The sequence below is a fragment of the Lepidochelys kempii genome, chromosome 1 (assembly GCF_965140285.1).
Source record: "Lepidochelys kempii isolate rLepKem1 chromosome 1, rLepKem1.hap1, whole genome shotgun sequence".
NCBI classification, from domain to species: domain Eukaryota; kingdom Metazoa; phylum Chordata; order Testudines; family Cheloniidae; genus Lepidochelys; species Lepidochelys kempii.
In genome coordinates this window covers 290,979,510-291,113,194 of record NC_136380.1, presented here as the reverse complement: position 1 = coordinate 291,113,194, position 133,685 = coordinate 290,979,510, and the positions used below count along the sequence as shown (strand labels likewise).

Sequence of the window (133,685 nt, the reverse complement as noted above, 5' to 3'; positions counted from 1 at the left end):
TGTGTCTTTTTGTAACTTAAGGTTTTACCCAGAGGGATTCTCTATGTTTTGAATCTGATTACCCTGTAAGGTATTTACCATCCTGATTTTACAGAGCTGATTCTTTTCCTTTTTTTCTTCAATTACAATTCTTTTTTTAAGAACCTGATTGCTTTTTCATTGTTTTTAAGATCCAAGGGTTTGGGTCTGTGTTCACCTGTGCAAATTGGTGAGGATTTTTATCAAGCCTTCTCCAGGAAAGGGGGTGTAGGGTTTGGGGAGGATTTGGGGGGAGGAAGGGGAAGACGTTTCCAAGCGGGCTCTTTCCCTGTTATATATTTGTTAGATGCTTGGTGGTGGCAGAAATAAAGTCCAAGGGCAAAAAGTAAAATAGTTTGTACCTTGGGGAAGTTTTAACCTAAGCTGGTAAAAATAATCTTAGGGGGGTTTCATGCAGGTCCCCACATCTGTACCCTAGAGTTCAGAGCGGGGAAAGAACCTTGACACCTGTCTTGTCGAACCAGACACACTAGCCTGCTGCAACCCAGACTCAGGGTCTGAACCATGCCCCCAGAGCTGCAGGCTTTAACTGAAAACCACTCAGCAGGTTACCTATCTCCAGCACCCAGACCCTAATGGGACCAAACCCCAAATACATTTTATGCTGTATAAAGCTTATACAGGGTAAACTCATAAATTGTCCATGCTCTATAACACTGTTAGAGAGAGATGCAAAGCTATTTGCTCCCCCTGGTATTAATCACTTACTCTGGGATTATCAATAAACAAAAGTGATTTTATTAAGTATAAAAAGTAGGATTTAAGTGGTTTCAAGTAATAACAGACAGATTGAAGTAAGTTAGCAAGTAAAATAAAACAAAACACACAAGTCTAAGCCTAATACATTAAGAAACTGTTTATAGGTAAATCTCACCCTCAGAGATGTTACAATAAGCTTCTTTCACAGACTAGACTCCTTCCTAGTCTGGGCCCAATCCTTTCCCCTGATACAGTCCTTGTTAGTTCCAGCAGGCATCTTAGGAGGAAACTAGAAGTGTTCTCATGACAGGCAGCCTCCTTTGTTCTCCTCCACCCCCTTTTATAGCTTTGGCACAAGGCAGGAATCTTTTGTCTCTCTGGATCCCAAACCCTCATTCTAAATGGAAAAACTCCAGGTTTAAGATGGATTCCACCATTCTTCCTGGGCTGGCATACACAAACACAGAAAGTCTTGCAAGTAAACAGAGCCATTTACAACCAATTGTCCTAGTCAATGGGAGCCATCAAGATTCTAAACTATCATTAATGGCCCACACTTTGCATAATTACAATAGTACCTCTGAGTTATATTTCTAGCTTCAGATACAAGAATGATACATAGATACAAATAGGATGAACACACTCAGTAGATTATAAGCTTTGTAATAATACCTTACAAGAGACCTTTTGCATGAAGCATATTCCAGTTACATCATATTTACACTCATAAGCATATTTCCATAAAACATCATGGAGTGCAACATCACAAGTTCTTTGTAGCATATTACAACATATTATCACACTACCTGCCATGTAAAGGACCAGAAACTTATACATTAATAATTAGGAATTCAGGTATATTCTTATTGCAAACAAGATAGCATCTATTTGGAACTTTACTTATTTGCAGTATAGGTACCTAAATTCTGCTCCCTGACTGACACGAATAGAGTAAAAAAAAAAAAAAAAACAACTTCTGCCTGAATCAGGCACTCATTCACCAGGACTCATTTACAGCAAAATGAGAAAAATCAACCACTTCCAAACAAATGAACTGTATGAAATATTTTAAATCTTTGGTTGCATTTTCCAGATGGGGTGTCTTTGAGCTGTGCAAACTTAACATGATTGAAAAGCCCTCTTAATGCTTGCACAGACACAGGCTAATTCATTGAAAGGTACAGGTGAGAACTCTAGGAACAGCTTAGCAGGGTAGGAGCCTGAGCAGTAGGATGACCAGACAGCCAATGTGAAAAATCGGGACCGGGGTGGGGGGGCGTAATAGAAGCCTATATAAGAAAATGACCCAGAAATCGGGACTGTTCCTATAAAATCGGGACATCTGGTCACCCTACCAAGCAGCAACGCAGCCAGCTGGCATGTCTTCAGTCACATTAGCTTGCACCTTAAATGAACTTTAACAGTGCCTTTCAATAGTTTTGAGCTAACACAATTGAAAACAACACCTCTGTAGCCCATCAAAACACGGCCACAGATTCCAATTTGTTTTGCCTTGTTTTTTGGGAGGGGGAGAGAAGAAACAGAGCACTTAAACAATGCCCAGATTCTCCTCTAATATGATGTAGTGTAACTCCATTGATTTCAGAGTTATTCTTGATTTATATCAGTTTAAATGGCTGGAGAAACAAGAGGCAAGAAGAAGATAGAGGCAAGTTCTCGGTTGGCCCTGCTGTAAGGTCTCAAGAAGTTGCTTGCTAATATCACACACAACAGTATTTGCAGAGTAAGAAAGCTTCTCTAATGGAGCAAACTCATTAAATTAATAAAGGTTAAGAATATGCTGCACACCAGGTGGGTAAAAAACACCTCCCCATATCACCTCCTTGAGATCATTGCCGTTAAGGTGCCACTGAAACCCTGGTGCCACTGTCATTTGACTGCAATGGACTAGATTTTAGACCCAAATACATACCATGGTAACATTCCTGAGAGGAGCTCTCTCATATACGGACTAAAGGAAGTCATTTTTGCTCCTTTGTATCAGAATTCTATATTATATTAACCTGAACAAATATTAATCCAGTAGAACCGCACTAATTCATCTTAAATAATCGTTTTTAGCATGTACATAATATCTAAAGAACTGGATGGGTACTTTAAAAATGATTGGTCATGACACACTTCTTACATTTTACCTCCTGTTTTTTCTCTTGGTGGGACACTGTCAAGTCAACACATTCTGACTTTAATGCTACTATTGATTTACCTCACAGATGCTATTAAGTATAATGTAGTCTATTTTGTAAATAAATAAATAATAATAAAAATAAAAATAATGAAGTCTTGGTAATACAAGCCCTTACTACAGCATCTGCTATTAAACCTTTGATAAGAAGTGAAGAGACGCCACCACGTTTTTGTGAGGCTTTTTATAAAACTGATGGTTTAGCAAAGCACAGATTAGTAAGGTGTTACTGTATAGTATGTTTCTACAAACCTACAGTAGAAAGTGTTAGGCCAGTGCTATGGGCTAGCATCATTTTGGGGGGCCTTTTTAAAGTTGTTCACAAGGGAGAAATAAGATCACTGTTATTATTTGTAGATATTTATAATGATGCTCCATTAAAGATGGAACTTGGTTCCAGGAAATTGGAAAGTGAACTCCACGTGTGTCCATGACTGAGCTCTTACATTAGTCACATACAAAAGTTACATACCAATCAGTGGTTTTTAAAACAAAAGGGACATTTTCTTTTAATGAATTGAGCTTATGTTCTCAAATCCAAAGAAAGTCAGACGCAAGCACAAACCCAAATCCTAACCTATCATTCTGCAGGACCAAATTCTAACAACAAATTTCTGAGCCAATATCACTCCTGTGCTGAGGGGTCATAAAAGCAGCTGCACCGGTAGAGCCAGCGTTTATTTGCTGAAAAGCACAGAGCACAATAAGATGTTGAGAACCTATTGGAAATGTTCAACCTATTAGTATGACAAATTTGCATCTCTCAGTTTCAGAATGTTTTCTGTTCCCAGGTTGTCTAATGTATTCAAATAGGAAATATCTTATGAAACCAATATACACTTCTTGTCTGAAGTAGTGCCAATAATCTTTTCAAACTGCACCATCTTGAGGTGTATGGTTTAGACTGGGAAACTTAAGTGTGGGAAAGGTTGAGGGATATTGAAAATAGTCGATTAGCTGAGTGGGTTGTTTAGTTTCTTAAACCAATCATCATACTGAGAAAAGTTGAATACACCTTTTTTTAGCCTTAAAAACAAAGCATGTTGAAAATGAACTACACTCCTAACTCTTGCAAAATTCCTTCTTTCTGGCAAAAAGGTTTAGTAATATATATTTTTAATAGTGCATTTAATAGTTCAGTATCTGAACATCAAGAGAATTTCTGGAAAAGCATTATTGCTTCTCTAGAACAGTTATAATATTCTGTGGTTCAGCTTAGACTTATTTCTATCAAATAAGAATGTACATTCTGCAAAATGCCCTTTTTTAATCTGAGAATTCAGTTTCCTATACAGCTGAGAACTGGCAGCTGACACCTATCCTGTTTGTTTCCAAGGGGTTAAAATAAGCAGTGAGAATGAGTTACCTTGGGTCTCCTAAGGAAAGAGATTGTTCAAACCAACACAATTTATGTACAATGTACTTTTCCTGTTGATGACCTACATGCACAAAAAATCCCCAAGGGAAACCAAAGCAATGTCCATGAGACGGGAAAAACAAAATGTGTTGTTTGTAAAATGTGGATAGTACCAGAAAGCAGAGGCAATTCAAATAAAACTGCAACAATAAGAGATCCACTTCCAAGACAAAACATGCAGCACTGTGTATTAAGCAAAGAACATTTAAAGCAAACTTATTTATGCTCATTCACAATCTAATATTTTCTAATTTTTTTTGTTTAATACCCAACATCCTGTTAGCTATACGAGTATTGTAGGTAGATACAGATAGGAAGAGCACATGCAAGATTAAGAAAAAATCTGAAAATGGCCATATTAGTTGAATTTCTAGTTAACATGCCTCACATAATATGGTAGTCATAGCAGTTTCTGGCTTAGCAGAGATGTTCTTAACTTTATAATTCTGAAATAAAACCTCAGCATCAAGATTCAGAAGATAAGAAAATAACTATGAAGCATATGTATACATTATATGCAGTGGATTTAGGATTTTTAAGAAAATACACTGTAATATGATCAAGTTTAGAGACTAAAATATGTATGCATCACGCTCTTGAAAGAAACTGACAAAAATTCCACTTCATCACCATGACAACTAGTAGTACATCATTGCCATAGTAACCAGCTGAATATCATTAGTTTTTAAAACAAGCACATTGATTGGGTGAGAAACATACTAAAGAGAAGTTGTTGCCACTGTCATCTGAAAGTGATGATCAGCATTCACAATTTCCAGTTAAAAACCATTTCCCAACTCCAGTGCACAGTGACTTAAAGCAGAATATTTAAACGCCTATACAACTGTTTCAGAAGGTGGCTGTCTTGAATATATCAGTATTGGAGCAGATGCTTCTTGTCTCATAATATCCCAGGAATATGAAGTTGTCATGATAGCCAGCCACACCCTCTCTCATGACTTGCAGTTTAATTTCATCATCATTCCATGTTATAGCAACACTAACTAAATGTAAGTCAGACACCAGCAATGTACAATCTTTCATTCTCTATTGGCCTATGGTATAAAAATGTCCTTCACAGTTAGGGCCACTATACAGTACAGTTTACTATTTTTCAAATTAATTATCAGGCTAAGTTGAAATGTGACAATAGTATATACCTCCTGATTAATCATTGAAAGACTATTCTATTAAACTCTGATGCATTACTTTGTGCACAATGTGTACACATACGCAGAGCCACTGTACGTGTTCAAAGAAAGTATCTTGCTCACCTTATGCTGGCTTGTTAACAGAGTGTATCTACTATCCATTACCAGAACACTTATAATAATTTTTTTAAAGTACCGGTTGGGGCCAGGCTGCTGCCTTTCCGGCAGAGTTCCACACTGCCATGTAGGAATATACTAGTTAGAGATGGAACATACCTAATAAATAATAAATTATAATATTTTGCATTTTATGTATTATAACCACAACACTTAGCTCCTGTATAATACTTTCCATCCTTAGGTCTCAAAGCACTTTACAAAGAAGGGTAAATATCAGTATCTTCGTTTTACAGATCTTCAGTATCTTCGTTTTACAGATGGGGAAATAAACACAGGGTGGTACATGACTTACCCAAGGTCACACATGGAATCTAGTCATGTCAGGAACAGAACCTAGGTTTCCCAGCTTCCTACCCCACACACTAGACCACAGATCAGGTATGCTCTCTTGGAAGAGAAAGTCTGTCCTCCTGCAAGGATAATATCTCCACATAGGGAGGAACTGTGGTTACAATTCTCATTGCCTCGTTACCTTGAAGGGAACATTTAATTTAACATTTAATTTAGTCTGTATAAGTAGGGGCATAGCGAGCAGATCGAGGGACGTGATCGTTCCCCTCTATTCGACATTGGTGAGGCCTCATCTGGAGTACTGTGTCCAGTTTTGGGCCCCACACTACAAGAAGGATGTGGATAAATTGGAGAGAGTCCAGCGAAGGGCAACAAAAATGATTAGGGGTCTGGAACACATGACTTATGAGGAGAGGCTGAGGGAGCTGGGATTGTTTAGCCTGCAGAAGAGAAGAATGAGGGGGGATTTGATAGCTGCTTTCAACTACCTGAAAGGGGGTTCCAAAGAGGATGGCTCTAGACTGTTCTCAATGGTAGCAGATGACAGAACGAGGAGTAATGGTCTCAAGTTGCAGTGGGGGAGGTTTAGATTGGATATTAGGAAAAACTTTTTCACTAAGAGGGTGGTGAAACACTGGAATGCGTTACCTAGGGAGGTGGTAGAATCTCCTTCCTTAGAGGTTTTTAAGGTCAGGCTTGACAAAGCTCTGGCTGGGATGATTTAACTGGGAATTGGTCCTGCTTCAAGCAGGGGGTTGGACTAGATGACCTTCTGGGGTCCCCTCCAACCCTGATATTCTATGAATTGGGTTAATTTATTTCCCTTTTACGGGACAGGAAGAAAAGGGGAGATCTCCAGTGCAGTCCTGAAAATCCTTGTAGCCACTAGTTTGTCTCCTCTTTCCCCCTTGGGGGCTCTTCCTCACAACAGCATCCTTTGGATTAGCATGGAAACAAACATCACCACCTTTAATTGGCCAGAAGGGCATTCTTCTGTGGCACTCTCCAGCCCTATGAACTCTACAGGACAGTGCAGCCCACTAGATAACCAGATTGTCCCCACAAACAGCACTGCACACAAGCCTTAATTCACATCAGAAAAGGGCAGTTACATCAGACACCTGAATGCCTGAGTGGTCAAACACACTTGGCCTTAACATGATGCTTCACAATGGAGTCACTGTAGATACATCCTGTCCTGTAGTATCGCTTAGAGAATGTTCCACAAATGTTCAGCATAAAAGTGTGGGTTTAGTTAGTTATTGTTTGAATAATACCCACCATGGCAGCTAAGTTCAAGTCATACAGATCATCACAACTCTGAACTAAAACCACAGTAAGTAACTCAGGCTGGCTTTGAAACTGGATCCTTTTGCTTCCCATTTTTGTTGTAACATTCAAGTTACACTGCCTTCTTATAGGCTGCTATATTTCTTCACAGAATAAAAGAAGTTTAATCAAGTCTATTTTAATTAAGACAAACCAGTGAGGGAGTGAGAACAAGTTGGAAGAAGCCTTTATGGGTCCCAGAATGATAATCAGATGTCTCCACATATTTTAACCCTCCACCCTTCCACCACTAATTTCTACCATTCTAACAGATCATGTTGGGGGGGGGGAGGGGAGAGGTGAGAGGTAAAAGGCTTTGGAAAGCCAGTTTAAAAGGTGTGACCTTTGTTAGATTCTACCCAACTTGATGATGATCTTGAATTTGCACTAGATTTCAACATCCTTTCATGGGGTGGCATGGATATCGGGGTTCCCAGAGGATATCATCATACTTCCCAAAGTAAATTTTGACATTTAAAAAACAAAGTTCTCTCTACACTCTGCTACCCTTAGTCATCTGGAAATAATACATTAGGCCTTCTGCTGAACACAACCATTTTTTCAAAAGGAACATTTTCCTTTCCTTTGGAGAAATTAAAACCAGATCCTTCAGACGGAGTCAAAAGCGAGTATGCACTTTAAAGAAGAAAAAGCTTTAAAGCTTTCGTGATGGACTAATAATTTGTGAATGATTGATTCAAGTGTTTCACTCACAAAAGAGAAAAATGGAATTTCTTTGTGAAAACTCAGATTAAATTGATCAGCTAAATTAAGGTCCTCTGTTTTACTACTGAGCTAATACCTGTCATTGTTTACAGCGGACATAGAATTGCATCAAACATTGGATGAAAGACGCTAAACTAAGTGTTACTAAGGAACAAAGTATAATTCAACCCTTTTTATAAGCTTTTATGATGTTAACCTGAAAATGTTTTTAATTAACACCGCCCTCTAGTGGTAGTTCCTGTGCTGCACTCATTTGAAAATTCAGACTTGTTTGCTAAAGTTGATTTTCAGAAGCAGGAAATGGTATAAAAATTACAAAGAACTAGTAGCCCATCTGAATTGAATTTACTGATCTCAGTTCAGTTCCCAGTGAAAAATATAGTAACTGCCACACCATTCCAAGCCAGTCGTCCATCTAGTCCAGTAGCCTGTCTCTAAAAGTAGCCAGTATTAGAGGCTTCAGATAAAGATGTAGAACAATGTCATAAAGTACAATTATGGAATAACCTGTCTATGAGGAAGTTTATTCTAGATGCTAGTGGTTGGGTTCTGCCCTGAAGCATGAGGAGTCAAAGCTCCAATGTATTGTTTTTATCCTATTGCATATCCACATCACAAAAACCACAATTTCAGTTGACAACCCTGTAGACAGTTACAGCAGGGAAGCCAAAGACTGAGCTACCTCCCCACCCCATAGAATTGGTCTCCATTAGTCAAGGGTGAGGTAGGTCAGTAAGGGAAAGGGCAGAGAACATGAGAATGGCCATAGTGGGTCAGACCAAAGGTCCATCTAGCCCAGTGTCCTGTCTTCTGACAGTGGCCAGTGCTAGGTGCCCCAGAGGGAACGAACAGGACAGGTAATCATCAAGCAATCCATCTTCTGTCGCTCATTCCCAGCTTCTGGCAAACAGAGGCTAGGGACACCATTCCTGCCCATTCTGGCTAATAGCCAGTGATGGACCTATCCTCCATGAATTTATCTAGTTCTTTTTTTAACCCTGCTATGGTCTTGGCCTTCACAACATCCTCTGGCAAGGAGTTCCACAGGTTGACTGTGCGTTGTGTGAAGAAATACTACCTTTTATTTGTTTTAAACTTGCTGCCTATTAATTTCATTTGGTGACCCCTAGTTCCTTGAGTTATGAAAAATAGTAAACAACACTTCCTTATCTACTTTCTCTACATCATATCTCTCCTTAGCCATCTCTTTTCCAAGCTGAAAAGTCCCAGTCTTATTAATCTCTCCTCATATGGAATCCATTCAATACCCCTAATCATTTCTGTTGCCCTTTTCTGAACCTTTTCCAATTCCAATATTTTTTTTTTGAGATGGGGTTATCACATTTGCACACAGTATTTAAGATGTGGGAGTACTATGGATTTACATAGAGGCAACATGATATTTTCTGTCCTATTATCTATCCCTTTCTTAATTATTCCCAGCATTCATTTGCTTTTTTGACTGCCACTGCACATTGAGTGGATGTTTTCACGTGCAGAGAAAATCTCGGTACTTTTGTCGCAAATAATGCATACACAGTACTAAAATTTTGTGCCACTAAATATTTTATCCTATCAGCAGCGAGCTGCAAAAACTGCAGCATATTGCTCTACTTTTCAAACTTTAAATGCTAGCTCAGAACAAAATATCTCCCCATTTAAGTAACGGTATGCAGTGATGCTCACCTTAAGCAACCACCCAATACAACATCAGCAAAAAGCAGTTATCTAGCAGAGGGGTTATTACCTAAGGATTGAACAAAATTGTTCTGGAAACCTTGTGGATATTTCAGAGGGTCATGTATCAGAGGGAGGTGCTTACTGCAGGTAGAGTATAGTGCAGATTTTATAGTATATAAAATATATATGGATTAATGTAAAATTAGGCCAACAGTTCACAAGCTAGAATGCTGAAGGACCAATGAAAGTTCCACTCTGAAGTTCTGTCTGCATTGCAGTTCTTTTACTTCAGCTATTCTGCCACCCCCCTTCTTTTGTAAAGCTACTGTTATTTGCCCCCACCACATCCCCTAGTGACCTGCCTCCTCCTCTGATTCAGCTTTGCTATTCTTCTCTCAGCTTTATGAGCCTGGCTACATTCAGATCCCAGCTGTGACCTGGGGATCTTTGTGCCAGTTACTACAGCACCTCCTTTGAAAACCAGCACCTGCAGTGCAAGATCCTGAGATAGGAATGCATCTTTGCTATGTGCCACTGCGATGAAGCTAGCAAAGTTGCCTCCAAGAATGGGTCAGATAACTGCTATGATTTTTATTAAATAAATAAAAATAAGGTGCAAAAGGTGGAGGGAGGGGAGAAAATCAGAAGGGGTTGCTCCTGGAGTCAGAAGAGAGAATAATTAAAAAATACATCTGTGAGACTATTGGTACCCTACATCCTAAGAAGAAGGATTTATTTGTCTTATCTTTGGGCTCAATCCCCTTCTAAAAGTAAGAGGGAAAGCAGGCCTTTTGATTTTGGAACACTGCTGCCCCTTTGATAGCATTTGCAGGACTCTCAGCTCCTTTTCTTATACATAGCTGCTGCACCTATACAACCTTGGTTAGGGGATCACAGCCTCTGCCTGGCCAACAGCAACAGACTGATCTAGAGCAGGAGGTACTGCAGATGTGCACAAAAAGGATCCCTAAATAGCTGATATCAGCTGAGTCTTTGGGACAGCACCTGGGGGAAGTGAGACTGGCTCATGAGCTTAGTGTGTGGTGAGTAACACAGAAGCTCATGCTCAAATAAATGGGTTAGTCTCTAAGGTGCCACAAGTCCTCCTTTTCTTTTTGCGAATACAGACTGACACGGCTGCTACTCTGAAACAGAGCAGAGAAAAGAACTGTAGGTGTACCCTTTGGGAGAAAACAATAGGGAACTAGATGGGAGATGGTCATGAAATTATTTACATTTATAATGTGGATCTGTATAAAAATATTAAGTCAGTGAATTAGGTAAACCTTGAGCTTTGGTGCTTTCTGATAGGATATGGGGGTTGTTGGGGTTTTTTTGTTAACATTACAGTTTGAATAGCAGGAGTGTTGTGCTCATATTAAAAACTCCCTAGAGCACAACATAAAGCATCTCACCAGTTTCAACTCTCACATTGCTCTGTTTTCATAGCACGGAGAGGAGTAAGACAGATATTTTATTTAAGGAAAAAAACACTGTACATAAAAACCTTATACAACATAAGTATTAAATATGTAAGAGAACTGAGAATACTTTTTGCAGTCAAATCCACCACCCCAGCCGACTAGTTTAAATTAACAATTCTACCAAAATCCTTGTTGACTCAAGTAAGTGACTGGGGTATGGAGTTTGGAATGTGAAAAGCTTTTAGGTTGCTATTCTAAGTGACTTGAGTGGGTACTGAGTAGATCAATGCCTCGATACCTGTTTTAATCTTTTAAATATGGCCAGAAGTGTTGGTTCTAACTGTTTCCATAAGTACATTTACACTTTCTATGTAATGAAATAGTCTGTACAAGTACGTTAGCACTTTAAAAACTTATATACTTAATTTGGGGAAATCAAGAGGAATGGGTGGCAGGTGGGATGTGATATGATGTGATGTGCCCAAAGTCTCCCATTTTCAATATTAAAGTCAACCCTGCACACATTTTGCCAAGTAACCACACCTGTTACTATGTCTGTTGTCTCACCCTACCTACTCCATATTTGGGAGTTTATTTTGATAGTGCAGCTTTTTATTGACAACCCAACAGTACATATTACACAAAGGGGTATTAGAATTTGTATGATATGTCACTTAGCATGTAAGCTCTTCAAAACTGGAACCATGCCTAATTAGTGTCTGTATGGGGCCTAGCACATTTTGGGACATTTAATTAATACATTCCCACCCAAAAAATTGCTTTTAGATATAACTTTTCTCCCACAATTCTTTGGTCTATAGATCTGCCCGCTATCACACACCAGGCAGACTCGGCCCCTGCCTGCCCTGAGGGACATGGCACTGGGTGGCCAGCAGTCTTGCCCCCCTTCCATCTGTCTTGTATGACAGCTCCTGGCCCAGGGCAGATTCCTCCATGGACTCTCCAGTGCCCCCTTGGGTGCTGCCCAGGGGTACCGCTGCCCATGGGGGGCGAGCATGTGTGCAGTGCTCCCCCTAGGGCCGGGGGCTCAACTGTAATAAATGTTCATTTTTTCTTTTGTAAAAAAAAACAAAAAACAAACCACCAACTCGATCACGTTGCTCTTGTACACCACTGCCTCAACTCCTTGTCTGCAGAAGTCTCCAGTCATCTCCTAACCCTCGGGCCTAAAAAGTCTCTGCTCTCCCCATTCTACTAATTTAAGGCCTTGATCTACAATGACAACCCTACAGGCAGATGCTGGCACTCAAACAGAGCCCCACAAGTGTCTGCCTATACAGTTCTCCTTGCAGAATCCAAACCTAAAGCTTGCATAGCACAGTGAAAAGTTCTCTATGTGCCAACAATTAAGCATTACGTGCCAAATACTGCAAAATTGGAACTCCAAAATTCAGGGCAGTTCAGAGCTAGGGCTCTGGTTTAGCATATTAAAACAGGGAAGGGTCCAATGCTAAGTTCAGAATTAGACTTCACTAAAGTACTGTAGTGTTGAATTACATTTACGTGCAGGAATTCAGCATTATTTGGAAGAAACTATATCCAACACCATCATTTTAAAAGATTTTCTCCTGTTAGAAGTGGTGGGGAAGGGAAAGGAGGGGTGTTGTTAGTAATCCACAGATATTTGAAATTTTGCTCCAATACTATAGTTTCTATTTTCCTGTCCCCCTGAGCACTGATTACATTTATGAAACCAAACAACTATGCTACACTGATAGGGATATATTTCATCTACAGTACATATTATTTCACTGTGTTTCTATTAAAAATCATTATTGTTGTTCTGTTTTACTATAACACTGAAGAAATTTGACACAGAAATCCATCTTCCAGATTTACTTCTCCAGCATAGCAGCCTGTATGACACAAGTGTCCATGCAATGGAAGTTTGTTTGCACATCCTGCTGTTCATGTGCATCAGCATATCATACACTGCTCTAGAAAACATGTGTTCATTTACTCGCAGAAGCTAAACAGCTGCTGTGAATGAATAAGTATGTTATGTACCAGTTAACATTTTAACACTTAAAACGTACGTACTGTTTTTTTAGTATATTCATAATTTGTAGCACCACTATAGTCTCAACACCCTAGACAGAAATTCCTTCCCCTAGACAGCAGGAATCCACCCCAAGCCAACCCATCCCTCCCCCAGACATCACCCAGCTTCTAATTTTCTTTGAATCCCTGATACCACAACCATACAATGCTTCTCTCAAAGCTCTACACCAGTGTTTCCCAAACTTGGGACACCGCTTGTTCAGGGAAAGCCCCTGGCCGGCCGGGGTGGTTTGTTTACCTGCCGTGTCCACAAGTTCAGCCGATGGCGGCTCCCACTGGCTGCGGTTTGCTGCTTCAGGCCAATGGGGGCTGCGGGAAGCAGTGACCGGTACGTCCCTTGGCATACGCCGCTTCTCACAGCCCCCATTGGCCTGAAGCAGCGAACCGTGGCCAGTGGGAGGCACGATCAGCCGAACCTGCGGACGCGGCAGGTAAACAAACCGTCCCGGCCTGCCAGGGGCTTTCCCTGAAGAAGCAGCATCCCAAGTTTGGGAAACACTGCTCTACACAATTTCTACTTACAGGCCCTATCCAATCCCGCCTCCCCTCCAACCCACATAATCCAATATCCCCCCCAGCTTGACCTCCCAGGCCACATACAATTCTCCCTCGCTCTCCTCAGCAAGGCCCCACAAATTTACCCCACTCCTCCTCTGGCAAACACCTATGCTCCTCACAGCAGCCAACACACCAGCCCCACTCAACTCCACCCTGCCCCTCTTGCTCCAGCTAAATCTGCAGCAGCTCTTACCTGAAGCCTTCGCTGGGCATCATGCTGCTCCTATAGCTGCTCACCCTCCCAATAAGCCACCATGAATGCAGATGGGAAGCAGCAATGTGACTCTAAGGGACTTTCTACAGCACAGGAAAGCCTCAGAGAGCCTTTAGCTTCCCTCAGAGCCAGCAGAGGGTGAGCTGGTGAATACAGCAGATCCCACTACTCCTCCACAGGTGCTGCTGAACAGAGAGCCTTGTAGGGAGAAGAGCACAGGTGCACTCGCTAGTCAAGCTCGGCAATTCTGCTGGCAGCTGCTGCTCTGCTCCTATGAACAGCAGGTCTGTCCCTTGCCATTCTCTCCATGACCTCTGTGCAGGCACAGCTCAGAACGCTGCTCTCTGCCTCCCGAACACCAGCACAGAAGGATGTACACCCACACCCCTCCACCAAAGCCCCAGTTGCTATCAGGGGCAAAAGTGGCAGAAATGGTTTGTGCAACAACTCCTTACACTAATGAAGGATGAGGCCAATACTGATGACTGCACCTTTGCTCATATTCAGGCTAAAGAGACAGGGCTGGAGCATTCATTGATTACAGTTGTTTGTTTTGGGATGGGGGGGGAGGGAGAAGGTGGGGTTGGGTTGTTAAAATGGTCCATCTAAAAGAGGAAAAACACAGACGCCATCTCCACCCTGGAGCCCAGATTCTCAAAAGTACTGAGGAACCTAACTCCTATTGGTTTCAATGGAAATTAGGAGCCTAAATACCCTTAAATTCAAGAGCCTGGGTCCCTGCAGCAAGAGCAAATTTCACCCTGTTAAAAGACAGTGTGATCTGGAAACTGTAACATAGCAAAGTTAGGTACTGCCATGTCCCACCTTGTGTATTTTCACATTCTAGCACTTTCCAGTGGCAAGTCTTTCCAACCATAACCTGTGTTACCATTGCTAATTTAGGACTAGTGTAGATAGAATAAAAACTTTCTCAGCTAGATGGGCAATATGTTGAAGCATTTACAATAGAAGCATGGCATTTGGATATAATTCTAATGAAGTTTGGACGGCTCTTTAACATTTTATAGGGAAGCAAATCACACTGTATATTTTTTTCCTCAATATATGAATTCAGCTGCCATGGAAGCTAAGAAAAATTATATATGCATCAAGGGGGAAAGGTAAGTGCTCTATCCTTCCAAAGAAAAAATGAAAAACTTCATATGCTCTTTAGATTTTCTGTAGTTGCTTTCACTATGCTTGCCATATGAGGTTGGAATTGTGCAAGACTTAATGGAACAGGACAATCAAAATTTTGGCTTAAAATGACCTACTTTACATATAAAGTAAACCTGATGATGTGCTTATTACACCTGCTTACCATCTATGACGTGCATCCATTAAGGGTCAACCTTACTCACCTCACACTTTACTCCATGATTAGTCCCACTTGATTTCCAGTGAAAGTGCTTGTGGAGTAAGGTACTGATCATACAAGAGATAGAATCACCCATTATAAGGCAGCCACAAGTACAGAAATGATTTTTTAAAAATAATAATTGGACAGGAAATAGAGAGCACTCGTCTAGCACAATGACTTTAAAAAGTTGAGAGGGGAACTGTGTTTTTTTAAACTTAAAAAAAAAGTAAAGTGGGAGGGAGACATTTCAAAACTCCATAACTGCACTGCAAGTGTTGCAGAAGTCCTTAGATCCTAGTACTAAAACAGATTTCACCTTCCTCTGTAGCATGGGGCATGGGTCACTTGCTGGAGGATTCTCTGCTCCTTGAAGTCTTTAAACCACGATTTGACAACTTCAATAGCTCAGACATAGGTGAGAGGTTTTTTGCAGGAGTGGGTGGGTGAGATTCTGTGGCCTGCATTGTGCAGGAGGTCGGACTAGATGATCATAATGGTCCCTTCTGACCTTAGTATCTATGAATATGGCTTTTATCTTAACTGGAAAGTTATTCAAAAATGTTAGTAATGATATCTGAACAGAAAGCAAAACTGAAGCTGTACTAAAGAAAAAATAGCTATGAAAACCAATAGTACAGCTTTATTCTAATTGTAAGAGGGTAAATTCATGACTTTTTTAGTTTTTGGTTTGGATTTCACTATTAAATTGTCATCAGAAAGGCAAATAGACGAAGGAAATATAAGGGCTTTGTTATTTTTCCACAAGATTATTTCAAACTACCTGCTAGCACAAAGTATCGGCACAAATTGAAGCTACTATCTTCAATTTAATTCCATAAGCAGAAATTTAAAACACAGTATCCTGTAGTTTTGACATTACCAATTAACTTTATACGTTATAATCATGGGGACATTGCCAATATTGTGAACTATAAAGTGTGCAGATTATCCATAATTCTACACGATATAGAAGCAAAAAAGTCAAAGCTGCAGCACAAGCATAGAGTGCAATCTCTCCCTACTTTAGTGGGGATTTAAAAGTGAGTGTCAAAGAAATGTCTCATTACTAAGACTTATTTTTCAAGTTTTTGTACAGTGACATACTAGTTACCAAAATAAGAGCACATTTTATGACGTATTAACTTTATTGCAGTTGTTTGCTTGAAGATCTGCAAGTTTCCAATAATTCCCAATGAGTATCATTGTTAAGAAACAAGATTCCATTATAGTTCCTGATGGTTAGTATAACAGCAGTGTGTTCTGAAAAGACAACTTAATCATTCTAACCATGTTTTCAATAAATTCTGCATAAGTTATAGTCAGTGATCAGCATAATATAAAGTGCATACATTCCACTTAGTTAAGGACAAAATGTCATGGACTGAAAAATATTAATTCATACTATCAATACAGCACCATGCAAAAAAAGCTACCTGGGCCATTTTGGTGCACCACAGCTAAGTCATCCCCATGTGTACAGCCTAGAAAATTCTTTCTATATTTTTATTCAAATAAAATTTAGCTTTAGTTTTCTTTAGCTAAAAAAGCATTCACAAATATTAAAATAATGGTTCCTTTTTAAACAAACTCTGAGAATTGTGAATGAATGTACTCCTTGAAAGCTATATTTATTTTTTCCAGTCTAATGTATGGCCTTGCAATCTGTAACTCAGTATTTATTTTATCCTTTGGATCCCGGCTTTAGGCCTGCAAAAGCTTTGGAGTTCTTGAGGGAATGTGAGATTTCATTTAGAAAAGAGATGAAATGTGAGTCCCTCTCTGATTTCTTAGCCTCAAAAATAACTACAATGGTAAAATGAGGTTCAGGGCGTGTCAGAAAGTATGTGCTTTGGACTTTGTCATCATAGAAGTGAACAACCTTGTCCAAACTGTTGAGGTCAGAGGTTCTGTCAGTCATAATCATGATTACATTGGGCCAGTGCATTACAGGCCTGTCACTGGGCAGAGAGACCACAGCTGGGTATTGATCCACCCCCTTTGGGGCTTCCCTGTAAGAGTGGGGATGATGGTAGCCATGTCCCTGGAAGCTCTCTGACCCACGGTTGTCAAAGATAAGAGAAACATTAACAGCGTCATATTTCCTGATGAAGCTGGAAATTTTCCCAAAATAATCAGGGTTAGTTTTAGCAGTTAATGTTTTCATTTCGGATGCAGTTGTTTGTCGACTGAGGGCCTCATGAAAGTAAAAGCTAAACTTGGCAAGGAGAATGTTTTTGAGTTTCAGCAACCAGAGGAAAAGGTGTGGTGGTTGTACAGCCTTCTGAGACTGCCCTCCAAACAGATGTTTCTTGGTCTCCCGCTGTTTCTCAAAAATTTGTCCCCATGTCTGCAGCTTTGTGTGAGCGCTGTGCAAGTTCACTAGGGATGGGAGGAACTTCCACTCTGAGATCTGAGCCTGAGCCTTTAAAAGATGTGCAAGCACATCCACTTCCAGCTGGAAGCTGCTTTCAAGAGGACTGAGGATTGGATGGTGAAATCTAGAAAACAAAACATTTTTAAAAGTGTGATGGATGTTGCACATGACAACAAAAGTGTTATATTCACTAGTACACCAACTTGCCGGCAAAGCATCATTGAAAGTGAAAGTGTTGGCAGAAGAATTCTATGTTGATTAATTTAAAAAGCATTACTTTTAACATTGTTTTTGCATAAATATTTTAAATTAAAAATGTAGCATCTCTTCATACCTGATAAAAGAAAGAATTTGATAAGTTCCAACGCAATAAGTTCCAAAACCAATGCCACCTCCCTTTCCAATCACTAGAATACTGAACTTTTAAAAAAAAATCCTGCTAGTTATTTTAATATTACGTAACTACTGGCAGTAAGACACTTTTTGATGGTTATGGACCAGTTACCAGACATCTTTATCAAAACAACTAACACACCCAAAATTGAACGATCATTGTCCAACTAGGCTTCCTCATAATGAAATGGGAGCAGCAGGGGCTGAATAGGGAGAATTGGTAAATAAAACCGTAATTGTATCTGCTTGCCAAACCTGCTCTCAAACTTTAAATCACAACAGCTGAGGGGCAAGATCTGATGGAGATCTGGCCAACATCACACTGGAGCTGTTATCATAGCTGAATCCATCAGACACCAGAAAATTGAGGACAAGATCATCCCTTCACTTGTACAACAGAAGTTGAAGGGGGGGCAGGAGAACCACACAAAAAAACCCAGCTCTTATGTCTGAGTGCCTGTCGTAAATATAAAGGGAAGGGTAAACCCCTTTAAAATCCCTCCTGGCCAGAAGAAAAATCCTCTCACCTGTAAAGGGTTACGAAGCTAAAGATAAACTCGCTGGCACCTGACCAAAATGACCAATGAGGAGACAAGATACTTTCAAAAGCTGGGAGGAGGGAGAGAAACAAAGGGTCTGTGTCTCTGTTGGTATGCTGCTTTGCCGGGGATAGAACAAGAATGGAGTCTTAGAACTTTTAGTAAGTAATCTAGCTAGGTATGCGTTAGATTATGATTTCTTTAAATGGCTGAGAAAAGAATTGTGCTGAATAGAATGACTATTTCTGTCTGTGTGTCTTTTTTGTAACTTAAGGTTTTGCCTAGAGGGATTCTATTTGTGCTGGAAATGGCCCACCTTGATTATCATGCACATTGTAGGGAGAGTGGTCACTTTGGATAAGCTATTACCAGCAGGAGAGTGAGTTTGTGTGTGTGGTTTTTGGAGAGGGGTGAGAGAACCTGGATTTGTGCAGGAAATGACCCACCTTGATTATCATACACATTGTGAAGAGAGTGGTCACTTTGGATGGGCTATTACCAGCAGGAGAGTGAGTTTGTGGGGGCGGAGAGTGAGAAAACCTGGATTTGTGCTGGAAATGGCCCAACTTGATGATCACTTTGGATAAGTTATTACCAGCAGGACAGTGGGGTGGGAGGAGGTATTGTTTCATGGTCTCTGTGTGTATATAATGTCTTCTGCAGTTTCCACGGTATGCATCCGATGAAGTGAGCTGTAGCTCACGAAAGCTCATGCTCAAATAAATTGGTTAGTCTCTAAGGTGCCACAAGTACTCCTTTTCTGTTTTGAATCTAATTACCCTGTAAGGTACCTACCATCCTGATTTTACAGGGGGTGATTCCTTTACTCCTATTTACTTCTATTTCTATTAAAAGTCGTCTTGTAAGAAAACTGAATGCTTTTTCATTGTTCTCAGATCCAAGGGTTTGGGTCTATGGTCACCTATGCAAATTGGTGAGGATTTTTACCAAACCTTTCCCAGGAAGTGGGGGAGCAAGGGTTGGGAGGATTTGGGGGGGAAAGACGTGTCCAAACTACGTTTCCCAGTAAACCCAGTTAGAGTTTGGTGGTGGCAGTGGTTATTCCAAGGACAAAAGATAAAATTAATTTGTACCTTGGGGAAGTTTTAACCTAAGCTGGTAAAAGTAAGCTTAGGAGGTTTTCATGCAGGTCCCCACATCTGTACCCTAGAGTTCAGAGTGGGGGAGGAACCTTGACAGTGCCATTATGTGTTTTATGCACAATAGGGATCCTACCATGCAGAGCAGGCCTGGGTGAGATGGGACACAGGAAATTAGAGAATTTCTTCATCTCCCTTTTCTTAATTTAACTTGAACTTTTAATATGCCTCTTATTTAGAGGAAGCAGAGCAGCTCCACGCTCTTGCGTGTGTGACATGTACAGAAACTCAGTTTCCAGTCAAGTAACAAACATGTATGTTTGGAACTTACTTTAGCTAGAAGGGGAAACTCATGTATTATAGAATATCCCTTCAAAAACATTATAGCCATATGTGCAAAATCTGTGACTGGTCCTACAGGCACTGCAAAAGAATTCCAGCCATCACTGGATTTGCTCCTAAGCAGATATCTCCTCCAAACTGAGCACTTAAATCCTCATTTTGAATAGGTACAATGTTTACAGGCAATTGTCCTATTCAAAAGCAAATCTCAAATTACCACAGGAAGTTTCTCATCAGGAGTCTATCTATCCAAGATGGTATGCATCAGTTGTTCTGATGGAATTTTGCAGCACCATCAGTGGTCATGATGGATTAGGAGAGTCCTAAGGCAGCAAAAAGAAAAGGAGTACTTGTGGCATCTTAGAGACTAACCAATTTGAGCATAAGTTTTCGTGAGCTACAGCTCACTTCATCGGATGCATACTGTGGCTTTCCACAGTATGCATCCGATGAAGTGAGCTGTAGCTCACGAAAGCTTATGCTCAAATAAATTGGTTAGTCTCTAAGGTGCCACAAGTACTCCTTTTCTTTTTGCTAAGGTAGCGATACTAGCAGAGTACACCACTGTATCTTCACTGATACAGTAATGTGATCTTGGTTTTGAATCAAGATGGAAATTGCATATAAGATCTAATATACTGTACCATACCATATACTGTACTGTGTGTTGTGCTGTCACACAGAAATTGTTTTACTGGATCAGAGCAGTGGCCTCACTGGTGTGATATTCTCTCTCTGATGGTAGCCAGTACCAGATACTTCAGAGGAAATTGCAAGAAATCCCTAATTGGAAATTATTGAAAAAAACCACCCACATGGAAAGTTTTTTCCTAACCTCTCAAAATAAGTGGTTAGTTTATATCCTGAAGCATAAGTGTTTATATGCTTTCTAAAATAAAAAATAAATTTAGTTCTATCTAATGAAAGTGAGAGAGAACTCATTTCTCTCTCCCTGTTATAATAACTAACAAAAGGGGGACATGGGTGTGTCCCCCTTGTTTGCTCCTGTTTGATACATAAGTCTGTTTGGTTTGGGTTCTTAATTTTCTTCTGACACGATTAATTCAGAACTTGTCTATCCTGTTTTTCCTGAACAAGGTATAACATGCTGACTCCTTCAAGTAAGGGCTGAGAATGCTCCCAATTAGTTTTTATGGGCCACTAAGCAAAAACAGGACAGACAAGATGTAATATTCCTTATATTTTTAAGGGAAAAGAAATTAAAAGGTAGATTTCAGATGACCAGGCCTCATGTAAGTCATCTTAAAACAGCAAAAAAGCACATTTCCCCCCACCCCATTTTTTTGGCAGGTATCTAAGGGAAACAGGAACCAGTATAACTCATTTCTCTGGTGCATACAAACATTGACAGTGAGACAAAAACCTGAGAACGGAGTCTGACAGATTATAGAACAGTGTTAAAAGTAGCCATCAGCAGTTGGTTGTGCGGCATTAATACAACCTTTCTAGCTTTTTTTTTTTTTTTTTTGGGGGGGGGGGGATGATGGGGGAGCAGGAAGAGAAGAGTTATTTTGAAAGAAATCTGGCAGATCACATGATGAACATTGCCCCAAAGATAAATTAGACAATTTACCCAACATTAACGCTTTATATTAACACACATTTTGGCTTTCTACTGCAACAAAGATCCAGGGTTTACTGGCTATTTCAGATGGGGGGGAGCCACAGGTCTATTAGAACAGTTCTCTGAGAAAATGAGCGTGCTGATTAATAAGAATATTCTACCATGTACACAGCATTATGTATTTATTTTCACTGATCTGCTGTCTGTTAGGACAATGTTATTTTCGATGCTGTCTATTAAGCGAATTCATTCTTCTGAAACCCTATTTCTTCTAAATAGTCCCAAAATGTGCTATACTTAAACCATCAAGCGTTTGAACACACTTATTATAGCGATACTGACCGATGAAGGGTATTCATCATTAAAAGCAGCTAAAATATTCATGTAAATGCAGTTCTGCCAAGTCTTGTGGATTAACATTATGATATGCAGCTCCCAACTCCCACTTTGCTTCATGCCTCATAGCGATATTTTCATGTCTCACTACACAGCAGGATATGTTAAATGGTTTTAATCCAAAAATACACATCAACCTCGACTAAAAGCTTGAAAGTATGCTGACTGCAGAATAAATGAACAGGTATATACCAAGAACATCTGCTTTAAGTAAGTCTCATAGCACAGAAATGTCTTGAAGCATAGCATTGCATAAAATGGACAGGATTTTTACAATATTCTAGTAGAACACTGACACTGTCCCTCAAAATAATACCTTGTACCCACATATTTATCACTGTTATATAGGTTTTACACTAAGTATGGCTTGTAAGGTATCATGAAAAGTCTGTTGAACATTACTATCCTGTTCAATTGTACGTATTACCATTGTATGTGAAGTTAGCTATATGTTAGTTATTGCAATGTGTGTGTTTGGGAGATGCCCACAAGCTAGCTTTTCTATGGCAACAAAGGAGCAACTAACACCCCCAAAACAGATTTACATCAGTACTAGCCAGCCATGTATTCATGGCCCATTAAGAAGAATCTACTCTCCCAGTGAATCCCTCCCAGAGACTCCTGAGAGAGCACAGACATGATGGGAGCTGTCTAACCCCTGTGACACAGCAACGATCTTTCCAGCACCAGGAAGAGAGTACAGTAACTCCTCACTTAAAGTCATCCTGGTTAACATTGTTTTGTTATTAGGTTGCTGATCTATTACAGAACATACTCATTTAAAGTCGCACAATGTTCCACTATAAGGTTGTTTGGCTTGCCCCATTCCACTCGCCCAGCATTCCAGATGGGGAGCAGGCAAGCCCCCGATGCTAGGATGCCAAGCAGGCAGAGAGGGACAAGCCCTTACGCCCCGACCCCGCTCCATGACAAGAGCACCGGGTGCACAGAGAAGGGCAAGCCCCGTGCCCTGACCCCGCTACGCCCCTGCATCAACCAAGCTTCACAATCATCATTTGTGCGTACAGTATTAAATTGTTTAAAATTTAAAAAACTTACACTGTATATGTATATAATGTCTTTTGTCTGGCAAAAATTCTTTCCCTGGAACCTAACCCCCCCAATTTACATTAATTCTTATAGGGAAATTGGATTCGCTTAACTTTGTTTCACTTAAAGTAGCATTTTTCAGGATCCTAACTACAATGTTAAGCAAGGAGTTACTGTTTTAAAATGAGGGGCGATGACATCACCTCTCTCCTCCCCCACCTACTCTGAAGTCAACAAGAATGTTTGGAAGACTGAACTAGGGAGACTGGTCCCAGACTGAGCAGGGAAGTCAGCCTGTGTATTAAGAACCGTGAACTGCTTACAACACCTAGATGTCACATACAAGGTAATATTTAACTTTTTGCTCTGAAACTGTGAACCCAGCCAGGAGGGATCTACTCTTGCCTAGCAAGAAGGCCTATCAAAACTAAATGGGCCATTGAGGGACATCACAATACAAAGATTTTGTTAATTGCCCCCTAGCAGCCACAAAGAGGCTATCTGCAAAAGGGCTCATCCCCTTAGCTTGAATTCTGGAAGAAGAAAATCAAAGCAGCTGATAATTTTTCATCTCTGTTTTGCTGTTTGGACTCTTACAGGGCTGGAGCTAAAAAACAGAAGGAGGAATCCTGGCTTAGCTCTAAAAGACATTCCGAGCTGACCGATAACTCTGTCACCTTTTGGAACCATAGACTAATTCATTTGTGTATATATGCTCGCCCACTTTAACCTTGTAATAACTCCCTTATTTCTTTTCTTAGTTAATAAATCCTTAAACAGTTTATCATAGAATTGGCTTCAAGCATGGTATTTGGAGTGAGATCTAAGGTACAAACTGACCTGGGGTAAGTGACTGGTCTCTTGGGAATGGAAACAATCTGAGTCTTTTCTGATCTTTGGTGTATAGCAACCAACTACCACTAAACCCAGCTTGCCTGGGTAGCAAGAGAGACTGGAATGCCCCAGGGGATTGTCTGAGACTCCATGGTAAGAATAGGAGTACTTGTGGCACCTTAGAGACTAACCAATTTATTTGAGCATAAGCTTTCGTGAGCTACAATGCATCCGATGAAGTGAGCTGTAGCTCACGAAAGCTTATGCTCAGATAAATTGGTTAGTCTCTAAGGTGCCACAAGTACTCCTTTTCTTTTTGCGAATACAGACTAACATGGCTGTTACTCTGATCCATGGTAAGAATGTTATAGTGCTTCAGGAGTTCACACTTGTTACTGGGTTGGTGAAATCTAATTGCAGAACATACAACCAGTTTGGGGTCTTTGCCCTGCTTCTTGACAGTTTGCCCGGAGGTTGGCACTCATAGTCATGAGCCACTCCAGACAGCCTGATACCTTGCTCCATTTTTTATATCCATATCCATATTTAAATTTTCCAAGTAAATAAAATGAAGGAAGGACAGAGAGGTCAGAGGAGATGATCACAGTGGTCCTATCTGGCCTTAAAAATCTACGAATCAAGTTACTAATAACGGCCCAGATTTTGAGATGCAGATGAAGAACATTCACATACTCCCAGGAAGGGGACAAGGAGAAGAGATGGCACAAAGGTGGCTTTATTACACTCCCCCTGATTCTGAGATTTCACATTGCTCTAATATATGATAGGGACTGATCAGGTGCAAACTGCTCTAGTCTACACTTGCTGGCAGTAGCCCGCAGAGACTGTTCTGGCAACTGAGGAACACCAGAGTTGAAGGAAGCCCTAGCTACATCCCCTTTTGGCATAGAAGTCACTATGCTGGCTCTATGTCACTTTTGGATTCATCTGTCATAGAGGGAGCCATCTAATCCAGAGCAGGATCTGAGCTATCATCTCTGGCAGCCATCTCAAATCTAAAGAACAGAAAGGATGAAAAAATACATTAAAAAGTTATAAGACTAGTGACAGGGACACGAAATCTATTTTAAAAAGTTTGAAGTTTCCAGGTATTACCCATAATCTCTTTGCCAATTTTGGTCATTTTACATTTCTTAGCATGTTTTGCTCTTCCACTGACTTGTGAAACAGGCTACACAAGTGCTGTCAAGCATACAGCATAAACCAAATGGAAACAGATCTTTTTCTCCCATCTTAGATAATGATTTTTGCATTAAGAGGGAAAAGTTTCTGAAACATGCAATTTTTAAAGTGCATTGTTTAAGTGCCTTTAATGTTCTAAGCTTCTAGCAGTTCCAAAGTGATTCTGCCTATGTTTCTTACACTATGTTATTAGTGTCCTTTTTACGTAACCACTTGCACTGGTAGCCAACAAGAGCCGAGTCTGCAGAAATTACTTTGAAATGGTAAATTATTAAACTGGAGTGCCTAGATTTGGAATGTTTTAAAGCAGCACTGAAAATTATGTTGATTCTTCCTAAAGCATGTGTAGGTTTAAAATCTAGTTTAGCTTCCATACATAGGAACCCCTCAAATGTATTTCTGCTGAGAATATGATTGTTAACTAAAAGAGAAAGTAAACTGAACATTTTTAGTTAGCTTTCAAAGACTGTCTACAACAGCTGACCATTTTAAAACAATTGTCATTGTTTTATTCTATATATTAAGTCATCCTCTTTTCAATTTTATCCCACAGTACATTTCAAAATCACTATTAGTGGAACGGCATCTATATTTTAGATAACTAAGAAACAGCCTCTCTTTGTATGGACCTTTGTGTCAGCTGCGATCAGGTTGGGAGCTCCTGCTATCGTTCATAAATTTGATCATCTACAGTTTGCAACTAGATGGCATACTGAAACTCCGGCACTTGCTGTCCTGTTGGTTCAATAAATCTCAAGTTGATTTACTTCAGGGTATGGTGTAAAGTCTTTCCAGAGAGGCAACAATGGTATTCATAAAGAAATATATCCTGGAGTGAGATTTTAATTTACCTGTAGATAAACTACACATTATTTTAATCTCTACATATGCTTCTGGAGACTAGGTGATGGGCACATTATCCAGTGTGAAAACAAAACTGCTCAGATGCAACTATTTGTATTTTATTTCTACACTAATTTCATGTTCATCCTCATACACTTAAGTCCACTTTGAATTTAACATAAATTTTCCACATGAAACCCTGCTGCTGCAAAACTCCCTTCTCTGCCTATAATTAACACAACTCTTCCTATTTGTCAAGTGCAGGAAATGATTGAGAAGACAATTCTGTGACCATGATAAGCTAAACTATCTTAGTATTTTCTTGCAAGAAGGGTCATGTTTTGAGTACTGGAGAAATGCTGTGTTACTCATGTCACATTTGTTTAATGCATGAACTCAGGTGGAGGACTGTGCTGCTTAACAAAAGCATAGGACAGCAAAATTATTATACCTGCTGGAGAAGACTTGCTTAGGCCTCATCCTTATTTACAGTACTGCAGAGAACATCATGACACATCTGAGTATTTAATCCTAACAAACAGGAACTCACCTTGAGCTGTATTTCTTTAGGATGGATTCCAAAATGTTTACCAGTTCCTCAGAGTTAATGAACTTTTGGGTGCTGAGGGTGAACATTTTTTCATAGAAGTCAGCAATTTCCATCCGAGCCTGAACAAAAAAACAGAGCTGTTCAGACAGGTGAGAAAGCAGCTCTTCCAAGTGAGGAGCTGTTCCTCCTAGTGCATTGCGACCTGTCGCCACCACCTTCTTCAGCTCATTGTGCAGAGATGTGTAGATGGTTCGGATGGAGTCCTTTCGGCTGAAGAATGACTGACCACCTGTTCAGATAAATACGAATGTATTACCAAAACCCAGCGATGGCAAAGATAGATAACAATACTGGAAAATGGTGAACATCCATGCTTCCTTTCAGCTAGGTGCTCCTAAATGTCTACATTAAGGCACTTCACTGCGGTATTTTTCCACTCACAGAATACCTCTCAGATAAGTACACTGGGAATAAGCATTTGCATAGGCACTACACGTAATTTTGTTCAGTGACTGGCATAATTCATGCTTGTTGCAATTCATTTTTCAACAAGGGACTGGTATAAGACTTCCCTGGTATAAGACTGGTATAAGACATCCATCTGCCTGCCTCCCTCCCACCCATCTCCAATTTTCAGGAAAGTCACAATATAAATATGTTAGGAAGGCTAGATGAGAATTTATCAGTTGTGACCTGGAAACACTCCTTCCTCTGAAGACTAGACACACGAGTCATGATGCAATTTTAATAATGTATGATACTAATAACACTAGACCTTTTAATGTGACAATGCTCTTTAAAACACGAAACATTTAAAATTTGTAAGACAGAACTTAAATGTGAACCATACAATTGTGTGTTTACCAAAGGTTTTTCAACTCCCCAAACAACCCAACTGCAAATCAAAATCCCAGAGGAAAACAATACCCACATACTTCAGAGGACTGCATGGCAGGTTATTCCATAACAAGACAAAACGCAAACAAGTACAACATCTTAAATTATTGAGAACAAGGGGAACGTGGGCTCATATTTTCTCAACAGCTACTTGACACCACTTGGGATTTAAAAGAACCAACACAGAAAAAATGTAAAGATACTTCATTAGATGCCAGGAACGGACCACATGAAGGCACCATTTCACTAGCTGTGATAAATAATCTACACTGAAGGCCACCTGTATTATTAAACATATGCATGGATCTGCTGCAGAGGTGTCATTGCTTCATAACTCCATCCTGCAACAAAGGGCAGCTACCTGCATGAATGGAGCAGAAAGAAAATGTGCTATGTAGGAATGACAGGATGCTAGGGCCCAAGAGATATCTTGGGGTGAAACAGAGCAAAAAGACTGTTGTCCTACTAAGCTGTGATTCAATCACAAGCCTCCCCTGATGTACTGTTGGATGTCATCATATGCCCACACCAACTACCTTCCCACGATATTTAACCTGTTTCGTAGTAAACTAAAATGTTTTAAAAGGGACCTGCTAAAAGAAAAAATTGCTGTGCCTGTGCTCTTTTTGCTTCTTTATGAGGTAACAAAGGGAGCCTGAAAATTTTGTTAAGCCTTTACTGTTTGATTCTTACATTATAAATTTAGGTCTTATCTACTCTTATCCATTCTATCGTGACTGGACAACTAGTGGAATTAAATGCAGAGTTGAAAGGGGAAGGGATTTTTAGTCCCTTTAGATTCCATGACTTCAGCCAGCCCCTGCTGGGAGCTGCAGGGTCCCCCACCACCCCAGGGGGACCCCTAAAGTTCAGCAGAGGGGGACCCTGGAGCTCCCAGCCCACCCGCGGCTGCCCAGGCTCCTCATTTTATCATGGATATTTTTTAGTAAACGTCATGGACAGGTCACAGGCATTGCCCGTGACCTGTCCCTGAGGTTTACGAAAAATATCCGTGACAAAATCTTAGCCTTACTAATAATCTGTATTTTGGATGCTATGCACACTCCATTATAAAAGATTCTTGTGACCCTTTCTGAAAAAAAACAAACAAACTTAATTTCATTGTTTGCAGCAGGACTGAAATTTGGCAGGCAGCAAGTCCAGAGGCTAGGGAAGCACCTTTTCATTGTCCCATGAAATTCCATTCAGGGTTAGCAGAGAGAGAAACTTTTTTAAAAAGTCATTTCCCTTCTGTTGCCAAATTCTTGCTGACTGACAGTTCAAGCAATGTACCACAGCAACAAGGTGAACATGAATGTGCTAAATCTGGGCCCAGGTTGCAATCAAGGCAGAAGTAGAGAATAGACAACTGCAGAATAAATCCTGTGAAAAATATAGTAAGTGGTTTTGTAATTAAAGCCTGTCAAAGTACAAGGGGGCCAAAATAAGGTTGCATAAGCAACCTAAACTCTTTCATTTCCTAACTTCAGAGGACTTGATTTTACAATCTAAGAAACATCCTTCCAACATAATAATGTATTACATGCAAAAAACTAAGCAGCAAAAAAGTGCAGTCTTTTTAAGAAAACAGCAACCAAAAACAAAGAAAAAAACCAGCCTTTGCCGGCTGCTTTTAAGATGCTGCATAACGTTATGAGGACAGACTCCACCACAGGTCATGTAACATTATGTATAGTGACACTGCAAACCTCTCTCTCCTCTTTCACAGGCAGGATTCCAACCATAAATCTGTAGAAAACCTTACTCACTGACTATTTGCATTATTTCCACTTACATCTGCAGCTTGCAATCATGTCAGTTCACTGAACCAGGCAAAAACACCAGAAACTCAGCAGGCTCAACACAGAAGGCAAAAGATTCAACATTCACAGAGCATTTATGCCCCCATGTTGCAGGTGAATCTACTGGGGCTAAAACAATGCCCAGGCAGAACCCCACTGTCTTCAATGGGAAAGGAGTACTTGTGGCACCTTAGAGACTAACAAATTTATTTGAGCATAAGCTTTCGTGAGCTACAGCTCACTTCATCTCTATGCAGGGGTCCACTCCTAGGGGATAGATTGCAGGATCAGCACCTTTGTTCCAATCTAATTCATTCTGGGAACAGAAGTCAGGAATTTTAAGTTCACAGAGCGCAAGCCTTAAAATGGAATTCCCTTCATTTTTCAGGCTGAAAGATACGCTAACATGTTAAGGAAAATCCATGTAACAAAGAATATATATTTTAAAAACACTGCTTCAAAGATGAGATTTTATGCTGATATTGAAACAGTTTGACTCAGGACCTCAAGTTTTCAAATACTTTGCAACTGCAAACTTGACAGAGACTTTTTCAAACACCAGAGAAACAAAATGAAAACTCTCGTCTCTGCTGGCCCCCCAAGTCCACAACAAGCCATTTGAACAAATGATACCTGATTATCCAAAGTCAATTTAGCCTGGTGTCTGATGTCAGCAGGTATGACATATTAGCCTGAGTAGTAACAAGTTATCTTGCTTACATTTGAAATTACAAACCTACGTAACCAAGTTGTGGCACAGGATATGACTGATCAGTTTCTGGACGAAAAAGAATTGTTTTTTTAAAATGCCTCTCATGCACCAACAGTGTTAAAGAGAGTGCCCATGTGCACGTTCAGCCACAAAGCCTAGAACTTTAAAATCTGTTTTATTGTAAAGCAAAATATCAGCAAGGCTAATAGAGTTATCATTATCCCGTTCTTTTTTAGAGAAACGGACCAGGCTACTTTGGTGGCTGTTGAAGATGGATATCCATCAACTTGAGTTTAAAATATTTGCAGAGCTGGTGTTATGTTTTTAAACACTCCACATTTTAGTGAAAGACGTGATAGTTGTGTGAAACCCCAAGGACTGAGCTTACGATTTTTGCACTATTTTAGAACAGCATCATACAGCACTTTCCCCTGGATACGGACAGTGGACAGAATCAGACTACTACATACATCATCACCAAACCAGAATTTGCAGCAAGTTGCACAAAGTTGTATATTTACTTCAGAACTGCAGCAGTCCATACCCATGGTTTTCATATTAAAATCTTTAACCCAATCACGTTCCTATTATCTCATTCCCCGTATCTCAAATACAGTATTTTAGGAAAAGAATTCCAAAACCAGATTGTGCCTCAAAACTACTTAGGACATTTGTAATTGCAAAAGGTTCTTTTCACATCAAATCCATCTCAGGTAATCAAAAGTTGCAGGAATCCAAGTGAAAAGCCACCACTGACAACAGCACTAATTTGCATTCTTGTCAGCAGTCTCAAGCAGAGAACTGAATGGGCATGAAATTTTAACTATCTTCTTAAGCCTAAAAGTGGTTTCCCCATCTCATGGTAGGGGCATAATAACGGCAGAGCATGGAGAAACTTTCACTGTTGTTCATGAAATATTTGTTTGTGAATAAATAAGAATGACGACTCTGGGTCCGTCAATTCTGTACTTTCTACAAGCACTAAATTCACTTTTTAAGTAACAGCTTTACAGGAGGACAGAAATTTTTCTTCCTGAAGCTTACATTCCTATTATAAGAGAGAGCGTTTAAAGTCTCTACTTAAATATAAACTGAACTGAAATGTTTCAGGTGCCCTAGAGAGTTATAGGACAGATCCTTGGCCTTCAATATGCCCTGTGTGCCACTTCTAGATGTAAAAGGGAAATCAGCTGCCTTCAACAGGCCATCTGGAATGCCCCTACATAAGAGGAAATCACAGCTGGCATTAAATCAGCATAACCAAGCAGAGGGCAGAAGGGGTTACGGCTAGAGCTTCTTATGTTCCTGCCATCCCCATCTGTGTAACAGCTTTTAGGGGGGCTGTTAGCAGCCTGTGTAAATTAAAGAGCAGCCTCGGGGCTGCTAACTTTAGCCTCTTGGGCAGGAGTAATCATTAATTTTTTGTCAAGGTCCAAATTTCTTGGTCAGGGTATAGTCAAGGTCCAGACTCCAGAGGAAGAGAAAAAATAATGATAAGTAAATAAAGATTTTGGGGTCTGTTCAAAAGCATCTGGCGGTCCAGATTTGACCCACAGTCTGCCTATTGACTACCCCTGCACTAGGACCATGAGTGCAAAGATGACATGAACCCTCTGTCCCACCCCTTTTAGGCACTGCACTGAGAAGTTTGGCCAGACCCATGGCCACAGTACCTAACTGTGGGGATTCTTACACTTTTTGCCCAGTCTCAAAAGCCATACATTGTTAAGTTGCCAGATAGTATAAGGCACAGCAGTTATTCATCAACTCACATGTTTTGCATCTACCTTCATACCATCATATACCCAAGGGTGGCCCTACAGGTGTAACAGGTACCATCTAGCACTGGTTTTTTTGTTTTGTTTTTAAATATATGTATATAAAGCAGCGGGGAGAGGGAGAAGATTAAATCAGGGGTTCTCAAACTTCATTGCACCGCGACCCCGTTCTGACAAAAATTACTACACAACCCCAATAGGGAGGACCGAAGCCTAAGCCCACACAAACCCCACTGACCTGGGCGGGGAGGCAAAGCTGAAGCCCAAAGGCTTCAGCCCCAGGTTGGGGGGGGGGCCTGTAACCTGAGTCCCAACATGCAGGGCTGAAACCCTAAGGCTTTGGCCTTGGGTGGTGGGGCACTGGCTTTAGCCCTGGCTCTGTGCCCCAGGAAGTCCAAGCCAGCCTTGGCGACCCCATTAAAATGGGGTCACAACCCTCTCTGGGATCCTGACCCTGAATTTGAGAACTGCTGGATTAGATAATCAAATATTGTGTGTATGAATATAAATGCTTGTAAACTATAACTCTGGAGGCCAAAATCCTAGTATTTGTATAGAACACACTGAATGTGGTCAGACGTAGTGCAAACTTTCCCCAGTGCACTGCTAGCATGCTCAACTCAGACATTAAGGGGCAACATCTAGCAGGTTACAGAACTGTTCAGTCTGAACAACCAGTCAATCCTTGGCCTTGCTGCTGAGACTACACAGGAGGATGTAAATCAGGGGTTCTCAAACTGGGGGTCAGGACCCCACAGGGGGTCATGAGGTTATTACATGGGGGGGGGTCATGAGCTATCAGCCTCCACCCCAAACCCTGCCTCCAGAATTTGTAATGGTGTTAGATACATAAAAAAGTATTTTTAATTTATCAGAGGCTTGCTATGTGAAAGGGGTCACCAGTACGAAAGTTTGAGATCCACTGATGTAAGGGATGGCTGTAATTAGGACAGTCAGCTAGAAAGCAGCCTGAGACCACCACACTCATTTCACTCAGGCTCCTGAAACGTGGGGTACCTAGATTTGAGCAGGGAAGGCGTTAGCACCCTGCAGGGCTTGTCCCCAGCAGCCCCAGGACCGCATTCCGAGGCCAGCCAGGGCTCCCAGCCCCACCTCTCTGCGAGCCGTACGCGGCGCCGGGGATGCTGCTGTCAGTGGCCACAAGCGGCAGCAGCGGACCTTTGCCTCCTCGGGCACCAGGTCCGGCGGCCGGACGTTGAAGGCCGGCCCCGGCTCCCATTCAGCAGCGGCACCGCCCCTCTGCACTGTCCCCCACCAGTACGGCTGGCCGCCCCTGGGGCCCGGTCCCCGCCCTGGGCAGGCCCCCCCCCAAAGCCCGGCCCCCAGGGGCGCTCGCTGCCAGGCGGGGCCCCCCCAAGCGGCAGGAGGCGGCCGCCAGAGCGTGGGCGCCCGGCGGCCGCCGAGGGCCGCGCGGCCCGAGCCCGGCGGGTACCTAGCTTCTGGCCCAGGAAGGTCATGCTGTGATAGGCCTTCTCGGCGGCGGCCAGGTGCGCCAGCCCGGCCAGCAGGGAGAGCCAGCTGGCTCCCGCGCTCTTGTTGGCCTCCCGCTCCTTCTCCACATTGTCCTTGGCCTTGTCGTACGAGAAGATGCCCAGGTGGGAGAAGAAGGTCTCCAGCACGGCCTGCTCCAGCGGCACCGGGGCGCCCAGCGGGATCGACTCGCCCATGCCGCGCCGCGCCGCCGGCCGCTTCCAGCTTCCCGCCGGGCACGCGACGAGCCAGGCCACCCCGCACCCGCCCCTTCGCCCGGCACGTGAGCGGGATGGGGCGGGGCGTCGCCGCGCTGACTCCGCCCCTCGTTGGGCATGTGACATGGGGGGGGAGGGGAAGTCGCGAGGGCCAAGGCGCGTGCTCCAGGAAAAGCCGGGTGACGTCGGCGGGTAGAAAGCACCTGCACTGCGGTGGGGTTTGGGCGCGGTTGTCTCGGGCGCTGAGCGTGGCGAAGGGCGGCTGGTGGGTGCCCCAGAGAGCGGGGCTGAGCTCGCGGCCCCGCGTTCTCACGGCTCCCCTGCGGCAGGGGCGGGCAGCCTGAGCCCGGTCCCGGTCCCTCGGGCTCTGCGGGGATTGCTCAGGCTCTCGCCGCCTCAGGGACCCCGGCCCCTTCCCTCTGTGCTGCCTCAGGGGTGGACAGAGCGTTTCCTCCTGGGGGAATTGTGCAGAAATTAACCACGTGTGCGCAGAATTTCCTTTCCCCCACAGGAATGGGCTGCAGTGATGGTGGCTTCTGCTAGAGGCCGCTGGACCCTGCAGAGCCCAGCTGGCAAATAGGAGGCTGGGGCGGCCCGGAAGCAGGGGAGGGAACTGGAGGGTTCCCAGCAGTTGCATTTCTCGGCACCCCCTGAAGGAAGGAGGGGGTGGCATTCAGGAAACTCCTTAAAAAGAAAAGGAGGACTTGGGGCACCTTAGAGACTAACAAGGTGTCCCAAGTCCTCCTTTTCTTTTTGCGGATACAGACTAACAGGGCTGCTACTCTGAAACCTGTCATTATGCAGGAAACTCCTTGCAAGCCCGGGACCCAGCATCAGGCTGTTTCTCCCTCTGGATTCCTGGGCTCTAGGAGGTAGAGGGTGTATGGGTGGGGGGGGGGGATTTCTGGTGCTGGGTTGGGGTGGGGAGCGGGGGGGAAGGCAGAGAAACAGGAGCTGGGCTGTCATAGGGGTTTCTTTGTCTCTCCTCCTGGGGGAAATTTTGTGTGTCTGTATTGTTACAAAAAGAAAAGGAGGACTTGTGGCACCTTAGAGACTAACCAATTTATTAGAGCATAAGCTTTCGTGAGCTACAGCTCACTTCCTCAGATGCTCTTTGTGGAAACTGCATCAGGCTTTATATATACATATATATATATGTGTGTATATATATATGTATATATAAAGCCTGCTGCAGTTTCCACGATATGCATCTGAGGAAGTGAGCTGTAGCTCACGAAAGCTTATGCTCTAATAAATTGGTTAGTCTCTAAGGTGCCACAAGTCCTCCTTTTCTTTTTGCGAATACAGACTAACACGGCTGTTACTCTGAAACCTGTATTGTTACAAATACCTTTGCTGACAGTATTTTGAAATAAATTACCAAAATAATTGAAACTGGTATGATTATATAGTGTTGTTTTGACAAATAACATTTGCAGAATTTTAAAATATTGTGCACATGATTTTTTATTTTTTGGTTTAGAATTCCCCCAGGAGGAAGCATTGCATAGAAAGGGAGCTGGGTTGTACTGGGGTGTAAGGCCGGAAGGGACCATTACATCATGTGCTCTCACTTGCTGTACCCTAGGGAGCCACTCATCTAGTTTTATGCCACAGAGTCTTTTTGGCTTGTTTGTCTGGTGGCCCGTACTAGGACAAAACCAGCAGGGTTGCCAACTTGCTGAGTGCAGAAAACCAAACACCCCTACCCTGCCCCTTCTCTGAGGCCCTGCCGGCACTTACTCCATCCCCCCTCCCTCCATCACTCGCTCTCACCCACCTTGCTCATTTTCACTGGGCTGGGGAAGGGGGTTGGGGTGTGGCAGTGGGTGAGGACTCCAGCTGGGGGTATGGGCTCTGGGATAGGGCCAGGGATGAGGGTTTGGGGTGCGGGAGGTGTCTCAGGGGTGGGGCAGGGGTGTGGGGTGTGGGGGGGTGAGGGTTCTGGCTGGGGGTATGGGCTGTGGGGCTGGGATGAGGGATTTGGGGTTCAGGAGGGGGCTCAGCTGGGGGGTGGGGCTGAGGGGTTTGGAGTGCACGAGGGGGCTCTGGGCTGGGGCAAGGGGTTGGGGTACGGAAGTGGGTAAGGGTGATCCCTGGTTCCTGTGTTATGTGAAGGGATAAATAACACTTCCTTATTCATTTTCTCCACACCATTTATGATTTTATAGACCTCTGTCATATTTCCCCATTAGTCGTCTCTCTCCCAAGCTGAACGGTCCCAGTCTTCTCATATGAAAGCAGTTCCATGTCCCCTAATAATTTTTGTTGCCCTTCTCTACCTTTTCCAATTCTAATATGTGGTTTTTTGAGATGGAGCAACCAGAACTGCATGAAGTATTCAAGGTGTGGCCAAACCAGGGATTTATACAGTGGCATTATGATATTTACTGTCTTATTATCTATTCGTTTCCTAAAGGTTCCTAACATTCTGTTAGCTTTTTTGACTGCAACTGCACATTGAGTGGATGTTTTCAGAGAACTATCCACAGTGACTTCAAGATCTCTTTCTTGAGTGGCAACATCTCACTTATATCCCATCATTTTGTATGTATAGTTGGGATTTTATTTGCCATTATGCATTACTTTGCATTTATCAACATTGAATTTCAGCTGCAATTTTCAGAGTAGCAGCCATGTTAGTCTGTATCCACAAAAAGAAAAGAGTACTTATGGCACCTTTAGAGACTAACAAATTTATTATTTATTATTTTATTATTTCATGTATAAGCTTTCTTGTTTTGTTGCCCGGTTCTCCAGTTTTGTGAGATCCCATTGTAACTGTTTGCAGTCTGCTTTGGACTTAACTATCTTGAGTAATTTTGTATCATTTGCAAACTTTGCCACCTCACTGTTTACCCATTTTCCCAGATCATTTATGAATATGTTGAACAGCACTGGTCCCAGTACAGATCTCTGGGGGAACCCTGTGTACCTCTCTCCATTCTGAAAACTTACCATTTATTTCTACCTTCTGTTTCCTGTCTTTTAACCAATGATTGATTCATGAGAGGACCTTCCTTCTTTTCCCATTACTGCTTAGTTTGCTTAAGAGTCTTTGGTGAGGGACCTTGTCAAAGGCTTTCTGAAAGTCCAAGTACATTATATCCACTGAATCACCCTTGTCCACGTTTGTTGACCTCCTCAAAGAATTCTGAAATATTGGTGATGCATGACTTTCTTTTGCAAAAGCTGTGTTGAGTCTTCCCAAACAAATCATGTTCATTTATGTGTCTGGTAATTTCTGTTCTTTACTACACTTTAAGCCAGTTTGCCTGGACTTACTGGCCTGAAATTGCCAGGATTGCCTCTTGAGCCTTTTTAAAAAATTGGTGTCACATTAGCTATCTTCAGTCATCTGGTATAGAAGCTGATTTAAATGATAGGTTATATACCACAGTTAGTAGTTCTTCAATTTCATATCTGAGGTCCTTCAGAACTCTTGGGTGAATACCATCTGGTCCTGGGAATTTATTACTGTTTAATGTATTAATTTGATCAAAACCTCCTCTAGTGACATCTTAATCTGGCAGAGTTCCTCAGATTTGTCACCTAGAAAGAAGAATGGCTCAGGTGTGGGCATCTCCTTCACATCCTCTACAGTGAAGACCAATGCAAAAAATTCATTTAAATTCTCTGCAATGGCCTTGTCTTCCTTGAGTGCTTCTTTAGCACCTCAATCATCCAGTTGCCCACTGACTGTTTGGCAGGCTTCCTGCTTCTGATGTACTTTGTTTCTGAGTCTCTTGCTAGTAGCTCTTCAAATTCTTTTTTGGCCTGCCTAATTATACTTTTACACTTGACTTGCCAGAGTTTATGCTCCTTTTTATTTTCATCACTAGTATTTGACTTCCAATTTTTAAAGAATGCATTTTTGCCTCCAACCATCTCTTTTACTCTGTTTAGCTATGGTGATTTTTTTTTTTTGTTCCTCTATTTTTTTAATATGGGATATACATTTAATTTGAGTCTCTATTATAGTGTTTTTAAAAAGTTTCCACGCAGGCATTTCACTCAGGGTCACACGGCTGGTGGTGACACAATCCCTTACTGGTCTGAATTGAACCCCAAAACGTCACAGTGACATACCAGAGATGTTCCTTTCAGGAAGGAGGTAACTGACATATATCTCCCTGTTTGGCCAGTTGTGTATTTTATGACTCACGCTGCATGCCTATTTGCATAGTGAGCCAGGTGAAAATTGAGAGATTGTAAAATCTAAATAGAAGGGAAATCGACTGGAAGAAACAAAAAGCTGGGTTGGTGTATCTTTGAATACAAAGAAACACACTGAATCCTTCACCTTGGAGACAGACTGTCTCCTGAAAGGGTCACAGCCAGCTTGATTGTAAAGCGCTGCAAGAATTTTGGGTGAGCAATACTTTACTAAACATGAGAGTTAATCTGGGCTCTAGAATGTGTGTTATAATTTCATTTTATATGTAGCCATTTGTTTCCAATATTCCTACTTACTACTACTTGAATCTCTTTGCTTTGTTAAACAAATTTATACTTGATTTCACTATAAACAAATCTAAGTGCTGTGAGTTAAGTGGAGCAGTGATCTGAGATTAAACTGGTAAACCGAGGTGTAGTATTTCTTTGGCAGTAGTGTATCAGTGAATACTGTGAGTGTCCAGTGGAACAGGGGTTGGATGCTCCAGGGCAAGCTTGAGGATTGAAGTGCGCCTATCACTAATCTGAGAGTGACAGCAGGGCCTGTGAGGCCTAGAACATAGTGCTTGTGTTGCCTGTGGCTGGTGGGGTTAGGGAGCTGACCCCCAGCAGTCACAGACAAGGCTTCTTCATGCTAAAGGCAGGTGATACTGAGGTGCCCCACAACTTTGGTCACCCACTTTACTGTTCCTTTAGTTGACTGTGGTCCCCATGCTGGATATGGGACCTGCAGTTACCTGTTTATGCAAAGGGGAAGGGGACACAGGATACACACTGGAGCCAAGATGATAGATGAGAGAGAGAGGGCAGAAGAACCTGGTTACTGACATAAGTAACAAGATTTTTTGTTCTCTCATGGGAGGGAGGGATGCTGGGTGGAGGAACTGCATATGCGGAGTTGTATATTTATTTGCAGTGAGTGGCCCAGCAAATGGGTGGGAGAAGGAGGTAAATGAACTTAGCTTAAAAAGTGAGCCATGGCCCTTTGAACGCCCTGACTCTTTGTATATACCTCAGGTTACTGAGCCAGTCACCCAAAAGACCTTGTCCCATTATGTGTGCATAGTGACTTGGAAGCCTAAATCTTAAGCACTTTTGAAAATTTTACTATGTCAGAAGGATGTTCTATCCATCCTGTGTTCCATCCATAGTCGTAGCTTGCGAAAGGTATCAAAATAATTGCTTGTGGTAGAGACAGAAAATGTTTACATTAAGTTGCCTGCCCCTGGGGATGGACTAATGTAAAATCGTTTGCTAAAGTATATTTTCTACTGATGTGCCTAATCCAGTTTTAGCAGTCACTTCAATTAAAAAAATGGAAAACTAAATATACTGTAAATGCCACACAAGGGCGAAGTACAGTTGGAAGTGTGTACAAGAGCAAACCTAGTACAAATAAATTACATTCTGAGACGAGAGAGATGTAGGGAGTTACCATCCAACATCAAAACATAATGCCCAGGCAAGTGGCTGTCTACAATGTACAGCACTCTGAAGGCCAAGGCAAATGACTCAAATCCTGTGTATGTGTAAAGGTTAAATAGAAACAATAGAACAATATTTGTTCTCCTTGCGGTAAATCCCATAGACAAAGACTCAGGTTCCTGGGTTGTCAGGTTGAGCCTGGGTGAGGAATAGTGTAGCTCAAAACTGATAAACAAAAAAGTAAACTATTTTATGGACCCGATCAAGATGATGGAGTATCTGGCATGGGCCTCCTACTGCTTTGTATGACACATAGTAAGTGTTCCTGCATGGGAAGAATAATTGCAATTTTTAGAATTCTCATTATCAAACAACAACATTATTATTTGTATTACAGTAGCACCTACGAGCCTCAAGCAAGGTTGAATTATGCAAGCCTCTGTAAATACAAATAGTAAGAGACAGTCTCTACCCCCAAACAGTTTACTATCTAAATAGACAAATGGTGGGAGAAAGAATCATCATCTCATTTTACAGGGAACTGAGGCACAGAGATATTAAGTGATTTACCCAAACCAATACAGGTAATCTGTTATGGCTGGAAATTGAACCTAGATGTCCTGAGTCATCTTTCTACCCCCTTCAGTTTTATTACAGATGTAACCCTTCTGCCAGTCAGAGTTGGCAGCAACAAGGGCTGGGTTCAGTATACAACACAAAACCAGCTCAAGACCCCACCCAGTGACCTGGGATAATTACACACCACCCCCTGGGCACCTCTAAGAGGCAACACTTCCCATTTTGAAAGCACAGAGTCTGAGTGTTACAAAGAAACTTTTAATAAAAGGAGGGAAGTTACCCAGCAAAAAACAGACAAAAGGAAGTACTTCTTCACACAAGGTATAGTCAACCTGTGGAACTCATAGCCAGGGGATGTTGTTAAGGCCAAAACCATTACTGGGTTGAGAAAAGAATTAGATAAGTTCATGGAAGATAGACACATCAATTGTTATTAGCCAAGATGGTCAGGGATGCAACACCATTCTCTGGGTGTCCCTAAACCTCTGACTGCCAGAAGCTGGGACTGGATGACAGGGGATGGGTCACTTGATAATTGCCCCATTCTGTTCATTTCCTTTGAAGCACCTGGCATTTGCCACTGTAGGAAGACAGGATATTGGGCTAGATCAGAGGTTCTCAAACTGGGAGTCGGGATCCCTCGGGGGGTCGTGAGGTTATTACATGCGGGGTCATGAGCTGTTAGCCTCTACTCCAAACCTGCTTTGCCTCCAGCATTTATAATGGTGTTAAATATATCTTAAAAAGTGTTTTTAATTAATAAGGGGGGGGGTCGCACTCAGAAGCTTGCTATGTGAAAGGGTCCACCAGTACAAAAGTTTGAGAATCAGTGGGCTAGATGGACCATTGGTCTGACCCAGTATGTTCGTTCTTATGTTCTTGTGACCCTACAGCCTTAAATGGTCTGCCGTTGTGGCTCACAGCCCAGACACTAATAGCGAGCAGGCAAGTATGCAATTCCCTGAGTGGCTGTGTGCTGTGCAGCCCTAGTTCAGGTCTCTGACCCAAGCAGCCTGCCTACAACACAACAGCCCCACCTGGTTTGCTACTTGCAGGGTGTCCCCAACACACTCTCAGTCCCAAATTTCCCCCAAACCATCTGCCCTGAAGTGTCCAGCCCTCTCCTAGCACACTTGGAGTAATAATAAGGGTCACTGCCCCTTTAAAGAGACAAAAGCACATAGGAGGCCCATGCCAGATACTCCATCATCTTGGTCGGGTCCATAAAATAGTTTACTTTTTTGTTTACCAGTTTTGAGCTATACTATTCCTCACCCAGGCTCAGCCTGACAGCCCAGGAACTTGAGTCTTTGTCTATGGGATATATTTAGTTTTCCATTTTTTTAACTGAAGTGACTGCTAAAACTGGATTAGGCACTTCAGTAGAAAATATATTTTAGCAAACAATTTTACATTAATCCATCCTCAGGGGCAGGCAACTTAATGTAAACATTTTTTGTCTCTACCATAAGCAATTCTTTTGATACCTTTAACTGGAGTTGACAATCACTTAAATTCAAACATAGGGACTGGGCTGGTTGAGATTATAAGTAAAACCAAGTTTATTTAATCAAAAGTGAGAGGTTTTAAGTAAATTCAAGTACAAGGGATAAAGACAAAATGGTTAGAAGCAAACAAAAGTAAAAATACACTTTCTAATGGTAAAGATGTAACTTAACAAGCTACCGTCTTTATTCAAGGTAGATTACTTACCAATCTTTCCGCTTTGCAACCACAGCTGACTTTCTCTCAGTCAGGATCTTCCCTGGAAGTACAAGGCTCTGGTTTCCCTTGTCTTCCTAGGTGAAAGATGCCAAAATGGCTCTGTTTCCCCTTATATTTCTCAGAGTTCATTGACTCTGTTTCAAGAGGCAGGATGACCTCATGCTGTTCTTCTCTTCCTGTGGACTTTCCATCTTCCTACTGATTTGTCTGTAAATTGGGCTTCCATTGTTTTGATTCCACAATATTACCTTCCCTCCTGTCTGGGAGAAAACCTGTTTCACCTTTTGTTTGGTCAGACTTTAAAGCATAATATCAGTAAGTATCCATAATTCCTTGTATAATGTTTATATATATATTATATATTTCACAACGATATTGATCATGTAATATGTCACAAGCTTTCAGAAAAGATGCTGCTTGATATACTTTTATAATACAGTAAAACTGTATACAATCAGTTGATTCTATTGCTTATTATTTGAGGTTCAGACCCCCTTCCACACTTACTAGGCTGATGGTTTTGTTTACCTTTTATGTAAAGGTACCTAAATTCTCTCTGCCTGATGACCAGGCTGGTCAGACAAAAAAATACACATTTCATTGTATATGGGGACTGAGCTTATGCACTGCTTGCCAAACATGTTTTAAGAACATAATTTTAGCACATACCCATAACTTTTGGTGTACACACCACATATATACATTATGCAAGAATATTAATAATCAGTGAGTTATTAGTTTTCCAATGATATATTATATGCCATCTTTTGGGTATATATAACATCACAACAGAGTGTAAAGTGTAGTGAGTCTTTCAGTCCTGACAAGAGTTGCTGACACACAGTAATGAACCATCAATGTGCCTCTTTGTTAGTCACCTCCTGGTGACCTGCCTTAACTCCAAAACCTTAAGAGCATAATTTTCCATATAGATCAATAACTTCTTAATTATGATCTGTACATATATTTTGCAGTGATTATGATAATCAGTGGGCTCTTGGCAGAGACCTGACATGCTATGCTTTGCTAAACTATTATGCAGATATCCAACCTAAGGGATACCTGTAAAATTCAATGCACCCTCTGTGCCTGCTGCCAGTTTGCACCAAGGGGTAGCTAGGTCACAGTGGGTACCTTTTATTCCTCAAAATTGTACTATGAAGAATAGCACCAACTGGAGCTTCTCTGATCCCAGATCTGGCATGGGACAATGGGTGACTGAAGGAGCATAGATGGGCAATGCAAATAGAATCAACTAATATTTTACCGTGTTCTTGACTTCTTGTTGTCTTTTCATCTTGAGGAATAATGGGATGAGATTGCCGTAGTATTTATTGTGATACTAGCATGATTTGACTATGACTATAACAATACAAAATCTGTGTAATTTGTGGCACAAATGTCTGCTGGAATCATTACAATGCTTACGGGTAAGCAATAATGCATGACATGAAATAAATGTTTCAGGTATTTAGTTTTAAAATGATCCATCTATTGTTTTGACTATAATTAAACCAGCAGAATTTGAATTCTCACTGGCAACTGCATTTTCGAGTCTCAAGACATTTGTCACAAGTCACTGCATTGTGTAGTGATCCAGACCTACAACATTCTGCCAAATTATGTAAAGCAATTATATAACTCTTTCCTAGTTGCTCCTGCTCCTTGACGTTCTGATTAAATGTGGTTCTTGTGGCTCTTCAGTTCCTTCTTATCATAATGTAATCTCGTAGCCTGTTTCTAGTTGAAAGTCTGCCTTGTGTTTCCGTGTGTTCTAAAGTGGTGGGAAAAAAAAATCAGGTTTTCCCACTTTATCAGAGGAGTATTTTTAACTGATTTTCTTTTTTACTCAAAGGGGAAGTTACTCTGAAACTTTCAAATCAGTAGTTCCATATGGATCATTTTTCTTGAGTAAAATGAAATTGTTCTAGAGAGGGAGTTCAAATAGCCACACTGCAATTTGCTCTCTGAAAAGTCGTATGTACCTGTGTATGTGAAGTGTGACAGTTTCAGTCTGCTACTTAAATTATCTTGATTTTTGTGTTTAGTTTGTTCCTGTTGCAAAGTATTTAGGCAGCTGGCAGTTCAGATACCACACACTATTATAGATTGCAAGAACCCCAAGAGCAGAACCTCAAGCTCAAGTAACTTATATTACAGAACCTGGTTTTCAGAAGTGCTCGTCACTTGCAGCTCCAGAGTGCTTAGCAGCAGTTCTGAAAATCTGATCCTACAAACACAAGTAATTTTACACACGGAAGTAGTCCCAATGAATTGAGACTATTCAGACATGTAACATTACTTATATGCATAACTGTTTACAGGATTGGGGCCGAAGTGTATAAACTGGATTTTTGTCATTTCCTTGCATCTCCTTGTGGTCATAGCTATTACTACACAAATCTCATACTATGGGAAGTAGTGGAAAGAGGCTGCCACTAATGTAGCCTGTTCAGTGAGAGTTTTTGTATTATGTGAGGAGCTAATTTTTGTAAAAAGGCTTAGCTCTACAAGACTCTGCAAAACCAATAATATAGTACTCTAACAATTATGTTTTCAAAGGTGTTGAATTCTACTCAGTTACCACAGAAGCCAATATTTATAATAGGCATTCTATTGATTTACAAAGAAATACAATATTCATACTAATAGAGACTTGAGCATCTGAACTAGTAGCAACAGAGGGATATTCATACATGTAATTTACTTGAATCATCAGTGCTATCAGGTAATAGTAGTCTGACTATAATAACTACTTTAAAATATATTAAAGTTTTAACCCTGTGGCATAAGCAACCTAGATTTTCAGAGTGTTGCAAAAATACTTTTAAAGAGCTTCAATCCATAAAGGCTGCATAATACTGTCAATGCAGAGACTTCCACATATGTTTTATTGATGTTAATAAGATGCAGCCATAAATTCTTACCTATTCTGATGAGAATGTACTAATGAATTAAGAATAGAGTTTGGATACGCAAGAAAGATTTGCAAAGGTACAGATGGGAATTAGGGCCCAGGTCCTCAAAGGTATATTGGCTCCTAATTTCCATTGAAATCAATGGAAGTTAGGATCTTAAATACCTTCAAAATCTGGATCTAGGTGCCCAAATTTCAAAGGGCGGTGTGTGCCTAATTTCCTTAGAAAATCTCCCCCTTATTTTTTTCTCACTATACCAAATAAGAATCTAAAAATATAATCGTGGCTTTCAAAAATCTTGTGGCCTAGAGAAGAAATGTTTCAACAGCACTGTTCTCTGCTAATGTCTCATTTACTGATGGAAATGTCAGATTACCCATCCATAAATCTGGTAATCTAATCAAGGCTATCCCAAAAAAACTAGTCAAGCAAATAAAATACATATTTTGTGCTAGTTAGACTAATACTGCTCAACTCATGGCTCTTGAGCCAGATGCAGCCTTTCATAGCAAAGAAAACAGCTGTAGTCTTGGGCTTGAATAAAGCATCACACCACAGCCTAGTTCACTATAACAGGAAGTATACTAGAGGAAAAAAATCTTAAAATGTACATTACTAGAATAAAATTAAATGTTCTAAATGCCACCTAATGATTTAAAATGCTGAAGGTGAACACACAAATCTGATAAATACATTTAATGTATCAATCTACAGTTCTCCACTTGAGGTAAAAATCATTTAGTCTTGATGGGTGCTTTCCTGTAACTTGGGTGACAAAAAAGAGGTGTCCTTATTCTTTGCTCTGCTAAAGCAAGCATGATAAACTAAAGTAAATAATTTATATTAAAATTGTATTTGCATTCACTATCACATGAAGTTATTTTAATGGCTCATGTTTCTCAACAGTCAACTTGTACAAAGATCTTGTTATACTCATTAATGTGGACCAGATTCTGATCACCTTAGCATCTTATTCTACAAGTAGTCCCATTGCACAACTTGTGCAATAATATGCTATCAGAATTTGACCAGACATGAATTTAAAAAATCAAGTTACATTAAATTGTCTGACAATCATGAAATAAATGGGACTTGTGTGATAAGCATGTTGAGTCCATTAAAGTATGGTGAAAACATACACCTCATTCCGTTCCTATTTTTGACAAAAATACCCTATCAACAGATCTTTTAAAAATATTCCTCCTCAGTGAAACAGTTTATAGTGTGTTCCTACTAAGAAAACAATTGCATACACTGCTGCACTTTTCCCTAAATACTCATTCAGGGATTTGGTCACATAAATTGCAAATAGGGAGGCACTAGGTTCCACTACATCTACAGCAGGTGAAAACTTATTACTTACATTTGTTGCCAATGTAATATAACTTGCTGCAGTGTTTGTTGATTTTTCAGACCTATACTAACATAACAGCAAGTCCCCTAGGACTTCATTAAAATTATGATAAAGCAAATTGGGAGTAGGAGATGTCCCAAATTTTTTCAGAGGTGGGACAGTTCAATTCTCTGTATGATTTGATCAGCGTGGATCTACAAGAATCATGTTTTAAAAGTTATGCAATGCACAGTCCAGGAACACTGGAAATATGCCCATCCCTAGAGGAAGGAAAGAGAGGACACGATGGTACTAAGCACTTGTCTACAGTTACAGCATTGCGGCTGCCCCGCTGTAGCACTTCGTGAAGACGCTACCTATGCCAACAGGAGAGCTTCTCCCATTGGCATAGGTACTCCATTTCCTCAGGAGGCAGTAGCTATGTTGATAACAGAAGTCTTCCCGTCAACATAGCACTATCCACTCTGGAAGTTAGGTTAGTATAAATGCATTACTCAGGGGTGTAGATTTTCCACATACCATAACAACATAGTTATACTGACATGTTTGTAGTGTCCAGGCCCATGTAGCTTGATTAGGAGCTGTATTCAGGCCTTTCTTATGATATAGTGACTAATTCTAGCTGATGTAGTATAGTTTACTCCTAGTAGCAGGGCAGAATAACATACTGTTATTTTCAGTGAGACAGTTTAATGTAGGATGTATGCAATTTTCAAATTATGATTTTACATAGTTAACATTTCCCCAGTTTGAGCTTCTTAGCGTGAAAGGGGATTTGTGTCATACTTAAAGTACATAATGCAAAGTAGTTACCATGATCCAGGATGCTGCAGTAGCATATCCTATGTTGAGATTGAAGTTTATAAACAACTGTCACTCAATTGTTAACTCCAATTGGTCAATTACCAGTTTCCATTTTGTTTCAAAACAAACTTTCCATAAAGATAATAGTTTTGTATCTTACACTTTAATCCTTAAATATTAGGTCATATGTCCCAGCATAAAAATGAGATTGAGCACAGGTTTAATCCAGATAAAATCAGGTGTATGAGCATGCAGAGAAAGCACCCAGAACAAGTGAGTTGCAGTAAAACAGCATCAGTTGGAAGAAAGGCACTAATTGTAAATCAGACTAGTCACTGAGAAACTTTTGAAAGCCTGGGCTGCAAATAGCAGCTTTTTTCCCCTTTGTGCAGCGTGACCGTTGTCACTTATGCATTAGTTTACTGTGCTCTAGTCCATTCAGGTACTGTAGGCCAGAAATTCAGCACCCTGTAACACCAGTGCTGTCTCAGCTGTCTGATGTTTTCTGGCTGACATTAAAAGTGCAAGCATTTATCTTTAAAGGTCTAAGTAGTTTGGTCAAGGTCACGAGACCATTCCTTTCCTTCTGTACATGGAATCAATACAGACACTAGTGCTTTATATGTACAACAGAAAGTTGTAAAGTGTTCTTTGAGGGACTCTCAACTCCTAATTCTTTCTTCCCCACTTGGTCCATATTTGTGGACATTCCAGACATACTGGAAGACTTTCTCCCCACAGAAGACAGCTGAAGGAAGAGACAGAAGGAATGTATGGGGTGGGAATAACTTTTGATTATATAAGTGGTGAGAAGCAGATGTGGGTGGCCGAGTATGTTTTAAATATTGAAAGTGTAGATATATTTTAGAACATTGGAAAGGTTCAGTATGCAAGCAACAACCAATAGGCAAGGCTGTTAACTCCAGGGATGAGGGTCTGTTGAAAAGTATTATAAATTTTTGTAAATTTTCATTGACGTGCACAATAAATGTTGACACTAAGGGCATATCTTCACTAGGAACGTGGCTGTCTAGTCGTGGCACCAGCAAGGGGCACTCCCAGCGCTGGTACACTTTACAGCACTGAAACTTGCAGCACTATAAAGTGGTAGTGTATACAAAGCCTAATAGTCATTAACCAAGTGCACAACAAAGCAGGATTAAAATCCCTTAGACTGAAAAGCTCAAAGCAGCTTTAACTATGAACTACACATGCCTCTATATTCATACTTATGCAGCTTTCACATGAAGAAAAATTAAGATGCAAAACTGTCATAGAACTACAGCAACAAGCCTCTCAGTTGGAGTTTAAAACTTCTTCCCTCCCGTGGCTGTCCATGCAGTAGTAAGTGTTCTAAGCAGCATTTCCTTCAAAACTAGGTCTTGCAAATTAGAGTCAAAGAGCTTTCCAATAAGAATTTTATTGTAACACAGAGCAAACAGAATGTTCTTGCACTTAGAAGAATGTATTTGGTCTCTTGGTGGTGAAACGTGGTTTGTGCTGACGACGCAGAACTCTGTGTGGCAGAGGGAACTTGATTTTCGAATCCTGTAAGGGAGAAAGTGTTAGTTTTCATTTATATCGATCTTGCAATTATCTCAGGTCATACACACACTATGAAAAATAAGTCACGATAAGTGAATTAGAAAGTTCAACTTCTAACCTTCATATCTAATCTGTATTAGATATCAGAGCAACAAGCATTTCCATGGATCAGGGTTACTAGAAGCTAGAAACAACTGAAGGCTACTGTTTCTAAGCTCTTTGGGGGAAGGGACTGTCTTTTTATTCTGTGTTTTTACAGCACCTCACACAATGAGGTCCTGGGTAATACAAATATAAGACATAACTACTAACACCTTTCTATACAGAGCTGCCTTTTCTGCAAGTTAAGATAACTATATTGAAATAAGCCTGTTTCAGCATAGCTGTAAGACTAGATGTACTTTTTGTACTTAAAACAGCTCACTCACAGCACGTGAGTACGGAAAGAAATCAAACTGATTTTGATCAGTAGTTTCACTCAACTAGTTCTAGCACTAAAGGACCCATGATTCCAAGTTACAACAGCATACATGCAAGTTTGACTCAATACATCTCTGCTATATAAAATAATTGTTGGACTGCAATGCAACACTCTGTATTTTTAATCGGCATAGTACATCCTGTAAACTTAGTGCAAACTTCTAGGTAAGAGATTTTGTCTCATCTTGTGTGTTACAATGAGCACCACCAACCACTGTTTTACTTTGTTTCACTTACATGGAATTGCTTGACTGCAGGTCTACGGCACTTGCTAGCAGCAATCTCCTCAACCTTCATGATCTGAATAGAGTGAGCACGAGCACGATGGCGGGCACCCATATCACGGTCTGTAACATCAGGGTGATGTTAACATTATCTCATTTACTTTAAACAACACAATTCACAATATTTTTTCATCTCCACTGTGCAGTTTGAAATTGCTTACATGTAGCATGTTTTCTTAAACAGAGGTCCTTACTATGAAATTCATTATTCTTGCATATTGTATTTAACAGCTGACTTGCACAGTATAATTGAAACTGCAGCTTGGTAATACATTTTTTCCTATACTTTTCCTACAGTTATTCTAGTCAGGAAGATTATTAACAGAGGAGCAACAGTCTCTACTGAAGCTTTTCATTATAAGTCAGGTGCTGACACCTCCCACATACACCAGAATTCTTCAAAAAAGGTACAATTCTGCATGTGTAGTCCACATTTTTTGGGCAAGAAGTTAGTGAATCAGGAGCTATACTTAAAATTATGGAATACTGGACAATGTAAGTTGGGTACAATAACTATTTCCATACTTTCAAATGGCTGAGTTATTCTTTAAGTATAACAACCCCAAGTTTCTAGCTTTTTTAAAAAAGTCACTAACTTTAGCACTGTTCAAAGTCCTCGATTAATACAAGAAATATGCAAGGGCCTGATAGACCTGAAGGTTCACATTTGAAATAGATTCTCAAAGAAATCTGAAGCCATCTTTATACCTCAAAGCAAGGGCTCCAATTATTGGTGCTCATCATGTATAAACCACATACACAACATTAAGTACAGTTTAACCTTTTTGTTCAGTAATTCTGTGGATACCAGGATCTCAAGTGCTAATTACCAGTTTCAAAAGACATTGCTATCTCACCATATTATTGTGCCTACTACAATGCTCTCAAAGGCAAAACACACATTTCCATATAAATCCTCAGCTTTCAGGAGTTTACAACTCAGATGTAAGATGGGCATTCAAGGAATTCTGACCAAGCTCTCAACTATATTGCTTGAACCAGATTAGATTACTATTCTATGAGTATTTTAGATAACTGCTGAGTTTAAAACTTAATTTGATAAAATGAGTTAATTTAACAGAGAATATGCAGAAAGTTTTATGTTGGACCTTCAGTTTCACTTTCAAAAGCATGTCAGCTCTTGAAAGGCGACAAGGTACATATGATATTTGCACACATGACAAGAACACTATTACTAAAAATAATATTCTTTGGGTTTTTGTGTGCAAAGTGTTTTAAACACAAATTAAAATGCACTAGTAATGTTATATTGAGAATGAAAAAAATATCACCCACTATAGTAACTGCACATGGAATCTGAGGTAGCCCCAGATATCTCAACACAACAGATCATTAGTCTATCAGATTTAATAATTTTATTAAGATGTTGAAGTAAAAAGAAAACAGTACAGAGTTTAAGCATAGAAGTTTCTGGATATCAGGGAATAAGGTACAGATCATCAAGGGGTGCGAAATTCGGTTTAGGAACGGGTGGCGTAAGGAATACATAATATGCAGTCTCCCCGATTGGGGGTAAAAGTTTAACAGGTCAAACAAAGTACAGACATTGAGATATGGGGGTATGTTGTTCATATAATGGCTACGTTCATGTGTGGAGTATAACAAGTGGATACGATGATGAGGATGGATTTACCCTCATTTGGTGGGATTTAATGTTAAATTGAGTTTATGGTTCCAGTTCATATGGTCCAATGGAAAAAGTCTCAGTCCTTTTCCCATAGTTGATGCACGATGTCGTACCGGCTCACACTTAAGGTCTACTTGTGACCCTTTGTAAACAGAGGGTATGAGGTCTTTTTGGCCAACACACCAGTTATCTTCTATACAAAAGATTTCAGGCAATTCAGTTCCCGCAAAAATTCACTCCATTACAAAACATAAAGGTATTTTCCACATGGCGTAGATGATAAACTATTAATATGCTCCATATGGCCAAATGAAATATATCTGAATTTCCTCACTTTGGTGCTTGTAAGACTTCAACAAGAACATTAAAAAGTAATCAAGTCCAAAATACTATTAAGTGTTGTGCAAAAAAGAAGGGTGAGCCTTAGTGATTCTTCCAAAAATATTTTCCGAGGAACCAATAATTTTTATTTTTAACAATTTTTGAGCACTCAAGTATGATGCAAGAAATAACCTGAACTGGAAGAGCATCAAACTAGAACTTTACACAACTGTATAACCAAAACAGCTTCTTTAATTTTACTAAAAATTAAAAAAAAAATTTTTTTTTTTTGCAGAAGCTAAGCATAAACAGTTTCAGAAGGGTATGTTCAAAAGAGGTTTAAGAGAATAAGAAATACTGGTTGGGGGAAAGTCTCCAGCAATCACTACTAGTCGGGTGTTCAAATAGTTCCAACCATTTTAATTTGCTTTTCAAAGAATCTAGTTGTACTGTTATTTGAATGCAGTCACCACCTTCACCAAGGTTTTCCTATATATCTATTTCAATTTCTCAAATGCTGCATGAGATCTTACACATACTACTGTTAAAAGATTATTCTTTGTTCCAACAAATATTTACTTACAGCACTGTGTAACAGCACCAGCAGTTGTCAAGTCCCTGTATTCCCTGTACATGTTGTGGGTTCCACTACGAGAATCATAGCGTAGCCAGATACCAAAGTTTTTCACCCGCAAAGGGGACTTTTCAAATACCTGAGGTTATAAAAGTGAAGAAAGAACCAGAGATAAAAACATTACCTCACTGATGCACTGTGTATTGAATAATAAAACAGCAGCTTGGGAGAACACCACATTAAACTTCTAGTTGAAGCATATTGCAGAATTCTATCATCTTGGGAGTTTTTTGTTTTTACACACACAATCATTTTTTTTTTTTTGGTCATCAATCATGGTAAAGGGTAGGTGAGTAGATTTTTCTACCCAGGTAAGTAAGCAGCTTTCCAAAGGGAGGAGGACAGATTTTTCAGAGACACAGAGTGATTTAGGAGTACAAGTCCCTGTTACTTTCAGCATGACTTTCCCTAGTCACTTTTGAAAACTATGCTTCAATTATCAGGTTAGCCCCAAAACTTAGATTTTATTTAAAAAAAAAAAAAAATCAGATTAAATCTAATTGTTTCAGTTACTTTTTAAAATTCCAATTGAGGGAAGAGTAAGAGAGAGTGTGCCAATGATGAAAATATGTTTTACAAAAAGAAAATTTCATTTTAATATCATGGACTTTGCAACAGGGATGGTATAGAATTACAAAACAGATTAGAATTAGAAGGTTTAGACGAATCTCAAATCTGACATATACCAAAGTAAGCCAGGGAACAGTTTTACAATTATGATGTTGACCACTTAAAAATGAAACCAGTCTTGAAAACAGACCTTAGAGCAAGTATTTTCTAAGCAGGAAATAAAATATTAGTTCTCTATTACTGTATTTTTTGGAGGTGGGGAAGGGACCAGCAGTAGCGTAGTTTATGTCTAAGGATTATCTGTCATGATTTTGCAAGGCTGATCTAATGCATTTAGTTTTAAAATATTCATGGTTCCTAATTATTGTGGAAAGTAGAAGTTCGATTTTCAGGTACACAAAATGTGACAGGTGAAAAGTTTAATTTCACTGTCAGTGACATGATAAGCTCTTTTATAAATAATTCCATTCCAATATATAAAAACAACTAAAATCCCAAAAATTTCCAAGACCACGTATTTTTTTTTCTTTTTAAGACCATACCTGTCCACAGTACACAATTTCTCCAGAAGACTTCTTCATCTTCTTCAGCTGAGACACAAAGTACCAGAAACGGGACTTGGCAACAACATGATTAGGAGCAAAGATACGCATCCGATAAAGGGGTGGTGTCGGACATTTAGGAGTAGGAAGGCATCGCCCAACAACTTTGTACTCCCTCAGCTACAAACGAGAGAGAGAGAGAATGAAAAAACCCTCCAATGTTCAGAGGCAAAAGCAAGACAGTTTTAGCCCTACAGCGAGGCGCGAGATCGCATAAGCAGTGATGTATGTAGGAAGCCCCCAGCTACTGCAGACAGCAATGCTGAGGGAAGCAGCTTACAGCTGAGAGTCCCACGGACAATAAACACTATGGCCGAGTCCAGCTCTCCTACAGGATCTCGCCAGGCCCTTCGCTTCCACAAGCGCTTCGGCTCCTCTTATTCCCCGCGGAGAGCATCACTCAGGAAGAGCAACGGCCTTCAGGCTTTGCGCGCTGTACAATGGGGTCAGAGCCTCTTGCGGCACTCGCTCTAACCAGAAAGCCGCGAGCGATTACGGGGCCTCGAGACCCGGCTGCCTAGGTCCTGGCCCGGCCAGGCCGTGCGCTCCCGCCAGGCCTCGGAGCATGGCCGCGGTCTGCGGGGCCTGAAGGGGGAGCGTCTGGGGCACACGCGGCCTGCGCGGAGACGAACCCAGACCCGCCTCTCGTAACCCGGCGCCTGAGGCCGGCCCCAACGAAGGGGGCGCCTGCTGGCTGCGGCGCCGCTCTGCGCGGCCTCCCCAGCCTCACGTTCTGGGCGGCCGCCATGTTGGCCGCTCGCTCCCTGAGGAAAAGATGCGGCGACCCGGACGGGCAGGACCCGCCAGAACGGCCCGAGTACCAGTGACGAGCCTTCCCCACCCCCAAACCCGGGCCGAGGCCGCCCAGCCGCAACCCGCTAGGCCCGGCGCGCCACGCTTACAGTGCCCGACGCCTTCATAGTGCTGCCTCGCTCGCTGCCACCCAGAAAAGGAAGGGACGCCTGCGCTCCAGCCTCACGTCACCCCCTCCGCAGGAAGGGACGCCCGCTTAATCATGCTAAACGCCTATTGGTTGCACGAAAGACTCCTACTGGTCGTAGCATCAGTCAATCAAAGCTCAGACAAGCTTCTATTGGCCTCCTTGGCCTTCTGTTGGCCTCCCTGGGCTTCCCTGCTGGTGGCTGGAGCAATGACTCCCTTAGGCTGCTGTGGGGGGCATTGGCAGCCTACCCCGGGCCTGCAGAGGGAGAAGCAAGGACACCACCACCACCACCTATGGGTCCCTGCTGCCAGGCTGGCTGACTGCTGCTGGCAGCTGCGGCTGTTACTGCGTGGGAGCCGTTAGCTAACTGTTGTAAAGCGCTTTGGATAAGAGCGCTTGATTAAAAAAAAATGTAAAAAAACATTGGGGTGCAAGTTCTGGCCAGGAGCTAGGGTGAGGGAGGGGGCTCAGGGTTGAGGCAGGAGGTTGGGATGTGAAGCTCTTACCTGGGGCAGTTCCTGTTTGGTGTGAGGGGTGCAGGAGGGAATGGCGGCGGGGGGGTGCAGGAGCTCCCGCTTGGTGCTCAGGGTGGAGATGTGTGTGTGTGGGGGGGGGGGGGGGGTTGCAGGAGTCAGGGAATGGGGGGCCTGGGTAGGTGTGGAGGTGCAGGAGTCAGGGCTGGGGGTATGTGGTGGGGTGCAGGAGTCAGGGTGGGCAGAGGCCTGGGGGTGTGGGCTGGGGTCACGGAGGCAGTGGTGAGCTGGAGCTGGTTCGCACTAGTTTGCTGGAACCAGTTGTTAAATTTAGAAGCGAGGGACAACCGGTTCTAAAAGGGCTAATAAATTTAACAACCTGTCAAAAGTGGCACCTTAGGCGCCGACTCCGTGGGTGCTCCAGGGCTGGAGCACCCATGGGGAAAATTTGTTGGGTGCAGAGCACCCACCAGCAGCTCCCCGCCTGGCCCCAGCTCACCTCCGCTCCACCTCTGCCTCCTCCCCTGAGTGTGCCACCCCGCTCTGCTTCTCTCCCCCACCCCCCGATTTCCTGCGAATCAGCTGTTCACGCGGGAAGCCTGGGAGGGCTGAGAAGCAAGGGGTTGTTTCGGGCTCAGGCCGAAGGAGGCGGAGCGGAGGTGAGCTGGGGTGGGGGGGCACGAGGAGGGCTGCCCATGACGCAGCAGGTAACCCCAGGGGGCGCGCAGGGGAACTGCTCCCTGCCCCAGCTCGCCTCCACCTCCCTGGGCCTGAGTGCGAAGCCACCACTTGCTTCTCAGCTCTCACAGGCTTCCCGCGCAAACAGCTGATTCGCGGAAGCTGGGGGTAGGGGTGAGGGGCGAAGAAGCAGAGCGGGGCGGTGCATTCAGGGGAGGAGGTGGAGTGGAGGTGAGCTGGGGCTGGGCGCGGGGTGGGGAGCTGCCAGTGGGGGCTCTGCACCTATCAAATTCTCCCCATGGGTGCTCCAGCCCTGGAGCACCCACGGAGTTGGTGCCTAAGGCACCACTTTTGATGTGATCAGTGGGGGAGTGGCTGCTCCCCCCCCCAGCTACGCTACCTTGCCCCTAGGAGCCAGAGGGACCTGCCAAATGCTTCCTGGGAGCTGCCCGAGGTCAGCACGGCGGGGACTCCCCACCTCGCCCCCTGGCAGGTCCCTCTGGCTCTTAGGGGCAGGGCAGGGTGGGCACCCACTACGGTGGCCCACAAGACCCTCCTGCCCGGTTCTGGGGGGGATGGCGGGAGGGAGTCCCAGGAGGGATGGCGTCAAGGAACGTGGGGGGTTGGATGGGGCAGGAGTACTGGGGCGGGGCAGAAGTCCTGGAGGGTGAGGGTGGGCCACGACCCCCTCGTGGGATGAGGAGGGAACTGGTTGTTAAGATTTTGGCAGCTCATCACTGCATGGAGGTGCTCATGGCAGGGGCTGGAGGGAGTATGCCCCGATTCCAGCCCCTTCCCCAAGGCCCTGCCCCCACCTCTTCTCCTCCTCCTTTCCAGAGCAGGGAGTGTGCAGCTCTGCTCTTCTTCCTCCCTCCTGCCGGCAAACAGCTGATCGGGGGCAGGGAGAGAGGGCGGGGAAGGGAGGGAAGGTAGCACCCTCCAGGGAAGAGGCGGTGGAGGAGCTTGGCTGCCGGCAAAGCCTGTCCTGTTGCAGCAGGAGCCGGCAGCATCAAGCTTCTGCCCCCACGGGGGGTGAGCAGAGAAGAGCAGGCCGGGCTGGGGCCCCTTTGGACCGTGGGCCCAGTGCCGTGGTAAATCCAGTACTAGAGGGGAGGAACGGTTACTTCTTCCCTTTCCCCCGCCCCGTCCCTCCTGTAGTCCCCCGCCCATTGGTACCCTCCTTCCCTGAACACAGCCTAGCAGGGAGGAGTGGTTAGCCCCATCCCTCTCCCTCACCACCCTGCCCCTCCCTCTAGACCTTCCTCCCCTGCGTGCCCTCCAGCAGGGAGGAGCGGTCGCTTTCCCCCTACCCTGTCCCCCCCAATCCCAGGGGCGCCTTCCACTCCTCCCTGTTAAGCTGTAGGCAGGGAAGGTTAGCCCCTGCCCCCACATCCCCCATGTGTATCTCAGTCCAGAGAGGCCAGGGCCGGCCTATTGGCATCTTAATAACAGCTTGCTGGAGGATGTGGGCTTCGTGGCGTCCTTCCGGGAGTTTTGGCTGGCCTGGCGGGGGCAGCGGCGTGCCTTTCCCTCGGCGAGGTGGTGGTGGGATGTGGGGAAGGTGCAGGCACAGCTCTTCTGCTGCAACTACACCCAGGGTGCCACCCGGCGGAGGGATGCAGTGATAGGGCAGTTGGAGCGGGAGGTCTTAGAGCTAGAGAGGTGTCTGAGTGAGGGAAGATATCAGCGTCTTAAGGGCCTAACTGGCTCCTACTACTTCAGTTGACTTCCTGTTCGCCTCAGGTGGGTTCAGGGAAGCAGCAGGAAACAGGAAGCTCCCTGAGAAGCTGGTGTTAATCAGTCCAGGCTCCTGGGGGTGCTAGAGAGGTACATAAGAGGCTACTCCTCCTCTCTCCCTGCAGCTTCTGCTGCTTTTTGTTATTCCCTCTCACCTTTTCTCTTGCCAGGCTGTTATGTCTCTTGTGCCCTCCTTCCTCCAGCACAGCACAGCACTCCATCATCTCTGTGCACCTAGAGCAGAGAGAATACATATGCACCAGCAGCAGACACAATTTTCTACACTCTGGGTCCTAGTGGCGTCCCCCCACAGTCTAACACCTGAAGTGGCTGCCTCAGTTCGCCTCATGGTAAGGCCAGCCCTGGCTGCGGCCCGGGGGTCATGGCGGGGTGGGGGGGGGAGATTTTTCCAAGGGCTCCAAATCCACCACTGCACCTCCGCCCTGGTGGCACAAGGTTTGGGGAGGTTAAGCCTCCAATAGGTACCGCCTATCTACATATGCAAAGCTTGCCGATGTTAACCTGAACATGCTTCGACGCCTCTCAAGCTGAACCTACCCAGAAACAGTAACTGATATAAGTTTCCACCATTTTGTTTGTGCACTTGTATAAAAAGTAAAATTATTAACAGCTATTGTATTTATGCATTATTTGTTGATTTAACTATGAGTTAGTAAATCAGTGTGTTTGACTGGTTTCAGAGTAACAGCCTTGTTAGTCTGTATTCGCAAAAAGAAAAGGAGTACTTGTGGCACCTTAGAGACTAACCAATTTATTTGAGCATAAGCTTTCGTGAGCTACAGCTCACTTCATCGGATGCATACTGTGGAAAGTGTAGAAGATATTATTATATACACACAAAAAGCATGAAAAAATAGCTCCTCCCACCCCACTCTCCTGCTGGTAATAGCTTATCTAAAGTGATCACTCTCCTTACAATGTGTATGATAATCAAGGTGGGCCATTTCCAGCACAAATCCAAGGTTTAACAAGAATGTCGGGGGGAGGAGGGGTAGGAAAAAACAAGGGGAAATAGGCTACCTTGCATAATGACTAAGCCACTCCCAGTCTCTATTCAAGCCTAAGTTAATTGTATCCAATTTGCCAATGAATTCCAATTCAGCAGTTTCTCGCTGGAGTCTGGATTTGAAGTTTTTTTGTTGTAAAATAGCGACTTTCATGTCTGTAATTGTGTGACCAGAGAGATTGAAGTGTTCTCTGACTGGTTTATGAATGTTATAATTCTTGAATAATTATAACAGGAGAGTGGTTACTTTAGATAAGCTATTACCAGCAGGAGAGTGAGTTTGTGTTGGGGGTGTGTGTGAGAAAACCTGGATTTGTGCTGGAAATGGCCCAACTTGATTATCATACACGTTGTAAGGAGAGTGATCACTTTAGATAAGCTATTACCAGCAGGAGAGTGTGGTGGGAGGAGGTACTTTTTCATGCTTTTTGTGTGTATATAATAATATCTTCTACACTTCCATAGTATGCATCCGATGAAGTGAGCTGTAGCTCACGAAAGCTTATGCTCAAATAAATTGGTCAATATCTAAGGTGCCACAAGTACTCCTTTCCCTTTAGTGTGTTTGACTGGCAGCCTAGAGACTGCTCTACTGACAGTTTCTATAAAGATTGTTTAACATATAACTAAGCTTGGCAGAAGTCATTTTTTATAATTTTGACAGATAACACTGATGTTTATTTTAAAGCATTTTTTCAATTTGTATTGATATAAATTTTCATAGTTGTAGGAAATTATGCAGGGGAATCATACAATGGGAAGAGGACAGACTAATTTTTTTAATGACCGTAGACATGGAACTTCAAAAAGGTAAAGCTTTATAATCATTAAAACACAAATTGTCAGCATCACATGTCAAAATACACAAAGCAAGTATTCTTAAGTCAACTTCTAATAAGTTCCCAAGACTACATCTAAGCAGGAGAGGTGGCTCTGTGTATTTACCCATTCCACTTCCCAGGCCAAGTTTCTCTGCAGAACCTCCCTTCTCCCATTCAGCTCTCCTCAACAGCAATTACAATGAAGGCCTTCAAGTATCAGGGGGAGCTGTGTTAGTCTGTATGCACAAAAACAACAAGGAGTCCAGTGGCACCTTAAAGACTAACAGATTTATTTGGTTTCAGAGTAACAGCCGTGTTAGTCTGTATTCGCAAAAAGAAAAGGAGTACTTGTGGCACCTTAGAGACTAACCTATTTATTTGAGCATGAGCTTTCGTGAGCTACAGCTCACTTCATCGGATGCATACCGTGGAAACGGCAGAAGACATTATATACACAGAGGGCATAAGCTTTTGTGGGTAAAAATCCTCACTTCTTCAGATGCATAGAGTGAAAATTACAGATGCAGGCATTATATAATGACACATGAAGAGAAGGGAGTACCTCACAAGTGGAGAACCATTGTTGACAGGGCCAATTCGATCAGGGTGGATGTAGTCCACTCCCAATAATAGATGAGGAGGTGTTGATTCCAGGAGAGGCAAAGCTGCTTTTGTAATGAGCCAGCCACTCGCAGTCCCTATTCAAGTCCAAATTAATGGTGTTAAATTTGCAAATGAGTTTTAGTTCTGCTGTTTCTCTTTGAACCTATTTCCTCTTGTTTTTTCCTACCCCCCCCCCCCCCCCCCAACGAGGTTCTTGTTAAACCCTGGATTTGTGCTGGAAATGGTCCACCTTGATTATCATACACATTGTAAGGAGAGTGGTCACTTTTGATAAGCTATTACCAGCAGGAGAGTGGGTTTGTGTGTGTGTGTGTGTGTGTGTGTGTGTGTGGCGGGGGAGGGTGAGAAAACCTGGATTTGTGCTGGAAATGGCCCAACTTGATTATCATACACATTGTAAGGAGAAAAGGAGTACTTGTGGCACCTTAGAGACTAACCAATTTATTTGAGCATGAGCTTTCGTGAGCTACAGCTCACTTCATCGGATGCATGCCGTGGAAACTGCAGCAGACTTTATTTATACAGAGAATATGAAAAAATACCTCCTCCCACCCCACTGTCCTGCTGGTAATAGCTTATCTAAAGTGATCATCAGGTGGGCCATTTCCAGCACAACTCCAGGTTTTCTCACCCTCCACCCCCCCACACACAAATTCACTCTCCTGCTGGTGATAGCCCATCCAAAGTGACAACTCTTTACACAATGTGCATGATAATAAAGTTGGGCCATTTCCTGCACAAATCCAGGTTCTCTCACCCCCTCACCCCCCTCCCCAAAACCACACACACAAACTCACTATCCTGCTGATAATAGCTCATCCAAAGTGACCATTCTCCCTACAATGTGCATGATAATCAAGGTGGGCCATTTCCAGCACAAATCCAGGTTTTCTCACATCCCCCCCACCCCCATACACACACAAACTCACTCTCCTGCTGGTAATAGCTCATCCAAACTGACCACTCTCCAAGTTTAAATCCAAGTTAAACCAGAACATCTGGGGGGGGGTAGGAAAAAACAAGAGGAAATAGGCTACCTTGCATAATGATTTAGCCACTCCCAGTCTCTATTTAAGCCTAAATTAATAGTATCCAATTTGCAAATGAATTCCAATTCAGCAGTTTCTCGCTGGAGTCTGGATTTGAAGTTTTTTTGTTTTAAGATAGCGACCTTCATGTCTGTGATTGCGTGACCAGAGAGATTGAAGTGTTCTCCGACTGGTTTATGAATGTTATAATTCTTGACATCTGATTTGTGTCCATTTATTCTTTTACGTAGAGACTGTCCAGTTTGACCAATGTACATGGCAGAGGGACATTGCTGGCACATGATGGCATATATCACATTGGTGGATGTGCAGGTATACGAGCCTCTGATAGTGTGGTTGATGTTATTAGGCCCTGTGATGGTGTCCCCTGAATAGATATGTGGGCACAATTGGCAACGGGCTTTGTTGCAAGGATAAGTTCCTGGGTTAGTGGTTCTGTTGTGTGGTATGTGGTTGTTGGTGAGTATTTGCTTCAGGTTGCGGGGCTGTCTGTAGGCAAGGACTGGCCTGTCTCCCAAGATTTGTGAGAGTGTTGGGTCATCCTTTAGGATAGGTTGTAGATCCTTAATAATGCGTTGGAGGGGTTTTAGTTGGGGGCTGAAGGTGACGGCTAGTGGCGTTCTGTTATTTTCTTTGTTAGGCCTGTCCTGTAGTAGGTAACTTCTGGGAACTCTTCTGGCTCTATCAATCTGTTTCTTTACTTCAGCAGGTGGGTATTGTAGTTGTAAGAAAGCTTGACAGAGATCTTGTAGGTGTTTGTCTCTGTCTGAGGGGTTGGAGCAAATGCGGTTGTATCGCAGAGCTTGGCTGTAGACGATGGATCGTGTGGTGTGGTCAGGGTGAAAGCTGGAGGCATGCAGGTAGGAATAGCGGTCAGTAGGTTTCCGGTATAGGGTGGTGTTTATGTGACCATTGTTTATTAGCACTGTAGTGTCCAGGAAGTGGATCTCTTGTGTGGACTGGACCAGGCTGAGGTTGGTGGTGGGATGGAAATTGTTGAAATCATGGTGGAATTCCTCAAGGGCTTCTTTTCCATGGGTCCAGAGGATGAAGATGTCATCAATATAGCACAAGTAGAGTAGGGGCTTTAGGGGACGAGAGCTGAGGAAGCGTTGTTCTAAATCAACCATAAAAATGTTGGCATACTGTGGGGCCATGCGGGTACCCATAGCAGTGCCGCTGATCTGAAGGTATACATTGTCCCCAAATGTGAAATAGTTATGGGTAAGCACAAAGTCACAAAGTTCAGCCACCAGGTTAGCCGTGACATTATTGGGGATAGTGTTCCTGACGGCTTGTAGTCCATCTTTGTGTGGAATGTTGGTGTAGAGGGCTTCTACATCCATAGTGGCCAGGATGGTGTTATCAGGAAGATCACGGATGGATTGAAGTTTCCTTAGGAAGTCAGTGGTGTCTCGAAGGTAGCTGGGAGTGCTGGTAGCGTAGGGCCTGAGGAGGGAGTCTACATAGCCAGACAATCCTGCTGTCAGGGTGCCAATGCCTGAGATGATGGGGCGCCCAGGATTTCCAGGTTTACGGATCTTGGGTAGTAGACAGAATATCCCAGGTTGGGGTTCCAGGGGTGCGTCTGTGCGGATTTGATCTTGTGCTTTTTCAGGGAGTTTCTTGAGCAAATGCTGTAGTTGCTTTTGGTAACTCTCAGTGGGATCATAGGGTAATGGCTTGTAGAAACTCGTGTTGGAGAGCTGCCGAGCAGCCTCTTGTTCATATTCCGACCTATTCATGATGACAACAGCACCTCCTTTTTCAGCCTTTTTGATTATGATGTCAGAGTTGTTTCTGAGGCTGTGGATGGCATTGTGTTCTGCACGGCTGAGGTTATGGGGCAAGTGATGCTGCTTTTCCACAATTTCAGCCCGTGCACGTCGGCGGAAGCACTCTATGTAGAAGTCCAGTCTGCTGTTTCGACCTTCAGGAGGAGTCCACCTAGAATCCCTCTTTCTGTAGTGTTGGTAGGGAGGTCTCTGTGGATTAGTATGTTGTTCAGAGGTATTTTGGAAATATTCCTTGAGTCGGAGACGTCGAAAATAGGATTCTAGGTCACCACAGAACTGTATCATGTTCGTGGGGGTGGAGGGGCAGAAGGAAAGGCCCCGAGATAGAACAGCTGCTTCTGCTGGGCTGAGAGTATAGTTGGATAGGTTAACAATATTGCTAGGTGGGTTGAGGGAACCATTGCTGTGGCCCCTTGTAGCATGTAGTAGTTTAGAAAGTTTAGTGTCCTTTTTCTTTTGTAGAGAAGCAAAGTGTGCGTGTAAAGGAAGCCAAAGGGCAGCCTGCAGTGGGTTAATAACACTCAGATTTATACAATGTGCCACGCAACAGCTGCATTTTTGAGGCCTGTGGAGACTACATATCCCAACATGCCATGCATCCTGTGGAGACTCTATATCACCGCATGCGAGGCAGCGCTCTGATCTATTGGAGGAGAAAGGTGAGTGTCAGGAAGGGGAAATACCGCTCGCTCTCTGCCAGTGACGCCTTGGCGCCTCCGCGAGGGGGAGCCGCAGAGCATGCTGGGAACTATAGTCCCTTGCTGTGGCTGAGGGGGCGGGGACGCGTCTCCTTCCCTGGTTAGAGGCGCGACACCACACGGTTACGCGCGCCCGGGACACGCAGCCAGACTCACCCGCGCGGCTGCCCCGCGCGCTCCAGGGGCGGCAGCGGCGTCCCCTCTCCCTGCCGCCGACGGAGGCGGCGCGCGGGCGCGGCGAGGCCCGGCTCGCTCTGCATGGTTGGGGCGGTCTCTGAGCTGTGGGAAGCGGAGCCGGCGGCGCTGCCGGCATGGAGTGACCGGGAAGGTACTAGGGGAGCGGGGGCGGGCGGGGGACTCACGCGGCTCTGACTCAGCCCAGCCCGCCGCTCCTGTGGGAGAGGGGCGCTGCCCGCGGCTGGGGTGGCCGGACGGCGGCGTGGGCCAGCGCGTGTTCGCGGCTGGGTAGGGGCGCGTGTCCCCCGCTGCGGGCCGCGGGGCTCCCTGCCGGGCGGGGATCCCTCGCCGCATACTTGGCTGGCTCTGGACCGGGCTTTTCTGATGCCGGAGCCTGCCTGGCCTTCTCTCGGCAGCTTTGAAATGGGGCTCCGCGCCTTTGCCGCGGCAGGGTGGCTCCTCCGCCCGTGCGGCATCGCGGGGGGCGTTGTAATGGGGCTGCTCGTCCGCCTGGCAGCGTCTGACTCGGAGCGCTCCTCGACTCCCCCCTGGCCTTCAAAGGCTCTGGGAAATGGGAGTGGGTTTTCTTTAAACTTGAAACATAACCCGCTGTGCGTGTGTTGTTAACACCTGTCGTCTCCAACACCATCCATTTCTGTAGAGTTTCTGCTTTAATTTGAAATAAATCTCTAGCGGTTATGGTTGCAAAGATCACCTTCAACATATGAACCAATGAAGTCTCCTTTTCTCACATCTGTATACAGAGTGAAATTAACCATTCTTCAGAATCCAGCATGCAGTAAGGGAACTGACTAATCATTTCAATGTCCCATGCTCCTTGGTAGGCGCTAGGGTTATTCCTTCTTTCTTAAAACAAGCACAATATATACTGCTAGATGGGTGATCAGAATTTGCCTTAATCCTTTGCCAAACGCTGCAGAGGCTTCATGCTGTAGGACAGGGATGGGCAAACTATGGCCCCGGGGCTGTGTCCGGCCCTCCAGATGTTTTAATCTGGCCCTTGAGGTCCCACTGGGGAGTGGGGTCTGGGGCTTGTCCTGCTCCGCACATCTCCCGGAAGCAGTGGCATGTCCCTTCTCCCCCTCATACATGTAGGGGCAGCCAAGAGGCTCCACGCACTACTCCCGCCCCAAGTGCCGCCCCCGCAGCTCCCATTGGTCAGGAACCACAGTCAATGGGAGCTGCAGGGGTGGCGTCTGCAGACAGGGAAGTGTGCAGAGCTGCCTGGCTGTGCTTCCGCATAGGAGCTGGGGAGAGGGGACATGCCGCTGCTTCTGGGAGCTGTTTGAGGTAAGCGCCACTTGGAGCCTGCACCCCTGACCCAGCCCTGATCCCCCTTCTGCCCTCGTTCCCAGCCCGGAGCACCCTCCTGCCCCCCAACCTCTCATCCCCAGCCCCACCCCAGAGCCCACACCCCCAGCCGGAGCCATCACACACACTCCCTGAACCTCTGCCCCAGCCCGGAGCCCCCTCCCACACCCTGAACTCCTCATTTCTGGCCCCATCCCAGAGCCTGCACCCCCGGCTGGATCCCTCCCCTCCCACCCCATCCCCCAATTTCGTGAGCATTCGTGGCTTGCCATACAATTTCCATACCCAGATGTGGCCCTCGTGCCAAAAAGTTTGCCCACCCCTGCTATAGGAAGAGAGTGCTGTCACTCCTTATTGATGTGCCAGTAACAGATAGGATAGTAACTGAATTACTTCTGTTTCCCATCCTGAGATGGGATAATGGGGTGGAAATACCTCGCTTCTTTCACTGGCAGTCCTTTGAGTTACTAAATAATGGTGGTGTTGGGGTCTTTGAGAGGAAGCAATATTAGTACAGCCATTGAGGAGGTAGAGAACCCTATTTCACCATAAGAAGTTAATCACTTCAGACTTATTCAGTTAATTTTCTTTCATTCCAATGTAATTTCCTGTTAAGGTGGCTGATTCTGGTTTGGGAGCCCTTATGATGAGCTCCAGTAAGGTTTTGTGCATTCTTCATTGAAATGTAATAACTTCTAATTAATAGTACATGCTGTACTAAGAATACTACCCTAGAGCTTCAAAATGTTGTCTTACATGAGAACTTTATATTATACTGGGGCTTGCTAGCAGGAGCACCAGGCAGAGGTACAACTCTTACATTAAGTACTGTGTCATTGAAGAATTATTACACGTGGGTTATTACATCAAATTTGTATTACACAATGTATATGAATAGTTAAAGCAAGTTGTTCTAAGGAAATAACTGACCTGTCCAAAATTGCAACATAAGTACATTGAGAAAGTGTTACTCCTACAGAATGGTCTGCTAGTTCAGCGTTTCTCAAATGCCTCCACCATGGCCACATGTGGCCACCAGTGGAATTTTGCGGCCACGACAGCCTCCTGGGAGGGGAGGAAGCAAAGCAGTGGCCCTTCCCTGCAGCACCAAGCTGTTGCTCCTGGATGAGCCACCTTAGTGTTTGCTGGCACTAGCAGCAGGGATCGGTATCCTGCACCGCACAGCCTCCTAGGGAGCTCCGGGTAGTGCCTCTGGAGACACATGGGTTGGTGTGTGTGTGGCACCAGAGGAACCTGGGACTCAGCAGGTGGCCGTGGAGTTCCTGACCCACTTTCTCAGGGTTGGAGGGGCTCGGGCTTCAGCTCCAGGGCAGCCACCAGCAAGAGTTGGTGCCTGCACTGAGGCCAACAAAAAATGTTTTGAGAACCCCAGTCTATGCAAGTCTATTTCTAAGACTGAGGGAACTCTCACTTTCTAGTGGCAGCCAGGATGATCTCAGGAGAGAGTCATTGTTTGTAGAATTAACTATCACTGAAGATCAGACTGAGAGCAGGTCTGCACTTGAAATGCTGTATCAGCTTAGCTGAGCTGCTGTAGCGCTCTAATGAAGATGCTCTATGCTGACAGGAGAGAGCTCGCCTGTTGGCATAGTTAATTCACCTCTGCAAGGAGTGGTAGTTATATCGGGGGGAGAAATTTAGTTGTTTACACCGGCATTTAGATTAGTATAACTGCCGCTCAGGAGTGTGGATTATTCACACCCTGAGTGATGTAGTTATATTGAAGTAATTCTGTAGTGTGGACCTGCCTTGTCTGCATTAGGAGTATGTCCTCACTAGAAATGCTGAAGCTGCACTACTGTAGCACTTCAGTGTAGAGACTACAGTGGTGGAGGGGGCTGTAGTTAATACATCTCCCCGAGAGGCCATACAAGATCAGAGGAAGAGTTCTTTCATCAACTGAGCTCTGTCTGCCTCGGGGGTTAGGTCAGCTTAAGTGTGTCACTGAGGGGTGTGGATTTTTCACATCCCTGAGCGATGTAGCTAGGTCAAACTAACATTTTAGTGTAGGCCTGGCCTAGAAAGGTTTTGCCAGCATAGTTATACTGGTGAACACACCTAGTGTAGATTCATAGATATTAAGGTCAGAAGGGACCATTATGATCATCTGGTCTGACCTTCTGCACAATGCAGGCCACAGAATCTCACCCACCCACTCCTGTGATAAACCTCACCTATGTCTGAGCTATTGAAGTCCTCAAATCATGGTTTAAAGACTTCAAGGAGCAGAGAATCCTCCAGCAAGTGACCCATGCCCCATGCTACAGAGGAAGGCGAAAAACCTCCAGGGCCTCTTCCAATCTGCCCTGGAGGAAAATTCCTTCCCAACCCCAAATATGGCAATCAGCTGAACCCTGAGCATATGGGCAAGATTCACCAGCCAGATACCCAGGAAAGAATTATCTGTAGTAACTCAGATCCCACCCCATCTAACATCCCATCACAGGCCATTGGGCCTATTTACCATAAATATTTAAAGATCAATTAATTGCCAAAATCATGTTATCCCATCCTACCATCTCTTCCATAAACTTATCGAGTTTAATCTTAAAGCCAGATAAGTCTTTTGCCCCCACTGCTTCCCTTGGAAGGCTATTCCAAAACTTCACTCCTCTGATGGTTAGAAACCTTCGTCTAATTTCAAGTCTAAACTTTCCGATGACCAGTTTATATCCATTTGTTCTTGTGTCCACATTGGTACTGAGCTGAAATAATTCCTCTCCCTCTCCGGTATTTATCCCTCTGATATATTTGTAGAGAGCAATCGTATCTCCCCTCAACCTTCTTTTACTTAGGCTAAACAAGCCAAGCTCCTTGAGTCTCCTAGGTTTTCCATTCCTAGGATCATCCTAGTAGCCCTTCTCTGTACCAGTTCCAGTTTGAATTCATCCTTCTTAAACATGGGAGACCAGAACTGCACACAGTATTCCAGGTGAGGTCTCACCAGCGCCTTGTATAACGGTATTAAAACCTCCTTATCTCTACTGGAAACACCTTGCCTTATGCATCCCAAGACCACATTAGCTTTTTTCATGGCCATATCACATAGTCATCCTGTGATCAATCAGTACTCCAAGGTCCTTCTCCTCCTCCATTACTTCTAATTGATGCGTCCCTAGCTTATAACTAAAATTCTTGTTGTTAATTCCTAAATGCATGATGATACACTTCTCACTATTAAATTTCATCGTATTACTATTACTCTGTTTACGAGGTTATCCAGATCTTCCTGATTGATATCCCGGTCTCTCTCTAAATTGGCAATATCTCCCAGCTTTGTATCATTCGCACACTTTATTAGCGCACGCCCACTTTTTGTGTCGAGGTCAGTAATAAAAAGATTAAATAAGATTGGTCCCAAAACCGATCCCTGAGGAACTCCACTGGTAACCTCCCTCCAGCCTGACAGTTCACCTTTCAGTAGGACCCGCTGTAGTCTCCCTGTTAACCAATTCCTTATCCACCTTTCAATGTTCATATTGATCCCCATCTTTTCCATTTTAACTGAACTCCCCGTGTGGCACGGTATCAAACGCCTTACTGAAATCTAGGTAAATTAGATGCACTGCGTTACCTTTGTCTAAAAAATCTGTTACTTTCTCAAAGAAGATGATCAGGTTGGTTTGACATGATCTACCTTTTGTAAAACCATGTTGTATTTTTTCCCATTTACCATTGACCTCAATGTCCTTACCTACTTTCTCCTTCAGAATTTTTTTCCAAGACCTTGCATACTACAGATGTCAAACTAACAGGCCTGTAGTTACTCAGATCACTTGTTTTTTTCCCTTTCTTAAAAATAGGAACTATGTTAGCAATTCTCCAATCATACGGTACAACCCCTGAGTTTACAGATTCATTAAAAATTCTTGCTAATGGGCTTGCAATTTCGTGTGCCAATTCCTTTAATATTCTTGGATGAAGATTATCTGGGCCCCCCGATTTAGTCCCATTAAGCTGTTCGAGTTTCGCTTCTACCTCAGATATGGTAATATCTATCTCCATATCCTCATTCCCATTTGTCGTGCTACCATTATCCCTAAGATCCTCATTAGCCTTATTAAAGACTGAGACAAAGTATTTGTTTAGATATTGGGCCATGCCTAGAGTATCCTTGACCTCCACTCCATCCTCAGTGTTTAGCGGTCCCACTTCTTCTTTCTTTGTTTTCTTCTTATTTATATGTCTATAGAACCTTTTACTATTGGTTTTAATTCCCTTTGCAAGGTCCAACTCTACTTGACTTTTAGCCTGTCTCACTTTATTCCTACATGTTCTGACCTCAATAAGGTAGCTTTCCTTGCTGATCCCTCTCATCTTCCACTCCCTGTATGCTTTCTGCTTTTTCTTAATCACCTCTCTGAGATGCTTGCTCATCCAGCTTGGTCTACAACTCCTGCCTATGAATTTTTCCCCTTTCTTGGGATGCAGGCTTCTGATAGCTTCTGCTGCTTTGACATAAAGTCATCCCAGGCCTCCTCTGCCTTTAGATCCATAAGTTCTTCAGTCCAATCCATTTCCCTAACTAATTCCTTAATTTTTGAAAGTCAGCCCTTTTGAAATAAAAAACCCTCGTCGCAGATTTATTTTTGTTTATCCTTCTGTTCAGTATAACTGTGCTGGCCTAGAAAGGTTTTGCCAGCATAGTTATACTGGTGAACACCCCTAGTGTAGACACAGTTTATACCTGCAAAAGAACTGTACCACTTCCCTGATTGAAATAAGCTATACCAATGAAAGGACTTTTTTGCTAGAGTAACTGCATCTACTCCAGGACTTTTGCCAGCTAGCCCTATGTATTAGGGATGTACGTTTCCCCCATTCCCCCCAATTCCTAGCTGTGCCCGCAAAACTTTTAAGTATATATTAGGCCTGAAACTGAGCCTAAGTAGGCCACTTCCAGAGTTTGTTGCAAGACTGATTAGTTCATGCAAGCCTTCATGGAAGTGGAATAGCTCTGGATGAGTCCTTTAGGAAATATACCCACCTAGATTTTATTCCTTCTAAGGCTTGGCCTACACGTAAGATTGTCAGCATAGCTGTGTTGGTCAGGGGTATGAAAATAAACCTTACCCCTGACTGGCATAACAATGCTGACAAAACACCCAGTATAGTTGCAGCTATGTCAATGGAACAGGGCTGCTGATGACATGGCTAACATCATTTGAGGTGGTAGGAGTTTTTCTGTCAGTGTAGGAACCCTACTACTCCTGCATCTACTTTAATGGGGTATGTGACACAGCTATGCTGGCCTAGGCTCTATCATGTAAACATACTCTGAGTAGAGCTGTCAAGTGATTAAAAAAATTAATATTTTTAAACAATAACGGAATACCTTTTATTTAAATATTTTAGGATGTTTTTCACTTTTTCAAATATATTGATTTCAGTTACAACACAGAATACAAAATGTACAGTGCTCACTTTATATTTATTTTTAATTACAAATATGTGCACTATAAAAAACAAATAGTATTTTTCAATTCACCTAATACAAGTATGGTAGTGCAACCTCTTTATCATGAAAGTTGAACTTACAAATATAGAATTATGTACAAAAAAAAGCTGCATTCAAAAATAAAACAATGTAAAACTTTAGACCCTACAAATCCACTCAGTCCTACTTCTTGTTCAGCCAGTTGCTCAGACAAACAAGTTTGTTTACATTTACAGGAGATAATGCTGCCCGCTTCTTGTTCACAATGTCACCTGAAAGTGAGAACAGGTGTTCGCCCGGCACTGTTGTAGCTGGTGTTGCAAGATATTTACATGCCAGATGTGCTAAAGATTCATATGTCCCTTCATGCTTCAACCACCATTTCAGAGTACATGCTTCCATGCTGATGATGGGTTCTGCTTGATAACAATCCAAAGCAGTGTGGACCGACGCATGTTCATTTTCATCATCGGAGGCAAATGCCACCAGCAGAAGGTTGATTTTCTTATTTGTTGGTTTGGGTTCTGTAGTTTCCGTATCAGCGTGTTGCTCTTTTAAGACTTCTGAAAGCATGGTCCATACCTTGTCCCTCTCAGATTTTGGAAAGCATTTCAGATTCTTAAACCTTGAGTCGAGTGCTGTAGCTATCTTTAGAAATTTCACATTGGTACTTTCTTTGTTTTGTCAAATCTGCAATGAAAGTGTTCTTAAAATGAACAACGTGCTGAGTCATCATCCAAGACTACTATAGCATTAAATATATGACAGAATGCAGGTAAAATAGAACAGGAAACATACCATTCTCCCCCAAGGAGTTCATTCACATGTTTAGTTAATGCATTATTTTTTTAACTAGTGACATCAGCATGGACGCATGTCCTCTAGAATGGTGGCCGAAGCATGAAGGGGCATATGAATGTTTAGCATATCTGGCACGTGGATACTTTGCAATGCCAGCTACAAAAGTCTTATGCGAATGCCTGTTCTCACTTTCTGGTGACATTGTAAATAAGAAGTGGGCAGCATTATCTGCCATAAATACAAACAAACTTGTTTGTCTTAACGATTGGCTGAATGAGAAGTAAGACTGATTGGACTTGTAGGCTCTAAAGTTTTTTTGCATTGTTTTGTTTTTGAGTGCAGTTATGTAAGAAAAATCTACATTTACAACTTTCATGACAAAGATTGCACTACAGTACTTGTGTGAGGTGAATTGAAAAATCCTTTTTAATCATTTTTACAGTGCAAATATTAGTAATCAGAAATATAAAGGAGCAGTGTACACTTTGTATTCTGTTATAATTGAAATCAATATATTTGAAAATGTAGAAAAACATCCAAAATATGTAATAAATTTCAATTGGTATTCTATTGTTTAACAGTGCGATTAAAACCAATTAATTGCAATTAATTTTTTTGAGTTAATAGCATGAGTTAACTAATTAATCAACAGCCCTAAACCTGAGTAAAGGTCTTAAATCTGTTGCTACAGGAAATGAGGTTTCACAATTTTGTTCCTTTATCGTCAGGGGATTATTGCTGTTTCTAAACTGTGTGTAAATGGTGGTGAGATGCTGATATGGTGAGCTCCTTAGAAAGACACAATTCTGCCTACAAAACTGGAGTATCTAAGTGTCTGGATTGAAGAAGCCAGCAGGGGAAAGAAACGTGGACTGGAATTAATGTAGACTATTTCTGTGCTTGCTGGAATTGAATCTCTTTTGAGAGTTCTTTTCTTCTAGGTTCTTTCAGACTATTTGTTAATTATTCTAACCTCAAATATACTGTGACTAGTTTGAAACTTGTCGAAAAGTTTCTCTTGTGAATCAAATTGAGTTTAATAAGCTTGTATTTGTTTACAATGGCTTATTTTCAAGGGGTAGATTGGATGATAGAGTAACTCCTCACTGAACGTCCTCCCGCTTAACGTTGTTTCAAAGTTATGTCGCTGCTTCATTAGGGAACATGCTCATTTAAAGTTGTGCAATGCTCCCTTATAATGTTGTTTGGCTGACTGCTCTGTTCACTGCTTGTAGAATTCTGTGGAAGAGCAGCGACTTTACAAGGGAGCATTGCACAAGTTCCTCTTCTCCTCCTCCTCCTCCTCCCCTCTCTCTCAGTGCTTCCCCCACCACCAAACAGCTGTTTGGCGATGCTTAGGACTTTCTGGGAGGAAGGGGAAGGAGCGGGGAAGTGCTGTGTCTCCGCTCCTCCCCCTCCCTCCCGGAAAGTCCTAAGCGTGCTCTGTGGAGGAGGTGGAGTGGGGGTTGGAAGAGGCAAGCCTGGAGTGGAGTGGGGATGGGAAGAGGCGGGCCTGGAGCATCTCCTGGCAAAGTTGGCTCCTGCTGTTCTAGAGGGAAGCTGCTGCTGTGCAAGGTGCTTCCTAGCGTCCTTGCCTGCATTATCGTCTGCAGCGGGCTGTGCCTGTGTGGGGTAAGCCAGGGACACCTCCTAACCACAGTACAGTACTGTACAGTATATAATGTCTTTTGTCTGCCCCAAAAAATTTCCTTGGAACCTAACCCCCAGCATTTACATTAAATCTTATGGGAAAATTGGATTTGTTTAACATTGGTTCACTTAAAGTTGCATTTTTCAGGAACATAACTACAGCATTGAGAGGAATTACTGTACTTAAACATGTCTATTGTGGAAGCATTTTCTAGTTAGGCCAGTTTAAAGTTCTGAGAACAATCCTAGACTGTAGGATGTTGATTTTAATTTTTTTTTTTTTTTGATCCAATGTGGCTATAAACTCCTAAAGCACTGAGGTAGCAAGTGGCTTCACATCCTATGTTTGCTGCAAAGCTTGTACCATGTCAAAGATTTGACAAGAATGCTAGAGAGACATCCCTTTTAGTATATTTGAAGGGAGATGAACTAGAAGTTCTACAACCATTGACTAATGGAAAAAAAACTTAAGGGGATTAGGTGAGCATACCACTGGTCCTCCTTGTCACCATTCCTGTTAATCAAACACTAACCTACATGCACAGAATAGGTGCTTTGAGTAGTGTATTCTCTCATCACTAATTATTCTAGTCTGTTTTTCTAATCATTAAACCTCTATAGTCCAGGGTCTGTAAGCATTTGTATTGTTAGGGCTTGCCTACACACAAGTTTTACTGATCTAGTTGAAGTGGTAGACTCCCTGCCACCGAGCGCTGTAACTATTTTTTCTTAAAGCATTCCATAAGTGCTTGCTAAGACTATTCAGCTCTGCTGATTTAAAGAAAAATGTCATTTATTTTTGATTAAAATGGATTACTGCACAAGAAACTATCTGCTTAAATAAAATCTTGTAGTCCCAGGAGTTACTTTTCATGTTATGGTGCTTGCATTGGCCCAATAGATTGTAACTATTTGAGTTAACTACACAAACTAAAATTTTTAGTAAAGAGTTTCAGGGTGGATTTGATTTAAATCAAATTGATTTAAATCACTAGTCAGGAAGACGCAGTTTAATCCTGGATTTCTACATGAAAGTTGTCAAGGTTCCTCCCCCACTCTGAACTCTAGGGTACAGATGTGGGGACCTGCATGAAAAACCTCCTAAGCTTATCTTTACCAGCTTAGGTCAAAACTTCCCCAAGGTACAAAATATTCCACCCGTTGTCCTTGGATTGGCTGCTACCACCACCAAACTAATACTGGTTACTGGGGAAGAGCTGTTTGGACGTGTCTTTCCCCCCAAAATACTTCCCAAAACCTTGCACCCCACTTCCTGGACAAGGTTTGGTAAAAAGCCTCACCAATTTGCCTAGGTGACTACAGACCCAGACCCTTGGATCTTAAGAACAATGAACAATCCTCCCAACACTTGCACCCCCCCTTTCCTGGGAAATGTTGGATAAAAAGCCTCACCAATTTGCATAGGTGACCACAGACCCAAACCCTTGGATCTGAGAACAATGAAAAAGCATTCAGTTTTCTTACAAGAAGACTTTTAATAAAGAATAGAAGTAAATAGAAATAAAGAAATCCCCCCTGTAAAATCAGGATGGTAGATATCTTACAGGGTAATTAGATTCAAAAACATAGAGAACCCCTCTAGGCAAAACCTTAAGTTACAAAAAAGATACACAGACAGAAATAGTTATTCTATTCAGCACAATTCTTTTCTCAGCCATTTAAAAAAATCATAATCTAACACATACCTAGCTAGATTACTTACTAAAAGTTCTAAGACTCCATTCCTGGTCTATCCCCAGCAGAAACCAGCATATAGACAGACACACAGACCCTTTGTTTCTCTCCCTCCTCCCAGCTTTTGAAAGTATCTTGTCTCCTCATTGGTCATTTTGGTCAGGTGCCAGCGAGGTTACCTTTAGCTTCTTAACCCTTTACAGGTGAGAGGAGCTTTCCCCTGGCCAGGAGGGATTTCAAAGGGGTTTACCCTTCCCTTTATATTTATGACAAAAGTGCATTTTTGTTGGTTGTTATAACCTTAATACATTTTCTTCACAACTCAGATTGATGTAGATTTCATTTTTAGAAGGTACACACTATATGTTTATTCTGAAAACTTTTCAGATTAGTTTTACAGCTATATCAGAAAATGAATGATTGTTTGGTTATTTCATTTACCAAAGGTAATTGAAGCAGATATTTATGAAGTCATTGGGAGGTTAACCTATTGAAATGGAGATAGTTCATCATGAATATTTGGAGGACTTTCTTGCCATGCTGTATTAGGAGGAGAACATCACCAGGCAGATGTTTAAATTGTTTTATTTAACTAAAACAACAATGTTGTGTATTCTGGATTTTTTTCTTCAACAGTAAACATAATATTTTAACAAAACAAGCATATGAATTTTTGAATTTAGTTAAACATTCAAGTTTTTAAAAATCAGGTTTGTTTTTGTTAAAATGGTTTTTAACTAATAGTTAAATGAAATTTAAAAAAAAAAAACCAACAAAAATTAAATAGACTATGTCAGCCAGGTCAATATAAGAAACTTAAAACATTGGTTTCTGCAGCTAATTTGGTTATCTTCACCTTCATTTTCCTGTTGGTTCATAATCTAGAAAAGAAAAACAAGCTTTCCTGCTTTTTCTGGTCCCAAACGATTTCTCAATTTGGAATGAATTAGTCCAAATGAAGAACATATTTCTATACCGGCAGAAGAAGCTTCTTTTGCTAAAAGTGAAATGAAATGACTTTTAGTGAGGAGTTACTGTATTAAAATGCTATTGGTTAAATGGTTAACCATTAAGGAGTTCACACAGGCGGGGAACTAGAGGTGTGGGGGGTGCTGGAGCACCCCCATGTTTTATGTGGGACCCGGTGCCTGGTGTTCCAGCCCCATGCCCATGGTTTAGTTGTTAACCAACACCAGTAAGACTAATTGGTTAACCGATAAGCAAACTTTTACATCCCTACTTGTAGGCTGCGTGGCTGTCCCTCCATGTCAGTCTCTGAGGGAGGCCATGCCTCCTTGCTATCTTGTACCTGTAAAGGTGAGCTCAAAGGGGGGAATTAACTGCACCTAGTGCTCTGGTTCTCTGGCCAGGCAGAACAGTAAGGCAGTCTAATGAGCCCCAGGCTCTCGGTCAGGGCAGGGCCTGAAAGCAATGGGCAGGCTCTGGCCTGAAAGCAATGCATAGGCTCTGGCCTGCAATCGGGGAGGAGCGGCTAAGTAGTCTGAGCCCCAGGTAAGGGTGAGCTCCAATAAAGTCTAGAGGCTCAGGTAAGGGTGCCTGCGGAGCGCAGGTCTCCTGGCCTAAGGAGGGGGAGTACTGCCACTCCAGGGGTGGAGTGGCAGTGGGCAGTGGGGACACGGGTCCCCCAACTCCACCATGTCCCAGCCTAAGGCCCTAACAGTGGCAGAGTGGTCTGCCACTGGGTCAGCGGGGATCCACCAGGAACACACTGACCTTGCATCAGGTCAGCTCCTAATCAGACTATTGCCTGGTTTCCCTGGGCTGCTTCCTACTCTCCCCCTTGGATGTTACTGTGTCTGTTGTCTCAGGGGGTCTCTGGGAAGGCCACAGGCGGCAGCTCCTTGGCATCTCGATCAGCTGGGAGCTCTGGCCAGTTCTCAGGAGGCTGCCCCAGCAGCTCCTTTGCAGGCTCCAGCAGTAGGCAGGGTATGTCCATCTCATATGGTTGCTCCACTCCAACTGAGCTGCAGGACCTGCCTTTTGTATGTCTCCTTCCTGTTCACCCCTTCCATTTCTGGGGTGGGGGTGGATGTTGCTCTCCTGGTTTGGCCCACAGGGGGTGTGTTGTGGTCCCTCTCTGCCGCTCTCTGAGGGAGGCCACGCCTCCTTGAAACTATTGAAATAATAAGGTAGTTAAAGCATAGTCTAAACTGGAAAAGGTTTGCTGGTGTAGCTATGCCTGAAAATCACCTACTGTAGATGCAGTTTATAATGGCAAAAGCACTTTTATGCCAGCATAACCACATCTACGCTAGCACATTTCACAAAAAATCACACCCCTTAACAGACATTGCTAAAAGTTTCTAATGTAGACCTGGCCTAAGGAGACTTTGTGCCCAGAAGTTCAGAACTACCTCCAATATGAATTTATTTGGTTTTACTATTAGACCTTTTAACTTCTTTTAAAAAGTCTTCTATGAACTTCAAAAGTGTAGGTGGTGTGGAAAGATTGTTTCTATGATTTTTGATATCATTATTAAGCCCCAGATCCACATTGCATTGTTAAGCTTCAGAGGGGTAGCTGTGTTAGTCTGGATCTGTAATAACGTCAAAGAGTCCTGTGGCACCTTATAGACTAACAGACATATTGGAGCATGAGTTTTTGTGGGTGAATACCCACTTCGTCGGATGCATGTAGTGGCCACTACATGCATCCGACGAAGTGGGTATTCACCCACGAAAGCTCGTGCTCCAATATGTCCGTTAGTCTATAAGGTGCCACAGGACTCTTAGACGCTATTGCATTGTTAGTGCAATTGCTCTAAAACAAGGCTGAAAAATCTGTAATTGAGAAAGCTACAAACCCTTAAACAGTTTTGAAAAGTCTTAGAGTAGACAGATTAGAGGTTTGCTAATAAGAAATGAAACATTTCATGTCTATTGTTCGTGAAAGGGAGATCTCTTGAAATCTTGTCTCTTTCCAAAAATGAGTTGAAGTAGTCTTGGGTCCTAAACTTGCCTCTGAGTCTCCTTGCCATGTTTGTAGTCTTACGATCATATTTTAAAATATGTTCCCTGTTAATATGCAAGATAATTACAGAAGGAGGAGAAACTGGCAAGATGGGGAAACAAACTGACTGTGCAAAATGCTGTCTAATGGACTAAATAAAAATTGAAAAAAAATGATCTGTAATCTTTCTTTTGTTTTGGGAGCTATTTCTAACAAAAAAGTTTTTTAAAAAATTAGCCTATGTAACTTTTTAAATCCATGAAGATCGTCTCTCCAACACAGGATAAAGGCATAATGTGGGGTAATGTGGGAAACTTGTTGTTGTCCTATACACCATTCCTGTTTTGAGGATTTTTGCTTCCATTTCTGTCAGAACCTTTAAGGACTAAATTCACTTCATAAGAAAAGTTGTGCCTGTTACATGTAGGTAGCTCATCATTACAAAGCTTTATACATGCATTCAGTTTTATCTATTAAAAACCATCCAGCTGCCCTCCATAACACCATTTTTATAACACCCTATATAAAGGGCTGAGTAGAAATGTATTTTTGTCTTAATTTCAAGTACAGGGCTTCCCTCTCCCTGGATCCTGCCATTTAGCACTATGGCTTACCCCTGACAATGGAGCCCCAGCAGGAAAATGTATGTAACACATAAATACCAAGAAATGGGAGACTTTACCAATAAGGTTTCAAGCATTTTTTTAACTATGGTTTCCTCTAACTTAATCTCTTCTTCCTGTTGTCTTCCTTCCTTTCCCTAACCTCCCACAAACTGTCAGGCCTACAGTAGATTATATCACACAAATGAAGAGAACAGATTTAGGGGCAGGTCTACACTACAGCTGGGATCGATGCTCTGAGATCGATCCACCAGCAGCCGATTTAGCGGGTCTAGTAAAGACCCGCCAAGTCGACTGCAGATCGCTCTCCAGTTGACCCCTGTACTCTATCCCTGACGAGAAGGGTAAGGTAAGCCAATGGGAGACTTTCTCCTGTCGACCTCCCATGGTGTAGGACCTATTCACATAGCTGGAGTTGTGTAGCTTAGGTCAACTTACAGCGGTAGTGTAGACATAGCCTGAGAACATCCTTTGGGACATAACTTTTATAATCTACCCTGCTGCTTTAATGGCATCTGGATATTTTGAGCAAGTGTTTTGGTTTGTCCACTATATTTGGTAGGGTTTCAAGCAAAATCTGAGTTTTGCAGAATGGCCTGTATATTCATTCTGCATTTGTTCTGAGAATAATCTTGTTGTTTTTTAACACAATTTCTACAGCTTGGTTTGCAGGGTTCGTAGTTTATTCAATCTGAAAATTCTTTTTTATTCAGAACTCCAGAAAGCAGCATTTTGAGTAAATTGGCATCACTCTAAGAAAGTGGTTTTTCAAACTTTTTAGGCTGCATACCTCTTTCCAAATATTGTAGTTTACCACATACCCACATCTCACATAAAGTCATAATGTATCTATGATTAGATTGTCAAATCTTACTAAATAAAATGTATTGTCCGCAATTACCGGATTTTTCTCGTCTACCTCCTGATGAGAGCTCTTGTACCCATAGAGGTATACGTACCCCAGTTTGAAAACCACTGCCTAAGAATAAGTGGACTCTTTCTGAATAAAATGTATTTTGTAGCTAATTTATCACCTTGTTCAGGAAAAGGTAGGATGTGTTATGTGCAGTTTTAGGGAACAAGTCCTCTCAATATCTTGACTACTATGGAGAGTAGGTTTTTATCAACACATCCATAAAGTATTAGTAGAAATAGTAATTGAAGTTGCTGATTACTACAGCCATAAGGTTAGAAATACTAGAAAATCGTATTTTTTTAAAAAAGTAATAGCTTAATACTGCACTTGAATCAAATGTGGGTAACCAAAAAAAAAAAAAAGCAAAACCCAACATTCTCTATGCATTGTAAATTTGAATCTGAGTATTTGAATTAAATACAGATTTTCTGATATGGAGCTTCTCTGTTAAATTGACAGGAAATTCTTTTGTGGTTTTTATTACAAGATGAAAGTTCAAATGTATGAAAAACTTAAATTTGTTCATAGTATAAAAGGAAAGTTGGAATATTTTCTGGGCCATAAGTGGTGTCAGTGAAGGACATGAAGTCCTAATGTCTACAGTAGACCATATGTATTAGTGTGTGGCTCATGTGCATTTTAAAGGCTTACATGCATGCTGGCAATGGTGATACTTCTGCTGTGATTATGCTGAGGTAGTTTGCTGATGTGTTTAGCGAATATTGTTTCTTCCAACTTTGCTTTTTTTTTTCCTGTTTGCAGATGTTTGTAGTTTCTACTGTAGGAGAAGAGGGCAAACCAGTTAAAAATAGGAAACAAAAAGTATAGCAACGAAGATGGATGAACAAGCCCTTCTAGGGCTAAACCCAAATGCAGATGCAGACTTCAGGCAAAGGGTAAGTTTGTTTTCCTCCATATTAGGAATGGCAGCCAGTTACTATGCAACTGTCCAATATCCTATTGATTTGTCTGATTATTTAGATAACTGAAGTAAAGAGAACGTAATGGGAATGTTTAATTGTATTGTCATTATGTAAGCATGCTAGATGCAGTCCTTCGTTTTACATACATACTATTTTACCATTTACTATATAAATACTGCCATGCTAAGCATGGCTTTACTCACTGTAGTTCATCCTTGTTTTTCATTCAGTCGATTACATTTAAAACTCATTGTTTCTATTGAACACTTATGAGGTAGATTGTGGCTTATGTACTATTAGTGTGTAGTTTAAACTAGTTACATAACAGCACTCTTCAAGAATATGGTTCAATATTAATCAGAATTTAAATATAAACTCCATTTCTCAGACTCCTTTTTCAGCTTTTAATTGTTGTACACATTATCTTAAGTTATATTGTTTAAAGTTTAGTACATTTTTAAATACAGCCATGTGTGGCTCTCAACACAAACTTAAAACCTTCTTTTACAGCACTTTTAACCTAAAATCAACAAATGCTGGGTCACGTAAAATTTTCAGTAAGCTGCAGCTCATATCTCCCTGACCACTATAAGATGTACAGTAACTCCTCACTTAACGTCCTCCCGTTTAACGTTGTTTCAAAGTTACGTCGATATTCAATTCGGGAACATGCTTGTTTAAAGTTGTGCATGCTCCCTTATAGCGTTGTTTGGCTGCCTGCTCTGTCTACTGCTTGTAAGATTCTGTGGAAGAGCAGCAACTTTACAAGGAAGCATTGCACAAGTTCCTCTTCTCCACCTCCTCCCCCTCACTCCCAGCACTTCACTGCCGCCAAACAGCTGTTTGGCGGCGCTTAGGACTTTCTGGGAGGGAGGGGGAGGAGCAGGGATGGAGGAGGGAAGGTCCTCCCAGAAAGTCCTAAGTGCTGTCAAACAGCTGTTTGGTAGCATTTGACTTTCTGACGGGGGAAGGAGTGGGGATGCGGCATGCTCCGGAGAGGAGGTGGCGTGGGGGTGGGAAGAGGTGGGCCTTGGAGTGGAACGGGGATGGAAAGAGACGGGCCTGGAGCATCCCCCAGCAAAATTGGCGCCTGTTCTTCTCCGGGGAAGCTGCTGCTGCGAAGGTGCTTTCTAGCATCCTTGCCTGCAGCGGGCTGTGCCTGTGTGAGGTAAGCCAGGGGCACTTCCCAACTACAGTACAGTATTGTACAGTATAGTATATGCCCCAAAAAATTTCCTTGGAACCTAACCCCCTGCATTTACATTAAATCTTATGGGAAAATTGGATTAGTTTAACATCGTTTCACTTAAAGTTGCAATTTTCAGGAACATAACTACAACGTTAAGTGAGGAGTTACTGTATTGCTTTGGTGCTCCTAGCTGGTAGGAAAAGCCATTGCAGCATGACAAGTTTCAAAGCCTACTGGACAGCTCAAGAGATGTTGTCTGAAGTGTGTGCATGTCTGTGATTGTGCAGCTTCCCAGATCATAGGAGTATGATGTAGTAAAATCTCAGTTTGTGGTCAAATTAGTGATAGAAAGGTAAGGGAGGTGTCAGTTGATTCGTAAACATCTATGGAATAATAACTTCAGTGGTGCCATCGTCTGTGATGTGGCAGGGGGCACTCACTTCTCCCCTCTCACCAAAGGCTCCCCGCTTTAGGCCCTCTGGTGGAAATTTTGATAAGTGTTGTCAGAAGCGGATCAAGTTGAGTGTCATTTGAAAGCCCTTTCTCCCGCAAACACATTACCAAACATGACAAACCTAGAACAATTTAGCTATGTATTTGAGAACATGTTTAAAAATAATTGTTTTTGTAATTATACTTTAATACAGGGATGCATTGCTTGCATAAGAAAATACACTGATCTTTGGTAATACTAGAGAAGTTAGACTTGACATGTAGTACTAAAAACATTTATTCATCTAAGTCCTCATCAGTGTCCACTTCATTTAGGGCTCCACCGCTAGACGTGTTGTCATGCTGATTCTTGTCCATGCTGCTCTTGCCTGTCTCTGTACAAGGCAGGCTGCTGGCCAAATATCTGCAAGGTAGTGAGCATGGGCTTTGCACATGAGCATTTGATTAGCTGAAGTATTGATTCAAGAGTGCATTGTGTTTCACATATAACTGGTGTGATCAGTCCATCCTCCAAGACCCATCCATGCCTGAAAAGGAGAGTGGTTTTGGACGTGGTCAGTCATCCTGGAGCCATTCCATTGCTTGATAATTTGTCTTCTTGATAGCATATATAAATGTTCCACTCGTTGGTGTCAATTTTCTCAGTTTGTGAGCTTCTTTGAAAACATCATATTGTTGGTCTTCAAAATAGTAAACTTGGCATGTGAATGCCTCCAGTGCACCTAAAAGATCATCAGTGACTGTCTCAGCTGTTCTGAGCACCTTCAGAGCAAGGAGAGAGTCTTCAGAGGCTGAATCCAGTGCTTTCCAGTAAGATAATCTGGTCTTTCCAGCCAACCTTCTGGTAGTGTCACATCCTGAAAGTGTGTGGAAACCTGGCAGTGCAGTGTCTTTTAATGGTCTGAGTGATAGGAACACATCTGTGAGGGATATATGGTGATTCTGTTCCCTGACAGTAGGCACAGAAACAATCTTGTGGAAATCTTGGGTAGTGTCTTTCAGAGAACACTGGAACATCAGTGTCTTGTGCAAAAATTTGGAGTTTAGTAGCACCTCTCTGTTGCATTGATGGCATGCAAAATAAATATAGTGTCAGCCTTCTTTCGGGAACTATGAAGAAACTCCACTGAATGGTGTGAGGCAGCAGCTTCATTACACTATGCCACAGTGAAATTCTTTGAGCAATTGTTCACATGCTGTAGTTTTTTCCTGCAATGTATGCAGTTAACTTCCCCTTTGTGTGAGTACAAGACAAGAGTTTCTTCATTGTGACATAGGAGATATTCATGGAGTCAATTATTTTGTATTGGACAGGTACAATACCATGGAGTTTCTCCTTTCTGATAAATTTTGCCTTCTGCATATGTCATTATCTGCATATTATATTATCATTGCTATGCTGAAAAGTCATTGAGAGCATACATGGAATGCGTGGAACTGATCTTGCAAGTCCTGTGCCCTTTGGGAAGTGACTTCACACATCAGTATGCTTTTCAGAGAAGACACGTAGGCAGCATTTTTGAAGGGCATCGAGTGTTCAGGTGTATGATTCTATAGCAGTTGCAGCTTTCTCCCTACTAGAATTTGGTTCACAGTATTGTTGCTGTACAAAATCTCCCAGATCTCAAGGATACTAGTGCCATCAATGAAAGAGCCAGTTGCACATATCTCTGCAAAGAATGTGTACAGTTTGCTAGGACATAGAATCCACCCTTCAGAGATCATTACGGGACACTATTAGCTGTTGAACAGGCCTGTAAAGGCTCATGTCTAGTGTCTCAACACATTTTGATTCAGTTTTGCAGATGTATTTGTTCATGTGTTCAAGGTGTGTAAGGAATGTTAACTGAATTGAGGGATCAGTGGGGCTAGCAAGTATGATTGACAGGAGGAGCATACATGGGTTGTGCACTCTGACATCCTGTGTAGTGGCAAGTTAAAGGGTGGCTGTCTTGGAATGTACCTTTCTCCTGAAATGGTTTTCTGTCCTGGGTGTTGGGATCATTTGAGGGTATGTCTTCCATCTCTTCAGCTAAAGCTATACTCTGATTTTTCACCTCAATAGTGCATCCCACTTTTGCACAATAACCAAGTGAGGTCAAGGTACTTCATTGAAAACTGGACTTCTTGGCTTCAGAATTTTTGGACCTTGATAAGAGAGTGAGCCATGAGGTCAGGAACCTCCTTAAAGGAACAGTTCTTTTGCTGGTCCTGACAATGCTTAAGGGGGACTAGTCCCCATTAATATGCTCCTGGTAGCAGACCATAACAGTAGCATGAAAGGTACCTTTGCTATTTGCTGGATCTTCAAGGAAGTCTAAGTTATTGGCAGCACAAAATATAAACCTACCTTTGACAAGGTCTGGCAGAATGCACAACCCTTCATTCCGTTACATGTGTCCAAGAGCCTCATTTGCAATTGCAGTCTCCCGGTGGAGTACTTTGTCGTCAGTGGAGGAGCCAATGCTGCGCAGAAGCTGCACAATTTTTTACTGGTTTTGGAATGAATTGTTAAATCAGCAGCCAATTGTAGGGGTGGATTACACACATGCTGCACAGTTGTCATGTATGTGTTGGAAACCTGCCTTTCAGTCAAGCACTTGTACATGAGGCATTGCGATAAAATGGCAGCCTTCTGCTGTACCTGCTCACTGTCACCCTTGGTGCAGTCACTGCAACCACCAATGAACCACTTACAGAAATAGTGCAGGTCACACAGCATTATTTTTTCAGGTTCGACGTCAGCCATGAATCCCTGAAACTCCCACATACTACAGGACAAAATTATTTTTGGTAAAAATTTAGCAGCCACAAACAGTTTTCATGTTACCTTTGACAGCTCTTTCTTCCGCTCTTGATAGCGCTATGGCTTTTGCTGCTTTTAAAGATATTCACTGTGATTCATTTCCACAGATCAGATTGCTAAAAACTGGTCCATATCCCAGAGTGATCTTCAATAAGTGCTTTAAGAGGCTTTCTGCTAAGCATTTGTTCCCCTTTAATCCTGTTCAGAGCACATATTTCTGTGTACTAAGCCTCTGCATTGGCCATCACCACCACCTTCCCACCCATGAGAGCAGGGGCGGGCAAACTTTTTGGTTTGAAGGCCACATTGGGTTTCCAGAATTGTATGGAGGGCCTGCCCCCATCCGTCCCCTCCAGCTTCTCTCCCTGCCCCATCCAACCCCCCCATCCCCTAACTGTCCCCCACCACTCCATTGAACCCCCCTCTCCTTCCTGACTGCCCCCCAGAACCCCTGCCCCTATTCAACCCCCCTGTTTCCCACCCTCTGACCGCCCTGTCCCCTGACCACCACCCTGAACTCCCATGCCCTCTATCCAACCCCCTCTGCTCCCGCCCCCTTACTGCGCTGCCTGCAGCACCGGTGGCTGGCAGCGCTGCAGCCGTGCCGCCTGACTGGAGCCAGCCAGATCACTGCGCAGCACAGAGCACTGGGTCAGGCCGTGGCTCTGCAGCTGCGCTGCCTGGCTGCCCAGAGCATTGCACCAGTAGCTCAGTGAGCTGAGGCTGTAGGGGAGGGGGAACAGTAGTGGAGGGCCTGGGGACTAGCTTCCTGAGCCAGGAGCTCAGGGGCCGGGCCGGAGGGGCCCGCGGGCCATAGTTTGCCCACCTCTGCATTAGAGCCTCTGTGAGGCAATTTATGAACTCCAGATGAGTTGCATAGTTTGCAGTAGTAAAATCAGTATTTGTTTCTGTTATTTTTACCTTTCGATGCAACATTTTACATATGTTCTCAGGTGTGTCACTGGATGTGATATAGTGTTGTGTGAGGGCATCTTTTGAGTCAGTGTTCCCCTTTACTTTCCATGCAACATTCTTGCTAAGAGATAACTGCTTCCTACAGGTTTCAGAGTGGTAGCCGTGTTAGTCTGTATCAGCAAAAAGAACAAGGAGTACTTGTGGCACCTTAGAGACTAACAAATTTATTTAAGTATAAGCTTTTGTGAGCTAAACCCCACTTCATCGGAGGCATGTTAGTCTCCAAGGTGCCACAAGTACTCCTCGTTCTTTCTGCTTCATACAGTTTTTCACCTGTCTCATGTATTCAGACTGTGTTTCATGGATGCTTTTGGCTTACTGCAGAAGTAGGTGTTCTTCTCGAAATGCATGCATTGGGACCTAGAATAAGGCAAATCTTGGTCACAGCTGGCACTTGTCCTGGCATCTTGAACTTTTCCTGATGCCCAATACACTTCCTCTCCAACCTTGCCAAATTCAGGTTATGGGTGCATTTCTTATAGCATATAAGGTGCCACAGAATGTTGTGTTTAAGTCCTCTGCAGTGGCATTCTCCAAAGATTCAGCTACTAGACAGTATTATTAGTCTCCCATTGATGCCTAAAAATGGTCAAAACCAAAGTAAAAACAAGGAGCTTTAATAAAATACTTTGGGATTATAATTATATTATGTAACTATGTGCGTACCATTTGCAGATGGATTCCCGTAATTTCTGGCTGGATGCTGGCATCTTAACCAGCCTTGTTACAACTTTTGGGGGCATAATAAAGCTGATGATCAGTACCAGTAAACAGTTTTTTGCTGATGTCAGATCATCTTGAAGCATTCCTTCCATTTATAATCATCTATAACAATAAAACAATCAGTTATGTTCTGAACATTAACTGATAAGAGTCAGTTGAGGGCCACACTTTAATTTTGCAAGGGCTGTATGTTTGATGTGACACTGTTAAACTACAAATAAAAATGTAAAATAGTAATGTTGATTTTTTTAAAAAACATTTTCTTGATTATATATCTACATAGTTGTTCTGTGTTTGTCATGTTTGGTACATGTTTGTGTTTATGGGAGAAGGGGCTTTCAAATGATACTCAACTTCAGCCATTTCTGATGACACAGTATTATCCAAATTTCCATCAAGCAGAGAACTTGGAGCTGGGGGAGTGGGCAGCAAGTCCCCCTGCCCAACACTACAGGGTGACACCAGGGAATTTATAATTCTGGAGCTTTTATGAATCAAATGACACCTCCCTTACCTTTTGATCGTGAACTTGCTTGGAATTACACATGCTTTACCTGGTCCTTGGCAATTCTAAATAAAATGTTTTGGGATGATTGCAGGCATTGGCCTATTTTGAACAGCTGAAGATCTCCCAAGATTCTTGGCAGGTCTGTGCAGAAGCATTAGCCCAAAGGATATACAGGTAATAAACTATTTTTATGGATTTATAGTTATTCTCAAAAGTATTCTGAACGCTGTGCTTCTTTATGGCTTTTTTTGTTGCTAATCAGATTGTATAAATGGGTTTGATTTATAATAAATCTGTTTTAATGTGTGCACATAACTACTTTTTTAGTGTTTTTGTAACTGACCCTTTCTGTCATCGATTTAGAACTCTCCTATAACTGGCTCCATGCCGAAGCTACACATAGTGTAAGATTTCCACCTAGAAGCAGACTTGTTGTTAAAGTTGGTCCAAATTATTTGGCAGTTTGACATAGCTGTTTTAAAAACACACAAAAAATGAGTAGTCTCAGTGCTCTTCTATAATCAGGGCTGCATTTTTTTTTTTTTATGGGGAAAATGCCATTTTATATATCAAAATGGCAATTTTCATAGGGAAATTAAATCTTCATACACACATTTTTGCCAAATTCAGCTAAACAATGCTTTGAAGCATTAGCAGTGTTTCATTATGTACTTGGAGAAACAAAATTTCCACTCCTTAGGTTGTTGGAATTTTACTTTGAAAAATTCCAAGGCTTACTGAAGGCTACAGCAAGCCAGTGGTGAGTGGGCGCCAACACCACCTTATTTTAAACCCACTTTTGTGCTGAGAATAGGCCACACTGTTTCTCATGAAATTATTACTGCACCCTTAATATGCAGCAGCAGATATGTATATATATTTTAACTAAACACCTCTGTTTTAGATTTTAAATTAATGAATTAATGTATCCGCAGAACTGAGGTTAGGGCTTAATAAATGTCTCGTTATGATGAAATAGCTTATGGTGGCTTACTACTTCTGTATGCCACTTCTAGTAACGTCCAGTGATCTGAGGCTTAGAAGAGCATGCAATGGTTGTTAAAAACAAACTCTGAAAAATTGGCATTTTGAGACTAAATTTGCCAAATGTAGACTGACATTTTTCAGCAACATATGGCCAAAACAAGATCCTTCAGAGGGTACTTGTAAAGATAAATATGGTCAGAACACTTAATTATATACCACAATTAACCAGGTTGAGGGACATTTAACACGTTAATTTAAAACATTAAATCGGGTGTTTTTTGTTTGATGTCTAGACACAAACTGACTGCCAGATCTTGCTCAGTGGGATTACTGAACATGCTTTGTGCAGTTGACTTTCTTATACCACTGAACTCTGCTAGACTGAGGGCAAGATGCAGCAAATCCTGTGGTATATGTTACGCTCCTAAAAATCCTTTGTGAATGACACAACTTTGTGGGATAGATAAGGTAACTTTGAAAAGCTGCATTAAATGGCATTTAACTTGTCACTCTAGGCTGGTTACTGCCAGGTTCTGTGGCTGAAGTATCATTAGCTTGCTAGGCATTTCATCAGAGTTTGGATGTTGAAACTAGAAAAGAAAAAATTGTTTTAAGTTGTATTAAATGTCCTTGGATTGGCTATTTTGGATATTAATCACATCTTTAAATTTGCTTGCTTTTTGTAATTGCCAGTTCTTCTTTAACTTCAAAATGCTCTACAAAAAATAAATTCATTTAGAACCCTAACATTTCTTTAAAGTATGATTTTGCGATTAATTTGCTTCTAAAAGTAACTTTTATCCTACTGCATAAAATGTTGAAGAGTTAATGTCCGCAATAATAAGGGGCAAAACATTTCAGGAATATTAATTTTTTTTTTTTGGTATTCTGCTTCTGCAGCACTCCCATTCCTCACCTCCTTGAGTGAAAAAACATGTTTGGAAATAGACCTGCTGATGACCTAGCCTGTTTGAGTTCTAATCTATCAGTTTTTAATTTCTTGTATGTACACAAGTTTTGAACTTTTAATGTCATGCTAAAATCTTTCCCCTGGTATTTGCCATTTGGGAGAATATTTGTTACACTGTAAATTATGTGAAATTCAGTAACTCAAGAATAAACCATGAGAGGGAATGGAGTGTTTGCTCTGCCTCAGTACATAGTGTATCATGAGAGGAGTAGAGCCTTTTATTGCCCAAGATGGAACAGCTAGGTACTATACTCTGAAATGCCTTACTGGGATTAAAAATGTGATTTTTATTTAAAAAAAAAAAAGTTAAAACTAAACTCTGTGCTGTTGGTGTCTTTAATTTTTTTGTCAAGAAAAATAGGTTATATTGGCATGAGATAACTATATCGTCCCACGTTCAGTGATGATTTTTAGCTTCAAATTATTTCTGTTACTGTGGAACATGTTGGAGTCTTCAGACTGTCATAATTTGTTTTAAAGTTCTCTTGACTGTCATTACAACCCCTCTCCAGTTTTAACGGCCAGCTACAGCTTTCCTTTAATGGTTCACTTACAGTGATGGTACTCCAAACTTTTCAGAACTTGTTTATAAAAATAGTTGAGTTGGTTTCCACCTCTCAATCACTTTGTAATAAGTGAAATTAAGCACTAGGTGAAGTACAATTGAAAGCTGAAGCCAGGCTAGTGGTCGCTATTTGTGAACCATCCCGACCATTACGTTCAGTAGTGACTCAGCTGAAGACTCAAGTGGATGTCGTCATGATGGGTTTAAAATTTTTTTGCTGCAAGGAGCTGGAATTAGACTCTTATCTTTTGCAGCATAATATAAAACAAAAAAGCTTTTAACTCTGCATGAAATTCTGTAAGTAAAGCACCCCTTGACTATGTGCTATGGTTAAAATATAACAATTGAATAAATGAGGCAATATAACAAATGAGTTGTTAAAAAGGAAAAAAAAATCAAAACTGGTTGTATGTTTGATAATGTGTATTTGTAATGACTGTGCTCATTTTCATGTCTGGTCAAGTACTCTGAAATTTTTGCAGCAGATAGAACTGATTTTCTTCTCTATAGTAGAGCAGTTCTTCTTCACAAGAATCGATAACTGATTGCACAGTTCCAGGAGCGTATTCTTCCTGGAGAAATGGGCTGCAATATTTCCATTGTGTTGATTGTGCATTTTCTCTTCTAATTCCAGTGATGATCACATCAAGTTCTTCTGCTTTCAAGTTATAGAACATCAAATTAAATTCAAGTGAGAAACCCTTTTCTTCTTATAGTAATAGTGTATAGAACAATTGTTTTCCCGCTCAATCTGTGGAAAGAAATTAAAAGCTTTATCAGTAATATTCAAAATATTTTTACTTAAAAAAGTAGACAGTGGAAACTTGGTTATTCAAACTTTTAGCCATTTTTCAGTTAGTTATTTTGGCTTTTTACGACAATGTATATTAATTGCATTGAGAAGTCTGCACTTGGCCATATACATTCTATTTTTCCCATTAAACTTACATAAATTAACTTCTATACCTGTATGTGTTGTATTTACTACTGTTTTTTGGTCTTTGAAGTGATAGTTTTTGTTGGAGATACTGTAGGTTTGGCTTATGTTGTTACTTTTTTAAATGTAAAATTATTCTTAAATAGTGGGGAAATACATTTATTTATGAAGGTGTTTTGCTTCAAATTATGATACTTTTATTTGTGTGTTTTATTTTTATATATCTTTAATTCCATATCTTACGGTAAGTTAATCAGGACAAAACTGAATTTAGCAACAGAGAGCAATGATAGTGGTAGTTGAAACTACCCTTCGGTCCTTCAGTATTAATGTCAAATGGGATAACTAATGGCTTTGATGTAAATACAATATTGTAATAACTGCTCACAGTTAAGGAATAACCACAGTTAAGACAATGAATTAATTTTTAATGTCTAATGCAATTTAATTTTCATTTGAATCTTAATTAAAAATAGTAATCCCAGTCAGCATAGACAAATTCCCTTTTTTTCTTATATGTCTTAAAGGTGATATTAGAAGACTGGGAGGAAGTACAATTGTGTAGTAGAAAAGCTATGGCAATCTGACACAGACAAGTAAAATTATTCCCATATGGTGCAGAATGGCTTTCATTAAATAGGTTACTAGAAAGTATTTTAAACTTTGATTTAGAACACTAATATGCAAACAGTTAAGAGAATTCCTTCTGTGGTAAGATTTTATGTAGATTGCACAGAACAGTCTGTGTATGAAGGCAGTACAGATGTCTAAGTAATTTAGCTTTTGCCTTTTTAATCTTTGGAACCAGAAGTAAGCAAACTAACAAGATATAGGATCAGTTTTGATCAGAATGATTTGTTTCAGATATTCTGAACTTACTGAAGTCCAACAGCAGCTAATCAGGGAAACACTTGTAACGTGGCTACAAGCTCAGGTAAATGTTTTTTCTTTTACAACAATTAATAATGTTCAGCAGGCTTATTCGGGGTTACTAACTGGTACCAGATTAAAGGTTTGAAACTAGGTGTAAAGCTTGCTTCCTATGTACCCCATAAAAAGATAAGCTACCTGATAGAAAAATGTATTCAGACATATGATTGACATTATAATTCTTCAGGTTTTATATTTTTTTAAAACTCTTGTTTTGAAAACAAGTTTGTAATTAAATGTGCTTAAAATAATGTTGAAATTGTTATCTCTGCTTTTATTCCTATCGTACACCTCAGTTAAGAAACCAGTTATGCCAATTCTTTTGGAGCATTACAGATTTCTTTTTTAGGGATATAACTCAACTTCCACTATTCTCTCATTGCCTGAAGTTGGGAGCATCCTTCTTCCTCTTTTGGAGACTCCTGTCCATCAGCCCTAATTTCTGGCTATTGAGAGGGTGGGAAAAAGTCATATAGAGACAAAAAAGATTACTTGGTCCATCTGTTTGACAATGCACGATACGTCCCTGGTATATTGAGTAGTAGTTTGTCCAGTGTAGCTTTAAATGTCAAGCAATACAATTTCCAGAATTTTCCTAGGGGTACTCTGCCCTGATCAAATAGATCATTGCGAAGAAGACTTTTTGAATATTCCCTTAACTGCACTCCCAATTATCTCCCTCTGTTTCTGCACTAAATTATTTCTCTCCCTTCTTGAAACACGTAACCTTTTGTAAACTGTTATCCAATATCACAGTGATAGGCATGATATAAATGCCTACATAGAACCCATCTTAGTCAACACTCAGCCAAACTCTAAATATTTTAACTCTTAATTAAATCTCTCCACTTTTGCTGCTCTTCACTAAACTTCTGAAAGAAGGTGCAGTTGTTTCATGGTGTATTAGTCTTATTATTTTATTAGAGATTGAAGTTAGACTTGTGGGGTAAATGGCAGGATCACTTGTCTTTCCTCTCTTGAAAAGATATTCCACCTTTCTGATTTCACCTTCTCCATTGTAGACCAGGCACAGGGGCATACTTCCACCTTACAGCAGTTGATACACATTTATTAGTTAGTGTTCATTTCGCTCACCTCTTGCGCTCTCTAAAATTAGTTATAGCAAGTGGCATCCAGTATCATGCTAGTAGCTTGCTTGAAGTCTGCTAATATGGGTCAGTGTACCTAGTTAGTTTCCCTTTGCAGAAGGCTGCTACATGCTAAGGAGCTTGTGAAGGGAGATGAGGAGAAAAATGTATAGTAGCAGAAGGATGGTGGAATTTGGTACCTGCCCAGTTCGTTCTCTGAATAAAGGAGAATTGGGAACAGCTTCTCATCACCTGCAAAAACAGCAGCCAATTGGGGTAACAAAGCACAAGTTGAGAACCAAGTGGTTTTTGTATTTGTAAAGCTCTTTTTTTCCAAACCATCAAGATAGCCAAGATAGTATTTGCTGTCAAAAATTACATGATTTCCTTTTTTCAACTGCACAGAGCACCTTTATCCATATCATATAGGAAGAATATTGTCACCTAAATGGTCTTTAAACTGAATCTTCTTCAAAAGCATTAATAATGTTTAAAATATAAGATTATTGGGGGGGAAAGGGTTTTTTTGGGTTTTTTTGCACACTTGTTTTATTTCACATAATCTGCATGACTGTGAAATGGGAGATGGTGTTTGCGTTGATTAAGTACAGGGGGACAACGAAATCAGTCAGTTATTCTCTTCTAATGTGTAAAAGAAATATAAAGAAAATATTTTATTTCTCCCAGATGCTGAATCCCCAACCAGAGAAGACTTTTATTCGCAACAAAGCAGCACAAGTCTTTGCATTGCTTTTTGTCACTGAATATCTCACAAAATGGCCCAAGTTTTTTTTTGATATTCTATCAGTAGTAGACCTTAACCCTCAAGGAGTAGATCTGTACCTCAGAATCCTTATGGCTGTTGATGCTGAGCTGGTAGACCGGGATGTAGTTCATACATCAGAGGCAAGTTATGTCATGTTTTTTATGTTGCAACATATTAATATTGTTTGGGGCTTAAGGACTGTTCATCTTATTTGCAACAAAAGGGATTCTGTTCTTCACCAGGAGGATTCTGCCTTAAAAGAATTACAGGGTAGTTTACATTCAACAGCTGTGTGTATAAAACTTTATAAAAACCTTTCTTCATGAGTTCTTAAATTTCAATCAAAACAATTAGTGTTTGAATTTAAACAAACTCTGTAATGTTTGTGACCCCGTAACAGCAGCATTTTGTTTGTGCATGAGAAGTAGTGTGGGAAGTCTAATGGACTATTGTCCACTTGATGTTTTTAAAATTGATTAATTTTTAAAATGTTCCAGTTTCTGATGAGGCATCACTTATAATTCTTCATATGTTTTTTTAAAAATAGGGCTTGGAAGTCTTTCTGCTTCCCTTTTTGGCATTTATAAGTGTCTTTTCAGAAAAGGAAATTGCTGACTGGAAATTGTTTTGAATTACTGTATGTATTGGTTTTGTCAGCAGACGGGAAAAGTAGTTGCAGTTTTGGGGCTACCAGCTTTTGAGTAAGCTTTTAAAGTTAATAAGCAGTAGGAAACAAAATAAGGAAAACATAAATGTGGATTATGAATATTTGCATCTTTCAAGGACATGAACTGTTCCAAGTGTTTACATTTGATAGTGAATGTGCAAAAGCGACTAATCTATAAAAAGATGAACATGTGCTCTTGCTGTATTTATAGGAGGCTCGTAGAAATACTTTATTAAAAGACACCATGAGAGAACAGTGCATTCCAAGCCTGGTGGAGTCGTGGTACCAAATCTTACAAAATTATCAATATACTAATGCAGAGTTGACATGCCAGTGCCTTGAAGTAGTTGGAGCTTATGTCTCCTGGATAGATTTGAGTCTGATAGCCAATGAAAGGTAAGGATTCTTTTTCATTAGAAATCTTTGTCTTTCTGATAGTATTTTTGTATGCAGTCCTGTCAGTGGCATGGTAATATGATTCTTACAACAACCTATGTCAAAAATCTGTTCTAGAAATACAAAAAAAAAATTGTGCCACCCAAACTTCCTGTTCTAAGTAACTTTTTAATACTTGCTGATTTTTCGGCAGTGGAGAGAGATTTCACAAAGCAATGTAGGCCATAGTGTTAGATGGGTCTGACTACTACGTTTATAAATGACACACGCTATTGTCTAGATCTACAAACCACATGCACTATATAGGCTTTTAAATTAATTTAAAGTGAAACTACATTGTAAGTAGGAAAACATACAAATTATATGACTTCGCTTACGCATGTGATGATGTAGTGTGTCTATATATTAACTTGTTTTCACCTTTCTAGGTTTATAAATATGCTGCTAGGTCACATGTCTGTAGAAGTTCTTCGGGAGGAAGCATGTGACTGTTTGTTTGAAATTGTAAATAAGGGAATGGACCCAACTGATAAAACAAAACTGGTAGAATCTTTGTGTCAAGTGTTACAGTCTGCTGGTCTCTTCAGTATTGATCAGGTTAGTAAACTGGTATTTTGGAGATAAGTCACACAGCTACATAAATAAGATTTGATGATCAGGGGAATAGAGGGCTTATCTTCTGAGGGGACTCTAGAAGAGCTTGGCTTCTTTAGTCTAACAAAAAGAAGACTGAGGGGAATATGGCTGATTGCTCTAAATGCATTAGGGGGTAAGTACCAAGGAGGGTGAAGAGCTATTTAAGGTAAGGACAAAAACAAATTAATATCAACTGGCCATAAACAAATTTAGGCTGGAAATTAGAAGGCTTCTAACCATCAGAGGGGGTGAGGTTCTGGATCAGCTTCCCAATAGGAGTTGTGGGGGTAAACAATTTTTAGGAGTTCTGGACAAATTTGAGTACAGTTTTATGTTGGGGGTTGTTTGTGATGGTAAGGGACAGGGCTCAACAGCCCTGCAGCTCACTTCTGGTTTGTCTTATGTTCCTAAAGCTCATGCCTTGGGGTTTCAGCCGGCCACCGGCAGGGGTCCAGAAGGGATATTTTTGCCTCAGTGTATTCCAGGAGGGTTTTTTACCATCTTCCTTTGAAGCATCAAGTATGGCCATGGTTAGAGATGGGAGATTGTGGGGTGTAAGCCAGTGCTCTGAGGTGGGAGAGCCAGATGCCCCCTGGTAGGCGGAACCAGGAAGATCTCGGCCACTATGCTGGAACTGGAAGGGTGGTACAGGAACAGGAAGTGCAAAAGGCAAGCCCTGCAGCTCAGATAAGCAGTATACCCTAGGGAGATGGAGGACGACCTGGGCTTCAGATACACCCTGATGGGAGGAAGTGGCCCGGGGCAGCCATCTATGTGGCTATGCTGCTGGCTGACTCTAGGTCAGCCTGTTGCGGGCGGATCCCCTCTGACCCAATGGCAGACCACTGTTAGGGCCCTGGGATGGGATGTGGCAGAGTCGGGTGGGCCCGCGTCCCCCTACCCTCTGCCACCCCACCTTTGGGCTGGCAGCTTCCCCATCTCCAGCCAAGAGGCCTGGCCTAGTTTATTTCTGACAAGCTAGGACCGTAGACTATTTGCTGGCGCTCAACCCCTGCCGGCACCTTAGGCTCTTTGTTTGGTGCCCCACCCTGCCTGAGGGCCTAGGCCTCTGAACTATTTGTGGCTCTACCTTGCCTAAGGGTTGGAGCCAGAGATGGATGAGTTCTCCCCTTTACTTAGATTGTTGTTTCAGGAGCATGTCAGCAAAGGGGCGTGGCCTCCCTCAGAGACTGACAGTGAGGGAGACCCATACCTGCCGACATGCTTACAGGCACCAAGCATTCTCTCAGGTGCTTGGCTGGCTGGTTCTTGCTCACATGCTCAGGGTCTTAACTGATCATGTGGGGATTAGGAATTGACTATAGGGGGTGTTTGCCTTTTTCTGCAGCATGTGGGTATAGGTCACTTGCTGGAATTATGTGAGTATACCTCAATCGCTTCCCTGCCATTGCAGGGGCCTTGAGCACAGGTGCAGCTTGATTCCTCCTGTTCTCTACCTGTGGCACATAAGTCTAGTCTCTTGAGGGCTGTAATACTTTAGTCTCATTTCAGTTGCAGGGTTTAATGTGTGGGTGATGCTGTCCTGTTATGTACAGGGAAGTCAGACTGGATGATATAGTGATCCCTTCTGGCTTTGAGCTCTGACTCTAACATTTTTCACCCTGCCTCGCCTTATTTATTTTTTTCTCCTCCTCCACACCGCCCCGCCCCCAATTCTGTACTCTTCTAATTTATTGTGTCATGTGTGCTTATTTCCTCTCACGTAGGGTTTGAAAATGTTACCAGACACTTAATAGTCAGAGAAATAAACTTACTAGCAAAAGATGGGCTCCCTTTCGTCAGAGCAATGCTTAGATGAGAACCCAGCCTCCTTCACCCAGCTATAGAGAAAGGAGAAGATGCTGCAATTCCTGCTCAAGTTGCTGTCATTGAGTCTCCAGTTCTAAGTGTCTGATAAACTGGAAGCCTCTCCACTATTCCTCCCTGGCTGCTTGAAGGCAGAAGGAGCATTCCTGCTTTCTGTTCCTCATATGCTAGACTCTAGAACAGGGGTTCTCAAACTTTTTATCTCCATAACCCCATTTTGAGACTTACTGTTTTCTGTGACCCCAGACAGCAACCTAGTGACCAAGGAATCCAGGTAATTTGGATGTAGGCTGTTCTTCCATCTGATGAGATGCTCAGCTCAACCATCACCAGTGTGGGAGGCTGAATAATTTTGTTGTCAGCCAAGAACTTGCAAAGCTGTGGAAAGGATTCATCGTTTGCCTTCAAAAGATTATTCTTCCGAAAAACAATTGTTTTCATTAATCCTTTTCTTTGATCACTAAGGTAAAGGATGTGAGCTTTCCTTGCAGACCTGTATTCAATTCGTTCAGTTTCTCAAATGTGTCTGTGAAATAGACAAGAAGGCACATCTTGCTTTGGTCACATAGAAAATTCAGTGAATTCATTCTTTGTTGTCCATTGCACAGGTATGCAGCTTGTCTCAGTTGAAAAAATCGTCTCAGTACTTTTCCTCTCGAGAGCCAGTGAGCTTCAGTGTGGAACATCACATCATGATCAGACCCCATGTCTTCACATAGTTTTCCAAAAAGGCATGTGTGAAGAGGCAAACACTTGATGTAGTTTACAATAGATGAGACCTGCTGCAAAACTTCACTTAGCTCTGGACTCAAAGGTTTAGATGCCTTTTGTTCTCTGTGAATCATGCAGTGAGTCCACACAGTAGACAGAGCAACTTTCTTTATCTGTGCACTCAGACCTGCTTTGCGGCCTGCCATAGATGGAGCTCCGTCTGTGCAAAAGCCCATCATGCAATCACATGGGATATTTTTGTCTTGCATGTAACACATCAAGCATTCAGTGCACCATCTCGTGTCTGGGAAGATGGAGGCCCAGAACAGAATGTCTTCGAGAGTTGCATCCTCTCATGTGCATTTCAGAAAAGCCAAGAAATGTGCATCACGACCCTCTGTGCTCACATCAACAGGAAGAGCAATAACTTGTTTTTTCAGATGTTTTCCCTGATCTGCTGCTTTCATCTCAACCCTTTGCTTCATTGAGCTGTTGGAGAGTGATCTGGCTTTGCTTGTTTGCCTCACTTTCTCCACACATTTTCACCATATCGATTGCAGCTGTCAAATCCAAGTCTCTCCTATTGTGTGAAGCTTCTTGGCCTATGCAATGTGGTAACTCACCTCAAATTATGCCTTTTTGAGCAGGGCCAGAGACTAACATGGCTTTCTTGAATGGTACTTGTTGATGCAAAAGTTCTTTTCAGCGCAGGAAAATGACTTTGATTTTCCTGTGTGTTCCTTGTGAAGGATTTCCAAGTGTCATTTAAGTTAGTTAGGCTTCTTGCTTTCAGTTGTTAACACTGTGTGGCATAACAGCCATTTTGGCCTTTCTTCATTCTTGACAAACACTGGTGAAGCCATACTCAAAGAAAGCCTTGTCATATTTGCAAGCATGTGTCTTGCACTCTTGGGTTTTTTGTTCGTAACTGTATCACTAGACTTACTGGTGGAGGTTGAAGCAGATACTCTGTGTAAAAATGGGTCCATTGTACCTCTTATCACAAATCAGAGGAATTCACTGTTAAGCAAACGAGACCAGGATTTAGGAAGGTCCTGTGTGGTGACAGTAGAGCAGCAAGGTAACAAGTGACTTAAAATGATTCTTTATTAAGTACCAGCAGGATACTCAAAGTGGCATAAAAGAAGATATGGGCCCTGCATTAAGGAGTTTGCAAGCCGCTGCAGATTCCCATCTAAGAAAAGGCTAGCACAGATACCTACCAACTCAAGCACAGAGGATACTCTGTTAATAAGGCTGCTGTCCACAGATAAGGATCTTCTGGATTAAAGTCTTTCTGCTGGATGCTTGCACAGCCAGCTGGTGCAAATGGCAAAATAGTATCCGCAAATCCAGCATGTCCAGACCTATTCCACAAACGCTGTGTCAGGAGGCTGTGATTTTACAAACTGGTGGCCTCTGCACAGCATGGCCTTACATGCACTGTATGTGCGAGGTCACTCTGTGCAGGAGCTGCCATTTAGTAGACCAAATGGCAGCCTTCTGGTACGGTGTTCATGGAGCGTGTCTGGACATATTTGGGGGAAGATGGCATATTGCCGGCTGATTCTGGCTCGTTGGACCTGCGACCCCATTTGGGGTCACAATCCACAGTTTGGGAACTGCTGCAAGAGCCTCCAGGCTGCTGCAAGGATGATTGGGGAATTCCAATATGCAAACCTTCCCTCAGTTGCTCTAAAGAGGATCTCTACTACTCTACCCTGATCCAGTGTGTAATTTATAATGTGCTTTAGAATGAATGGCTTTATACATATGTAAAACACTTCATATCTGTAATGAAGGATGACAATAAACACATTCCTTTCTGAGAGGTCTTCTAGCTCTTTTACTTGAAGTGGGTTGATTCTGCAAATACAGAAACATGTCTGCTTTGTTTATCTTCAGAAGAGAAGAGTTCATCACAGTGTGTTTTTAAAAATGTCTGCCAGCTATTTATTACTTTTGGGTATGAACTTTTCCCATAGAAATCACTTGGGCTTGTGTACTTAAAATTATACAGATTTCAGGGGAGTGAATGTATAAGTAAAATCGCTTTTCATTTTGAGGTAGAAGGAACAGGGAGACTAACCCGGGAGAGGGAATTAGTTATAATAATGTGATGCTCAGTTGTTGTATTTTTTTTGCATTGCTTTAATCTTTGTCTCCCCATTCCATCACGGAAAGAACAAACCAGGCAACCACTGTGCCAATTTAGGATACACATATGCTACTTCCTTACGTGGCACTATGTACCTATAGGAGACAATGCATAGCACTGCCCATGAATCTATACTGCTTTGGGGAGTTGGAGCTTTGAGTCTTTGCTACTATTTCTAATCAGATCCCTATTCTTCCTACAGGAAGATGATGTGGATTTTCTAGCCAGATTTTCTAAGCTGGTCAATGGAATGGGGCAAGCATTAATAACTAGCTGGACTAAACTGGTAAAGAGTGGAGATATGAAAAGTGCTCAAGACACCCTGCAAGCTATTGAAGCGAAAGTGGCCCTAATGTTGCAGCTGCTAATTCATGAAGATGATGATATCTCATCTAATATTATTGGGTTTTGTTACGATTACCTTCACATCTTGAAACAGGTAATTTAAAAAAATATATATGGCAACTTATTTTCTCCCTAACTTAAGAACATTTACTTTGCATGTTAGGTTTCTTAAGGAGTTTACTTGTTATAAAAATACTTTGTAGCTTGGTGTTTAACACATAGTAGCTCTGGTTTATTGGTTTCTGAACATACTGCTTATGTACAGTTGTTTGTAGAATTTTGGAGAAATGAGATTGGGTGAAGTTTTGTGTTCTCCTAAAAATATGCTTGCAAGCATTAGCAGTGTTGTAAAGAAACACATCGTTATTCCTTTAACTATTAGAAAGTGCAAACTTGATGAGAGATAACATTTGAAATGTCTCATTACAGCTCTCTGTGCTTTCGGAGCAGCAAAAAGCTAATGTAGAGGTAAGACTAGTTGAAGTTCCTTCTTAGCAGAGCTCTAATTTGATAAGTATCATTATTTTTGGCAAATGTGATCCCTAAAACTCTTCAGAAATACAAACATTTCCCTTTTTATTAAGACTACCTATTTTATACGTTAGTCTCAAAACATACATCAATAAAGTTGTCGTGACTTGTCATTAGGGACAGTATGAGTTGCCCTCATTTAACCAAACATATTAAAAATCAAAAATTGTTAAATTTACAGTCTATTTTGAATTGTTCATATAAAGATGGACATTGTTTTAGCCCAGATTTTCCAGCTCTCTTCCTCCCAATCAGCTCTAGTAACTTGAATCCATTTTTTCATAATTCTGGGAATTTTTGTATCCAGATTGTGTGTTCTATAACAGTGGGTCTCAAACTTTTTTACTGGCAACCCCTTTCACACAGCAAGCCTCTGAGTGTGACCCCCCCCCCCCAATAAATTAAACACGCTTTTTAGTTTATTTAACACCATTATAGATACTGGAGGCAAGCAGGATTTGGGGTGGAGGTTGACAGCTCGCGACCCCTCCCTCCCATGTAATAACCTCGCAACCCCCTGGGGGGTCCTGACCTCCCAGTTTGAGAACCCCTGCTCTATAATATAGTGATATCATTTTGTATCTATAGGCAAGTTGAGAAGTTTTCCAAACTGAACTTTAGAGTATTCTCTTTACATTGTTTTAATTATGCCAACTCAGAGAAAAGCGGGGGTTGGGAGGTTTGGAATTAAGAGTTTGGAAGGAGGGTCTTATGAAATAAAACACAACACATAGTATGTTCACTTTAGAAATATATTCCTGCAGTGTTAGCTTTTCACTTTGGACACTGTGTGCCAACAGGCCTATCAGTTTTGTCCTTGTGTAGTTCCAGTTCTGTTTCATTAGATCAAGGCAGGTTACCGCTGAAACTAACAGAAAAACAAGATAAGCTAGTCCGCTTCATGTAAAACCATATAATCAGATTCCCTATCTGACCGTAGAAGCTGCTTAATTCTATCAAATCCACTCCTCTTTCTCACAAAATAATGCACAACTTCACCCTTCCCCTCTTGGATTTCCAGTGATAGTTTATTTTACTCATTTCCCCTATAGGCTTCTGGGCGGTTATGATTGTTTTCTAATAGGCATAACAAGAACCTTGATGTTCATGTCATTTCCCTTGTAATTTTTTAGAATAGCTTTTCGTTCACAGAAAGAAATTAGAGCCCAGTACTTCCAATATGTTATTTTTAAACTTTGAATACCTCAGAATAACAATTTCTAAAAATGGAATTGAAAAAAGGACAAAACAAAAAACATTAAACCCTGAAAAACCTATGGGAGGTTCTTGTTTAAAAATACTCTTCTCTCCCCGCCCTGTACCCCACAACATTTATATGTAAGATATGATGGAGCTATATGGTGGGAATTTAAATTTTGGGGTTAAACCATATGGATTATATGTGGGAACTAATGAGTTGGATAATACTGCTAGAAACTGAGCACTGTCAATTATACTAAATCAGGCTTTTAAAATCTGGATTATAGCTGAAGATTTGGTCACTTATCTGATTCACAAAAACCCTGTGAAACATCACTTCCATTAAGTCTCTTTGAACATTCCTCCTCAAGGGTGGATTAATTTTTAATTATATAAACTTCAGCTACTACATTTTAAAATATTTCCCAGATTGCTTTACTGCAAAGTATAGTGCTAGGTTATATGTAGTTATCAATTGCTTTGTTGGAGTACTGGAGTACACTAATTTTATCAACTTTTCTTCACTATAGGCAATTATGTTGGCTGTTATGAAGAAGTTGACCTATGATGAAGAATATAATTTTGAACATGAGGTAAGATGTCATATTTAGGTAAACTTGATTTTTGTAAATATAAAATCTCAATTTTAAATTACAGGCTGTTTGGCTTAAGTGAGGAATCCTAAGGTTCACATAGATAACTTTGTTTAAAATTTGTGAATACCAATCAGTGTATTTATCCTAAATTTAAAAAAACTAAGATTTGAAACCTATTATCTCAATGCAAGCGTATCTTCTGTTTAACATCCATCAGAGCAGTATATGTATCAAAAGGGGGGAATACTCTTAAAAATTAGTGTTTGGGTAACAACTACTTACAGGAATTTTTGGAATAATCTGTCTGAACTGAAGTCTGAGTTTAAATTAGTGCATTGAACTGAGCTCATAAACTGACATTCTCATGCATACTGTTCCTTGTGACACTATACATTAGATGACTGGGGTATCCACATCAGTGGTTCAAATTAACACAGAATTTCCAAGTGCAGAACAAAGAAAACAAAGTGTCTAATTTTTAGACAGGCCTAATGGTTTTGGTACAGGTCAAAGATCTCTCAAATTGTTTGGTATTAACTTGAATAGCTTTAAGTGAACTGCATTTGGGTCAGACTCAGACTTGTAGCAAGAAACCAAATGATAGTGTAACAGGATCTCAGACCCACACAAGGATTTTTTTTTTCAGATATTTAAATACCTGCTAACTAGCAGCTGCTCTTTCAATGCATCTCATTACATTACTAGTTTCTTGACCAACTAGCTAATCTGCAGAATTAGACAATAAATTTAATCCAGTGGTTCTCAAACTTTTGTAGTGGTGCCCTCTTTCACATAGCAAGCCTCTGAGTGCGACCCCACCTTAGAAATTAGAAACACGTTTTTAATATATTGTGACAAAGCTTCCTCTCCGCCTTGGTTCCGTTTAGTGGCAGGCTAGGGTATTCCTCTTTTCCCTCAGAATTTTCCCCACGCCCCTGGGTTTACTGTCCACACCCTGTCAGAGCAGGGTCCCTCCCAGCTGACCAGGGAGAGGGGGAAGGGAGCCTCTCAGTCTCTGGTAGCCTCTGCGGGAGTAGTGGCAACAGACCAGACACCCGGTTCAGTCTCTCCCCTCTGGCAGGGTCTTATCCCTCAGATCTCCGGGGTCTGGAAGGGCCGTCTGCCCTGTTGGGCAGGGATTCTCCTGTCCTTCGCCTCTGTACCTGCGTGGCTTCTCTCCTAATGCTTATCAGCGTCTGCATTGCTCAGCTCTCCGGTAGCTGGCCTTTCTCCCTCAGCTCCTATCTCCTGCCCGGCCCTTGATTGGCCCCAGGTGTCCTAATTAACCTAAAGTAACCCCTGGACAGCTACCAAGGGAAAAGGGACCTGCTTATCCTGGGGCTAATATACCTGCCTTCTGTGCATTAATTGGGTTTAACCATAGCCCTGGCTCCACCCTTGTTAAGCCTAGGGTGTTGTACACAAATGCAGACTTGTACCTCTAAGATAAGGGAGCAATTTAAAAAAGCACTCTCCTGGGTTAATTGGTTGCTTTCCATCCCCCCTCCTTTCCACACCTTTTTGTTTTCTGAAGTTTTTATGGAAGGTACTTTGGATACTCATGTGAAATGTTTGTTTGGACAAAAATGTTAAAAGTAATGATTGTGAAAGTGTAAGCGTAACAGTGGTGGTGTTATAAAAAGAAAATTCTTGGTTTAATAATAAAACCTGGATATATAAATATAACTGTGTAACTGTGCAGTCACATTGGGGGAAAACTTGGCAGTTAAATTATAGAAGGGGGTCAACTAAAGTGGCTACTACCACCACTACATTTTTGTCCCCAGAAGCCTTTACAGCTATTCTGAAGGAAAATGGGCCCTTTTCCTGTAAAGGACTGCTGCAAGTAGCAGGCAGCCAGATACTCTGATCTATATTATTTGACTGTTGGATGAGTTAAGCAAAATCACTAAAGGAACGCAAGGAGTTTCTATTGACTGTCTCTGGTTGTACAAGATGGGAGTGTAATCAGGGTACAGTTGTGTAAAAGAAAAAAATAGCAGCACTCTCCTGTAGCTGTCTGGCTTGACCTAGTCACAATAGTTAACACCATTATAAATTCTCGAGGCAAAGCAGGGTATGGGGTGGAGGCTGACAGCTTGCGACCCCCCATGTAATAACCTCACAACCCCTTGAGGGCTCCCAGCCCCCAGTTTGAGAACCCCTGGTTTAATCTCTGGCTAGAAGTCAAGGATAGCAGTTTAAGATCCTGTGCTGAAGGGGGAAAACATTTTTTGTAGCCTCAGAGGAGTGATTTCTGCAACAAAATTATGTGGAGGTTCCTCTTGGCTTCATTTGGAAGGTGGGAGAGAGGAGGTCCAATTTCTGTACGATTAAGTAGGCTGGCTAAAGAAGGAAGGTGGTTTTGACAGGTTTGCATCTTGTTAGTGGAGAGGGACTGGGAATCTGATGAGAGGGAAGAATCACAGGGCTGGAAGAGACCTTGAGAGTCCATACCCTATGTGCTGAGGCAGGACCAAGTATACTTCGACCATCCCTGACAGGTGTTTATCTAGCCTGTTCTTAAAAACCTCCAAGCATGGGGATTCCATCACCTCACTTAGCAACCTGCTCCAATACCTAACTACCCTTATAGTTAGAAAGTCTTTCCTAATATCAAACCTAAATCTACTTTGCTGGACATTAAGCCTGTTACTATTTGTCCAACTTCTGTGCATGTGGAAAAGTATTTGTCATTGTCCTCTTTTTATAACAACTCTTAATGTAGTTGAAGGTTGTTTCTTCCCCCCCCCCCATCTTCTTTTCTCTGGGCTAAATATCCCTCCCCCCTTTTTTTTTAACCTTTCCTCATAGGTCAGACTTTTTAAACTTTTTATCATTTTTGTTGCCCTCCTCTGGACGCTTTGCTACTTGTCCATCTCTTAAAGTGTAGTGCTCAAAACTGGATGCAGTACTCTAGCTGAGGCCTCTCCAGTGCTGAGTAGAAAGAAAATTATAAAGGTAGAACACTTTTTCCAATCTTCCCTTGCCTCCATTTCTCAGATGCTACTGTGGGAGTGATAAGAGCCTACCTAGGAGTTGGCTTGGCCTACTTGCAGCAGTTGCCATGATCAGCACTTAATCATTTGGGATGTATGACTTAATTTTAAAGTTAAGGGAGAACTTTTTTCTTGGACAGAACAAGTGGGTAGAAAGCAAGAGTGGGCTGGAAGCCCTTTTTCTTTTTTTCATTTTGTGTTGGCTATTTAAACTACAATTTTGAGGGCATGGACTGTCTTACTCTGTATCCTGAACACAGCGGTGCCCTGTTCTTAGTTGGAGCCTCTAGATGTCACTGTAATACGGAAAATAAGAAAGGGCATGACATTAAGACACAAGCAAATAAGATGACTGGTACGTATCTACCCAATTAACTTTTCATAATCTATTTTGTATCATGACTAATCACAACTTAGTTTTCTAAAGATGTAATTTTCAGATGTCTTAAATATAAAAAGAAAAGGAGTACTTGTGGCACCTTAGAGACTAACAAATTTATTTAAGCATAAGCTTTCGTGAGCTATAGCTCACTTCATCGGATGCATTCAGTGGTGAATGCATCCGATGAAGTGAGCTGTAGCTCACGAAAGCTTATGCTTAAATAAATTTGTTAGTCTCTAAGCTGCCACAAGTACTCTTTTTCTTTTTGCGGATACAGCCTAACACGGCTGCTACTCTGAAACCTGTCTTAAATATGTAAATGTGGATTACATGAAGAATCTATTTGTTGCAGGGTGAAGATGAAGCAATGTTCGTGGAATACAGGAAACAGCTGAAACTATTGTTGGACAGATTAGCTCAGGTGTCACCAGAGTTACTATTGGCTTCAGTCCGTAGAGTTTTTAACACTACACTGCAGTAAGTTATATTTCTTCTAGTTGGCTTTAAGAAAGGTTGCACTTTCAGGAAAGATTGTTTGATGCAGTAACGGATGACAAACTTCTCATGCAGGCCTTGTCAGAACTCTCAGGTAAACCATTCTTTACATTTAATTTAGTGGTCAGTATCATTTTGCTGTGTCTTCAGCAGTAAAATAATCTTGATTATTCTTTTAGGCTCAGATTTCTAGAAAACCTCTTGATCTGTTTGTAATATTAAATGAGGGCTTAAACTCTAAAAGAGGTGTCTTCTCTCTCTAACTTTAAGGTTATCACCATCCTCTCACTTTAGGGACCACCATGATCTAGCAAATGCATAGTTTCTCCTTAGCTTTTCATTGTGTGGATAAATATTCTTCTTCTTATACATTTTTAAAGCTAATAGTGATAAATACCAAAATATTTGAGGGATTGAGAAGCTGTGATAGACTGGTGCCCGTGGAAAGGGGAGTTGCATCAAATATTGCTACTATCAAGGCCCAGTGCGAATAGATAACTTTGGGGAAAAACAACAATCAAGTGTTCCTTTAAAACTTAGAACACTCAAACCATACCAAATTTGTCTTCCTCCTCAATCCTAAATAGCAGCTATGAGAAACCTATAGTATTTTTGTAGAATGCTCCTCTACTGCTTCAACGATACTGCTATAATGGTGAAAAGAAATGCTGCATGTCTGTGTATGTAAAAAATAATACTCTCCAATGGCCAATATTTCAGGATGCCAGTGTTCTTATAGTCTTTATTTGCCTAGTTATACTTTAACTGATTGTTGGCTCCTATGTTTAATGAAAACTGCACTGATGATGATGATGAAATCTGTAGTCTCTCCATGCCATGCAGTTCAAGGCACTTCACAAGAAAATACTGGGAAATATATTTGGCAATAAAATTGGTAGCTTAAGTGTTTCATGAAGCTCTGTTGGCTAATGTGACCTTTGTTGAAGCATAATCTCGTGTCCATTTTATAGGAATTGGCAGGCTACACGGTTTATGGAAATAGAGGTAGCAATAAGGCTCCTGTATATGTTGGCTGAGGCTCTCCCTGTTTCTCATGGTGCTCACTTCTCTGGTGATATTTCAAAAGCAAGCGCTTTGCAGGATATGATGCGAACTGTAAGTATTTCAGCAGTAAGAGTTACTTAAATGTTTCACTCTTTACTAGCAGTTTTTTCTTTCAACAGGAAAGGCTCATCAAGATTATCAGTACCTCACTAAACTGTAGTTCTGCACTATAAATGATTAATCCTAATTCCTTAATGCATTTTTCCCTACAGCTGGTGACATCTGGTGTTAGTGCCTATCAACATACATCAGTGACACTGGAATTCTTTGAAACGGTGGTTAGATATGAAAAATTTTTCGCTGTTGAACCTCAGCACATTCCAAATGTTTTAGTAAGTTTGATCATTCATACAAAACTTCTTACTTTATTTTCTCCAACTAGATAAAGTAAATATTAGGAAGGTTTTTTTGTGTTTGGAGAACTTGTCTGTTGTTCCTTATCTATTTTCTGAAAAAGATAGATGGAAATTTTGTTGGTTTGTTAAATTTTCTGCTTATGTACAACGAATACAAACTGAAATTTTTATTTTAATTGCAGATGACATTCTTAGATCACAGAGGTCTTCGCCATACTAGTCCAAAAGTACGAAGCAGAACAGCTTACCTCTTTTCCAGATTTGTCAAATCTCTTAAGTAAGTGAAAGTGGTTTCAAATGGTGTATCCAGTTTTTGCAAAAGAATTTCAGGTGATGAGAGAGCAGTGACCTGTTTCTTTTATTCAAAATTCAACATGTTGAAATGAGCTGGAATTAAGTGGTACACCATAAAAGTACTTTTCTGGAAGACCCATTAGGTTTTGTAAAATTCAGCCAGTACTGCAGAGAATCTTAAAATGTGGACTGAAGCAGAGTTGTCTGAATTTGTAGAAAGAGGAAAAACAGATGTGAACTCTCCCAACTCACCTCAGTTTGGTATTAACGCTGAAGTCTAATGATGGTGATATACCGGTCAATAGCAACTTTCGCTGCTCGTCATCTTAGTGGAACCAGCCAGCAATTGTGGGCAGATCATGAGTGGAGCTCCAGTATTAGTATCATTCCTCAGTGTGACAACCTGAAAACAACTTACACAAGAGTTAACCAAATTTTGAATATATATTTGTTCTCTTTAACCTAGTAGGCAAAACTTGTTTTATATGGAGGTTATTTAATAATACAGTTAAAACTCTTCAATCTGTGGTATGATTAGTAGCAGGAAATCATATTGGTCCTACTTCTCACGCACAAATATTGCACCTAAATGCAGGAAAAACTCTGGAACAATACATCAGACATAGAAACCTGACCCTTTTTCAACTGTTAATGAAAACATGTAATTTAACCCCGGTCTACGCTACATGCTTATATTGGTATAATGGCATTGCTCAGGCTTGTGGAAAATCCACATCTCTGAGTAATGCAGTTATATCAAACTTACCCTTGGTGTAGATAGTTCTATGTCCATAGGAGGGCTTCTCCTGTCGACATCACGATCTCCTCTTGGAGAGATGGAATACCTATGCCAATGGGAGAAGCTCTTCTGTCTGCATAGATAGCATCTTCAGTAAGTGCTACAGCGGCGCAGATGCTGTAGCCTGTAAGTGTAGACAAGCTCTGAAATGAACAGGGCCATTCCCACTTGTCAGCTATTTTTCCAGGCTCTCTGCAGACTCATGCAGACATCTCTGCATTCATTACATTCACGTTTTTGAGGTTTTCCTTACAATCCTAAAACCAGAGACTTCTTTAAAATGAAAACTGTTGTTCTGGAGGACCACACAGGAACCTGAGAGGTGGCAGTTCACCATACTGGTCCAACCCAAACCCTAGTCTCTCCAAGTTAGAGCAGGATTCTCTCTTGCAGTAGGGCAAAGATTTTGCAAGTGGTGATTTCTAGAAATATGTAATACTACTTGTTTTACTTCAGTAAACAGATGAACCCCTTTATTGAAGATGTTCTGAACAGAATACAAGATCTGCTAGAACTTTCTCCACCTGTAAGTACTTCTTATTTTCTATAACATCTCACAGATGAAGTGTGTGAATTTATATTCATCTGGGTGCCTAAGGTACTAAGGCTCTAATCAGTAAGTACTTGTGTAGAAATTTAGAAATGTACTTATGAGTAGTCCCATTGAATTCCTGGGACTTCAGTGAGACTATTCATCTCATTAAAGTTAGGCACATGCTTAAGTATCTTGTTGAATAGGGTCCTAGGAAGCATGGGCTTTAGAAATACCCGTGTAAATGAGATTTCTACCTGTTGATGATCCTTTGAAAATCTTTGAAACTGGCACGAGGTCCGGAAACAATTGCAGCTCCTATTGATACTTCTGTTAAAGTGCACTGATCTGTCAAAAGCACTGGAGAGGAAAATTGTAGTGGCCCTGAGTAGCTGAGGCCTGCACTGACATGAGAAATTAACACATAAAGGGAGGCCTCATTTCTTGGAGAATAGATTTAAGGAGGTAAACAGATTATTAGGCTGAAAACGGAATGTTTATGCTAAATAAAATAAGTAAATAGGTCAGTAGGCTAAAAGGGCAGAATGCCTGAGCAAGCTAAGATAAGAGGGAGAACACCAAGGAAATCCTTTACTAATAATGGACAAGGTAAGTTAAGAATGTAGAGATGAAGATACAAGTAGGTCGAGCATGGACAAAGCTTGCTGCATAGGAATTGTTTCCTGCAAAATAACCAAGCCAGTCCAGAAATGTGATGTAATATATAGTAGACATGTATATGAAGGAAGAGGTTTTCTTTGTAACTTTGGATGTGTGGTATGTCCTATACCCACCCCCTACACTTGAGTCAGATCAACTCAGCATAGCTTTGCTGTATGCCAAATAAAGGAACCTGAGTGACACAATCTGGGGTCCAGCTGAGTGTTTTTGGATCCCAGAGATCAGGATGAAGTGTTCTCCCAGCACTAGATGTGGTGTTCTGATAAACCAAGTGGAAGAGGTCTCGGAGGGAATCCCAACAGCCTGTATTTCAGACACTTCTGTACTTTTTTCTAATTTATACTTAAATTTGTAACTAAAACTATTATATCTTAACTTTCCATTTTTGTGAAACAATAAACTTTTTCTGTAGAGATTTCTCTTCACTCCTTGTCCTTCAATTATTCTCTTTGGAATTTTATAAAGATTTAGTAGAATAAAATTTCAGTAATTGGTGATTTATATATATATATTCTCTATCTTTCTTTGGCTCTAGGAAAATGGTTACCAGGCTTTATTAAGCAGTGATGATCAATTATTCATTTATGAGACAGCTGGAGTGCTGATAGTTAACAGTGAATACTCTGCAGAAAGGAAACAGGTTCTAATGAGGAATCTGTTATCTCCACTAATGGAGAAGTTTAAAGTGCTGCTAGAAAAACTGATGATGGCACAAGATGAGGACAGACAGATGGCACTCGCTGACTGCCTCAATCATGCTGTTGGCTTTGCTAGGTGGGTACAGTAAAATTTACTCGACAGGTATACATTGTTTGTTTTTGTTTTTTAAGAGAAAAGTGTTTGGAATCAGGCTTGTCATTGCGTTGGTTGAATTTCTCTGCAAGCATTTATTGCCCCAAAATCTGTTTTTGGTTGGCACTCTCTCCAAACAGCCCAGAAAATCAGGGAAGGTACCTTTTAGGAAAGAGTGTCAATAGAGGATTTAAGGTCTTCAAAATCCTTGAGTTTCACTGAATTTCTAGTAAACCAAACCACTTACCATTAAATGACTCATGAAACATCTTATGAAGAACTTCAGTTAAAATAAAGAGAATATTCTAGTGTTGTCCATTTTGGCACCATTTGTGAATGGTCAGTTCACTCAAACTTAAATCTCAGTATGCTGTGCTTTTTAGTGTGAAGTAAATTACATTTGGTAAGTGATCAAAAAATTTGATGCCCTAAGTGTTTTGGCTCCCCATTTTAGGAAATTTTAATGTTTGAACAGTACATTTGAGTTCTTAAATATCTATAGTAAGTCTTGTTCTAGACCTGCATTGTTGCTTTTTATTTCCATTGAAATGTGAGTTAATAGAGAACTTTGTGTGTTCATTTGCTTGCACAGCCGAACCAGCAAAGCTTTCAGCAACAAGCAGACAGTAAAGCAATGTGGCTGCTCTGAAGTATACCTGGACTGCTTACAGACATTTTTGCCAGCACTCAGCTGTCCATTACAAAAGGAAGTCATCAGAAGTGGTGTTCGCACGTTCCTTCACCGCATGATTATTTGCCTAGAGGAAGAAGTTCTTCCATTTATCCCTTCTGCCTCAGAACACATGCTCAAAGATTGCGAAGCAAAAGACCTTCAAGAATTCATTCCTCTCATAAATCAAATTACAGCTAAGTTCAAGGTCTGAGTCTGTCAGTTTATGGGGTAGCAGGCTTCTAAACTCCTGCTTTCTGGCCTCAGAAAAAGGGTCATTGTATGTGGAGGAACCTGAACTTCATAGAATTGTACTTCAAGCTTTATTTTGTAGCTGTAAATGCTTTTATTAGTAAATACCTGCTTGAGAAGGAGGGAAAGAACATATCTTTTGGTAAATTCCCAAGAACTAAAGGGGTATTCCTTCTTTAACTGTAATTACCCCAAAAAACATCAGAAATAACTAAAAAAAAATAAAAAAAAAATACAGCTTTTGGATTTGGTATTGCACTGCTTAAACACACACTTTTTATATTAACAAGAAACATGATACTTGTTTTCCGTGATGAAGTTAGTATTGAATAGGCAAAATGCCATGGTGCTAAATTTAATTTGAAAAAATGATAATCACTCAACAGTGATTAAACCTGAAATGAACTTTCTGTTCCTTTTCTTTTTTGTAGCAAGATTTACAGGTATGTACATAGATATAGACATGTAAAAAGTGCAGGTAGGTATGCAAGTTTTAGACACTGTGTGTGGATAGAGAACACTGGTGTACAGGAACTTGGTGCATAATTGTTATACAAAAATATACACTGATACTTAATGCACTACTATACAAGATAGGTCCACAAATAGTGTAGAGTTCTTAAACACAGGTAGGAACATGGGGTTTTGGAGCAGAACTAGTATCTAGGAATGTGTGCAGATGTGTTTGGTATGTAAATGAGATTGACAGAAACTTTCACTATTGATTGGAGAGCTTCTCAAACTGTGGTTGGTCACATTGTGCTGGCTCCTCATTTCAAATTGCTAAATTGTATTGAGTGGGACAACTAAAATACGTTAAATTACTGAGCTAGTATTACTTTTCAATGTCATCAATTGTAGTTCCTGCAAGAATGTTGTTCATTCATGAATGGGACGGAAGATTGTCTCATGGATCATCTGTATACCAAATTTGGCCTCAGTGTGGAAAAGCTTTAGAAGCCCTGATGCATAGAATCTTTTAAACCTATCTTTCAGATGAAGGTTTCTTGTTAAATATACTAAAAGGCAGAGTTTGGTGTGAAAATGAAAATACTATGGAGAAAAAATGTTAATGAGCTATCATGGTGGTATGGCAGAAATGTATACTATAGCATGGGGAATCTAGGCTCTGGAGCACTGTTGGGAATTTCACAGTCTGAACTCTATGGAGTGATGGTGATGGGATGTAAAGATTATGGCAAGTTTTAGGAGGTTAGGGAAAGAGAAAGTGTTTCCACATTGGCATTGTATCCTGTTAGTTTTTCAGATGGCACTGATGGCAGTTCAAGATGGAGTAAGGAATTAAGTAACCATATGGGTGGGATAGATGATGACCCCAGTAAAGGCCTATGATGGATTAAGGAGAAGAAGAATGAAATGTTGGGGTCAGGCATAATGGGGAAGCACATAGCCATGAAAAGAAGTAAACTAGGCAATGCTTAGTATAACTTTAGAGTTGATGATAATCCTAATTACATGCAGCTTTTTTTCATCTTGAATTGCTTTTTTTTTTTTTTTTTTTCATTCATCTTTCTCAGTAACTGACTTAAATCTTCCTAAACAGCTGGTATCTGTAAATGCATAAAAACTGTGCCTAATTTTTTAAAAAAACATAGCGCTAAGTAGGAAAATGACTTAAGGTTTAATGGACAAGAAAGACGATATTTCACCTCCCTACCCTTTTGATGGTGTGCATATTGACTGAGTAGTGTAGTAAGTATATATTATAGGCATGAGGTTTGAATGGATGCATTACTTAGTAGTGTCAAAGCCTTAAGTCTTCAGTAGAGTTCAACATCTGAGTGCTCTCTTGAGCTACAATCAGTTGTTATGGACTGCTGACTGCAGGAAAAACAAATTTGACACTAATATCATGTCACCAAAAGGTCCTCCATCTAACAATTTTTGAAAATTCTGTTCTTCCAGCAGTCATGTGAAGCCTCAAATTGGAGGAAATTAAGGTCACCTGATGACCTCTTACCTATTTTCAGGCTTTAACCAAGAAAACTGTTGAAGTTAAGGGTGTCACAGATGATGACAGCAGTCCATCCACTCTTTGTTCTTGTGTCAACTTCTACATTTTGAAATCTCTTTAGAAATAACCTAAAATAAATTTTCTGTAATTTAAATGCCACGATTTTGCAATCCAGCATCTTGAGGCTTTCCAGGATTTTGAAGCAAGTGTTTGTATCATTGGAAGAATTGAAAATCTCCCTTTTCCAGAAGGATAAAGTTCCCACTTAACAATCTGCAGGGCTAAGAATGGATAAGTCTGTTGGTGCAGGACTAAATATTTCTCCTCTTGAACCTCAGTTTAATTCTGGTGGAGGAAGGATAGGAGAATCTCACATGACGGGTGGGGGAAATAGCCATTTCTCAGAAAAGCCTTTTTTAAATAGCTCAGATTTGAAATATTAGACTAGTTCTTGAGGTGGATTGATTAGTGATCAGCGCTGCATGATGAACGCTATATCATGGGTACCACTTGTACCTATGTGTTTATATCTACACTTGGCTGGTGCCTGACTGTTTTTAACTTCGTTGTGATTAAAATATTGGAAGTGACAACAAAAGCTAATTAAAATGAATCTCTTTTCTGTGCTAGATTTTAATTTCTAGGCATCAGTCTCTGTAATGAGCTGTCAGCTGACACTGTGTTTCCCCCACAACCTCTACAGACCCAGGTTTCCCCATTTCTGCAACAGATGTTTATGCCACTACTTCATGCTATTTTCGAAGTGTTGCTCCGTCCAGCAGAAGAAAATGACCAATCTGCTGCCTTAGAAAAGCAAATGTTACGGAGAAGTTATTTTGCGTTCCTGCAGACGGTCACTGGCAGTGGAATGAGTGAAGTCATAGCTAATCAGGGTGAGCAGTCACTTATGGGAACACACCATGAATCATTTTTACCCAATACAACAAGCAGTTTTGTTTGTCAAAATCATTAGCAGTATTCCTGCTAAATGCTATTTAAATATTTAAGGTAGAATCAACTGCATAAATGGATTATACTTAATTTTGGCTATCTAAACAAGAATTCTTGTTTGTAACATTTAGAAATGCAATATGAGTAAACTATTTATAGTGATCATTTTGGTGATGTTTTGTGACTTAATATTTGTTTGAGTGGTGGAGTGAGATTTCAGATAAGTAATACAAGCACATCAAATGTTTTTCTATGGAATTACACTTTGCCAGCTATATTAAATGTATCACTTATGACCAACTGTTATATGCAATACGTAATTATAACAGTGAGTAACCTTGCCCCAGTACCTTTTATAGTCTTACAGCTCACTCTATGCCAGCACAGCCCCTATGGCACATCAGTGGGCAGAAACTAGAGCTCCTCCTTCCTCTACCTTGGTTACCTGCTAGTAGCATCTGGATTTGCTTCTGCCCTGATGTCTGAGGTTCATTTTGACTCACCGGGTGTCTAGTCCACACCTGTTTCCCATCATTAACAGACAAATAAAATTTGGGGTCACTTGCCACTGAAAGCAGTTTCATGTGTTCTGTTGACTTCACTGGTACAGAATCTGGTCAAACATTATTTTGTTAAATGGAGCTTTAGCAGGTTGAGAGAAGAAATGCATGAAAACATGAAAAGCTTTAGATTTTCATCTAGGCAAGACTGCAAAAAAAAAAAAAAACTAATATGGGTTAAGCAAACCAGTACATTTATTAGAGGAAGAGGAATAAATAGTGAGGTGGGAAAACATGTAGGTGACATTTACTTAAACTGAGGAACTTCAAAGGATCTTAATAAAGCTAAGTATATAGGGGCAACGCAATGGGAGAAATTTATTTTTGACACAAGTATCACCATACATGTTGTAAAGAACTCGAATATTGCTGAGTTTAAACTAACTGTACCAACCGGGGAGGAGAGGTAGAAATAAGGGATGGGCAGGGCTGTGCCAGTTGTGAACAGCTCAACGAAAACCTCTGCTCAACGTGCATCAGAGGTCAAAAGAGAAAACAAAACATTAGAATGTGTAAAGGATAGGATAGCAAATACTGAAAATATTTTAAAATGCCATTGTCAATCACCTGGATTGCTATGTTCAGCTCTTGTTACTTTCTCAAAAAGAAAAACAAATGAAAGAGATCCAGAAATAGGTGACAAGAATGAGGCTCAGAAAGACTTCCATACGAAGAGACTGAAAACAGTAGACATGTTCAATTGATACAAAATAACAAATGGAACGGAGAATGTAAATCGTTCTCTTGGCTTTACCTTTCTCATAATACAAGAACAGGGAAACACATATAACCGTGAAAAGCAATAAACCAAAACCCAATGACAGGAAGTACTACTTATACAGTGCATGATTAAGCTGAGGAATATATAGCTACCAGATCTATTGAGGCCAAGAGTTGGGTAAAAGAAGTATAAGACCCTTACTAATGAGAATATCTACAATTGTTAGATGATCAAACCCTTGTACATCAGAGTGTAAGCCAGCAACATGCTGGTGTTTAGGAAGAAACTTCTGTGAATAGGCTATTCCGTAATTGTCACTATGGGGCTCCACGTTCCTCTGAATACATGGTACTGACCACTATCCGAGACTGGATACTGGACTAGGTAGACCATTGGCCAGATCCAGCATGGCAATTTTTGTGTTAAATGTAAATGTAAGATTGGTAGCTATAAATGTATAGCAATTTTATAGCAAATGCTGTCAAGAGACCTTTACTTCAGACCACATGCTGGTGAATTTCCCCAGTGTCAGCTTTCATAACATGTGTTTCTGTCCTCTTATCCCACTCCCCATGTTCAGTGTCTTCAGACAGAAAGGGCTTATTAGGCAGGTGTCATGTCTCACAATATTTATGAAAAATGACATCACCTTGGGTACATGTCACTTTTACCATTATAATTTTTCAATTTCCTTCTTATTAGAAGTGAAATTGGCTCACTTTATAATGGCCCATTTCACATAGCTACTTTTGAACTGGTGAAGTTTTTGAGCTGATAGTTTTAATGCTTTCAGAAGAAATCCATCTCCCTATTGGTGTCTAGTTAAACTTTGCTTCTTTGGGAAGGATCTTTTTTCAGTTGTTATCTTAGCATCTTCCTCCATGGGAACCGTCAACATTTCCACTCCAAGGGTTCTTGCAGGTTCAGGGATTTCTGGAGAGTTCTGTTAAAAATGTACACTTCAGCAGATGATGTGTTTTTTGTAAAAAAATACATACAAGATATTTTATGTGTCTGGCAGTCACACAACCATAGAACTTGTTACAACAGTACTTTTATTAAGACCAAACAAAGTTCTTATTTTGTATATTAGTTTGCCAGTGTATTAATTAGCTTTTTCAAAAGCCAGGAGGAATTTATTCTATGACTACCTCAGCAGTTTATAATCTTATTTCTAAAAATCATAAACATTTATTACTGATAAAAACATGATGAACCAAGATGTTGCTAGAGAATATATTTTATAGCTATCTTATAAATTATTCCATAATAACCTCAAAAACAATGAGGAGTCCTTGTGGCACCTTAGAGACTAACAAATTTATTTGGGCATAAGCTTTTGTGGGCTAAAACCCCCTTCATCAGATGCATAGAGTGGAACATACAGTAGGCAGGTATATATACACAGCATATGAAAAGATGGGAGTTGCCTTACCAAGTGGTGGTGGGGGGGTGTCAGTGCTAATGAGCCAATTCAATTAAGGTGGAAGTGAGCTATTCTTAACAGTTGACAAGAAGGGGTGGAAACCACTTTTGTAGTGCTAATGAGGCCAATGTAAACAAGGTGGCCCATTTCAAACAGTTGACAAGAAGGTATGAGTATCACCCGGGGAAATTAGTTTTTGTAGCGACCCATCCACTCCCAGTCTTTATTCAGTCCTAATTTGATGGTGTCCAGTTTGCAAATTAATTCCAGTTCTGCAGTTTCTCGTTGGAGTCTGTTTTTGAAGTTTTTTTTTGTTGAAGTGCCACTTTTAAGTCTGCTATTGAGTATCCAGGGAGACTGAAGTGTTCTCCTACTGTTTTTTGAATGTTGTTATTCCTCATGTCAGATTTGTGTCCATTTATTCTTTTGCGTAGAGACTGTCCGGTTTGGCCAATGTACATGGCAGAGGGGCATTGCTGGCACATGATGGCATAAATCACATTGGTAGATGTGCAGGTGAACGAGCCCCTGATGGTGTGGCTGATGTGATTAGGTCCCATGATGGTGTCCCTTGAATAGAGATCTGTCTATCTATTCAAGGGACACGAAAGCTTATGCCCACAAAAGCTTATCCCCAAATAAATTTGTTGGTCTCTGAGGTGCCACAAGGACTCCTCATTGTTTTTGCTGATACAGACTAACATGGCTACCACTCTAAAACCTGTCTCCATAGAAACCTGTTTGTCATTTAAGTTTGCAGAATATTTCGAAGTCGTCTATATGCTGTTATAACATTTTGTAAATTGAAAATCACTTTTGAAATCTTTTCTTCTTTAAATAAGAATTTCATAACAAACTGTTTTGCCGTTTGTGTGATGCGTAGTCTCAAAGGCTTAAAAAATTAGGTTTTCTCTGTTCATGCTGGAGAACTCAAGTTAGTTTGATCTTTACAGTAAATTAGATTTTTTGTATTTATTGTAGATGCAGAGAATGTGGAACGTGTGTTGTTCACTATCATCCAAGGAGCAGTGGACTATCCAGATCCTATTTCACAGAAAACATGCTTTATTATTCTTTCTAAGCTCGTGGAACTTTGGGGTAAGTTTGCATTTATATTCTGACCGCTTTATGATCAGTAATTGTTAGAAGGATAAAATCTGAACACTACTGCTTTTTTTCCCCCCCTCTCCTCCCCACAGGGGGCAAAGATGGACCAGTAGGTTTTGCAGACTTTGTCTACAAGCACATTGTCCCTGCATGTTTCTTAGCACCTTTAAAACAAACTTTTGACTTGGCAGACGCACAGACAGTATTGGTACGTATTATGAAATATTTATTTTAACATACACATGAAAACTTTTAGAAGTTGAAATATATATACAACAAAGAATTGATTTGACTGATAACACAAAAGCTCTTTCACTATGTAAAACAATTAAGTTGGTCATTCTTTCGAGGGTGCCTAATTCTGCAGGTCCTCCTACACTTTCATTCAAATCAACTTGAGTTCTAAGATCTGCATGCAAATGACTGCAGGACTGAGTCCCTAACATAAATGTATGGTATTCACAAAAATTAACATTCAATACTAGATACTGACAAGAGTGTGTTTGGGTTGAAATCTTAGGGTTTGTTTGTTTTTCTTCCCCCCCCCCCCCCAACAGGCTTTATCAGAATGTGCAGTGACGTTAAAAACAATTCATCTCAAAAGGGTAAGGCTTGTAAAACTTTGTGTAAAACTAAATGTTTTTCTTAAAGGACAGAATTAAATTAATCTGCAGAAACTACTAAACGTCTTTATGTGGAGAGAAGAATAAGATTAACTCCAGGGGAGTTAACAGAAATCACTGACTGGAATGGATGTTGTGTTTTGTTTCTCGGTGGTGGTGGTGTAAAACCTTTAAAGTTGTCACAAAATAGCTGAATTTATATGTTCAAAAATTATTTAAATCAGTTTTAATCCAGTGGTGGTTAATTACTCTGTTACTCAGTACAAAATTACACCAAGTGCAAGGGATCCGTGGTTTTGAAAGAGTTATATTCTTTGGCAGATATCTTCACTTAAAGTAGCTTCATGCTGTAAAGTCACTAAAAATGGCATGTTCTTTCAGTGTTTGCTCATGTCCATTCCATGTTAGTTGTGCATGTGTCGCCTATGTCATCGCCAGAGATTTTTCCCTCAGTGGTATCTGTCGGGCCAATTCTAGTGCCCTCTGGTACTGCGTGCTTATGCACCAGTATAAGGGGCACTGCTGGCCCCGCACCCTCTGTTCCTTCCTACCACCTGTAACAGTTGATGGAACAGTTCCTCTTACTTCGGCAAGGCGTTATTCAGTGGTTTTCTTTTCAGCTTAGTTTTTTAGTCTGTTTAGTAGTAGTGTAAATAGTATTAGTGCAGATATTCAGTCCCCTCTCTTAGCATAGAGGGGCTCTCTTCGCCCCTGGGGCTGGGCATGCCCCAGTACCTGGGCTTCAAACCATGTGCCTGCTGTGGCAAGCCTATGCTGGTGAGTGACCCACACTCCCATTGTCTGAAGTGTCTGCGAGGGGCTCACATATGAGAGTGCTGTGAAATATGTCAGGACTTCACACCTTGTACAAAGAAAGGCTATACTGAGAGCTAGTCTTCCGAACACCTCCGCTTTGGCGCAAAGCGCCCCTCTGGCACTGCATGTTTCTCGGCACCATTCTCCATCTCCAATGCTGAGGAAGAAGAATAAGAAAAAACAATCCAAGAGAGGATGTCTCACCGGTGCTGAGCAAGGACAAACTGGGATGGCAGTGGAGTGTGACACGTGTGAGGCCGCTCCTCTGTCCCCAGCCCCTAGTGGCACTGTCAACTCCACGCCACTTGCAGGGGTCCAGTGTGGGACCTCCTGCTGACACCAAGAAGTCATCACAGCGCCTTCCACCTGGAGGCCTTTGCAGTGGCCAGTGACTTACTATCACTCCCAGTACCCCGACCCCAGTGGGACAACTACCAGCTCTGATGAGCATGATTAGCAGAAGGGAGCATGGGGCTCTGAGCATGTACCTGGCACTGGGGCCCTCTATCATCTATGAGGTCTTCCACAATCTGGCACTGGTCCCTGGACACTCGGCACCGATTGGTGGAAGCGAGGTCACCTCGGGGGATGCTTCTTCGGAGTTGGAGGTGAAGCCCTACACCCACCCTAAGAGCTGCCATCGCTACCCATCCTACATCCTGCCGGACCCCCATGCGGACCCCCCCATTGGTACCTGGCCTGAAGGACAGTGGCCAGTGCAGGTCCAGTGGCCGTTGTGAAATCTGTGGGGATTTCTCCTGTACTGGGACTGCCATCCCACTGGTCCTACTCAGTTGCATCCGAGAGGAAGGCCCATGCCCTGCTCTGCTCAGCACCTGACCCCGACTACAATACTGACACGGAAGATGTGGGCCCAGGGGATGTAATAAGGGCAGAAGAAGAGGAGGAAACTCCTCCTCCAGCTCAGACCTATTCCTTCCTCCCAGATGAGGGAGGGGCTGAGCAGCTCATTACTGCAAGATGACTTTAGAGCCCATCAGGAGCTTCTAAAGAGGATAGCTACTAACTTAGGGCTAGAGGTCAAGGTACTCAAGGAGTCTTCACATAGCCTTATTAGATGGGGCTGCTGCAGCCAAAATGTCAAAGTGGCCCTACGCATTAATGAGGCTGCTATGGGTCCAGTCAGAGCCCTATGGCAGACCCCATCTTCTCTCCCTCCCACCTCCAAACAGTAGAGAAGAAATATATGTACTTATATTCTCACCCCTCTCCCAGGTCTCTAGTGGTCTTAGAGGCCAATGAGAGGGACAGACAAGACCAGACAAGCACTACCTCCAAGCAGAAGGACTTAAAAAAGCTAGACCTGTTGAATAAATTTTTCTGACAAACGGGCGGGTTACAGCTTAGTATTTCTAACCAACAAGCCCTGCTTGGGAGGTACAATTACAATATGTAGGACTTTAAACTTCACCATACAGACTTGCTGCCTCAGGACTCCAGGCAAGAGTTTTCCACACTCTTAGAGGAAGGAAAGAACATAGCCTGAGCCTCACTCCAAGTGGGCCTGGATGCAGCCAATGGGGCAACCAGAAAGATGGCTTCTGCAGTGGTCATGGGTTAGTACTCATGGCTTCAATTCTCAGGGCTCCTATTGGCGATTCAACAACTGATCCAAAACCTCCCATTCGAGGGTACCTCTCTTCTCTCAAAGCAAACGGACACAAAGCTCCATGGCCTGAAGGACTCCAGGGCTACCCTCAAATCCCTGTTCAAAGCAAATCCACCAGGTCTTGCTAGGTAGTAGGGAGCCACCTACTAGAGCTACTTACCTGGCCAAGTGGAAACATTTCTCGGTATGGTCTTCCCAGTGAGGTCTTTCTCGAACTCTGTCTTCCCATCAGTCTGTACTGGAATACCTGCTCTATCTGAAACAACAAGGTCTGGCCCTCGCATGTATCCAGGTCCACCTAGCAGCAATCTGAGCCTTCCACCCTTTGGTGAGCTGCAGGTCAGTCTTATCACATGAGATGTCCATTCGCTTTCTTAAAGACTTATAAAGGCTTTACCCTCAAATTTGCGAGCCAGTTCCACTGTGGGATTTAAACCTGGTACTTGCAAGACTCTCGGGCCCTCCCTTTGAGCTGACTTTGTGCCCTCAGCCATGGGCGGTGGGTGGAGCCCCACTTTGGGGAGGCTAGCCCCGGCTCTGCCCCTTTCTTCCCCTCCCCTCGGCTGGAGGAGCCCCGAGCCGGCCGGAGCCCTGAGACACTCCTTCACCTTCCCACCCGGAGGAGCCCCAAGACACCCCCCACAGCTGGAGGAGCCCCAAGACACACACACCCCCACCCCCCTCAGCTGGAGGACCCTCGAGCCGGCTGAGGCCCTGAGGGCACCCCCCGCACCTGCCCAGAGGAGCCCTCAGCTGGCCAAAGCCCTGAGCTCCCATACCCAGAGTACCGGGCCAGCTGCAGCTGCACCATGCCTCCCCTCCCCAGACCCCAAGCTGCCTGGAGAAAAGCGTGCGTCTCTCTTCTCTGGAAGAAGCTTTTGCTGTGCCCCATGCAGGTTGAGCTGAGGAGGCAGCCTATGCTGAGGAGGCAGTAGGGGCATAATAAATCAAAAATTTTCCCCCAAAACCCCACAACCGGGGGTCCAGCGGCTGCAGCTCAGCCTCTCCGTGTCTATTATACCTGCCGCCCATGCCCTCTGCTGTTTCCCTCCTGGAAGGTCGCCTTCCTGGTAGTGATTATCTCAGCTAGAAAGGTCTTGGAAATCAGGGCCCTTACATCAGAACCACCATACAGTGTTCTTTAAGACAAGATTCAACTGCGCCCCAACCTGGCCTTCCTTCCAAAGGTGGTTCCATAGTAACCAGGCCATTTTCCTGCCAGTTTTCTTCCCAAAAACTGCACAAGAATTCAGAAGAGCAGCGGCTTTACTCGTTGGACATTAGACATGCTGTAGCCTTCTATATTGAGAGGATCAAGCTGTTCCGTAGATCTGCACAACTCTTCGTGCCAATAGCAGAAAGGATGAAATGCCTACCGGTCTCAGCCCAGAGAATCTCATCCTGGATAATCGCCTGTATTTGCACGTGCTACAAGCAGGCACCTTCTGCTATCTTGACAACTCATTCAGCGAGAGCTCAGGCCTCATCAGCGGCATTTCTGACCCAGGTCCTAATCCAAGACATCTGCAGGGCTGCATACCGTCTCCGTTTACTACACCATCCCCCAGCAGGCTCGAGATGATGCCAGGTTTGGGAGAGCAGTATTGCAATCCGCATGTCCATGAATTCTGAGTCCACCTCCTTGGTACTGCTGATGAGTCAACGAACGTGGAATGGATATGAGCAAGCACTCGAAGAAATAATGGTTACTACCCTTTCCATAAGTGGTGGTCTTCGAGATGTAGTGTTTGTGTCCGTTCCATGGCCCACCCTCCTACCCTTTTGTTGGAGTTGGCCAGCAAGAAGGAACTGAAAAGGTGTGGGGCCAGCAGTGCCCCTTATACTGACGCATAAGCACGCGGCACCAGAGGGTGCTAGAGCCGGCCCAACAGATACTGAGTGAAAAATGTCTTGCAACAGTGCATGCAGCACGTGCACACCTAACGTGGAATGGACATGAGCAACACATCTCTATGAGCAACAGTTATGGAAAGGTTAGTAACTTTTTTTTTCTTAACAGATCTGTGTATTCGGTGTCGGAAACGCAGGTTTTAGTGACTAAAATAAGCTTTTGCTATTTGTTACTCTTGTTCACAATGCTGCAGAGCCAACATAGATATGTGAGAATTATCTGGATTCTATTTCTTATACGTCACAAACAAAATTGTGTACTAAGTTCCAACTACAGGGCTAAAAACTGGTGTTTGTACAAACTCATTTGATTCTTTTTGCGTCTTCTAGATGGCAGACTGAATCTTGTTCTTGAACATAGGGAGGTACCCGGTAAACACTGAAAAAATACTCTAGTGAATTGGAGACACCTTTTTTGGTAAATGGCTATGAAATCCCTGGTAACATTACATTTATATGCCATTTGCCCTAACAAAACAGCATAAATTTAGAAAATCATTACAGAGATGACTACTAGCCATCAGCCTCTGGGAGTACATCTGGGGTGCTGAATTTCTCAATCATTCTGAAACCAATGAGTTTTGTCATTAGTAGGAGCAGTAACCTAAGGTGGAGCTATAGTGTGGTAAATGTGCTGGCATATATTTCCTCTAAATGCTGCACGCTTCTGAGTTGTGAAGTATGACAAAATGGAGGCCCTAAGGTCCACTTAGTTAAATTGGCTATAATAACATTTGACTTCCATTACTCTTGCAGTTTTAATTCAGCCAGGTTTCTTTTTAAAATCATGTGTTTTATTCTAATGCAACAAGTAAAACTAAAATATAATAGGGCTCTTAACTTTAACTAATGCTGAAACTTGGAGAAATCTTTTACTTTACAACAACTTATAATTAAGGTTAAGATTTTGTCATGGTTATTTTTAGTAAAAGTAATGGACAGGTCGCAGGCAATAAACAAAAAATTCATGCGAGCTGTGACCTGTCCTGACTTTTATTAAAAATAACAGGGGAAGAGAGGGCCGGGGGAAGGAATGACAGCAGAATCCCTATGGGGGGACTGACAGCCCCATCCCCACCACTGTGGGTCAGGGGAGCACAGCCCCAGCTCTGGCACTGGCAAAAGGAGCGGGGGGAACATATGGCCCTGGCCGCAGCTGCGAGGGAGAGGGGGGGCCCTGGTTTTGGCCCCACCACTGACAGCTGAAGTCAAGGAGGTCTGGTAAAGTCTCAGAATCTGGGTCCTCTGTGACTAAACTGTATCCTTACTTATAGTCCATAAACACTTGCTACTTGAAGTCCTACAGTTGCTACTGATACCTTCTACATGAAGGGCCAAAACTAAGTCACTGTTCTTAAAACTACTTATGTACCCTAAAACATATATCCCTAATGGCTTTTATTGTTAATTTATAAGGCTACATTTGTCCAAGCAAAATTGTGGTTTGATATCTTTTCCAGGGCCCTGAATGCATCCACTATCTTCAGCAAGAATATCTGCCTTCATTGCAGGTAGCTCCTGAAATAATCCAGGTAGGAACATTTTCTAGTTGGTATTTCAAATATTTAAAAGTGAAAACTGAAGACAATATCAAAAGTCGTGTTGGTAAGCTTAATTTCTCCTGTTACATTTCAGTAAAACACACAATTGCTATGTAGTACTAAAACAACATGACAAAAACAATATTATTATTAAAATTAGGGATGTAAATATTGGTTTAAAAAGTTAACCAGTTAAACGATTAAAATTATATAGTTTAACTGGTTAACCGTTAACCGAGATAGTTCCATGGGGTCTGGGACAGCATGGCTGGGGTTAATGGTTAAGTCTGGTTAACTAGTAAGCCTAATGCTTACCCTTTAACCTTTTACATCCCTAATTAAAATACAGCATACAGGAAAACCATCCACAAGTTGGCGGTACAAATACCAACTCAGTGCCGTTAAACTCAGTGATTTAAAGCCTTACCTCAAAAAACGTCCAGTGTAAAAGATTAATTAAAGTCATGCAGCCAGCTTTCCAAAATAATCTGAGTGGAAACTTATTTAGATGGAGGACTGAAGCAGGAGATATGTCTGAAACCAATAATCAAGTATTTTGATACCCACAAAGTGTTAACATTTGTTTTTGTGAAGATATTTGCCCAGAAATCAGCAAATGAAAAAATATTTTAGCCCCTTCAGAGTTGCACAGGTGTCATCTTAGTATGCTTTGTCTAGTTCTGCCCTCAGAGAGCTTACGGAGCACAAGTACTTCTAAATATTATTTTTGTTGAGTATCTGTGAAATGTTTCCACAGTCCAAATCTCTGGAGTAAAAACTATATAGCTATAGATCTTATTACAAGTGTTAGTCTAGTTTAAGTGACTACCATATTGGTAGTAAAAATAAACATTTCATAGCAGTCATTTCTTTTTAATAAGACTTAAATCTGAGAAATTAAGGTACAAGGAATTTTGATTTTATAAAAATGGGTACAGAAATATTTTTTATATTAAAGATCACATTAACTTAACGTATCAATTTTCTGTAGTGTTTTTGGTCTTACTAATGTGCAAGGTTCTTGTACATTACAATAATTCTTGCACTTAAATAGACAAGAGATACAGAAGTGTTTTCAGCAATTAAAGTATTTTTTCAAGCTTGATTATTTCAACAGTTAATGTGATTAGGGCATTTTAAAAGGTACACTAAATGTTATCTGGGTGAACTAGTTTGATTAGATGTTGAGTGCCAAGAAGAAATAGAGGATCTCAATTCTGATCTGTGAGTTCTTTGGAGGTGGAAGCGGTCAGACCTGCTTCTTTGGAAGATAGTATTTACCATCGTAGTGTGACTTAAACTGTGAAACCAGGTGATTTAACAACATAAATAATACTTGTGCGATAATTTATACTTAAGATAAAGGAAGGCTTCTTACATATCCATACACTACCCTTTGATCCAAGGTTGTAACTGCTTTGTCAGGAATTGTGCCACAGAGTGAGGGCAGAATGACTCTTTATCTTGAAATACTCATATTAACAATACTTAACACATGTAGTGCTTTACATGGTCAAAGTACTGTACAAAATTAGGGAGGTAGGTGTTATCCTGATTTAACTTTAAGGATAAACAGAGGAAATAACACTACTGCAGTGCCACAAGTCATGCAAAGGCAAATTTAGAGCCATGGTCCTCCTGACTTCAGTCCTCCATTCTATGCTTCTCTGTTATCATTCAAAATAAATATAAAATGGGTTGCTAAAAACTGTAAATATATGTTCTCCTCTGAAGCATATCTGAGGGGAGCCAAAACCTATGATTCATCCTTACTGGCCAGTGAAATGCATAGTTTACCTCCTCTTTTAAAGAAAAGAAAAAAGCACAGTGGGGAAAATATGAACTTCAATTTTGTGGCTGAAATATAAACTTCTGTTACTCATTACCTCTCAAGCACTTGTTTTGTTTATCCATCTAGCTACAGTGTATTTCAGTATTAATTCTCATTGCTCATTTACAGGAGTTTTGTCAAGCACTTCAGCAGCCTGATGCTAAAGTTTTTAAAAATTACTTAAAGGTAAGTTTAAATACAGTGTGTTTCCTTATTACAGTGTACATATTTCACTGAGTTATGGTAGCGATTTGAAGGCAAGTGAGAACATATCTCTGGTGCTCTAACTTAACAAAATGATTTTATGGATGTTTTGTGTCCTGTAAACCTGCAAGTAACCAGCAAAGTTAAAAATGATCCCCCCCCCCCCCCCCACTCCTTCCAAACAACTTAAATACTATTAAATTGTCATTTGATTTCTTTGGTCATATATCCAATGAGATGGTATCTATTTGGCCTATATAATCAAATAGATAACTTGAACAGAAAGGGCATAACTGGCATGGTTCTAAAATATGCATGATAATACTTCCCTTCATCATAGCTGTTCTATACTGCAAAAGAGTTTGAGTACCACCATCAATAGATTTTTAGATGGAACCACTTCTCTGTTGAGCTTCAGGGAAAATCAGTCTCCTCAAATTAATGTGCACATATTAGTGTAAAGACATTAACCCTAACCATACTATGAAAATGTATAATCTGTATTTCCTCAAGCTTTAGCAAGGCTTGTATAAAAAATACTATTTTGTGTTTTTTCTTTTTTTTAAAACAGGTATTCTTTCAAAGAGCAAAGCCCTAAGGAAAATACTGGAATCCTCTGTACCTGCTTCCATAATCAGGAACTCCAGTTATTTATACAAATGCTAACCTTTTGTGCCATTTGAACTGTTTTTTTTTTTTAAAAGATGTTGCTCTCTGCTTACATCAGTAAATATTTTAGTCTTTGGAAAAATGCAAATGAATATGCACCCCTTCTGTGTCTCATAAGATACATGTAAGGTATGTGACAACATGGGAAGTTGCCTGCATGCCTATTCAAACCCTTTTACTTTGTGTCGGATGGTCTAAGTTTATGCTGTAACAAATACAGCAGTAAAATACCTGACTTATTTTTGAAATAAAAAATATGAAAATCTAAGACCATAGCAGTGGTGATTAAGCTGTGTACATTTTTAAAGATATTGAGTAAAAAATGTTTTCATGAGACATGAATTTCATTTGTTCATGTATAGTGACATGAAAAATAAAACAATCAAACTCATTTTTGTAGATAGTCATTTCATTGAAATTGTCTTAATGCTGAAGTGTATATTCTACAAAACACAGATTGGTTTAATAAATTATGATTAAAAATAGGAACTGGCTCTACTTTTTTATAAAAATAAATTTTATGTAGTGAAAACGTACAGGTCTCTGACTCATTGTGTTGCATCTTTAGGTGTTACAATCAGTAAGCTGCAGAACACTGTATTAGTTTTGAGCAAGAAATAGCAATTCTATTGGCACTTTGATACAGTGTTATGGTCAGTTAGGATGTTTACTGTCCTGTGTGTAGATGAACCAAGCAAAAATTGCATTTATCACAATATATTTCGCTTGCGTCTCTGTGGTTCCCCACCTGATGTTGTAGTATGCAGGCTACTATCAGAAAATTTGGTGGGGAAAAACATAGTTATGCAATGAGTCCTAGTTTTCTCCCAAGAATAAATATCTACATAAGATAGTGGAGTCAACATACCCCACAGATAATCAGGAGTGGCCAAATTTTTTTCCTACATTACATAGTACTTTAAAATAAGACTCAAGAGTCACAATACTCGTTTAAAATAATGACAGTGTGTCCTTCAACTAGGCTACAGCAAACCAAATTACTAGGAGTAGAAAGGCTGCCAAATAACTAATCCTAGGAATGTCCAGCAAGGACCCAAACTTTCTGGCAGTCATTAGCAGATTCACAGTTTGGTACAACTGGAACAAAATCCAATACACTTGTGGAAGAACTCAACCACCCCCACCCACTATGATTATCAAATATCTTCTGAACTAATTATCACATTTCTTGACTAAAAGGATAGTCCTGTGGGACAGAGGGGGTTAAGTCAAATATTATATGGCTCTCTAGAGAGATACCAAGAAAAAGCTGAGGGACTGCCCTCTTGGTGTGGATTCTTCAGTGATTTAAATTTTCACTGGCTCTAACAGAGTCCTGGCTTACTTTCATTATATTACCTGTAATCTAATTATTAGGGCTGTGGATTAATCACAGTTAACTCACACGATTAACTCAAAAAAATTAATCACAATTAATCACTGTTAAACAATAGAGTACCAACTTAAATTTATTAAATGTTTTGGATATTTTTCTACATTTTCATATATATTCTGTGTTGTAATTTAAATCAAAGCGTATATTCTTTTTAAATACAAATATTTGCACTGTAAAAATGATAAAATAAATAGTATTTTTCAATTCCTCATACAAGTACTGTAGTGCAATCTTTGTTGTGAAAGTGCAATTTACAAATGTAGATTTTTTTTTTGTTATATAACTGCATTCAAAACCAAAACAATGGAAAACTTCAGAGCCTACAAGTCCACTCAGTCCTACCTCTTGTTCAGCCAATCACTAAGAGAAACAAGTTTGTTTACATTTACAGGCGATAACGCTGCCCGCTTTTTATTTACAATGTCACCAGAAAGTGAGAAGAGGCATTTGCATGGCACTTTTGTAGACGGCATTGCAAGGTATTTATGTCTCAGATATGCTAAACCTTCATGTGCCCCTTCATGCTTCAGCCTCCATTCTAGAGGACATGCTTCCATGCTGATGACGCTCATTAAAGGAATAATGCATTAATTAAATTTGTGACACAATTCTCCCCCAGGAAGTTCAATGTCCCCTGCTCTGTTTTACCCCAATTTTGCCATATATTTCATGTTATAGCAGTCTTGGATGATCACCCAGCACATGTTGTTCATTTTAAGAACGCTTTCACTGCAGATTTGACAAAACACAAAGAAGATACCATTGTGAGATTTCTAAAGATAGCTACAGCACTAGACCCAAGGTTTAAGAATCTGAAGTGCCTTCCAAAATCTGAGAGGGAAGAGGTGTTGAGCATGCTTTCAGAAGTCTTAAATGAGCAACGCTCCCATGCAGAAACTACAGAGCCTGAACGACCAAAAAAGAAAATCCACCTTCTACTAGTGGCATCTGTCTCAGATAATGAACATGTATTGGTCCGCACTGCTTTGGATTGTTGTTGAACAAAACCCGTCACCAGCATGGATGCATGTCCTCTCAAACAGTGGTTGAAGCATGAAGGGACATATGAATCTTTAGAGCACCTGGCACGTAAATATCTTGTGACGCCAGCTACAACAGTGCCATGAGAATGCCTGTTTTCGCTTTCAGGTGACTTAAACAAGAAGTGGGCAGCATTCTCTCCTGCAAATGTACACAAACTTGTTTGTCTGCGCAATTGGCCGAACAATAGGACTGAGTGGACTGTAGGCTCTAAAGTTTTACATTTTTTATTTTTGAATGCAGATTTTTTTGTACCTAATTCTATACTTGTATGTTCAACTTTCATGATAGAGAATGCACTATAGTACTTGTATTAGGTGAATTGAAAAATACTATTCCTTTCTTTTGTTTTTTACCGTGCAAATACGTGTAATCAGAAATATAAAGTGAGTCCTGTGCACTTTGTATTTTGTGTTGTAATTGAAATCAATATATTTGAAAATGTAGAAAACCTCCAAAATATTGAAATAAATTGTTAACAATGTAATTAATCTCGATTACGTTTTTTTAATTGCTTGACAGCCCTACTAATTATGTAAGGGCTAGACTGGAGGGTGCAAGGTAGCAATTATGCCTCAGGCCAGATTTCTTCCTGCTTGCTCCTGGCTGCATTTGGTCCTGGATAATAGCAAATTACTACCTTCCATGTGCCCCTTCAGCTGTGCTGGCTGGCATGTTTGGGGTAGAGCCCAAGTTCCACCCACATCTCTCCCACCTGCTGAGGCAAATGAATAATGGGCTTGCAGCTCACACTCACCATTACATGCCTGGATTTTAGGTTTAGTGAGACTGTTCTCTTCCCTCCACCCCTTGAGGATAAATGGTTTGTATAACTGGTCATTTGTAAGATGGGAGTTTGTGAAACTGAGCTTCGACTGTAATTCCAACTCTTAAGTGGTACCTGTAGTCTTCGCTGAAGCAGGAAAAGCATCCTCTGAGTGTTAAACATGTCCAGATACTTCCAAAGAGGGGAGTCTGGTGATGACTGTCCTTCCAGACCATGCGTGGGCTCGCCAGCCAAAATTCTTGTTTTTTTTTTTTTTGTGAGATGCTAAATGGGCACTTTGAGGGTGAGAGCAGTCAACCACTACGGTACGCTGAGGTTTGTTCCCCCCCCCCCCCCTTCCTCCTCAGGCATTGGCTTCTTATGACCTTATTCTAGCACATACTCCCTTCTAGCACATGCCTCTTTTGCAATCTCCTTATGACACCTTCTCTATCATGTACTCCACTTGCCTACGTACTAGCTACAACCATGAGTGGAAGGAGTTATAACTGTATGGCAGATTTAAGTGCCTAACAAGCCCAGGTATTTTCCTAGGATACAAGCTAAGTGTTTTTGGAAAAGGTGCTGCAGTTTCTTAGCTGGCTGTGGAACTTTGAAGAGCCAAAACTGTCCGTATGTGAGGCAGAACTTACAGGCTCTTCAGAGTGCAAATTATGCCCTCCTTGGTCACAGCCTGCTGACCCTCAGCTCTACGGGGCCATGCCCTGGTAGTAAGAACAGACATATCTAGTCCCCACTTGTCCTAAGGAGCCATAACTCCAGTGTGGAAAGACCTGATCAGGAGCAGCAGACCATGTCAAGGAGGCAATCTAAGGGTCAAGAGGATACCAGCTGACCAGCTCAGGGGTCAAGTCCTGGGGTAGACCTGAGCCAGAAGGGAGGAAAAAAACTTTAAGGGCTCATATGCCCCCACAAATATTGAAGGCAGTCCTAAGTGCTCTGGGCTGGTACACAGCTCCCCTTCTGAAACAAACCCTGGGACTCTAGCAATGAGCCCCCACTCCCCCCTGGCATAGAGTGTGTGACTCTGAGGGGGAGGACACAAAAGAAGACACATCTAAGGGACTCAAGGCACTAGATAAAGTGTCACAAGAGACCCTGCCAGGGCTGGGTGGCAACTCCTGTGAAGCAGATGAAAAGGGCCAAAAAATGAAAGGGAAAGAAATATAAGAACTCTGACTCGAGCACTGTCTCTTCTAGTGAGGAAGAAGAGCTCTCCTCTTCCAGGGGAAACCTCTGGTACTGCAGATTACATGGCACAACCAGAGGTGGTAGTACTGCCTCTACGAGTTCAGACAGATGGCCACAGGGCTGCCTTTATGCATATCCATTTCTTCTAGGGAAGGTCAGAAGGTAAGGTGAAAAGTAGCAAAGGTGATCATTCCAGGACACTGGTTTTCAGTTCTGATAGACTTGGCACTAAAACCCCCACTGCATCTAGCAGTGAGACCAACACCAGTCACGCATACCCTATCCTTCATCTAGACCCAAAATGTCTACAGCTGATAGCATGGCTATTGAGAGGGAATATTAATTGCATTCAGTCTGTCCTCCAAAATTGTTGGGACTTGCCTCTTCTCTACATGAGCTTCGACGCTAAAGGCCTACTTCTCCATCTGGACTAGGTTTAGCTAATATCAGGAAAACAACAGAAGCCCCAAGGACCCTAGCATCCCAGCTATTCTGGGTTTCTTCAAGATAGTGGGGAAAAAGGATTCCAGCCCACCACTGTTGCATGCTAGGTGTCAGATATAAGTAGCATCTTACATACTGGGTCTATTGGCAGATAATCTTCAAGTACCCAGATCTCTCAGACCACTCAGACTGGCTAGACCTGTTGTCAGACAAATCTTTTCTATATGGGACCCACTGGTGCTAGAAGCCCTGATCACACACAGTTTTGAATCATGAACATTAGTCGCACCATTCTGTCTATCCAACAAAACCTGTTTCTTGGTCACTATCACATCTGCAAGATGAGTTTTTGGAGTTGGCAGTGTTATCCAGGCCGGAAATTCATCATGACCCCAGAATCTTCTTGCCAAAAGTAAACTCCTCTTTCTATTCCTCACAGAAGGTAGTCCTGTCATTCAGTCCAAAGCCACAACATCCTGAAGAAAAACTGGCATAATCTGGATGTTCATAGAACACCAAAGATCTGTCTTAAGTGCACTGAACTGACAAGATCATTTCCTTTCACCTGAAGTGCCAAGGGCTCTAGGTGTTCAAACTGTGACCAGATTGGTCAAGTTATGCATTGTAGAGGCAAAGAAGGCATCAGGTTTACCTGTTCCTGACGTCATCAAGGCACAAGATCTTTCTTTCTATTTATGAAGTCACCAATCTGTTCTTCCACTGAGGAAATCTGTAGGGCAGCAACATGGGCCTCTATTAACTTCTGTTTGTTAGACGCTAGTGTTTATGGAGAATCCATTCTGTTATTTGTGCCAGTCTTTTAGAGTAAGTTTGGCAGTTGGATCACTTTAGCCCATTCCACGCTTTTGTTTTGACTAGGGGGAGTTCAGTTAGCTACAACCAGAGAAGCTGCATGCTGTGACCTACTGGATTAAACCAGTGATCTACGGAATCTTACTTTAAAACTATATACTTTGCATGATTCGTTCCAGAAGCTCTCAGTCAGGACATAACAGACACTAGAAAATGGACTTTCTGTCCTCTACACAGGCATCCTTTGGCAAGAAGGTGCTACATTTGGTGATCCAGAAACAGTTTGCCCTTTTGGCAATTAATTTTTTGGGGGACTCTCCCTATCTCAGTCTACTACTTTATCCATCTCTTATTTATTTTCACTGCTCGCTACTTCACATATGTCTGATACTGGGCTACAAAAGGGGAAATTTTTTACACAATAACTTTCTTGCTGCTAGCAATGTTTTCCATGATTCTACCCTTCCTGGTATTGTTAAAAAAAATGTTCACATCTGTTTTGTTGAGAAGCTTTGGAGCTTCATGCTTTGGGGTGTGAACTTGAAATTTGGAAGTGGTGCAGGATGGGGCTGGGGTGTCACTCGAGTGTCATGACTGTGCCTTCTGTAGTTCCTTTGAAAATTCACCTACATTTGGCCTAGTTCTAAGCCTCCAATACAAAAAAAAATCTGTTTGCATATGATCGGTAGATACTTGCCTAGAGTTTAGCAGCTACATTCCATCGGCAATGAGCATGCTCCAACCCAGGGCTGCCAAGACTGAGCAAAGCGTCGCCTGCTCAGGCTCCTCCTAGGTGCCGAAGGATAGATACAGTGTCACCGTAAGCGAGATGAGGGATACTACCTCTCTTGTGCTCTCAGTGCTTCTGCTGCAGCGGGCCAGGAAGCGTGACTGGAATGCAAGGGGTGGAAGGGATGACAGAGAATACAAAAAAGGGGGGGTAGGATGGTAGGTGGAGAGAAGCTGCGATGGAGTTAAGGGGGGGGGGGGGAAATGGACTGAGGCCATCTAGAGGGATAAGGGGTACAGGAGCTAGGGTGGGGAGCTAGGAGCATAAGTCTAACCACAAGAGAACAGCCCCCTCCACAACCTGAACACACCACTCCAGCGTCTCAATAGTCTTCGGCTGTTGGCAAGGAGCAGCGAAACCCTCTGGAAATACATGATGGGGAGGGGGTGTCTGCGAAGAGGGATGGCAGTAGTCGGGAGGGGACAGGTGGGCTACAACGACGGACGTTTGGGACTAGGAGGGGATGGCGGGGTAGTCTGAGGCAGGATGGGCGGGGGGGGTCTGAGGTGCTGGATGGGGATGAGCAGGGCGGGGGGGGGTCTGAGGTGCTGGATGGGGATGAGCAGGGCGAGGGGGGGGTCTGAGGTGCTGGATGGGGATGAGCAGGGCGAGGGGGGGGTCTGAGGTGCTGGATGGGGATGAGCAGGGCAGGGGGGGGTCTAAGGTGCTGGATGGGGATGAGCAGGGCGGGGGGGGGGTCTGAGGTGCTGGATGGGGATGAGCAGGGCGAGGGGGGGGTCTGAGGTGCTGGATGGGGATGAGCAGGGCGGGGGGGGGTCTGAGGTGCTGGATGGGGATGAGCAGGGCGGGGGGGGTCTGAGGTGCTGGATGGGGATGAGTAGGGCGGGGGGGGGGTCTGAGGTGCTGGATGGGGATGAGCAGGGCGAGGGGGGGGTCTGAGGTGCTGGATGGGGATGAGCAGGGCGGGGGGGGGTCTGAGGTGCTGGATGGGGATGAGCAGGGCGAGGGGGATGAGCAGGGCGAGGGGGGGGTCTGAGGTGCTGGATGGGGATGAGCAGGGCGGGGGTCTGAGGTGCTGGATGGGGATGAGCAGGGA

The 133,685-nt window shown here is 41.8% G+C and overlaps 3 protein-coding genes and 1 non-coding gene across 7 annotated transcripts; 1 reads left to right on the top strand and 3 right to left on the bottom strand.

Moving 5' to 3' along the window:
• Positions 1-16,478: 16,478 nt before the first annotated feature.
• On the bottom strand, positions 16,479-33,535 carry KICS2 (KICSTOR subunit 2). The gene is made up of 3 exons (XM_073327896.1): positions 33,208-33,535; positions 26,566-26,854; positions 16,479-17,854 (listed from the first exon to the last, which is right to left on the bottom strand). Exons 1-3 carry the CDS (start codon positions 33,440-33,442, stop codon positions 17,038-17,040), a joined length of 1,341 nt encoding a protein of 446 aa, XP_073183997.1. The 5' UTR covers positions 33,443-33,535; the 3' UTR covers positions 16,479-17,037.
• Positions 33,536-47,848: 14,313 nt separating this feature from the next.
• Positions 47,849-53,537, bottom strand: RPL18A (ribosomal protein L18a). Its single transcript, XM_073327895.1, has 5 exons — positions 53,431-53,537; positions 52,469-52,648; positions 51,306-51,435; positions 48,707-48,816; positions 47,849-47,992 (listed from the first exon to the last, which is right to left on the bottom strand). Exons 1-5 carry the CDS (start codon positions 53,446-53,448, stop codon positions 47,900-47,902), a joined length of 531 nt encoding a protein of 176 aa, XP_073183996.1. The 5' UTR covers positions 53,449-53,537; the 3' UTR covers positions 47,849-47,899.
• On the bottom strand, positions 49,852-49,983 carry LOC140905695 (small nucleolar RNA SNORA68). Its single transcript, XR_012156933.1, has one exon. It is a non-coding gene; the product is annotated as a small nucleolar RNA SNORA68 (small nucleolar RNA).
• An 8,608-nt stretch (positions 53,538-62,145) lies between the features above and the next one.
• XPOT (exportin for tRNA) lies at positions 62,146-126,645 on the top strand. 4 transcript variants are annotated; one of them, XM_073327892.2, is made up of 25 exons: positions 62,146-62,335; positions 78,760-78,893; positions 85,666-85,748; positions 88,731-88,787; positions 89,898-89,967; positions 91,739-91,957; positions 92,696-92,880; positions 93,309-93,477; positions 98,415-98,651; positions 98,987-99,025; positions 100,819-100,881; positions 104,618-104,742; positions 105,732-105,876; positions 106,038-106,157; positions 106,364-106,458; positions 107,731-107,800; positions 109,023-109,261; positions 109,872-110,157; positions 112,880-113,069; positions 116,816-116,932; positions 117,034-117,149; positions 117,499-117,546; positions 123,382-123,453; positions 125,423-125,479; positions 126,069-126,644. In XM_073327892.2, exons 2-25 carry the CDS (start codon positions 78,834-78,836, stop codon positions 126,093-126,095), a joined length of 2,889 nt encoding a protein of 962 aa, XP_073183993.1. In that variant the 5' UTR covers positions 62,146-62,335; positions 78,760-78,833; the 3' UTR covers positions 126,096-126,644. The 4 variants fall into 4 exon arrangements, with proteins under 4 accessions (XP_073183993.1, XP_073183995.1, XP_073183992.1 ...); XM_073327894.2 differs by lacking the exon at positions 62,146-62,335 and adding an exon at positions 62,449-62,702 and having other exon boundaries at positions 109,872-110,145; positions 126,069-126,645; XM_073327891.2 differs by lacking the exon at positions 62,146-62,335 and adding an exon at positions 62,450-62,702.
• The last annotated feature ends 7,040 nt before the right edge of the window (positions 126,646-133,685 follow it).

Coding starts and splice junctions, on each gene's coding strand:
- KICS2 (XM_073327896.1), bottom strand. CDS start 33,442: ATGGGCGAGTCGATCCCGCTGGGCGCCCCGGTGCCGCTGGAGCAGGCC. Junction 26,855..33,207: donor CTTCCTGGGCCAGAAGCTAG/GTACCCGCCGGG, acceptor TTATCTGAACAG/GTGGTCAGTCATTCTTCAGC. Junction 17,855..26,565: donor CTAAAGAAATACAGCTCAAG/GTGAGTTCCTGT, acceptor TTTGTTTTCTAG/ATTTCACCATCCAATCCTCA.
- RPL18A (XM_073327895.1), bottom strand. Junction 48,817..51,305: donor TGGTGCTGTTACACAGTGCT/GTAAGTAAATAT, acceptor CTGATGTTACAG/ACCGTGATATGGGTGCCCGC. Junction 47,993..48,706: donor CTGCAGTCAAGCAATTCCAT/GTAAGTGAAACA, acceptor TCTCCCTTACAG/GATTCGAAAATCAAGTTCCC.
- XPOT (XM_073327892.2), top strand. CDS start 78,834: ATGGATGAACAAGCCCTTCTAGGGCTAAACCCAAATGCAGATGCAGAC. Junction 100,882..104,617: donor AATATAATTTTGAACATGAG/GTAAGATGTCAT, acceptor TATTTGTTGCAG/GGTGAAGATGAAGCAATGTT. Junction 123,454..125,422: donor TAGCTCCTGAAATAATCCAG/GTAGGAACATTT, acceptor GCTCATTTACAG/GAGTTTTGTCAAGCACTTCA.